The 121,896-nt window shown below is 41.1% G+C and overlaps 7 protein-coding genes across 14 annotated transcripts in view; 2 read left to right on the top strand and 5 right to left on the bottom strand.

The window, feature by feature from the left end:
* Positions 1 to 446: 446 nt before the first annotated feature.
* Positions 447 to 10,395, bottom strand: rskrb (ribosomal protein S6 kinase related b). The gene is made up of 13 exons (XM_050040473.1): positions 10,092 to 10,395; positions 7,441 to 7,731; positions 7,200 to 7,283; positions 6,474 to 6,542; positions 5,704 to 5,773; positions 4,755 to 4,862; positions 4,456 to 4,496; positions 3,259 to 3,286; positions 2,907 to 2,996; positions 2,644 to 2,732; positions 2,261 to 2,371; positions 2,033 to 2,146; positions 447 to 1,940 (listed from the first exon to the last, which is right to left on the bottom strand). Exons 1-13 carry the CDS (start codon positions 10,119 to 10,121, stop codon positions 1,704 to 1,706), a joined length of 1,362 nt encoding a protein of 453 aa, XP_049896430.1. The 5' UTR covers positions 10,122 to 10,395; the 3' UTR covers positions 447 to 1,703.
* A 582-nt stretch (positions 10,396 to 10,977) lies between these two features.
* cct8 (chaperonin containing TCP1, subunit 8 (theta)) lies at positions 10,978 to 19,966 on the bottom strand. 3 transcript variants are annotated; one of them, XM_050040667.1, is made up of 16 exons: positions 19,806 to 19,966; positions 19,146 to 19,236; positions 18,942 to 19,021; positions 18,702 to 18,851; positions 18,160 to 18,340; positions 17,976 to 18,037; positions 17,743 to 17,880; positions 15,538 to 15,716; positions 15,254 to 15,320; positions 15,072 to 15,159; positions 14,855 to 14,970; positions 14,657 to 14,728; positions 14,349 to 14,513; positions 14,089 to 14,208; positions 12,142 to 12,273; positions 10,978 to 11,267 (listed from the first exon to the last, which is right to left on the bottom strand). In XM_050040667.1, the coding sequence occupies exons 1-15, from the start codon at positions 19,863 to 19,865 to the stop codon at positions 12,166 to 12,168; spliced, it is 1,677 nt and encodes a 558-aa protein (XP_049896624.1). In that variant the 5' UTR covers positions 19,866 to 19,966; the 3' UTR covers positions 10,978 to 11,267; positions 12,142 to 12,165. The 3 variants fall into 3 exon arrangements, with proteins under 3 accessions (XP_049896624.1, XP_049896625.1, XP_049896626.1); XM_050040668.1 differs by having other exon boundaries at positions 12,146 to 12,273; XM_050040669.1 differs by lacking the exon at positions 12,142 to 12,273 and having other exon boundaries at positions 19,806 to 19,965.
* A 2,053-nt stretch (positions 19,967 to 22,019) lies between these two features.
* Positions 22,020 to 27,772, bottom strand: LOC126388256 (uncharacterized). 2 transcript variants are annotated; one of them, XM_050041272.1, is made up of 6 exons: positions 27,632 to 27,772; positions 26,293 to 26,607; positions 25,779 to 26,086; positions 25,520 to 25,615; positions 24,831 to 24,869; positions 22,961 to 23,098 (listed from the first exon to the last, which is right to left on the bottom strand). In XM_050041272.1, the coding sequence occupies exons 2-5, from the start codon at positions 26,599 to 26,601 to the stop codon at positions 24,839 to 24,841; spliced, it is 744 nt and encodes a 247-aa protein (XP_049897229.1). In that variant the 5' UTR covers positions 26,602 to 26,607; positions 27,632 to 27,772; the 3' UTR covers positions 22,961 to 23,098; positions 24,831 to 24,838. The 2 variants fall into 2 exon arrangements, with proteins under 2 accessions (XP_049897228.1, XP_049897229.1); XM_050041271.1 differs by lacking the exon at positions 24,831 to 24,869 and having other exon boundaries at positions 22,020 to 23,098.
* Positions 27,773 to 30,306: 2,534 nt separating this feature from the next.
* Positions 30,307 to 41,869, bottom strand: tmigd1 (transmembrane and immunoglobulin domain containing 1). Its single transcript, XM_050036930.1, has 7 exons — positions 40,975 to 41,869; positions 34,568 to 34,620; positions 33,325 to 33,406; positions 32,883 to 33,173; positions 31,373 to 31,657; positions 31,104 to 31,207; positions 30,307 to 31,012 (listed from the first exon to the last, which is right to left on the bottom strand). Exons 3-7 carry the CDS (start codon positions 33,383 to 33,385, stop codon positions 30,995 to 30,997), a joined length of 759 nt encoding a protein of 252 aa, XP_049892887.1. The 5' UTR covers positions 33,386 to 33,406; positions 34,568 to 34,620; positions 40,975 to 41,869; the 3' UTR covers positions 30,307 to 30,994.
* On the top strand, positions 39,194 to 59,904 carry slc47a1 (solute carrier family 47 member 1). Of its 3 annotated transcripts, XM_050036897.1 has the most exons (18): positions 39,194 to 39,306; positions 39,566 to 39,934; positions 40,273 to 40,374; positions 45,533 to 45,601; positions 45,708 to 45,856; positions 46,451 to 46,493; positions 47,406 to 47,450; positions 49,449 to 49,546; positions 50,185 to 50,282; positions 50,448 to 50,561; positions 51,201 to 51,268; positions 52,583 to 52,691; positions 52,962 to 53,037; positions 53,124 to 53,193; positions 53,321 to 53,453; positions 57,262 to 57,356; positions 57,783 to 57,887; positions 57,989 to 59,904. In XM_050036897.1, the coding sequence occupies exons 2-18, from the start codon at positions 39,701 to 39,703 to the stop codon at positions 58,382 to 58,384; spliced, it is 2,004 nt and encodes a 667-aa protein (XP_049892854.1). In that variant the 5' UTR covers positions 39,194 to 39,306; positions 39,566 to 39,700; the 3' UTR covers positions 58,385 to 59,904. The 3 variants fall into 3 exon arrangements, with proteins under 3 accessions (XP_049892854.1, XP_049892853.1, XP_049892855.1); XM_050036896.1 differs by lacking the exon at positions 39,194 to 39,306 and having other exon boundaries at positions 39,367 to 39,934; XM_050036898.1 differs by lacking the exon at positions 39,194 to 39,306 and having other exon boundaries at positions 39,388 to 39,934; positions 58,010 to 59,904.
* Positions 59,905 to 60,048: 144 nt separating this feature from the next.
* LOC126385350 (multidrug and toxin extrusion protein 1-like) lies at positions 60,049 to 73,709 on the bottom strand. Of its 2 annotated transcripts, none has more exons than XM_050036909.1 (16): positions 73,443 to 73,709; positions 71,804 to 71,905; positions 71,582 to 71,650; positions 71,283 to 71,431; positions 71,101 to 71,143; positions 70,944 to 70,988; positions 70,664 to 70,761; positions 70,393 to 70,490; positions 68,110 to 68,291; positions 67,786 to 67,894; positions 67,461 to 67,536; positions 67,093 to 67,162; positions 66,858 to 66,990; positions 66,673 to 66,767; positions 65,052 to 65,115; positions 60,049 to 64,938 (listed from the first exon to the last, which is right to left on the bottom strand). In XM_050036909.1, the coding sequence occupies exons 1-16, from the start codon at positions 73,629 to 73,631 to the stop codon at positions 64,700 to 64,702; spliced, it is 1,761 nt and encodes a 586-aa protein (XP_049892866.1). In that variant the 5' UTR covers positions 73,632 to 73,709; the 3' UTR covers positions 60,049 to 64,699. The 2 variants fall into 2 exon arrangements, with proteins under 2 accessions (XP_049892866.1, XP_049892877.1); XM_050036920.1 differs by lacking the exon at positions 73,443 to 73,709 and adding an exon at positions 72,605 to 72,634.
* A 43,150-nt stretch (positions 73,710 to 116,859) lies between these two features.
* The window catches only part of si:dkey-175g6.2 (uncharacterized), a 5,961-nt gene continuing 924 nt past the window's right edge, over positions 116,860 to 121,896 (top strand). The window contains exons 1-2 of one of the 2 annotated variants that reach the window (XM_050041433.1): positions 116,860 to 117,095; positions 119,163 to 121,896. The exon at positions 119,163 to 121,896 is cut by the window's right edge and continues 924 nt beyond it. In XM_050041433.1, the coding sequence (XP_049897390.1) occupies positions 119,192 to 121,222 (2,031 nt within the window). In that variant the 5' untranslated portion in view covers positions 116,860 to 117,095; positions 119,163 to 119,191 and the 3' untranslated portion in view covers positions 121,223 to 121,896. Of the gene's footprint in view, positions 117,096 to 117,726; positions 118,321 to 119,162 lie in introns of those variants that run through there. The other variant, XM_050041435.1, reaches the window with a different exon arrangement.

Below are 121,896 nucleotides of genomic sequence, written 5' to 3'. Positions count from 1 at the left end.
GACTCAGCACTCTCAAGCAGCTGTGTAGTGGAAGGTATACGCAATTTACAGCTTATACCCACTTCTTTTTCTGGCTGTTTACAGCATGCCCATCTGTCAACCAAAAAGCCACTGGAATATATAGGATAGTATACCCAGTTTTTCATCTACCTCGCACACCCATCTCATCAACTATCACGAAACCACTGCAGTTCAGTAGTGGACCACATATTTTGGTATATGAATGTAGAAATGTATGTATATAGAAATGTAGTTAAGTAGAAGTACACACTTAAGTAACTGTCGACTGCTGATACTGTACAAATGTCATTCGTTAACCAAACATAAGCATGCAACGTTTCTGCAGAAACAACGTGGGGTGACTGATAGGAAAAGTGAAGCAATGTCTTTCTTTCTTTCTTTCTTTCAGCTATCTCACGCAGACAAAACATCCAAATCAGCAGGTCGCTGTACAGGAAGTTTAATATTCCATCTGTGCTACATGGTAATTACAAAAATACATTATAACAGAACATATAACATCAAATAGCATCCAAAATAGTCATATAAACTTTATAAATAGGAATTTATAAATAAGCATTTTGGTGACAAAAAAAGCAAGCTCAGGATCACATGTGTGAGGCATTCTGGGTACACATCAGGGCATATTTTACAAAATCATAATATAATCCGATGGTCAGGTAAGTGCATGGAGGTGTGATTACTGGCTAGGGTTACGGCAGCCTTGGTCAATAGAAAAAGCCCTGTATCTATCAAAATGTTAACTGGAGGTAAACAATGCTGCTGTTGATTCAACCTTTACAGTCCCAGCTCAGATCTGCACAGCTGGGCGCCATCTTAGAGTCAAAATCAAGGCCGACCTGGGAAAACCAGCGAGTGCTCCCCTGAGTCGCAGGTTGGAAATGATTCATACTAAAGCAGACGTCGAAGGCGTATGCATCTTTGTCGGATGTTGTGATGACTTTAAGTAGTACAGGTCAGGAGGAGAGACGTTTCTGCTGCTACAGAATTTAGGCAGTAAATGTCAAGTCAGGGAAAGGTTAAACTGCAGCGTTAACAAAGGTACAGAAAATGTTTCATAGTAAATCACAGCATAGTCACTCAGAAAATGAGGCAAGAGTTTCTTTCATACACTTCTGCAAAAACTGTTTATAATCAACATGAAAATAAAGGCAGAAGTGCAGAAACACACTCATTTTGTTCAAGGGGGTTTGGATACTTTCTACATATCTACATAAAAACAAAACATGTGCATGACTTTTCCATGAGGGGTGGATTTGATAGCAAAGTATTAACAGGGCAGCCATGACCAGTCACTTGTAAACTATAGATGGACAATAGTGCAATCTTTCTTGCACAACAGTTGAGCAAATACAATAGGCTTGAAAAGGTGCTCATTGGAGAAAGGCAAACAAGTAAAAAAAAAAAAAAGCAAAAAATTGTGTTCAGTACATCACAAAAACCCCAACATAAAACTCGCCAATACAAGTGGGGGAATGGTGTTCTCAAATGTGGCTTAAACAAATCATTCCTCTCTAAACTAAAGGTCAAACTTAATCATAATCAGCTACTGGCTCTACTGAATAAGACATTTTACAAGGCGCACCACACCTGTGTGTAAGGGTGAATAAGTGTGCAGAAATACATACATTTAGGCCTTTAATTTTAGTGTGTTTGTAACCATACTGTAGACTCAAAGTCCGTCACACAAACACTTCTCTGCGTGGGCCTTTTCCCTGAGCAGGCTGCAGTGGGAGAAGCGGGCCGGGGAATGGTGCTGCTGTGTTGGTTTGCGTGCTGGCGTCCAGCTGTGTGTCCGGCGTGGCAGGAGGGCTGAGGAAGGAGTCGTAGTCGAAGCCTTTGAGAGGCTGCAGAGACAAAGTGAGGCCTCGTCGAGCTTTGGCAGCTCGGTCTGGTCGCTCTCTCAGCTCCAGAATCACCTGGGGAAGTGACGAGAAAAATAATACTGAATATTTTTCCACTAATCTGACTCATGTTTGAAACTGGCTACATCTGTATGTTCACTGGTTACCTCCACAGGCTGGCGCTGCAGCAGGGCGAGGTCAAAGGTTGCTCCCCGGAAGAAGGTCTGGCGTTTGAAACGATCAAGGGTCCTCAGGCGGCGGCAGGGAGTCTTGCACAAAAGCTGGAGAAACGTGTGTAGGTCGTGTTACTATATCAAACTAACCCAACTGGGCAACAATTCTGAGGTGTAGATTTTAATGTCTTGTAGCAATATGATTACATTTTGTGTAATTACCTCTGTTATTAGCAAGGCCAGCGGAGAGCTGAGGCTGAGAGGCATTTCATAGGGAAAACTCCTCACTTTCCTCAGCATGCTACAGTGGTCTTGTTCGGGGGGCATGGGGAACTGAGGAGAGTTTGAAGTACATGAACAGAAATAAACCAGGGTGTTTAATTTAAATTTAAAAGGATAGATTTTAGACTTTTCATGGCAAAACATAAGGCATCTTATGACTAGATTTAAGAACACTTTGAGTCCTTGACATCACTGAATGTAAAAATACCTCCTAAAGAAAGCACCACCTCCTTTTACAGCAGGTACGTCATTGAATGAATGACTGTGAGTAATATCTTCTAATCATGCAGGACACGCCAAGCCTACCGGCAACAAGCTCTCACCTTCCCAGTGACCAATGAGAAAAGCAGAATTCCCAGCGACCACCAATCAGCTGCGTGGTTGTAGGGCCCACCACTGAGCACCTCTGGGGCTGCAGAGCAGACACAGCATGCTCAAAGCACAGGATGTACTATATGTTTGTACGGTAATATATTCATTTCGTAGAATAATAGTGCACACAGTGTGAGTATGTTATTATGCCTCAGCATCTGCAGATCACTGCTCTGTAGATAAACATCAAAGGATGTGGTGGAATATTTCTCACCCATATATTGGATGGTTCCACAGATGGTAAAAGCCCGGCCTCCTCTCTCCAGGCGACGGGACAAACCAAAGTCAGCTAAGCGGAGGTGTCCTAGAACAGACCATTTTCTCTACATCATTATACACACATGGCATGACATTCTTCTTACCGATGCAGTTACAAATATCTAAATATTCCCATCATAATCTGATCTCATTAGCGAATGTAATTGGATGCAAAGGCTGCTCCCTCTCAGTGCTAACAGATGTTTGCATTAATGTGTATTGACTGACAGCTGTGCAGTTTCAGGGTGCTCTCTGGAAGGTTCTCCTGCACACCAGAGCTATGCTGCTCTCTGCTGGCTTATACTCACCATTGTCTGTAAGCAGGATGTTCTCCATCTACAAACAGAGCCAAAAAGACTGAATTACACACCCATCCATTTTCACCAATGTACTAAATTTAATATTTTGAGAAAAATAATCTTGTGTCAGTTTTTTCCTGAACCTTGGATTTCTTTTTTGTTTGTAATTAAAATGTTTTATTGCATTTTTAAATGAAAATCATTAACAAAATAACACAACAATCCAAAACAAAAACGAACAGGCAGGAAATTGTTTTCATTAATGCAACGTGTCAGTTAAAAGTGTCCTACACCACATCATCAGCACCTTTACGTGACGAAATTCTTCCCTCCTGACATACTGTACATCTGCTGAAACTGTCCCATTGGTCATTAACCATATAATTTTTCCAGTTTAATCTTCCCAGAGTCTTTCCACATTTAGTAGTTTCCATCATTTGAACTATCCAGATATTCATTGTCAAAGTTTGAGGTTAAAAGGCCAGTTTTCAATCTTCCAAATACAAATTTATTTGAATTTGGCACAACACTTCTGTCACTAAGGAAACATAGTCTTAGCAATATACACAAATGCATCAATGGACTGACTGAACAAACTGTAATTAACAATGTGTGTTGACAAATTTGGATTTTTTTTATGTTAATGAGCAGACCTACTCTGAACTGGCAGGGAAAAAACTATAAAAGAAATCCATAAAGTATAAAGCACTCAGTGTGTAGAGTATGTATACTCAGAACAACACAATTTATTGTTTAGTAAGACAAAACCAAATATAGAGGTGTTTTTTTTTCCAGCAGTGAGGATGCACAAAGATTGCTGAGTTGGCTGTTACGAAACATGCAAGTAGGGCAGTTTCGTAGAGAAAACCTGGGAAACATGGAAAAAACCCTTTATCAGGATAAACCTCAGGCCTGTGGCGTTTTTTCTGTCTCCCGCTATTTACTATAATACACAGTAGACGTGTATACATTCTGTTTTGATTGATGTTTTGCATTTGATTTTCTACCCATGTTACTGGATGTCTTGTGAGCAGTGCCTTGGAATCTCAAGTTGATGGATGTGCGAAATGTTTGGCATGACACGCAAATCAAAACTAACTTTATTACGTGTTAAGTAAAGGCTGATGTCATCTAAAGTCTCCGTTATAAAGACTGCAGATACCATCATCACCACAAAATAAATAGCTATTTTCGTCCCTGTCTTACCTTCACATCCCTGTGGATGATCCCAAAGTCGTGCAGAAAGCCTGCAAAAAAACAGTGAAAAAGAGCAAACGTATAAAAATCAACCATGCTACAATGCTCAAATCCTACGAGCATATTTAAAACCCATGACACTGCTTTGCTGCTGTGGGACATCCTTTCAAAGTTCATCTCTTTTTAATGAGTCCTCTACTTATAATTACTTCAAATTAAATACAGGTCAGAAACCTTCCTGTATTCACTTCTGATCTAATTAGGATATTCAAGTCATAAAGACAGACTTTTAATATGTAAGTACTCACCGAGCGCACATCCCAACTCTGCTGCAAACACTCGCACTGTGTCCTCTGTGAACTGACCAATCATCTGCCAGTAAGTGTACAGGTCTCCGGTGCTGCAGTAGTCACACACTGCAGGAGTAGGGACAGCATTAAAACATGCCTATGTCATGTAACGTGCGGTGTGGGGGGTAGTGAAGGTCAGCGGGATGTGGAGCACACACTGGTGAAAGATTTTAGGAGAGAGGAGTGTAATCTGGAGGTGAGGACAGTGTAAAACAATATTCCTCTACAAACCAAAGTAGATTTACTGTTGTCAATCTGTCGAGGGCACAGCTTTAAAAGATAAAGATAAAAAAAAGTGGGTTGACATGCAAGAGTAAATAGGTGTGTGCCTAGAATGATGGATCATCCCTCTCTACCTAGAGATGGAGCGATCTAGCCTCAAGGAACCACCCTCTGTAATACAGGTCGATGGCTTTATATAGACTTGATTTGCTCCAAATATGCCCCATATCTACATTTATGGCTTAATGATTCAGTGATGATTCATTGTTTAAGCAAGCAGGGACGTCCTCTCTTCTGAATGTGACACGTGTTCCTGTTGAGCTGCAGCAGCGTCCAACATCTGGTCCCCGGGCTAACTTCGCTCTCCTTTCACAGGGGGTGGGGTAGCAAACAAACTGGGTCACACTTTCTGAGTCAGTGGCTGATTTGGAAAAAAGGGCAAATGCTCTGGAGGAGAGGAAAAGGGGGCAAAGCAGATACAGGATGCACAGGCAGTGGTTGATTGGGGTTGTAGGGGTCTAAGTCTGTAGGCAAAACAACCAGAATAAGGAGACTTAATTGGAAATCTCGTGTTCTAGGTGTTGGGTCAGGGTTTGGATGGGACTTCCAGGGTTTAGGTGAGGAAGGTGGAGTGACGGGTTTTTGGATAGTGGATTTGGGTTGGATTGGTCTCTGTCTGACTCACTAATGTAGAGGTGGCGCTGAGTCTGCCAGCAGTCCTCAAGGTCATGGACAAATGGGTGGCGAACCTGACGCTGCGGGCAAAGGTCCAAGATCAACCTGAAAAATCTCAATTTTGGCCACTAATCAAATAGAGATCTATACTTTTCTCTGCACTGGGTCTAACTAGTTTTCTGAGGATGACTTTACTTACAACCTCAGTCCTTGTTGGTGAAATTCAAAGACTTAAAATTAGCATGTTTGGAATTAGACTCGAAATTGTGTTAATTTAATCATCACAGATGCATTATTTTTAAGGGAAGAGCAAATAAAAATACCTAAATAGTTTATACCTCCTCATACAAATGAGAGTGTGACCCACAACATATCAGATGAGGTGTAAATCCATTCAAGGTTCAAGTTTTACCTTAAGTTAATTTATGCTAATGGAACTGAGTTTCATACAGTTAATAATAGCATTGTATAATAGCACATCATCTGCATATAGAACTTAGATACAGCTTAGATAAACTTGTATTTTGATCCTCCGTTGTTTTTTTAAGTCAATAAATCCTGAAATACATATACATAGTAAGGTTTCCCTAACTATGCAAAATATTGATTATTGTATGAAAGGTGTCTCAGGTATACTGATGACTGATGAATTTGTGTGCTGTATTTGCTATTTCCAAAACCTTGTCTTTTCAGAGATATTGATGTCTAAAAAGTTTCAAGGTTCATTTTTTTCTATCTACAAACTCACAATGATTTTAAGGGCCTGTTCTCAATACTCACCTGAACAATAACTTCTTCTTTTGACTGCTCCAACACCCCGAGTCTTAGGATCTCTGATTTAGGTATAACCTGTTAGACGACAAAAATACATAGATGAAAAAAGACTTCACAGAAGCCCAAGGAATTTGACTTGCACATATTATATCATACAATGACATTTTATGACAACAATGTCATTGGTGTGTGGATGTTAAAAGCCTCTGACTACATTTCAAATGACAAGTCCTAGTTTGACCACTAAAAGGAACTTTTTTAGTAAGCAGGTATGGTCTTTAAAAAGTTTTGCCTGCATATAACATTCTACATTTCGTTCACTTTCAACTGTCTGACTTTCAACTTGCAGATACTTCTCTGAAATCATAAACTGGCTGTTCATTCATGGCTCAGTCTCATGGCTAGGGCTATTTCCATAACGCTGTGTCAGCCCTAGAGAAAAGTCTGGAAGCACTCATTATCATCATGGTATTGGGGAAAAACGCTGCAGGTTGTTTTTTTTATCTCTAAACCAATCACAATCATCTTGATCGGCGCTAAGTGCAGGATGCAGCGAACAGTGCCCTTGCAAAACAGTTGCAAGCAGATAGTGAAAGGGGAGGAGAATGCTGCCTGAAATAGCCGGCCAATGGCAGGTTTGTAACTGCTCTCCATCCGGTGAGTCAGACTCTTCATGGCTTGGATCAAACAAATAAACACATTTAAAATGTGAGATTGAAGCAGATGACTCACCTTGACAGCATATGTTTTCTGTTTGGTCTTGTCCTTCACTTTCAGAATGGGTCCAAATGAACCTTTGGCGATGTAACTCAACACCTGATGGAATAAAAAATAGTTACGGAGACAAAGACAGAGAGCAATCAATAGAAAACACCAGACAGGCGAGGTGGAGAGGTAAAAATAGTAGTAATGCATTATCGAATCACATCAAACCTCAGATGCTGTTTGTGTCTATGATGTAATTGAGGTGTACCTGAAAGTGTTCGTGCCCAGGCACAGTTCTGTGGGGGAATTCGGGCAGGAACATGGTAATGAAGGCCGGCAGGCTCCACTCTGCCCTCAGCTTTCCTGGACCGACTCCTGCCAACCTCAGAACGTGGTCTGGGATGTCGGGGGCCTTGCCTTGGAGCATTCGACGCTGGCCCAGACGCAGCGCAGGTGGGGCCAGGCGACAGAGGCCTGCTGGGATAGACAGACCCATGCTGGAGAGGAAGCCACGCCATCCAGATGAGAAGTCCTCATCCTCCTGGCCTTCAGCGGGCCTCTGTTGGGGAGACAGGGGGGAAAGGGATGCACCAAGAAGCATAATGGTGCAGGTTAGTAGATGGTGCTGCAGGTGGAACACAACTTTATGGATCATGTCAGTGAACATGCTGTCTGGGATGTCATTAAAAAAACACTTTCATGGGCCGTCGGTGGCTTAGTGGATAAAGCAGGCACCCCATGTACAAGGCTGTTGACGCAGCGGCCTGGGTTCAACTCCAGCCTGTGGCCCTTTGCTGCATGTCACTCCCTCCCTCTCTCTCCCCCTTTCACGCTTAGCTGTCCTGTCAATTAAAGGCTTAAATGCCCAAAAAATATCTTCAACAAAAAAAACCCACTTTCATATTAATCTCCTACCAAGACCTTAAAGGTAGGGTAAGTAATTGATATACAAATTATCATTTTGTGTGAAGTACTCCTGTGTGAAGGTCTTGGTAGAAAATGCACACAAGTGTTTCTGCATGTTTTCTAGCCAGCTCCAGGGACTGTTCATTGGACACGGTGTTGGGACTGTTTTACACAATCAACACTTATCAAGGCAGGCGTGCACTGCTAAAAGCAACTTTCTTCTTTTACCTGACCTTTTGGGAGTTCATGGCCTAGAAACTCATGAGCCAACGGTGCTGGTATAAGATATGCAGGACAAAAGGAGGCCTTTAAAAAAAAAATTTCTATATTCACTATTTAACCAGGGACAGTTGCCTAAGCATTGCTTCATGTACTGGGGAGCTGCTCAATGCAAACACATCTCCTCTGCTGCTGGATTACAGTATGTTTCCAACTCTGTAGCTCCACTTAGACACATAGGTATTTTGTATATGATATACACTCATGAATTACAAATTTTCCATCGATCTACTTCAGTCGCTGATGTCATTCATCTCTCAGAATTGCCTGTAGCTGCAAACCTAATGACAGACCTAATATAGAGGTGACTGTGAGAGGAGAAATTGCAGTCTCTTCCTCCAACAAAAGATTTCCCACTGTGTGATTGTTGATTGCAAAATGACCAGTGTAACTTCACTTTGTGACCTTGTAAAAATCCCCTAAAATGCAGCAATGAAGCTCAACTGACCAACAGATTGCTTTCACTTAGGGACTGTTCTTTATCAGAGGAGGAGGTGGCTGGGGTGTGACTTAGTTTTTTTTTTTAAATTTTAGACATACAATACAGTTATTAAGATGAAATATTACTATTTTAAGCTCAAATTTGGTTATGTTTTTTTCAGCCCCATGTCTCTCCAAAGCCGTCGAAATCTGGTGCTTGGGCAGTGACTTGTGGCGTCAGACGCTGGCGAAGAAAGGCATCTTTTAACGTTGGCACGATACACAACCGGTCGCTGTTATAGTTTAACAGTGCTTGGCGGCGTCAGGGGGAAATGTGGCGGGACAAGAATGAAAGTTAAGGTGGCGACACCCTAACCCTAACCCAACGAACACTGACTTTCACCCAGGAGAGCAGTGCTCACTTCCTGGAAGATTCGAAAGCCAACAAGGGCTGTCTGAAATATGAAAATCCAATCCTAATTTCTGTTTTTACAGTTTCTGACCATGATAATGGTGTAATTTTGGTAATTTTTAGTTTTTCTTACAAAGTACAACCATTTAAATTAGTATGCCCCTTCCCTAAGCCAAAATAAAAAAATATAACTCCCTCCCCAGTGCTTCAGAAATTATTTGACCTGCCTTCCCTTTTATGCACCACCCTTCCCCCCTCATAAATAACGAACAGTCCCTTAACCATCCCCTCTCTCATCTCTGATCATCAAGAGAAAAAAAATTTGCATGGTCTACATCCAATCTGCAGTCACTCGGTCATACAACCCCTCTTCCCCCCTCTCTTCCCCTGGGCTGCACGACAGATCTGATGCTCTGTGGTGCAAGATGTGTGTAATCAGCCATGTAGGATGTTATTATCATCAGAGCCAAATGAGGGGCCACATCCATCAGCAGAAACAACTGCCATCAGTGCGACATCCGCCTGACAGTTGACAAGAGACTGGGCAATGTTGGGATTTAACTTGAACATTGTGTGTTTAAAGGCGCTCAATTGCCAGTAGATTTCAGATGTTAATACCGGAAGCGTAAAGATTTGGCCTTCAGAGTAAAAGCATAAAGATTACAGCACTTTTGAAGACAACATAAAGATTTTAATGGATAACATAAAGTATAATATATTTATTATTTGTTATAAAACATGCAGTCTGACCACACTTTAGTTTATTATTCTGCAAAGAAAAGACATGTTAAAGCACAGTCGCTGCTGCCTGGTGATTTAGGGAACAAAATCATCGCCATGGAAACAGGGAACCCCCACTACATGCGTCACACCTTAGCAACCAGGAATTTCATTCAACTCACCTTCCTGTTTTTACTGCCGTCGGCCCCCATCAGTGTGACAGGACATCAGCACTGCAAACTCAGTGCGACGTCTGCTCCTCGTGCAGGCACCTCACATCGTCCTGCGCGCCCCCACGGTGGCCCGTCAACACTTTTACGCACAACACTCAGACTAACTTAAGGTTTGAAAACGCTTGCTTGTACTCTGTATCAACAATCTGCAGCAGATCAGGCTATCCCGGTGCAAAATGTGATAAGATATGGCGACATAAAAACAAGTTAATCCCGAGTATGGGCAACGTCAGCGCAAATCCGCCCACATCTTGATCTCCCCCATCCAATGAGACTGCAACCTGGTGGAGTTCAGCTCCCCCTGCTGCTCCAAGTGATCACAGCCGCAGACATCGATTCAACAAATAAGTGACTATCTCTGTTATCGTTGGCATTATTTGCACAGCGCACCTCATGGCTGTTTAATTTGTTTGCAGAGAGCATAAAATCTACAAAGGCACTCTGCAGTGATAGATCTCCAACAGACCTCTCCATTCAATTCTTCATTTCACTTGTTCTAAAAATAAACCAGGGCATGCATAATTTCTGCTGCCTCAACATGATGTTAAGAGCAAACCCACAGGGCATCACCAAAGGTAAATTCATGCGTGATTATGGCAGCTCAGCATGGTGCTGATTTATGAGCTCCCTGGGATGGTGCAGCTTTACAGATAAAAATGTACAGCACTGGGCGGTACAGGCACCAAGACCAACCATTTCCCCTCATTGAATGATCATAAAAATAAAATCAAGGCAGGAAATCAATCTCTTGAAGACAAATTCCTAAACGGATAAATCAACGACACAATGTGGCTGAGTGTCACAATCGAGTAAAAACAGACTCCAAACAAAAACATGACAGCCCAAGTGCCTTTTATTTGGGTCTAAGAACACAAAGAGCAAACAGTGCCATCCATACATTTAACTTTCACATATCTGTTAACCAATGCGTGGTCATTTCTACAAAATAAACCAAACTGTTGAGCTTTAAATAAACAAGTAGAAAAGGGTTTTTTTGTCAATCCATGTGGGAGCTTTCAGGGTTAAAGGGGCATCAGCTGGAGGGCATCAGATTCAGTCATCCTCATCAAAGTCCTTCCTGCCCTGGGGAGGTTTGGGTCCCCCTGCTGGTTTGGCCATGATGATCTGAAATGAGAAGGGACAGCAGTCGGTCAGTTGTTTCTGGATGGAAATTAAAAAAACTGAGATCCACGCAGCAGGCTCGGGCTCGGAGGTTCAACTATGATACAAAGGCGTACCTGTTAGACAGTAATTAGCATTAGTGAAATGTTTGTCACAGCGCAAACACATAGAAATAATCAAACTGAGGCCAAAATTCTTGCTAAATCTTGTGTGCTCATGTAATGATTTTAGCTTATATATTTTAAAGTAAAAGAGGAGATTTAAATCCCTACAGATGCCAAGAGGGGCTATGAAATATTCATGAGCTCATATGGCAACATGCATGCTGTAAGAGAAACTGTGCTACAGTGGAACAATGCAGTTAATGCCTTTAAAACTGAAGATGGAGTAAATAATCTCAGACTCTGCTGGTAACTGAATAAAGGGCTGTGATCTAGAGGCTCCAGCTGTGTCTGGTGAAGACAAAAGGCTTCACAGTGATTGGAGGAGCCCCGGAGCCTCGCATCTCATCTTCTTTACACGATCCATTTCTATTAAACTACATTACATGCAACATTTTCAAATTCTATACTTGCCTGACAACGTCCACTGCAATGAAAAGAGTTCATGAGTGCATGCAGCATGCTATCAAACCATACTGTATCTATTGTGTGACTCAAAGTGATTTAGTCTGCTGTCAGTGACACACTTGGTATTATCAAAAACACAAGAGAAGTGGCTGAATGCTGCAGCTGTACATTCCTCTGCATATAATTCTGTACCACACCTAGTGTTAGTAGTGGCAGGCAAAAAACCACACACATATCAAAACTTCAGTGTCCCGTGAGCGAGTGAGTACATCCGTGTGAGCCAAACACACACACATTCCAGGACCTACTGACGGAGGGTGTGTGTGCGCCCTCTAATGGTGAGTGTCAAACTTTTCAGGCGCTTCCTCCCAATCGTCCTTGTCCCAGTGGCCTCTCTGCTTGGGAGCTACAGGTCCCCCTGCAGCCTTAGCCATGATGATCTGCATCGCACATATATACACACACTGACATCAACTACCTGGAGACTACAACACTGACCTCTCCAAAAACACTTCACCTGCTGAATGTAAGAGCATCGTGAGCTTTGTAAGCTCCTCTGGCAGGAGGCTGGGGTCCATCAGAGCCAACGCCTCATGCCACAAATACTGTTTCTTCTTGACTGCATTTAGCCTCATTAACAAGGCCTGGGACCGCAGTGACACGGGTTCTTAAACTATCTATATATGTTACATTAACACCCATCTTGGACTATAATCTTTGCACACTGCACACATTTGTTTGCTTAGTATTTTTGCTTAATATTTTTGCACATCCTGCACAAACTGTACAGCTTATTCTGAATCAGCTACACTGCACATATTTGTTGTGTTATAGTGCATTTTAAAACTATCTTTGCATTTTTTATTGCACACTTTTCCACTCGATATATAAGTCCTTAAGTGTTACAGTACTTTGCCTTAATTTTATTCCTCTTAGTATGTTAATTCTATGTTTAATGTATGCACTAAAAACCAAAGGAAATTCCTTGTAAGTATTGTCAATAAATCCTTTTCTGATTCTGAGCTTGATATCAAATTATAAACAACAAGAAAATACAATTTTAAAGAAAAAAAAATGCTTTGCGTGTACATAAACCAGGTAGGGAAAATGTAAAGCTGAATCCTTTGTTAAGAAACACAAATAAATACATACGATTCTTGAATGCAAAGGCACACACCTGCTTCTGCTCAACTCCACAGATAAAGATACGGCTTTGTTTAACAATTCAGATCCTAATGGTTAAAACCTCCCAAAGTAAATCAAAATCCTTATGATATTAGATTCAGTCATTAAATACAAAAACATTTACAAATGCTCCTAACCATAATTACTGTCTGCAGTATGGTTGAAAGGATGAGGGAATATTGTATATTTTTGTTATTTTCAACGCGAGAAGACCACAAACACAAACGGTAGCTGCCCGCTTCACTGCTGCGAAAAGTTTAAGAGGTAAAATTATATGAGCCAGTAATAGGTTATGGTTATTTTTCCATTTCTCCAAGAGTTTTTATTCCATTTAACTCCAGAGAAAGCCTACAATGAAAAGAAATTGATCGATTTCAAGTCGGCAGCAGCACGCTGTAATTAAAATGTAATGAGCCAGAGAGGCCAACACATATTTTTGTTTGCTTTTTTAATCTGAGAATATATATACCTAAAGCTGAATTTTGGTGTTAATGTGTTGCCCCAATTAACATATGTTTGTGTCAAAATAGCTTTATTTCTGCAATTGAGTCTATTGAGGGGACATAATTTATTTGGAATATAGTTTATAAAGCAAAAGTAGCCTACTTTTAAAATAACAAATATCATGAATCTATATGCCTTCATACTGTGATGAGTTTTTAACCTCAATAAATGGATTTCTTCTATTTGTCAGGGACACTGAAAACCTCTAGGACATGTGGACCAGCAACATAAACCCTGCTGCAGTGTTGTCCAAAAACTATCAAAAACACATTAATATAGTTGCACTGGGTGACATGTTTCTTGACCATTTTCACTGTAGTTTACTTTCAATCAATCCCACATAGTCCAGCTTACTGCTGTCATACATAATAATACAAATACAGTAGATTTGTATTCATCTGTGGCTGAAAAATGATTGCTAAAAACTACAGTACCCAACTGTTTAAGACAACAGTTCTAGAAGAACATTTAGGCATTAACTGCAAGTTGCACATAAAATATTTCCTTCTTTGTGGCTGCTTTTGATCATCTGTGTGTCGTGAGTATTTGTGAGGTCTTGTACACACCTGGTCAACTCTCAGTACTGTGATGGCAGCGTTGGTAGCCAGTTTGACGCCCCAGTATTTGACCAGGTAAGGCTCCAGGATGCCGGCTTCAAGCATGTCTTTGATGGCGGGGCCCTCTCCCTAAAGACAGCATCACATCCACATCATCAGTCATCCGAAGCAAACACAGAAACATGTAGCACAACACATCCAAAAATAAATTAATTTTTGTACTTGCACACATTTTTGAAGTTAAGTAGCCACAAACTAAATGTACACACCTCGATGTCGAAGCCCATGTTTTTGTTTCCCCCGTGATGCGCAGAGTACAGTTTGGAGATGAGCTCGCTTCCCTTCACACCGGAGTTCTCAGCCAGCGCTCGTGGCAAAGCCTCGAAGGCTTCAGCGAACTTCTTAATGGCATACTGCTCCAGTCCCGGGCAGGACTACAGAGAGGGAAAAAAAAACAGAGGTTATGTTTCTCCAATTTATCTGCCAATGATTCAGTAAAGACAATATGGCAAAACCAAGACGAGAGGCATTAGTCTGAACCTGCTGCACTTCAGCGTATGCACTAAAATCAATGTACCTCTCCATATGAGGTGATCTGTCTGGCCAACTCAATCTCAGTGGCTCCTGCTCCAGGTACCAGTCGCTTGTCCTAGAGACGGTGAATGACACAGAAACTGTAACCATTGTGCAGGCCAGGCAGTAAGTAGAAAAATGAAAGGGTTCAGCTCGTGCTGAACTTGCAAAAATCCTACAGTGGTTTACTGTGTTGACTTACCCTGACCAGAACCTTGAAGGTGTTGACTCCGTCATCTACAGCCCTCTCAATGTCATCCATCAGGTTGTCAGTGGAGCCTCTGATCACCACCGTTGAGATGGTACAGTCCTCTTTCTCTGTTTGAAATAAACAATGAGTTGAGCTTAAAACTCACATGGTGCAAAGATTCGGTTTAAAATGAAGGTGCACAAGGCTGGAGCAAAGACCGATGATTTACCGTGTTTGAAGACCACCACCTGAGTGTCCCCCACCTCTGTCAGGTACACGCTGTCGCAGTGACCCATCTCCTCTGGAGTTGGGGCCGTCTAAGAAAGCAGAAAAGCAGCATTATACATGATGTAATGGTGTGATTTATTATGCTTCATACAGCTGATCTGAACAAAACAGGAAGGCACTCACCATCCGGGGCAGCGCTACAGCTCCCACGGTCTTACATAACCTCCTGAGGTCCCACTTGGAGTTAAGCCTGGTGGGGAAAGGAGAAAGATTTAGGGAAAGCACACTCTGACAAAGTGTATGCTAACATAAAGACTTAGCAATACCACTACATTACAACAGACACCTCTCATCTGCCCCCATGTACATTTTATGGAAGACATTTTCATGAAAGGAGAAAACTCTTCTGTCCTATTAGGCTCTGTTCACTTGATGATCTGGATTACCAGAGGTCACCTGAGTCTTACCTGACCACCATGAGCTTGTACTTGTTGGCGTAGTGCAGCGCCATATCAGCCACTTTCCCCCCAGTCACCACCACGTTGGCACCGGCCTCCTTGATGGCCTTCACCTGAGCCTCCATCATATCCTCCTCTCCTTTACTGAAGTCCATGAGCTCCTGTGCATTATTGATCAGCACTGTACCCTACGAGACGAGTAAGACCAGGGTTAGCAACAAGATCAGAACCTTCATGGGGTGATAGGGACTTTACAAACCCATGACAACAGGCCTTATTCACAGAGGACACTTTAAGGGCCCTGACACACTAAGCTGATAGTAAGCCATCAGTCAATGCTGGGCTGTAGGTGAGTGTCTGACACCTTAGTCTTTGTGGTACGCCCCACACCCTTGACACTAGACAGCAAATAAGACAGCAAATTAAATCACTTTGATTGGCAGTTCAGCTTCAGTTTTTGAATGACGATTACAGACTACCTCTGCCTGTAGGTGTGGAGTGTAATTTCTTCTCACACAGGTGCAAAACATACATGCTAGGTGGGGTTAGCTGTAGTCTTTGTGGTGCATTCAAATGCAGCTTTCTGGCCGAAACACAGGCGACAGGACGTGACGCAACAGTCTCTGTCACCACTAGTTATTTGATGTGGTTTTGGTGTGTCTGGGCCTTGTCTTACCATTGAAGGAAAAGTATTTATTAGGGCCGTAACGGTACATGTATTTGTGTCGAACGGTTCGGTACGCGACTTTCGGTTCGGCACGACCCTGTATCGAATTATTGGGCGCAGGATATTATTTTATTTTGTTTTGTTTTATTTTAATTCCATCCTAGTTCCCCGACGGACATAATTGAGTGATGGACCGAGTCCCGTAAATCTCCGCTTTCACTCTGTGCAGCGCATTCTCGCATTTTGACAACGTGGCAAGTGAGCCTGACGAACCTGAAGACCCACCCGCAAACCTTAAGTCCTCCGTTCGGGAACACTTTGGTTTCAGGGTAAAATACTAAGATGGAAATAAACAAGTGGACAAGACAAAAGCAGTGTGCCGACACTGCAGAACAGCGGTCAGGTATGTACTTGGAATCACGTCTAACATGCTAATGCATCTAAAGCGACACCACCCGAGTTTGAACGTTAACCGGCACGACTAGAAAAAGCAATCTGGTGCAAACTACGATATCGTCGTTGTTTAAAAAGAAAGAGCGTTTCCCTGACCATCGCGCTAAAGAAATAATCAACGCCATTGGAGTTGAGTAAAATTGTTTAAGCTGCACTTTAGATATCAGCATGTTTTGTTTACTGCACTATAACAAAGTGGGAAAACTAAGTAAGTTCCTAGTAAAACTGAATCTGAGCAGGTTTTAAAGCTGACCAGCTGCACTATACTTTTTATTTTAATTGAGTAAAACTGTTTAAGCAGAAATGTATATTTATATTTTTCATTCAAAAAATGTGTTAAAAAAACAGCAGGATTTTATTTTTCACTTTTATATTTCTATTTTCATTCAAACAATGTGAAAAAGCAGGATTTTATATATATTTGTTTCATTCAAAAATTGTGTAAAAAGAGTTAACTGCTGTGGTGGTATGTTTTAATAAGGTTACCAATAAGTAAAAGATATTTAATAGTTGTCTATTTTTTTCATTACTGTACCGAAAAAAAACGAACCGTGACTTGTGTACCGAGGTACGTACCGAACCGTGATTTTTGTGTACCGTTACACCCCTAGTATTTATGATGTATAAATGATGGTTATGTTTTTATCAAATGTCCTAATAAGTCATGACAGTGGGAAAGTGAGCCAGTATGCCTGACACCGGGTCCCTGATACTGAGGCTGCTAAATGGCATTCAGCAATAATTAATTTCTTATTTTTCTATTGTGAAATTTGGCTGCCAAAATATCTTCTGGGAAAAAGGTCTGTAACATTGTGACCTGAGTTCTGTTACAACTCAAGCATGTAGATAGCAAAGAAAAACACTTGCAGACGAATCATATTTTAATCATTATTTTCTTAATCCTAAAATGTAGCTTATAAATGCAGTCTTAGTAATAAACACTCATGACCAATTACTTATTTTAGGCCAAATGTGAAATGTCACAGGTAAAGAGACAGAAGTATGTTGGAGTATAAAATTTAAGTTTAATTAATTTTAGTTCTTGCATGTCAGATTTCTCTAAAGCATCAAAGAGAGACTAAAGTATCTGTTACCTTGGTCTCTGTCACCATGCAGTCAAAGGGGCAGGAGAAGACAGCGATCTTGGCGTCTTTAACTGATGTGACGTCTCCCTCTGCTTCCTTCTTAAAAACCATGCCATGTAGCACGGAGGATGCCGTCACTCCACAGCCCTGAAAAAAAAATAAAATAAAAACCCACAACATGAACTTAGAGGCACACACACATGCGCAAATACACAATGCAGTCAGTGGATGATGATGCTTACCAAAATCTTGCATACTCTGACGTTGTCGACACTGAAATTGCCAGACTCTGGGAAGATGGACACTGAAGCACAAACAGTACAGAAAGCAAGGTCAGAGAAACACAAAATTTAACGCTACCATCAAGCGAATTGTTTTTGACAGCTGACCGTATGTTTGGTTAGAAAGTCTGGATTGCTGACTCACCACAGGCCTGTGCAATGAGGTTGGCGAGGAAGTCTTCGTTGCCGTACTGTTTACTCATGACTGCTGTGCGAATGAGAGCTGTTGCCTCTTTGATGTCATGGAGGTTCTCGGCAGAGGAACATACGCAGTCTGACATGAGCTCCAGAGTCTTTTTACATGCTTTCTCGTAGCCTTCAATCACCTGTGGCAAAGAGGAGAGGGGACACTGAGTAAATACAGCAAACTATTTCTTTGGGGTGCAAAAATTCATGTTTTTCTTGACCGTTATGTCAATATAAGCTCTGAAAAGCATATAAAAGCATCAGCCTGATATTCATTTATTGCAAATATTTAGCTGATTTGCATTTGGACAATTGTGTTTTTTTTCTAGGAGTGTGACATTACTGTGTGAGACTCAAATACCAACAAGAAAATAAACAGTCTTTTCTCTAATAAACAAATAAAAACAGCTTTCCTCAGAAGACAAGTAGAGGTTACAACGTGGGTAAAGGAAAAAGTCAATACGAGCACTACACAGCACAACTTGCACGATGACGGTTTACCTCTGACACTGACAGGCCCATCCTGAGCAGCTCCTCCGCCAGCTCCAGCAGAGCTCCAGCAAACACCAGCACGAAGTTTGTCCCGTCTCCTACCTCCTGTTCTTGCATGTGGGATGCCATCACCACCATTTTGGCTGCTGGATGCTGCACCTGTAAAACAAATGATTCACAGTTAGAGCTGAATTCCCCTCATATATAAATCATCCCTGTGTGTTGCAGGAGACTGTTAGATTTCCTCACCTGAAGCTCTCTGAGAATCGTTGCGGCGTCATTGGTGACAAACAACTTCTCCAAGTGGTTGATGACCATTTTGTTCATACCTGAAAAACAACAGTGTCATAGTTTAGCCATCGCTGATTTTGTTGTCTTGCTAATGTGAGTTTAACAAGTGAAAGCTTAGACTAAGATGTAATATAAATGTATGTTACTGAGGAGAGAACTTACCATTTGGCCCGTAGGCGGAGCGTGTGGTCTGAGAAAGTTCCTTACATGCTCTGATGTTACGGAAGACTGCCTCTTCAAGCCCTGAATAGTGCTGCAACAGAAAACACAACAACTCAACTGCTGTGCCTTTACAAGAGAGGTGCATTTAATGTCGTAAGTTCACATATCAGACAAATGGGTATTGGCACCCTGCATGATGACTCATTAAAAACAAATAGTATCAAAACACCTTAATTACTCAATCAGTATTATCTCTGGAGTATGAGCTGGTATCAACATGAGCGGAAAATAAGCCACACCACAGATTTAAGATGAGCTAACGGGATGCATCAGCATCTCTGGCACACCCTAGGGCTGACAGTTAGCTAAAAGCTAACAAAGTGTGACTGCTGTCTGACAGTCACTTATTATAGCAGCTATAACACTGCAAATGTATACATAACATATTAAATTGTTTGAGAGGACAGTGAAAACACGCAGTCATGCCCATCCCATCAGCCCCGACTGCAGCGGCTCTGTCCGGCCTGGCTTCCTTCTAGAAGTCTCCCACATGACTGTGAATGAGCGTGCTAACTCAGGGGCTAACGCTAGCTAGCATGCTACTTCACAACCACACACTCAAAGCTACTAAAGTACGCCAAAATACAGATTCATCCTCACCTTGGCGCCATCTTTTAACATTTGGGCAAAGCCCGGAGCTTTGGGGACGTGGAGAGCCATTTTGGGATGTTTAGCAGCCCCGGTATCTTGGAGAAGGAAGCCGCGGCGTGGACTCAGATCTGGGTACAAAGCCGGAGAGACAGAGGAGGAGCGATTACAGCGAGGCGTGGGGCTAAGGACGGATAACAACAAGGGACAACCTGAGCGATTCTCGTTTCGCCTGCTTTAGCCTTGACCCACCACTGGAGGGAGCTGTTGCCCGTATGGGTTACACAAGTCCTTAAAAGGTCTGAAAATGTCTGAAAGTCAGTGTTACAACAATAAGGCCTTAAAAGTCATTAAATTTGAGTTTGTGAGGTCTTAACTGCTACAAACATTTGATCTAATTTCATATATACATCTTTTAATTAATTTCTATAAAAAATAAGTCAAGCTTTTTTATGTTAAAGTCCACATTTCTAATGTTACAAACCTTTAAAAACTACAATACTGTCATTTTACTTCATACTTGCACTTACCTGTTGGCAAAATGTAGATCAGCTTAAGTCACTCTTAAACCATATTCCTACATAACACCTACCTCTGCACAAGACCACATAGGCTATACATTACTTACCTGCAATGCTTACATGCGATGCTTAGATAAGTAAAACATGATTTGTCCAATAATCTTTTGTAAAATTGGTTAAAATGTGTCTTGAAAAGGTCTTTAAAACATTAAATTTAACTGTCTGATACCTGTCGACACCCTGTTAAAGGGCTATATAAAAACTAAACCTCAGAAATGTTACACTCAGGTCATTTTTATACTTATGATCATTTATTTACTTGTAAAAGAACTACAACATCCATGTAAAAATATGCTGAAATGCACTTAACAAAAGTAAAAGTACACAAGACATTTCTTTAAGTACTTATAAAAGTATCAAAAGTAAAACTACTAATTTTGTGAAATGGACCCAGTCTGTGTTTGATTATAAATGCAATATCACTAGATTGTTATTGAGGCATTAAAATGTAAGCGGAATTTTAATTTTGAAGTTACTCACTGTGAAGCATAGGTGTAGTGGAGGGTATTCACAGGTATACGGGGTATAACCACCTCTTTTTCTGGCTGTTTACAATAAACCCATCTATCAGCCAAAAAGCCACTGGAATATAAAAGAGAGTATACCCACTTCCTCCTCAGTAACCGAACTATCTACCTAGTAATACACCCACTGCATCAACTACCACTACACCACTGGAGTTCAGTAGTGGTCGACCTCATATTTTGCTAATGCCCATGTATTCAGCCTTTTAGAAAGTGAGTGAGCCGTCTAAAATCAAGGATACAGGGGTTTAATACTGCTGTTTGTCTCTGTTTGTGTAGTGATATCCACCTCTACCACTGCTGTGAATCTATTTTCACACTTTAATCTTTAGCAGTGCATCATATTTTATAAGCTGTTCATGTACTTTTTTTTATATGGTATGCATAAATCTGAAATGGCAAATTTGTAGTGAAGTAAAAAATCAAATGGAACCACTTGAGAAAAGCAGTAGTTCAAATTTGTCATACAGTGCCAGGGAAAATATCCCACTGCACTACTTAACAATAATCAGTATGTAGTAGTACTGTGTAAGCAATGATATTGATCTTATATCACATACAGATAACATTTTTGAAGTTATTGGTCAGTATAAAATTATGTTTATCCAAAGTATGTGGGAAAAATATAACAACTGCACAAACTAGGGATACAAAACAGCAAAGAGCCTTTATAATCACATCCTATAACATTATCTCACCCATTCCTAAATCTACATTTTACTCATATTTGTATGATTCTGTAAAATATTGCAGTGGCATAAAAAGTAGATTGTTTCTAATGTCACGCTTCAAAGTACTTCAATTTCCAAATTCTATAAAATGTTGAAGTTCTTTTGTAAACCATGTTGAATCTTCTCAAAGTTGAATGGCTGACTTATAACTTTCACCACTGATTCAGATGTGCAGATGATCTGGTCCTAGCAGTGTAAGTAATATGAACATACATACTGAGTATCACTGACAATAAAAATGCCTTCCACATCATTTAATTTGAGACATTAAAGCAAGACCAGCATTAATATATAAATAGTAAGGTTATATTTGGGGTTACAAATAGTCCAAGTTACAATTACCACATGTTGCAATAATAATGCAATAACAAAAATGATTAGGCGTTGTGGTTGTTGGAAGCTTACAGGCTTTATTGTGACACTTTCTTTCACATTTAGGCACAACAGCGGTCCTTATTTCTCACTGCTGCAGAAAAGAAGGTACCAATACATAGAGATGGCAGACAGGGGAAAAGTGTTTTGCTTCATTTGAGGTTGCTGATAACCTACTGGATATGGCTTTATAACATTATCATTGTTAACATTAGGAAATGAGTCATTACATATTCCCTCTCATCACATTATCAAAGTATTTATGTGTATAGTGTTCATACATGAATCATCCACAGGTCACTAAAAGTGCCAACCTCTACCTCAAGGACAGATATGAAAAAAGATCCCACTTGTATACTGCTTAACTATGTATATAAAAAATTCCCCTTTCATAGAAAATACACTTAACAATTTGGCATAATCAAACAACTTTTAAAAAAAAGGAATAACAAATGTTAGTAACATTATTGCATACATACTGTATAAAGTAGAGGGAAATGCTTCTCCCCTTCGTCACTAAATTTAGTGTTAGGTCTCCCGATACAATTTTGGTCTCGTGCAATGTTTCTTTTAAAGTAAACTTCAGAAACTAGCAGAAGAGTGAGAATACAAACTACAACATTAGTATCTTGACATGTAACTAAGACATTTGGTTGTAGCAGCTAGGACAGGTGCACACACCACAATACAGAAATCCCTTTGGTAGCTACAATGAGGATATCTTACCCACAACCAGCTAACCTGAGACGTGTAAACACACAAGAAGAACTTGAATGTTGCCAACTACACACAACGTAGATAAAAAAGAAGACAAGCTGCCGTATAATAATAGTCTCCCAGTATCGTCATGACAACACTACATATAACAGCGATACCTCAATAATGATAAATGTAAAACATGTTTACAAAAAGGTCCTGCGTTTTACACACACACACACGTAGCTCAGTTGGGTTTGCGAATAGTGTTCACAGCTGTGTGGGCCCAACCTCCCACTGTGTTTGAGAGGTTTGAGGCTCGGCGTGTGAGGTTTGAGCGACTCAGTTTACCGCTGGGGTCCAACTTTCGCATCACCGCTCCTCCAGAGCGTGCCCTCGTACTGCAGAGAAGAATAAAAAAGAGTGAGTTGTGAAGTGTTGGCAGCTATTGACTCAGTTTTAAGACTTAAAATAACGGTTTTTCATATTTACTGAACGGTCACCATAACAAGTTGTACATGAGACAGATAATATGTGGGGAAAAAACCAAACATGTTCCTCTGCCTTCTCATATAGTGCTTATAATGGCATCACCACTTGTGAACAAAAAACAATCAGAGCTGAGGAGTCTCTATTGCAGCTGTCAATCATGTCATTATCTGCTTGTGAACAGCGCGGATCAAATATGAATCAAGATTCTGTTACTTCATTGGCTATTTCTCACCTCAAATGTTTTCAGAATCACTTTTTAGTGCACTGCCCACCAGCCGGAGCAAACTTTTTTTTATTTTACAACTAAACATTACACTACAGCCCTGTTTCCACCAAACAGTTTGATACGCTTTTTCCCCCGTTTCCACTGTGAAAAGTTGTGGATGGTAGAAATGAAACTGTTCTGTACCGTCCCCATTTTTGGTCCCCCCTCTGTTGGGGTACCTAGCACACAGATCTGGTACTAAAAGGTGGAGCTGTGAACACTGCAGTCTGTTGGTCATTAGCAGACGCTCACTCTGCTCAGGTGGAGTTGTGGCTGGATTTGAGGCTCATGTAATCACTGTTCATACCATGGAGTTTTACATATATTAGTAAACTGTAACTATAAAATGAAAGGATGTTTTGCTGCCTCTTGCAGCAGCTGTAGTCGGAGGAAACGCTAGGGACTAGGTACCATGTCTGAAGGGTTACTTCTGGTTCCAAAGGTACCATACCAAAAGTGTTGGGTGGAAACGGGGTTTAAAATATATTTCTGCAAACATTTCAGGCAATGCAGTAACAGAACACTAAACCATATTTGATCAATGCTGCCTGCAGTGACTGACATGACTAACAGCTGCAGTAGAGACCTCTCAGCTTTGATTGATTGTTTCCCAACAGCCAAAATGTCATTAGAAGCAGCAGGACAAGAGCACATTTTTTTTCACAGATTATCTGACACGTGTAATACTGTGTGTGAGCTTTTAGTGACAATTTAAGCAAATATGACAGTTATTTTCATAAAAGTTACCAACGACATCTTTAAGACTGCATCCAATAAGAAATAGAAAATAGGACCAAATGCATCATCAATTTACTTCTCTCCTCTTTACGAGTGCATCATTTTTTAAAATACATTCCTTTGTTTGTTACTTTTAATGTTATAAGGACTGTGAGCTGCAATTTGTGTATGAAAAGGGGCTATATTGTTATTACTCCTAAAAATGAATGCCATTGATGACCTATCAGGAAATGTTGAGATGTTTCAGTACATCTAGAAACCAGATTTTAAGACTTTTAAAGCCGTGCTTCACTAGTGTTATTCAATCATCACCTTGAATTTGGATAACATTAAGTCACATTTTTAATTGCAGGCACTGTGGTCAGTAGGAGAAAGGGTGTCAGAGCTAATAGGGTGACAGAAAATGAGTCAATGTGTAAAGGAAAGAGTAGTGAAGGAGGAAGGAAGTGTAAATCTGATAGAGAGGAAGAGCATTCTTTATTTAGACAAGGCAAGTTATTCATCAGTTATAGAAGAGCAGCTTTTCATACATGCATCGACACCAGGCTAGCCCTGCCATGCGCTTTTGTGTCACAAAATTAGGTCAGAGCACGTCTCCACAGCTAAGCTGGTTTTAGAAGCATAACTTTTTTATTTACCTTCTTCCCTACTCCGCAATTAGGGAATAGTTGAACTGCCTGCAGTCGGAGGAAAACAAACTTGTGTTTAAATTTCCATAAGAGGAGACGCTTATACAGTGAGGAGGAAAGCTGCTGTCTGTCTGCATGTACAGACACAGTCACTGTCCGTGTGTCCTTCTGTTTCTTCACAGAGCATCTCATTATTTACGGGCCAATCCAGACCACGATTCAGCATTTTGAAAGTCAACACAGGAAGTGATGTAAATATACTCCAAGGTCTCTCAAGCGCATTTTTGTCATTTCATCTGGCTCCAATTCCCACACCCATACTCTCTCCCCCTGCTGACGCCCCCTAACTCCCTCCTCATCCGAATACCAGAAGAAACACGGACCCAGTTTCAAACTGCCCGGGAAGAATGTGTGTGGGGGGAGGGGAAGTAAGTCTGGGGACCCACAAGCTGTGCAGGGATTCTTTGGGTGGGAGGGTGAAGAGAACGGTCTTCTCTATGCAGGATATGTATTAATAATCCTGGACCGATAGCTTCCACTAGTACACACAACACTCTCATTCACCTACAGCACACCATGCTTTCATTCATAGAGAAATACAGTATTTTAACCACCTTCTGCTCACTATTACTCATAAAAACAGGCAAAACTTCTGACTAAAAGTTAAATGAAAGAAGATGAAGATGAGGATGCTTTACCTTTCGTCTCTGCCAATCAAGTCATCAAAGGCTCTGGACAGGTATTTGAGTTTCCTGAGCCCACTGGACACTGACTCCAAATCTTGGTCAAACTTTCTGTTACAGCAGAGAAACAAACACTCAGAGCAGAGAAAATAACAGCAACGAATATAGCAAACAAAAAACAGCAGGACCAACTAACAAAGCCACAGATACATCAGCTGTATCATGACTGCAACTGCATAGGTAGTTATGAAGCTCTGAATAACAGAAGACTCACTGCCTCTGGTTCTGTGTGTTCGGGGAGGCAAAGGGACTCCGTAATGCAGCCATGCGGACCAGCTGTCGCCTGCCTCCACCTGTTTTCACTCCTCGTACGCTGGCCTCGGGAGTCTTTCTGCCTCTGGAGCCTGGGGTACGTCCAGGTGTGGCTGTTGATCTGGGGGTGCGTCTGGGTGTTGTAGCTCGGCGAGGTGTACGTCTTGGGGTACGGGAAGTTGATGCACCAGCTTCTTCCCCATCACATATCCGACCCGGGGTTTCTACCAAACACTCTTCACGTGAAAAGTCTCTGTTCCTCTGCAGCCTCTGGGTAAGGGAGAAAAGGAGAGATGATAGGGAGGATACAAATTAGCACATAAGTGGCTTGATTATCATACATTTACATCCCAAACTGAATTAACAAGGGTTCTAAATGTAGGGTTTTTTGACTGACTTACATGACATCAAAAGTAAAAAGACAGCAACTTGAGATTAAGGCCTCTTCACACACAAAGTCAGCTGGAAACCCTCACCTGATACACTTCAGTGATGGAGTTCCGAGCACTGCGTGTAAGTTTACGGACTGGGTTGGGCTTTGGCTGCTCCTTCATGGTTTCCCAAGTTGGATTCTCTGGGAGAGAGTTGGTCTGGACTGCACGCAGCGGGAGCCGCTTGCGCAAAGACATGCGCAGAGAATTGAGTGAAGATGAAGAGCGAAGCTTGCGGAAACGGTCGGGGGCTTCTGGGGAGCTCTCGGCCCCATCGGACTCATCCAGGACTGTGTGTGCCCGCCAGACTCCCACCACAGCTTTACCAACTCCATCCATCACTGAAGATGCCATGCTTACCTGCAGGAGGGGAGTGGAGGGTTAACAGAGCAGCTGAGGCTGTATTATGATAGGATAAACATTTTTAATAGCAGATTGCAAAGCAGATGTTTCAAGTGCTTTATAATGTTACATGTTTAAAGTAAATAAATAACTCCACATCTCGTGCAAACTTTCTGGTGCAGTAGATAGGATGGCTGCAACTCTTTTAATAATGTATGAAGCAAAAATGTTTCAGCTTTTCAAGTGTAAGGGTTTACAGTTTTTCTCTTTTTAACATAGTTGTAAATTGAATGAGTTTTGGACTATTGGTTGGAGCAAACAACCTATTTAAAAACATAATCTTTAGCTCTGATAAATTATGATGGAGCATTTATGAATAACTAGATTAATAAAGAGAGATACCTCCAATACAGGACATAATTCAAATAAAAGAAGCTTATTAAAGGCCACTTAGAGCAACAAAAAAATGATATATTTCCAGATGTTAAGACTGAGATAATCAAGTTTAACTTTCACAATCTTGGGCTAATTTAAGTGTAACTGGTGCTTTGAGAAATGACTGCACAATTATGTGTTACTGACCAAAAATGTGAAAAATGTTGATGAACAAAGGAGGGTAAATGACCCGTAACAACCCGCACAACAAGGCAGCAGTTAATCGTGTTAGTGAAAGTTTGGTGGCCATTGTTTGATCAGGATTTCTAGCTTTGCACACTGACCTTAACGTTAACGTTATGGCTCCATTAAAAAACACAGAGGAGTAAATAGCAGTGATTTAGCACTTAAGCGTCAAATGGGAAGTTACAAGTTTCACACTCGTAACAATTAACCGTAGTATTAGCATCATTAGCAATAACAGGGCGGTGATTATCATTCACAGACAACAATAAGAGGGCTGTGCTCGCACCGGCTGCTTATCTGCAAAAACGTTAGCTAACTTTAATACCTCCGTTGTTACGCTAACGGTAAATAACGTCCACGTTACACACCTCACATTAATACCAGCTGTTTATCCAGCTGTTGTACCGAGTCGCTTTCTTACCTGAAAGTTTCAGTTGTGTGTGAGTCGTCTGCTTCAGCTGCCTGCTGCTGCTGTTGTTTCTTTCTTCCACTGTTTGAATTTGGCGGTGGACCGCAGACCGCACGGCACAAACACAGTACCACGCCCTGTACGCATGCGACCCCCCCAAGTGACGTAATACGTTACGTCTTGACGTAAGATTAAATTGACGCATTGGAAATATTATTGAAAATAAATATTAACAGACCCTGAAAACAAAATGGCTCCTTCTCAAATGAAGACCAAATAACTGCTTTGTATTAACTATAATTTGTATTTTTATTTTATTTATTTAAGTTTTTTCCTTATTGTGTCTGACATCTTTTTTTATTCCTTTTCTGTTTGTTTCTTTACACGGTTTCATGGCCATTTACTTTAATAATATGATGGACCTGCCTATAGCTGTAATTCCAAATTGTTCAATAAAGTTTACAAAAATTATTAATTTAATTTAAAAATGCAATTAAAAATTAAAAATTAAAAAAATGTTTTTAATTATTTTATTTTGAAGGCACTAAAATAAATCAATAATAATAGCCATGAAAGCCATGTTCAATAAAATTTATAAAAAATATTAATTGACTTTAAAAATCAATTCTTTTTTTTTTTTTTTTTTTTTTTAAGTTTTCAATCACTTGGATCAATCCAAAAATGTAAAGGGTCACAAAGAAAATCAACAATTGGTTCAAAATTGAGATGAAACAATACTAGCAAAAATAAATAAATAAAATAAAATAAGATAAAATTAATAATCAGAAAGCCATGTTCAATAAAGTTTATAAAAAATATTAATTAAATCTAAAAATTCAATTCAAAATGAAAAAAAGTTTTCAATCATTTTACTTTGAAGGCCAACAATTGGTTCAAAACAGAGATGAGACAATATTAGCAAAAAAAGAAAAAAAGAAATCAAATAAATAAATACCATAAATAAATAAATGAATAAAATAATAATATTCAGTCAAGTCTATTACCATCTACCATTCCTTGACCTGTTTTCAGTTTCTGTGTATCCCTGTTTCCTTTTTCTTTCTTTTTGTATAACTATATATGAGCACTACAGGTAAAATTAATTGTAATTAATCATAAGATTGTAGTGTTAGACAAGTAAACTGATATTCATAATTGTTTGCAGATTTATTGGATACATTTCTGGAATAAAACTGAGAAAAAAAAATCCCTGCAGATTATCTTCATTATGATCATCATGTCGCAACCTTTCTGAAATATCTGTCCAACATACTTTGCCTTTTTATTTTGCAGTACACTGTACTACAGTATACAAGCTAATGTAGATTAAACTCAGACAAGTGAAATTCATATGTACACTGAGTAGCAGTTCTTTCAGCTACAATCAAATGCAATCCCATACAACAGTCCAGCAATAAAGCTTATCTTTGTGAGGTTTATGATGTTCAGATTTTAATGACTTGGCCTGAGATATTGATTTGTTACCAAACTTACCAGGTGGCTGATGAAACCTGGAAGGCTTTTGCGTCAGCTAGTGTTGCTGCTGTATTGCAGTACTGTTTCTAATATTTTGTCTACCCCATTTAGATACATAAGGAGGACAGAAAGTGATTAACACATCTCAATTTAACAAAGTTAAGCCTACATATCATGCAACAGATATTTATCTGATATATAATGATATGGGGGAAATGAAATATAGATAAAAAGTTTCATTGGAATTACCTGGTTAAGAGTTAAATTAAATAAATACCTGATGATAAATACTCAGTTTGTTCTGCTGCATTGTGCAGCCTATTGACACAGACAGACAAGAAGAGCAGGTCACTACATTTGCTATTTGTCATATAACATGGGTTTTTTCTCTTCCTCATTTTAATACTTCAGTCTGTGTCTTTATTTGCACATTTACACAAAGCTGTCATTATCATGGATAGGAGGTGCTTTAAAGCAAAGTGACCAGCAGATGTCACTACAGACCTGCATGTGAAACACATTCAAGCACCCAAGCTTCAAGATCTTTGTCATTATCACATATTTTGTTTTAGTCTGTTGTGATTTAATGAAGGCATTAAAAAAGCCCAGGTCTCCACTTTTAGTCTGTTTTTTCTTTTAAAACAATTTGTGATGAAGCTGTTTGGCGAAAGGAGTTTTACACATGTCAGTTTGCAAGTTAACCAGAGCTCTGAGCAACATTCAGATTCTTATTTTGGCATGAAATGAACACGTGAGACTTCTGAGAGTTAATTAGTCCTCACATTATTAATAATTTACTGACTTTTGGAGAAAATCATAGCCAACTTAAAAGCCTCACACAGGAAGGGATCAAATTCTTGACTACAGATTCGAAGCTGTGGGCATAGCAGCTTCTTGCACAATAAAAGCCTCCACTCAAGCCTGTCCTCATACTGCATATTTGATAACAACTTTACTGTACACACTTGTGCATTCTTGTCAAATGTGCTGCCATCCTTGTTTGGTATTGCACTGTTTTATGTGAACCTGTTAAATGTTTCTTTATTGGTAAGAACACAAGGATCTCGACCTTGACCCTTATGTCTTCATATACCCCTTCCCTTTGTGTCATTAAGAGTAAATGTATAACGTGATTTTAACAAGCCGTGATTGTATTGTTGAGTCAGGAGTTAAAGTTCAGCGCAAATCTGGAAACTAGAGACCAACATGTTGAGGAACATAAGCACTTTAATTGTAAGATACTGACAAGAAACAGGCAGTGCTGAGTCACTCTATGAAACGTAACAAGTTCAAGGATGATCTTTACAGATCGTCCTGCCATAATCAACAGGTAATACAGTGGATGGCATGCTACATTTCGTCAGATTTTAAAGGACATTTGGGGAAAAATGTTTCTTTGCTTTGTTGCTGAGAATTAGATGAGAAGACTTGCTAGGAACAATAGAAATAGCAACCCTAGATCAGTCAAAGGGTGAAAGAAATCCACCCATCAGCACCTCTAAAGCTCACTTTTTATTATGTTATATCTTTTTTGTTTAATCCGTACAAAAACCTGCCCAGAGAGGTATTACTGTGGAATAACCTTTAGACAATGCCCGGCTGGTGCTAGCAGTTTCCCATTGATTCCAGTATTTGTGCTAAGCTAAGCAGTCCCGCTGGTGGCTGTACTGTGGCTCCATATTTAACAGACATATAGAGCAGTGGTATTGGTCTTCAGACTCTCAGTGTGAAAGCAAATAAGCTATTTTAGAGATCTAAACTATTTATCAAAATGTCAACATTCTTAAAAAAACAACAGGCAAACATGATCAGATTGGTAAATGGGTAATCACGGTCTCATGCACACAAAACAGAGTTTCCAAATGTCTTCATGGCATTTGTTGAAGTAGAGAAGACCAGTTATTTCGAGCACAAGCACTGTAAAAAGACAAACAAAGCATTAGCAGGTTCAGTTTGTAGCGAGTCTAGGTCAGTCTTTGTGTTGTATGACGTGTGTTTTGTGTGTTACCTTTGCGATTTTGTTCCACCGTGAAGCTACAGCAAGAATTGCAGTAAGACCCACCACCACCAACCCTGCTATCATGGGGAACAGTGGGAACTTCATGGGCTTTGCTACAGATGAGGAGGAAGAAAATGATCATCCCACTTTTTCTATGTCTTCATCTTCATATCACTGACTCACTTGTCATCTTCAATGTGCCGATTACACAAGAGCAATACCATATTAAATAATCAACAGTGAGATGTGGCCTAAGCAGGATCGAGGTGTGAACTGACCTATCACCGTGACATGAAATAACTTGTGCCCTACATAGCCGGGAGCCTCTGCTGTGCACTTATATGTGCCTTCATGCAAGCTTCTCTCCACGCTGTTGGCGGTTAGCCGGCTTATATAGCCGTCATTGGTCAGCGAAAAGCCACCTGCAAATAGATCCACTTTGCTTCCATTTAGTGTCCAAGACACGGATGAGACAGATGGATTGGCCTTGATGTCACACTGCAGGACCATCACAGCTTCTTCTTCTACTGTGACTTCCTCTGACCCAGAGAGCTGTGGGTGATCTGAGGAGGAACGTCACAGACAAAATGTTTTAATGGCATGTTAACCTATTAGCCAGCCGTTTCAGTTATATGTCCACATGAAAGACAATGTCAGTCTTTTGGTTGGTCCACCACTTAGGTCCAGACTGAAACACCTTATAAACTATTAGATTACCAAAAAAAAAATCTACAGAAAGTCATGGTTTCCAGAAGATGTATTCTAATAACCCCCCCCCCCCCCGTCAATCAATACCTTCATTGTCATTACACAGCTGTGCAACAAAATTAGGTGTCTCTGGTGGTACAGAAGTTTCAACACACGCATCCAAACACATGCAGCATTTTAGATAATGTAGGTATTTAGACTCTATTTTTTACTTCCTCAATTTGTTATTGTCGCTGTTGAGCCTGCAGCCACACGACAGTGGCTCTGTGATGCTCTACAAACATCAAAATGCTCACAATGACAATGCAAACATAAGTGGGTAAAGTACCACATCTTACCCACTTATGTTTGCATTGTCATCATCATTGTTGAGCGTGTTAGCTCACCTGAGGAAAAGTCAAAGGATCACTAATGTTAGTGTGATTCATCCTCTGAGGACTATGAATATCTGTACAAACTTTTCAAGGCAGTCCATCTAGTAGTTGTTGAGATATAATTATAGATATAGCTAATGGTCCATCAAATCAAATCTGGTGTGTGTGCATGTGAGTGTGAGTGTCTGTGATCCCTTGTGTTGTGGATATGATCCTGCAGTGGTCAATGATTATGTGATAGCACCATCAGTGCTCAGGTCAGAGGTTAAACTCCCAGCGGAGCAATCCATTCTAACAATAATGGAAGATTTGTGACTGATCACACACTGTGATTACATGAGCTGCAGTGCTCAGACCTTATCATATCATCCTATTTATATTTTAGTGGAATGAAGAGGACTCATTGTGCTATTACGCATTCATCACTGTGCTGCAAATCTAACAATTGACAGAATTATATATTACTTTGGACCAACCAAAGTGGTGGGACACACACATGAGACAGACTGAAAAGTGTGTTTGTTAGTTACTTAGGTTTTTGTCCAAGATTTGGGGGGAAACATATGAAATGGGGAGTTTGTGCGTCCTCTACCATTAAATAAAACACCTAATTTCCTGCATTTTGGTGATTTTTTTATGCACCATTTAGTGGAAATATATGTTCTAAATATTAACACATTACCAACATTTATATGAAGGGACTTACATATGACATTCAGGGTAACTGAGGCCGTAGAAGAGTAATTTTTCTTCAGGTGGCAGGTGAAAGTGGCACCATCGTCTTCAAGGATGACTGGTGTAACACACACGCTGCTACGACCCCTCTTATTTTCTTCCTGCAGAGCGACGGCAGCGCCATTCCTCAGCCACACCAACTCTTCGTCGGCTTGAGTCTCATGGTCGCCATCAGTCTGACAAACCAGAGACACGGTCATATCCAGCTCTGTCTGTACAACACCATCGCTGTTGACTCCTGGGACAGACTGGATGTTGACACCTTAGGATAGGAAAGGGGGAGAAAGTTGAGTGAAGCAGTGAAAGCTTAGACTGCACAAAAGTGGCAAGAAATCTTTTAATGGAATGATTTAACTGAAGAGGAAAGTCAGTTCAATTCTTGGGGGCCAGATTGACAAACAAGACATGCTTACCTAATGTCTGGGTCACACAGTACAGGAGCAAATGGAAAAGAAGGGGTCTGAACATCTTCATTTTATTCTTCTTTGGATAAACCTGAAGGGGATCATTCATACATAGTTAATTTCAAATTCCAACAGAATTTAAATTCACCAAAACTTAAGAACTTTCAAAATAATAAACAAGATAAAATAAAATAAAATAAAATTAAATTAAATTAAATTAAATCAAATTAAATTAAATTAAATTAAATTAAATTAAATTAAATTAAATTATGTAGCTCCAGATGTGCATCAGTAACAGACTCTTGATTTGACTTTATTGCCCTTTGTTTCCTTTCTTATTGCCTTCAGTGTTTTATGTGAAGCACTTTTAATTGTCTTGTGTTAAAGGTACTATACAAATAAACTTGCCTCGCCTGATATTCTCAGTTGTGTTCCTCAACCATAATCATTTGTGTTTTTACCCTCAGTGTAATTTTCCATTTTCCCTCCTCTCATTCAGTCAATCAACGTATCTTTGCGAGCAACACCTTTCTCCTGTGCCCCTCTGGTAGGCCTTAAACCACTCATTTTTTGAGCAGGTTTAGAGAATACTTGATCCAAAAATTCAAACTTAGCACACGTGTGATCTGTCATGAGTATAATCGATTGTTCTGAAAGAGTGCAAAGTTGCAAAAATGAGTGCAAGACATTTTTTGTAAAACATAAAAAACTCATCTTGTAGATCTTCCTCATGAGATAATTTACATGCTTTTAAATATAACACTCAGGCAATTAGGTACAGCTCTACACATTAAGCGTAAAAGTCAGATCCCAGAATATCTGTAATTTATCACGACGTAAGATCTTAATGCATTAACAAAAGTGTGACTAGAATATTGTGTCCAAGACAGGCGGCCCATTTTGTTACATTATGTTCTTTCCAGTGTTTGTTTTACTAAATTTAGACAAACCTGCCTGTTAGAGCTGCTGTAAAAAAATCATCCCTTTGGATGAAAGCATTAAATTAATGCACTCCACTTTTCTTGAAAGGGACAGTTTGTACTTGCTGGCACTTATTACTTGATATCAAAATCATATGTAATTGCAGTTTGCTTAAACGACATAGAGTTACTATTTTTTCTTTGGAAGCACAGTAGCGATGCTCTCTGGGTTTATACCCACAAAATAAACTATTCTCATGGAATACACTGAGAAATGTGGATATAATCACCCACAGCATGCTCATGTACTAATACACAGAAGAGGTTCTTACCTGACCAGGATTATTTCTTCTTATTCCTTGTCTGTGCTTCTTTATGATGTTCCCTGTGTGTGAATATGAGAGATGTGGAGGACAGTTCAGATCTTCAGCAGCTCTTATATATGCTCCACGTGCACATGAGGACACTTTTACAACTTCCTTCACAGTTTCTTAATGACTTTCTCATCATTCCACTTTCCCATTCCTGCCAACCCCCCATCAACCTTCCCACCCCTGATTTTTTTCTGGTTTCTTTTTTATTGTTGCATACTTTAAATGTGCAAACACAAGGGCATTTTTATTGGCTGCAGTCATTCAGATGACACTAAAACTTCTTGGGTGTGGATATAAAGATTCAAACACACATTTTACAGGTTCTTTTCATGTTTGGTTTTTATAGTTAAATGTTCTTAAAGCCCATAACACATTAATAATGCAGTTTGCTAATTTATTTGACCTTATTTTATTGTGTTTTTGATTTCACTGTATTAAATTTACACTATCTGTATTTCCTATGTCCTGACGTGAGAAGAGTGTTAAAGCTATTGTGATGTTCCCTAATAAAAAGCTACGACTGTGACACTTGCGTTTGTGGGGTTCTTTCCTTGTGCGCTCCTCCCTTTCTTCAAGTTCATGTCAAATGACTGACAGTAAGCAGAGGCCAGTGTAATGAGTGTATTGATATAAAAATGAGTCATAAATATTTTTTTGTCATGATATCAAAGCTGCTAAATACCCAGAGTACATGTGCTCTTACATTTGCACTTTTTGTCAGCGTAAAACAAATTTTAGACACCTTGTATGCTATTGGGTAGATGTATAAGCACATCATGTTTATATTCTTCTGTAAAAAGTAACTCGCAACTAAAAGACTCAAATAAATCTAGCGCAGTAAATTGTACGATATTTTCCTCTGTCATGTTATGGATGTGAACATAAAGCAATTTACAATGGATATATTTAAGTAAAGTAAAAAAAAATGTACACAAGTTTTACACATTAAGTAGGCCTGATTGAAAATCAGTTGTATGCATGCTAGAGGAAAACACAATGTACAGCTGATGGAGATGTCATAAACCAACACTGGACAAATCATGACCTGGTGGTGGCACTAGAGGAGAAGTCAGGGGATCACCAAAGTCTGTGATTCATCCTTTGGGGACCATGAATATCTGAATACAATTTCACAGCAGTCCATACAATAGTTGTTGAGATATTTCAGGCTGACAAAACAGAGACAGAGCCCTCGGCCTGATTGAAAGCCTCACCGTGAGCAAGAAGTGTATAGATTTAAGTTCTCCCACCACTTCCCTCTGAATAAATCAACAAAAAGGCCCCTTTTACTCATATTTATTTTAATCAATGTCAAGATTATTGATTATGAAAACTATCATGGGCATATTATTATGATTTTGCCCTGCAAAGCCAGGTCAATATTATTAAATTATCACGTTATAAAAATGTATACTTTTGAGGAAATATAACTAGAAAATATAAAATATTCCGCAGTGACCGGACACTGTTTGAATTTTTTTTTTTTTTTTTAACCGGTCGCTGGGGGCGGCGGAAATAAGTTGCGACCACAAAGTTGACAGTTAATGCGCACTGCCACTGACCTGCAGCCTGCACGTATAGGACAGGACAAGATTAAGTTCATATGGCGAATCTGACATTATCATTAATCTTGAGTCGTGTGTCCACCTGCTGAATGTAAGTGCAATATTCACTCTCTTTAAAACTCTGTTTGCTATATATATAATATAATATGTCACTGTTAGATACCGGGGAAAGCCAAAATGCACAGGTCTACATTTGCATGGTCGCTTTGTGAAGAACGCAAATTACATTAACAGCCTAATTCAATTACCTGTATGATCATGCTGACAAATCAGCATCGGAGCTCTTGAAATGTTTCACCACAGAAACAGCTACTGTAACACACAGTGAGATAAGTTCTGATATCTGTGGTGTTTTCAAGCCATATGGACATTTTTACTTACTTTAGCTATGTGCACCTTTACAGCAGACATCCTTCCTCCCCCACTAGGGAGAGGCATTGACCAGCGGGACAAGGTGTGTTCAGCTGCAGGTAAGTAGGCCTGTGAAATGTAAGTCAGACCAATATTCTTTCTTTCTTTCTTTCTTTCTTTCTTTCTTTCTCTTCTCCACGCGGCGATAGCCATTATGTTTTCGAGTTGTCTGTCCGTCCCATTCTCTTGGAACGCCACATCCCAGGAACGCATGGCCTCGAGGGAATTTCTTCAAATTTGGCACAAACGTAAAAATGATTGTGAACTGATTAGATTTTGGTGGTCAAAGGTCAAGGCCACTCCGTCCTCACAAAACAGTGATTATTTATATCCAAAAGGTCAAAGGTCGACTTCACTGTGACATCATAAGATCCTACAAAAACACTTTCCTGGCCCATAATTATGAGGGCAATCCCTTAAAACTTTGTGTTTCATCCGGATGGGTGTGGTTTTGCAGGATGCAGCAGTGCATGCTTCAGTGAGCTGGACATTCTACTTTATATCAGTGGTTCCCAACTGGTGGGTCGGGGTTCAAAATTGGGTTGCGGGTCCACAAGTGATTCGCAAACGTGTCAAGTTTGAAACACTTTATTAACTTTATTCAAAAGTACAGTGAATTTCCAACAGCTTTAATTTCAAGTTTCCTATTGAGCAATTTGAGACAGCTACTTAACAGAGACAGCAAACTAACTGGATGACATGGCTGAACGCAAGTATGACTCTGAATATATCAAACTGAGTGGGCCTTGAACTGATCCCTAAGAAGAAATCTGGACCCCGTAGCTGGACTGTTGGAAACCTGCATGCACCTTTGTAGTGCAAGAGCGCAGAACAAAAAACCTGAATTATTTTGGTGTGATGAAAACGAGAAGTTGGACATGAGTTTTATTTGGGGAGTTTTCCTTATCCACTGTGAGGGTCCAAGGACAGAGGGATGTCATAAGCTGTAAAGCCCTCTGAGGCAAATTGGCATTTGTGATATTGAGCTGTATACATTAAATTGATTGATTGATTTTATTTCTAAAGCTTGGAAAATTAGGCAAACCAGACTGAATAATACACACATACAATAAGAGATTAGCTTATTTGCCTGTCAAGTATTAAGGCATACAGGATATAGCCCATGTTTTCCTATAATTTGTATATTTTGTCTCATGCACATGGACACTGGTTGTCTGCCTTGTAAGCTGGTTTGGACTGGGCAATGATGCAAGATGGTACACTGATACTGAAATACAGACCCCCACATTTATGCTATTTAAATGTCAATATATTTTCACACTAGTTAGCTGTATCCGTCATAACATTAGGATGGTCAATTTGAGAATTCATGAGATCTCATCTCTCTGAGTCATACAATCAGATAGATTGTCCCACTTTGGTCATCTATATTTGAAACTCTTTCACAGATGTACGGTCGTAATATACCACCGAACCCTGTAACCGCTGTGTTTGGAGTAGCTCCAGAAGGCTTGTCCCTATCAAGTAGCCAGTCAAACTCCATGGCTTTTATGTCCCCTATGGCCCAGGACAGGGCTCCACCCTCACATGCCCACTGGGTCAGAGAGGTGATGGCACACCTACAGCTAGAAGAGCTGAGATATCGCAGTCAGGGCGCTATTAAAAAATACTACAAGGTGTGGCAGCCATTCCTGGACTATTTTAACAACCTTCCACGTGCCAGGCTGACTGAGTTGCTGATACTACTTTTACATCATATCCTGATTTCCCTCTGTCCTGTCTCGACCCCCAGCAAACATTTTAAGCCTCTTAAATGGTAGGCATGTATCTGCTAACCCCCTTTTTCAGTCTGACAGCTTCTTATACATGCTCTCCAAAAAAAAAATCTTATGTGATTTTGACTAAGCATAGAAAGTGCCAGTTGTATTAGTCATGCCTCCCTCAAACGTCCAACTTCTTTGCTCCTGTATTTACATTTGATAAAGTGAATCTCAATGCATTAAAAGCTCTGGACTTTTTATAATCGGCACATGATATTCAGTCTGTGACACCTTCCTTTTTAAAGAAAACCCCATGTATATAGGGTCTGCTCAAAGGTTAGCAATATGCATAGCTGTGGAAAAAGAGTGCGCTCTTTATGTGATGTTGCGCAACTGACTCACTAGTAACCTATATACTGCATAGACACATGCAGGTATCTCTTGTTTCTCACCTTACAAACACACACTCTCACACACACCTGGAACCTCTTCAATGCGTAAGCTGATAGCTGTGCTTGTGACCTCCTTTGGTCATAATGATACATATCAACTGTGAACCTCCCCAAACTGTGTCTGAGAAGCTAAAGATAAACATCTGTGATTGAACCCATACTGTTGCTCAGTCACAGTCAGTTATTAACATATAGGTTGAGATACCTGTAGGTGCTGGTGAATGAATGTTAGAGTTACAGAGCTCTGTCAGGATGATGAACGTGGATCTGTGTGCACATGTGCCTATGTTTGTTTATGTGACAAGTAGGCCGACCCAAGGGATAAAGTCAGTGGTCAAAGTACAACCAGAGGCAGATAAGATCAGCAATACGCACACACACACACACACACACACACACACACACACACACACACACACACACACAAACACATAAATAGCAAGGTTGCCCCGTGAGCAATTAATTAAAGCCTGCTGAGTTTATGCCATCAGAGCTCTTTGTGTACAACGTGCAAACAGGCATTCTTCATCAGATTACTACTGAGCCCGGTAAGACTACACACACACACACACACACACACACACACACACCAAAACATGTTAATGAAACACTACAAATACTCAGACACACAGTATTCCCTCCCTCAACCAAGAGGCATTCATCAGCTCTGCGTTGACCCTTGTATTCACAAATAAAGACTTGTTCTTTTCCACTCCCTCTGTCACTCCCCTCGTTTTCTTTTCCTTTATTCATTCTCTCATCTGCCTCCTCCTCTTAACCCATATTATTCAATCAATAACTCTGAAGAAGTGCACGGGTTGTATTTCTAAACCCTGATAGAGTGACTGCCCCTATTACCCTTGCTCTCTCTTTCCCCACTCACTCCCTCCCTCCCTTGTCCCTTTAGCTTTTCTCCCCTCTCGCTTCTTTTTCTGTGTTTGAATGGAGAATCTGGGTTCCCCAGAACCTGCGCACCCTGCGCCGGGTGCAGGGCCTGTTGCTGGGGTTTCTGTTGCCAAGACGGCAGGGGCTGAGGGAGACGAGGGAGACGAGGGAGACGAGGCAGCGGCGGCGGTGATCAACTCCAAACTGTTTCGGTGTGCATGTGTGGGACGTTGGCTACCACTGGCCTACAGAGAAGAACTCTACCACATCTTACGGCTCACAGGCCCACTGGTGAGTAGGGGAAAGTTGAAGTGTTGGTGGGGGGGGATTGGTATGTTATTCACAAAGTGCCATGACTGTTAAACATTCGGTTCCTGTGTGTATTAGTTGCATGGAAACGGTTTAATGTGCACTCTTACAGAGTACAATCTAAGTGCAATCAATTACAAGCTCTGAAATTTATATGCACAGTATGCAAATGAAATAAAATGGTGCCTACTGTGTATCTTAGTGCTGAGTACAGATAAGCTCTGCGCTCAGTTAACAGCAATCGTTTGCTGCACTAGTTTTACCTGATCAATGATGGGCTGTTTGGAAATGAGTCAAAGTCTTTCTGTTTGTTTCTACAGCTGCTGTCTCGGATTCTGAACTTCCTCATGCCATTTGTTATCACCATATTCTGTGGTCACATTGGCAATGTAGAACTGGCTGGATACGCACTGGCCTCAGCGGTAATATTTTTACTCCTTTGCAGACTAATTGATTTCACCTGCTGCAAGCAAAGTAGTTCATCTACTACCACTACTTGCTCTACTTACTGTACAACTTCTGCTGCTCCTCCTTCTGCTGTACTACTTCTACCTACACCTTGGAGTATTGGAAATCTTTGTGTATGATGATGCCCATTGTACCTTTAAACACCAATCTGCTATACTCTGATATCATATTTCAAAAGGGAACAGAAAAGCAAGCAAATTTAGGTCAGCACCTGCCATGTCATATGGGGTACACACAAAGAAAACAGTGCTGAAATGGTAAAGAGCCATTGTGCAATCACCTGCACAAACAGACAGAATTTAGACACAAATCTGTGCAGACTGCGAACACCAAAGAGACGAAAAACAATGTAAAATCAACACACATTATTTACTGAATCACGCATGCAATGCAATTAAAATATTTTTATTTAAGCAAATTAATTAAATTATTTTTTAAAAACCTGTCAATAGACAACCAGCATAGTGGTGTAACGTTGCCTCCCCAGTTTTAAGCTACATGCAGTATATAGACAGATGGGAGGCAGAAACCTAGTTTACCCCGAGTCAACTTACAAGAAGGTGTGCAGTTGTGTTGCTCTCAGGAACGCTTGTCACCAGTTTTCTGTTGCTGTGCAGGAAGATTTCACTGTCATGCTAAGCTCTGATTTGTCGACTATTTGTCCAACTGACAAAAACAGTCGAATCGCTAAACAAATCTGAGGCGTGGGATGCACTTCCGAGGGCCAGGCTGGTTTGGTCTAACACGTCATACCAAAATCTCCCACAGGTGTTCAGCTGGACTGAGGTGTGGTTATTCTAAAAGGGGACCTACTACACTTTTTCTTATCCCTGTGAGCAAAAACCTCAGGCTTCAGACCGTTCTGAATACTCTGTTTCTGATGATTTTTCTACTTAAGAGACAAGCTGACTTCAGCTTGTGATAGATCAGGTCATCTCCTCTAGGAAAGCAACTGCAAGTGTTTACACTAGTTGCCTACACTGCTACATGTAGCTACATGCTAACGTCAGGGAAACATGTAATCCTGGCTGCCGATTTTAATACTTCTGATCATATTCCTGCTGGTTGTAAAGGTGATTTTTCCAGGCTGTTCTCACTCCAATCTCGTCATATACTGCCGTTTTGTCAGTGATCTCACTGTCAGACACTGACACACAGGGGCACCATATGTGGCGGTGTCCCGGTCGGCAGCAGTATGTAATGCTACCAGCAACTACTGTAGTATAAAGAGCAAGAAAATCCATACAGGGAAACCGGGAGGGGAGGTGGATCAGTCAAACAAACTCTGGACTTTCACCCTGAAGCCCACTGTTTGTTTCCTGTATAGAACCAAAAGTCAATGGGGTTACTTCAGTAACATTAGCCCCTTTTCCACCAACATTTCCAGGAACTTTTATTACGAGGAATTTATTTACCTGGGTAAAAGAATTCCTGGTAATCTGTGTGGTTTGCGTTTCCACCGCACCTCAAAGTTCCGGAAAATGTATTCAGATTAGCATGATGATGTAGATGATTCGGCGTGTGCCTTATATTTAGCTTCGCCAGCTTGTTGGCTGGTAACATGGTAACATTAGTTCTGGTAGAGAGAGTTGGGGCTGTTTGTCTCAGCCAGCAGCTAGTTTTAAAAGTATTTTAATATAAGTGTCAAACTAAGTTAGTCTACATACAGACAGCTGTCATTTGAGCTTATTAGTAACAATTTGCGTGCAGTGTAAAACATAACGTTAGTGTGGGTGGATGAGAGACGGTGGACGGAGCATATTGAATATCGCTGTCTACATGTTTACCTGTTCATGCTTTCTGAACACATGTATTGATAAAGTATTGACTCCTTACTGGCTAAGGTTTAATGGCACTTACAGTAACAAGTGTAGCTGCCATCAACTCAAGTCATTTTTGAGTTATCTTCACTTCGTTTCCACCGCAGCCACTCAGCTGTTCACTGGTTACCATGTTGTGTAGATGTGTGTGTGGATGTGGAGGAGTTCAGTGCCGGCACAAAAGAACCGGTACCGTTAGCGCTGATCAATACTACGGTCTTTAATAATTTAGCTCCGGGGCTAATTTAGTACCCTGTTTCGGTACCCATCCTTAATCAAAACACAAACAAAGTGAAGCTTGTAGAAATGCCGGGTAAATGAGAAAAGTTTCTGCGGTGGAAAAGGGGCTAATGTAGTGTGCTATAATATACATAGCATACTATGACACACATCACATGACGTTACATGACATTAATAACAACTGTACTTATTTCAAGCCAAACCATGATGTTTTTTCCCAAAACCTAACCACATGCTTTTGTTGCTTAAACTTAATGAAATAAACCTAAGAAATTAAATGTTTTACCAGTGTTGTAAGTTTATTTTCAAAAAGACTGCATGCATATAATAAGCAAAAATTGTACATTTCCTGTGAAAACTAAAATGTATTTACAAAAGGCACAATGCATGTGAAAAGCATCCACTGACACGCTGTCCCTGAACATCCAAAATTGATGCAGGAGGGTACCTAGTGCATTATATTTTGACGTGTAGGTCCACTGACACAGCAGCAGAATACTCTGTTTCAGTTATTCCCTGACTGCAATAACTGTTTTGGGAGGGGGGGCTCAAAAAAATAGGTGCTAAAATGGAGCATCTCAGACAGAGGGTGAACACAGGTGTTCAGAAGGAAAATTTAAGTGTATTTGGACATTAAAGTATGTAAGCAGGTTCCAGTAGAAACCCAAAATAAAACTATAAACCTGAAAATGAGCATAGTGTCCCCTTTAAGGTAAATAAGTCACAAGATATTCTGGTAACCAATTAATTAACACCTCATGCCTTGTGGGCTTCCACTGACGCAAACTTTATTTGTTTGTATTCCTCCCAGTATCAGAACTTTACAAAGTCATGGCAGCCACCTATTGGTTTGCATGGTGTCAACGCATGACCAAATTCTTGGCTAACTTGTTTGCAAACGGTTGCCATCTTACACATCCTCTAAAAAACAGCAACTTGGAGATCTGTTGAATAACAGCAGGTACGTGTAGAGCAACAAGACTTAACTAATTTAGTCACACACGACCGATGCACGTAGACAACATCAGCCTCAGTTTGGTCAGCCATCTTGGTCTGCCAAAATATCTGGCTCTCTTTGGCTTGCTAAATGTCGAACTCTTTTCACCACACAGTCGTCTACTTTGGCTGTCTGCCATTTGGCGCTGGGAAAATAGGAAAAAGTTGTCTTGTGAGGGCATTGTTTGTTGGGAGTACCCATGGTTCATCAGAACCGTGACAACAGTTGGCACTGAACTATATGGACCTGCAAACAAAAGCTGAAATTGGCCGACACTCGCAACGAGCTGCGGGCTGGGTTGTTGATTCTCAGTGGGACTGGATGTATCAACTCTTTCATATTACAGCCGAAAATTATATTCAGTGGACAAACAGTAGGTCTTTGTGAAAAATGGCCAACTCTCTGGAGTCAGCCATGAAATCCTAAAAAGACATTTTTTGTTTTTAAGTAGATAGAATCTCAGGGGTGAAAGACAAAGTGCTCTGTACCTTGAGACCACACAGACAATAAACATTTTGTATTAACTATATTGTCCTGAGCTAAACTGCCCTGCAGGCATTGTGTGGGCAGGATCAGTCTCATAGCTACTTTTTTCTTTGACACAAGAGTAAAGCTCTCTATCTTGATTTTTATCTTGATTTTTGAGAGACTGCAGGAAAAGGCTTCTTCCTAAATGTCCTAGTGCAGAGTATCCATGTCCACTTGTGAGATCACACACAAAAAAGTGATACTGACGTCAATAAGCCAGTTGAAAGGCTGGTTAGATTTTAGGGAAATAGCAAGACATCACAGATTACACTTAGAGTCATTCTAATAGGGTTTCACAAACCTAAAACTTCCTCCTGCTTGGATACTGTCTCTATAGACGAATTCTTCCAATACTAACCAGTTGCCAAAAGAAATGTTGGCATTATGTGTTCCTGCTAACCAAGGATACATTACATTTGCATATTATGTAGCATGTTATATCGCATATATGTTGAAACTTTATGTTTAAATAAAGCTGTGGTTAACGTGTGGTTAGGTTTCAGCACAAAAAAACACTTGGTTATGATTACAAAAAGATCCTGTTTGGCTTAAAAGACCTGGTTTGGGGGGTAAAGTAAAGCAGTGATATGGCTGTATAAAACAGCTGCTCTTTGTGCAAGTTTATTTGCAGGAATTGCAGGGATGTCTTGGCAAAAAACAACCACTTTCAGTGCCTAAAAAGCAGCTGGAAAAACAGCAACAGGTCGCTGCTAATCCACCATGTTTGGTTATTAAAAAGCTGCTGGAAACACAGCAATGACTCACTAAAGAACACCTGGTTTTACTGACTGTTGATCTCATACAGTGGTCTGCAGCTTGGCAGGCATCTTGCCATCCTCTCCACCTATAGATGATAAAGTACAGCTCATATACAACGTCACTTTAGAGAGGGGTGTTCTCAGGTGGTGGGCATGTGTACAGAACCATATATGGAGTCTGCTCAGTGCACGATCACCCTGCTGCTGATTGGATTCAGTGCAGCTGCAGCCGAGTACAATTCAACAAACGATGAAGCCATGGGCGAACCACGTTGTTTGTAACTTTTCAAATGAAGACTAAATTAAAAGGAGAAGCAATCCAGCCGTCTTGTGTGCTGTGTATCTGCTTAGTCACTTTAGCGATATTGATACAATACGTATGAAAAGTGCAAATGTAATGTATTTGTGGTTTGCAGATTCCCATGCTTTCTTCTGGTGAATGGGCTGTCCAATAAGCCTACTTTGCTTGACACACTGCAGGCTTTGCTGCTTTCTCCTTTGGAAGCATTTTGTCTACACACATTTTTAAATTGACTTTCTCTGCTCTATAAAGACCTGTTGCTCAGTCACAGGCTTTTCCAACCTTGCTGCACCTGGCTTTTCTACCAGATAGTTTCCAGGGACTATGGAGATGACATCGATGTACATATTACTCAGAGTTATGTACATAAACAAAAAGGACAATGCATAAAAAACACTTGAACAGTAGCAAGTCTAACTTTCAGTTTTTGCTCTCTGATTTTCTTGTTTTTTATTCTCCACCTCTCAGACCATTAATGTGACAACAACATCAACAGGCTATGGCCTCTCATTGGCTTGTGACACACTCATTTCTCAGGTGAGCAATCGGCATTATTATAATTCTCTTATTGTTATAGTGTTATCTCCAAAAAAGTCTAAATTTTGAGCCTATGTAATCAGATTCAGCTCTGTCTCATTTGCAGACGTTCGGCAGTAAGAACTTGAAACGAGTGGGAGTCATTCTGCAAAGGAGCACTTTGATCCTGCTGCTGTTCTGCCTGCCCTGCTGGGGCCTTCTCATCAACTCTTACAACTTGCTGCTCCTCTTGCACCAAGACGATGAGGTGGCGAGGTAAAGTCACACTTTCATTAATACCTTATATACTGTACTGTATGTGTCAGTGTGTGCAAAATACAGATGTAGGCACACTGTTAGTTAGGTAGTTCAAGGAAAAATACAAGAGCCATATCTTTATCTTTAGTGCCAAGGTTGTTATTCTTATCAGCAGTGTGACTGACTTTATTCCACGTTAGCATGTATGGAGGTATTTTGCATACTCATGCACAATAATCAAGTCTCATTTATCCAGTTGTGTGCTTAGTTCCTCTCACACACATGCATTTTCACTAAGACTTTACTGTTTAAAACACTTAATTTGTGGGTGAAGTATTCCTTTAAGTTCAGCTTTGTATATATGTAGGTATTTGTATGTGCAGCTTTAGACACCTGGATATTCTCTTGCACTCATGTGTAGTATATTATAGTTAGAATCCAGAATTATCAGTTAATTATGAGGAACTAAAGCAATAAAGCAGAAATCTAATGTGACATAATAGTTTTGATACTGCATTGCAAAAATAGGGACATGTCTAATTGGAAAGTCCATTACTGTCTGTGTGTGTTTGCTCCACTAATTTAATATAACTCTGTTTGCCTCTCTGTCAGAATTGCCCAGCTCTACATGATGGCATTTCTACCAGCTGTCCCAGTGAGTGCACTGAACTGAAACACAGTCTGAAAAAATGGTTTACTGCCTAATTCATTACATGTTGTAACATCCCACATTGCACACTGCAGTAAGCTGAGCTACAGTATTAGCACAAAAAACAAGCAATTCAAATCAAGTTAAGGTGCAACCAGTTCCCCAAAGTAGGAAGCATATCAGAGAACAAGGCAAGGAAACAAATTTGTGGTGACGTCTTTGTCTGAGAGCCAGCTGATTGAGTCTTTTAGCTTAGCAAAAGATTACCTTTGTGTTCCAGTGTTGGTCAGGTAAATACTACAAAGATAGTAGTCTCTGGCCTCATCTCAAGCCGTGCAGTGTGTTTATTTGCACACCTTGACCTGATCAATGTGAGTAATGTGATTTAGTTTTGCTTGAATGTTTACAGTGACCCAAATTCAAAGATAACCCGACTTTAAGTGCCTTTCTGATGCTGCTTGAAAGATGTGAGGTAGCCAACAGGAAATGTCGTAAGAACCACAAAAATAATAGCAGGAAACTTCATGATCTCCCCAGTTTATAAAATAAAGTTATTAAGGAAAAACAGGAGTAGTTGCATCTTTGCAGTATTGGACATAAAAACAGTAGGTGTTTCTAAACAAATGGACACATATAAAAAAGACAATTCCAACATTTTCCATATTTACATTCAAACTAAAGTGTATACATGACACAGCAATTCAAAAGCAGGAAAAGCAATTAATCTCTGTTCAATTTTGTTGTGCTTTACCTCACTTACCTCCTTAATCTGACTCAGATAATCCAGTTAGAGTGTTTATGTCTGTTGCAGTAACTGGAATATTCCGCAATTTAAATGTTTTTATCCGCAGCATTGGGTCAACAAATACAGTAGTGTTAACAGCTAAATTAAATAAATAAATCATTTTCTCCCCCCAGGCCATGTTCCTGCACCACTTGCAAGTTGCCTACCTACAAAACCAAGTAAGTTTTTAAGAGCACACAGGTATGCTTCTCCTGCAAAGAATTTCATTCAGTGGCCTGCCTTAAAAAATGGACTGCAATGTGTTTGCCCCCCCAAAAAAATCAAGAAAATGGTAGCACTCCAGTGGTAACGGAAGACAAAGAATCACCTCATGTCTTGATCATTTTGACAAATTGTATTTCCATCAAAGACAGTGTCATGCTGAAGAATATCAGTACATAATTGTAAATAAATGCATCAAAATGACTATTTTTAGTCATAGTCAGTTAAATGTATTGGCACAAATTTTGTACAAGCATTGTTATCAGACGTTGCACCTGAATGACTTTGATGATCATTTGACTTATCCTCTAGTGCCACATTAAGGTTCACATTTGTGGTTTTGAGTGAAATGTCTCAACAACTGCTGGATGGATTGCCATGAAATTTGGTTCAGACGTTCCTGCTCCCCTCAGGATGACTTGTAATAACTGTAGCATCCACTTAATTTTTCTTGAACTGCCACTATCAGGTCAAAATTTCAATTTGTCAGTACTTGTGTTTATGACCAAATACCTGCAAATTTAATGACATTCCCATCGGCCTTAGCTGTACTTTGTGCTTGGTGCTGATTAGCAAATGTTAAAAGGCCAACACACTAAACTATAATGTAAACATGGTAAACGTTATACCTGCTAAACATCAGTATGTGAACATTGACGCTGTGAGCATGTTAGCGCGCTCATGTAGCGTTTAACTCAAAGCGTGCCGCTCTGTCTACAGCCGCACCAAGCTGCTAGCATGGCTGTAACTTTCGGTCGTATCGAGTTGATTTGCGTTTTCATTACCAGTTTTAATACACAAAATCATGCCGAGTCACGCCGAAAATGGACCGGCGCATGTTTGACATCAGACTGGCTTTGTCATCGTTATACACAACACAAACAAAGAAACCGTTAAGGTCCATTGTGTCAGATACCTGATCAGAAAGCAATGGACCTCAAATTCAAAAGCATTGCTGTAACATATACGTACATTAATTCAATCACTGTACATAGTAGCAATCCTTTCCCTGAACTGGAGAATCAGCATTCTTTCTTAAATACTTGACTTAAAACTTAAAATGGTAAGATAATCACTAACAAGCAGGGTGCAGGTGCTTTCTGCTGCCATCTTGACAACACATTCTCACTCTGACCTCGTCACATATTGACGTTTGGCCATGGACCTTCCACATGAAAGGTACCCTGGGTGCGTTGGTTGTTGACATTCTGGGATGCGGTGTCAACTTATGCCTGTTACATGCATTGTCTTCTTTCAAAATACAGTTTCGTCTTCACAGGAAATTTATCGTTTACATACAGTCCCTTTCAACATCACTCTCCAGGGTCAAAGTCTGTGTTTGTTGGACCCATCCACCACCGCTCCTGCCCACCCTATTTGGACTTTTGCTGCCGTAACATTCATTCTTGTCCTGCCGTGTTCCCCCCCAAACGCTTCCGAGCGACTGGCTGCATATCATGCCAACATTAAAGAGCGGCTTTTTTCATCAGTGTCTGATGCCGCAGGTCACTGCCCCAGCACCGGATTACGACGACTTAGGTTTGAGACTGGTTTGGTCCTGAAAAAGTGCTCCGGGGCGTTTTCACTTGTGTGCACCGCAGTTGCACTCCTATGAGAAGTAATTTTTGTTTTGTAGGTGAGGTTTTCAGCTGCAGGTTGTTCTGTGGAGAAATTCATGCTTTCACTGGGTGCAGCCTACTTTATCGTGACACGCCAATGCACGTCTTGCAAATTGAGATATTTTCATATCGATGACGTCTATTATATCGATGAATCGCCCCACGCCTAGCGCCGACTCAAACTGAGTAAAGCCAAGCCAACAAATGTGTATGGAAAACGGCTATTAGTCTTGTCACTTGAGTCGTCTTTTTCCTGAATTTGTCGTTTGTCTCAAACCTGCGTACATAATATTCATGAAGCTGATTGTGCAATGCATGTCTGTTTTTGTCTGTCAGGGGATCATTCTGCCGCAGATGTACACAGCAGCAGCAGCAAACCTTTTTAACCTGGGGGCCAACTACGTCTTAATCTTCAGCCTTGAGCTGGGAGTTGTGTAAGTGACAGACTTTGTGTTACTACATATGTTATCAGGCCTCAATTTTCATGATCAATAAAATGTAGTTAAGCCTCTGTAGCATTCTGATTCTGATTCTGATTCTGAAAGCAGAGAAGCTCTTTCCTGATCACTTAACCGTTGTCCGAATAGGAGTGGGTTGGGGGCTGATGCGTAGCCAGGAGTTTGGAAAAAAGAGAACAGTAGGTCAAAGAGCTCATTATTCATTTTAATCTATCTAAAAGGAATAATTTGTTTTTTGTTTAAACAGAGCCAGTGGTGCACTGATGTTTATTATTTTTGCACTTTATTTAGAGAGGGAGGCAGTACAGGACAAAATGAGAGCTTTGACAGGAGTTGATCCTGGTCCAGCTGGACAAACATTTCATTCAACAGGCAGTCCAGTCAACCAATCAGGTCCCTGTGGTCAGGTCAGGCCTGTCCCTCAAGGCTAACTCTCACATCCTTTTGACATCAAGTGTATTCAGCAGACCTTTAACTGTCTCGTTGCTGACCTCCTTTGCCCCTCAGTGTGCAGTCCTTCCCCATCTTTGCCAACAGAGAGAGGGTCGGCGTTAATGTGGACCATCAGTACACTTCCCTCCGATGTAAAATAATGCTCTGTCGTGTGTTTGCAGTGGATCAGCTATTGCTAACGGCCTCTCTCAGGTAGCGATCTGCCTGCTGTTGTTTGGCTACATCAGATGGAAAGGGCTCCATAAGGAGACGTGGGGAGGTGAGTCACATACACAAATGTAAATATCAAATACGAAATTAAATTAAGAATCAGCATCTCTGCTACAAATGATTCATGTAAGCAGTTTTTAAATCAGTTTTCAGAAAACTGTCGTCCTCTACAGGCCACATTAAGAATAACCTGTCTGTGTGGAACTTTGTGCAGGCTGGTCCACTGACTGTCTGCAGGAGTGGGGCTCCTATATGAAGCTGGCTGTTCCCAGTTTGTTCATGGTCTGCTTTGAATGGTGGATCTGGGAGATTGGAGGTTTCCTTGCTGGTCAGTGTTGCTTCTGTTCCTAATTTCTTTAAAGATCCTCTGAAAAGGTGTAAGTGTCAAAAGATGTAGGGACAATTCTGTTTGTCAAATGTTTCCAGGAACAAATACTTATATACCATCAGAGCAAGACTCTCCGATAACATGAAAAAAATCTTAAACAGTGACTTTAAAATTGATGTTTAAGAATATTTAGAAATGTATTTCACTGATAACTGAAATATTAAAAAAAAATCCTTTTTCCTAACAAATAAGTCTCCAATTTTGGAATAACCAAACCACCTAAAACGAGGTACACAAGGCACAAAAAGTGTTTTCTTATTAGCTCGAAGTGATAAGACTGCAACACAGGGTCTCCCGTATTTGCAGTAACTGTGCCACCATATCACCTTATTTGTCCAGATAAAAGGGACACTTGTCCACCAGTATTTAATAGTTAATAGAAAATGAGAATAATCTACAGTTAAATAACCATATGTATGCCATGTAAACAATCTGCCCTCATCACATCTTTTCCCTCATTTATTTGACCTTTGTCAGATTAATGTGTGTGCAGTTTACTAACTCTAGTTTCTTGGTGTAACTTTTTGGCATGATGGGAAAGTCTTTTCAAACGTCTAAATGTGACCTTTATCATATCAGGTGTACTTGGAGAGACGGATCTTGCTGCCCAGCATGTGTTGTTGGAAATAGGAGCCATTACATATATGGTATGCATCATCTAATGTGTTCACTGGAACATTTGTGTGCATATTATTTAACAGTAATTCAGCATTTTGGGGAATGTGCTCATTCACTTGAGATAAGATTGATACCACTTTCTAAATCCAGGAGGCAATTAGCTTAGCTTAGCATTGAGGCTAAAAGCAATTGTTTCTTGGCGAACTGTGACCGGGTGCAGTTACAGACACTGCACATAAATGCTGAGCGGATAGATAAATGGTTGTTCTTCAAGAAAAAATTACAGCACGCAACTCTTCTAATGTAACTGATGTGATCTGAACCCAGCAGCAGCAACGAAGACAGGCAGGGCAGTTCATAATTAACTTAAATATACTGCTTGTCAATCACAGACTAAACAGGCATGTAAACAACAGTGAAAGTGGGGAGTTACTGGCATCCTCTGCGTGCACACAAACAGCAAACAGTTCAAAGGTGTGCAGTAGTACCACGAGGTAGCAGACAGAAGGCGACGTCAGATGAGCAGAGGGTCCGATACCAGGTGAACACACAAGGGAAGCCAATACACCTGTGAGTAGCCAGCTGTAGGTAGGTCGGAACTGGTGTGTAGTCGAGGAACCAGTGGTGATGGTGAGTAGATTCTGTGGCAGGATGTGCAGCCACAGCACAGGAAGTCACCAGCAGCAGAACAGGTAAACTCACAAGGGAGAGCTGACTGCGGTCTCTCCACACAGCCACGTGAAACAAGCGAACAGAAACCAGGAACGTGGAAACAGAGCCCTTGGTTGAGGACATAAGCAGGAGAGTCAGAGGCAGGCAAGGTCGGCAACAAAAAAAGCAGTCCAGGAACACACGCTGGAAAGTCTTGCACAGATATGACAAAGAACAATCTGGCAACGAGAGTCTGTAACGCTTGAGTATTTATAGTGGCAGGAAGTAATGAGGCACAGGTGAACAGAGTTGGCTTGATGAGGTGGGTGTGGTGGAGTGGCAGGAGTGGGAGATGTGTGGACAAGTGATAGGCTGGCAGGTAGGTGTGGTGGAGAGGCGGGGTGAGTGGAAATTTACTGGGTTAACTGAGAGAACAGCATGTATGGGAGGTCGGAAGTGCAAACTGATGTTTTTGCATTTCTGTTTGTGATTTAACAAAAAGATAACTAATTAATGAGATGCATGCTAACTGTTTCCTCCTGTTTCTAAGTTAACTGCCTCCTGGCTCTAGCGCCATATTTCACACTCAGACGTGACAGTGATATTGATCTTTTCATCTAACTTTGAGTGTTGTTCCAGAAGCTGTGCAACTGGTGTAACTGACAGCAAAAAGTAACATGGGGTCTGTGCAGTTCCCTCTAGGTATCCATGCAGCTGCCTGTGTGCGTGTTGGGAATGCTCTGGGGGCCGGGGACACCTCCAGGGCCCTTGTCACCTGCAAAGTGGTCCTGGTTCTGTCAGGTATGAAGACACCTACACAAACATACATTATTCATATGATCTGAACAGTGCCCTCTGAGAATTCTTGATTGAGACTGGTTGGCAGGAGTATTCATTTCTAGTAAGAGAGTGTAACTGGACGCCTCTGACGTAGGTGTAATCAATGTATCTGTTGAGAAACAAGCAACTTTAATTTCAAATGTGTTTGATTTCACATGAATCTGGATAAATAATGCGTCACAATCGTGGAACACAACAGGTACTATACCTTACGTAATCTCTTCACTATAGGAATGCTTGCTGTGCTCCAGGGTATCATCATCGCTAGCTCTAAGTCCGTCATTGGCTACATATTTACTGCTGATGAGTGAGTTTCAGACCAGCACACGTTCATTCCTGCACCGTGTAAAGGCATCTCGGTTTTTGATGACCTTCTTCTTGTACTGTCTGCAGAAACATTGTGCAGATCACCTCAGAGAACCTCACAATGTACACATTTCTACAATTCTTTGACGCACTCCTGGTACGGTATTTATCTTGTCTTGTTTTGCATTGAGCCCTTGTATTGAAGAGTACACAGAGCGGCCTGCTTGTTTTGTTGAAACAATATCTCCTTTTCTTTCTTTGTTTCAATATGTGTGTGTTTTCAGTGTGTCTGCTCAGGGATTCTTGTGGGAAGTGGGATGCAGAAAATTGCCGCCTTGTCCAACCTGGTGTGTTACTACTTAATCGGTCTGCCAGTGGGAATAGCGCTGATGTTTTTGGCCAAGCTCAAAGTATTAGGTAATGTTTTCATCCCATTCTATTTCTGTATGTTTCTGCAAACAGGCGATGAATGAAAATGAAATAAATACACTGTGCCAGTTATTCATGCAACAGAACAACCTTTTTATGACTGAGAATCCCAATTTTAGGTCTGACATTGCTCACAAACCCAAAAGTTTAAATAGAAGGGATTTTAATGAATCATTATGAAAAAAACCTTTTAGTCCACAAGTGTAGGCAGTTTCCTCAATTACCCTTATATGACATCATAGGCCAAGGCTTTGATGTGAATTGTAAATATTTCTTGTATTGTCTAAGAAGCGGCACATCTTAAAGGAATAGTTAAGATTTTTCCAAGTGTACTACCTACAGAAGATGACAGTAAGCGTGCCCCCATCAGTCAGGCCGGAGTACCGCCACGGAGGTTAAGCAATGTACCGCTGTGGACAGGGGCAGCAGCAAAATGTATTTTAGCCACCTAAAAAATCTGTATCAGTTTAAGTGTACACTAGATTTGCTGTCAAGCAGCCCTGTGTGACAGGGATCTGAACTGAAAGTGAAACTTATCTTTGCTCTCTTCAAAGCCAAACTCTTTTGACAAAAACAGTAACACCCTTTGTCTACAAAAATTAGCACGTGTATGTGGGATTTTTAAACACGGGACAACCTCCTAAAAATAGGCGATAAACTCTTTCCCATTGCCAGTAGACCAGAGCAACGTACACGTCTCTGCAGTAGGCCAGTACGCCTTTCTGTATGTGTGTGTTTTCTTTTTTCTGGTGTGTCACATTCTACGTCATGGATGGGCCAGAAAACAGGTTAGGTTTACAGTCTCTCTCTCAAACTCGACTAATTTGGAAGGATGTTCGAGCGTGCCTGGGTGGAGATGGATGCTGTTTTGTTGCGGCCTGTCACTGCATCGCACTGCCAAATGGGCTAAAATAAATACGTCCACCTGGGTGTGATATTTTAATCACTACTGATCGGAGGCAATCGCAGCTGGAGCTGATAAATACCCATGACTACTCTTATTTGACCCGAGAGTGACGGCGGATTGTAACCTTTCCCATTAAATACAAAGAGCCAGATGTTAGTGGGTGTTAGTTGTTTTTTTTGTCCAGTGGAAAGGGGGCATAATTTTTGCTCGCTTAACTCGGGGGCTTCTGGTCTACTGCAGCCTCGATCAGTTGGTTAGTTAGAGTAATTGTGTGACTTTAGTGTTTTAGGGTGCTTTCAGACCTAGAGTTTGCTTCCTTTGGCCCAAATTAGGAGCTACTTTTGTTACAAAGTTGCATAATTGCCTAGAGTTGGTTTGTGTTCTCACGGCAGCATTTACAAGCAGACCAGATAAAATGCCTTGTGTGAGAAAGCTGCTCTTGACTGGTCAGAATTTCCATGTGGGAAAAATCCAGGAAGTAAACCAAATGCTGAAGAAGAGTCCACTTGCAAGATAAATAAGACGCTTTCTAATGTCACAATGGAGGGACAGCTACGCAGGCTGATTTTGGTCATCATGAACTATATTGCTGTCATTGTTCATTTTAGTCAAACCATACAGTTTGAAAACGAGGCGCGGCTCCAACTAGAAGTCAACGTTTTGTGTTCTGTAACATGCTCATGTTTGTTTAACCCAAACAATGTGTGATGTGACTACAGTTGGTTCAGATTGAGGTGGGAACATGTCCTCACCATAAAAAAACTGCACCAGAGTTCGTTTGCAACCAAACCGAGACCACCTCTTCAAGAAAGTCTTGTTCTGGTTGTTTTGGTGCGCACCGGAGCACGATTGCCGTGTTCACATCTGCCCAAACCAACCACATTTAGGGGGCAAATGAACCTGAGTTTGACTGAACCAAACCAAACAGGGCAGGTGTGAAAGTACCCTTAAAGGGTTAGTTCGGATTCACCAAAGTCACACAACAATTCAAACTAACCGATACTGTATGATTTTTTTTAGGTGGCTAAAATATTCATTTTGCTGCCGCCCCCTTCCACAGCAGTACATTGTTTAGCTCCTGTAGTGGTACCCTAGCCTGGCGTTGCCAGACCCAATTCGCAAAACGCGAATGGGTCTGGACACAGAGTGTACATTTCCTCTATTCCCGAGAGGCGGTATCAACGGCTGTCACTCAAAGTGCCCCTTCACGCAATTGAAAAGACGGAAAAACAATCAGAGTAAACGAAACGTGTGACGTAGGCTAGCACNCCACTGGGTTTTCACTGAGCCCCATCTTTTTCCCGATCAACGGAGCCAGTTGGTCAATTAAACTTTTACCAAACCCCGTAGGAAGGATGGCAAACACATCCTTTTTTTCAATAAAAGCTTTCAGTGCAGCCGTTTGTTCTGCTTTTAAAGAAAATGTACATCCTAGGGGTGTCGGTGGCTTAGTGGTAGAGCAGGCGCCCCATGTACAAGGCTGTCGCTGCAGCGGCCTGGGTTCCAGGTTCCAGCTTGTGGCCCTTTGCTGCATGTCACTCCCTCTCTCTCTCTCTCCCCCCTTCACGCTTAGCTGTCCTGTCAATTAAAGGCACAAAAATGCCCCAAAAAATATCTTAAAAAAAAAAAAGAAAGTACATTCTACATTCCAGTTCATTCAACACATTTACTGTACCATCGCAGTTTCAAAATCAGTAGCCATGTAGGTTGTTTACGAAATGCATTCACTCCACTCCTTGTCCCTCCTATTCTGATGACGTGCCCGCCCCAAAGTAATAAACAGTTGTGAATTCGCCTTAATGATTGCATGGCCAGACTGATCTGTGGAGCGAAATCGAATATGAGCTTGCAAGATCAGGATGGTTTCCCCAGGCTAGTGGTACGCCTGCCTGCCTCTCCAAACTGGGGGCACGCTGACTGTCATCTACTGTATAGTAGGTAATACACTGACAATGGATAGGTACCTCATCATGCAACCCCACTACAAAAAAAATATACAAATTCTGATCTAAATCTGAGGTATCCCTTTAAGTATGCCAGCAGAAGATGGACTTGAAGTAGTGTGTCTATATTTAAATCCAGGTTCATTAGTTAAACCCATGAACCCACTGGGTCCTGCTGCAGCAGACATTCCTTAATTTCTCTCCCTACAGCCTGCCATTTACCCCCTGCCAGAGTGGAGCGCTTTGCTGTCCACTCAAAGTGTGCATGCATTGATAAATGAAACACACACACACACACACACACACACAGACACACGCAAACACACACACATTCCCCCAATGTGCATCAAAACTTTGACCTTGTGAGGTGTGTATCGTCTTGCTTGTATCTACCTTTACTTTGGTGACCCATGAAGAACTTTGTGACATGAAACTTGATAGTGTAACTCTTTGGAAATAAGTTTGACCTGACTCTTTTCCAGGGTGGATTTCTGAAATTCATTTTCTTCAGAGTAGCTCAGAGCGTAATAATGATATAGGGCTGCTTCTGATTTCATATGCAGATATGCAACATGCTTGGAGTTCAGTGTACCTGAGTAGATAATGCCTCTAGCAACTCTTCTGCTCTTTACCTCCATGCACGCATGTCATATCTCCAGGGATGTCACTGTTCATGCCACGAAATGTGGTACACACACTCATGTTCCCCTCAGGATGAATTATAATAACTTGATCCCATGACTTTCCATCTAGCACCATCATCAGGTCATATTTTTAATCTGCCCAACAGCCTCCAGCATGGCTGTGTCTTAAATAAGTCTCTCTGTCATAAATATTAAGTATATCATTTATTTTTTCTGTTAACAAATTTTCTTATGAGTGTGTCTCAAGCGAATACATTGTAGATCTGTCTTTAATGTGTGTGTTTTTGTCTCCCTCTGGTTAGGCTTCTGGTGGGGCCTCTTTATATGTGTTGTCTTGGAGACTGGTTTCTACATCTTTATAATCTTCAGACTAAACTGGAAGAAAGTCACACAAAAGGTAGGATGCCCTTATCTCTCTTTAAACCATGAATGATTTTTTAAACCTTTCCAAAAAGGACTGAGGGTAGGAACGCAATTGGGATTATCAAATGAAACTTCATGTTGGGGAATTTTTTTGTTGTTGTATGAATCAAGAAGCAGTCTCGTCAGAAAATGCTGGCATCCCTGCAGCATGTCTCCTCAAACCAATTTAATTTTGGCAGCATTTTAAATCTTTATTTCTCCTGTGTAGCTCTGTGTATCTCTCTAAACTCATTCACAAAAAAATTAGCTATTAGAATATTGCATACACACTCTAACATGCCTCAAATTAATACATTTGATAGAATTCTTTTGCAAAGAAAAGTGGAGGTTAGGTGTATTAAATTTGCTTTTGAATTGTGGGTAAACTTGTCAGTGAAAATTCACTGTGATTTATTTTCAGGCTCAAGTGCGGGCTGGAAGAAAATTGATGTCGATACCAATGTGTCCTGCGCAGACAGTGCTGAATGAAGCAATGGTGTCTGACATCTCCGATGGCCCGAATACAGTAAGTGCATGTGTACAGTATGTCTTGTGCAGTTAAGCACATTGTTTTCATGTCTACTCAAGCTAACTCAATACTCAAGCTACTCACGTGTTGATTAACAGCGGAATCTTTGCACCCTGAAGGCTCAGTTGGACAGTGAAGAAGCCCCTAACGCCGAAGGCTACAGTCCAGTCATCACCCAGGATCAGGACCTGAAAGCAGGCATCGAGGCTGTGGCCAACAACACAAATACAGGAGGAGCTGAGGGGGATGCTGAGCAGAGCAGAAAGACATCAAACGCCAAAACTCAAGTGCCGCTTTCAGTCACTCAGCTGATCTTGCGGCGGGGACTCACCCTCACGGTTTTAGTGGTCATTTTGGCCATAGGTGTCGCTTTCCATGTTGCATATCCTGCACCTCAGCCGTCTGCCCACAGCAGGTCCAACTTTACCCTGAACTGGGCTAATGACTCCACTCCTACACCACTGGCTCCGCTGTACCTGAACCAAAATCTCTGAGCTGTCTTTGACCTCTGAATGTACGCATCTAGTGGCTGAACACAGTTCTCACAAACTGATATTTACATCTCAGAGAGAGAGAATATCAAATTCATAGTTTATTCATCGACCTGGTTTGTTATTTTGTAAAACTACAGCCTGACATGGGCTACTGGATTTGCTTTGTGTAGAGAACAATACGTCTCAGTGCCGCACTGCTGAGCAAATCCACAGAGAGCTGGGAGCAATATCAAATGAGACTGGCATGAACAAAGGTCTTGTTACAAAGATCGTGTTTTAACCTGCTCAGCCTGAGATGCTCAGCTGGGACTACAAGACACATTATAAACCCCTCACTAAGAGACTGCGTGGTTCCTCCACACATAGCTTTTGATTTTTACACTTATTCTTGTCTTGATTTACATGCACTGTGACATATATCTTCTTTTACTGACCTCAAATCATTATCTTGTTTTTAAGCTGTAAGTGTAAGATTGAGTATAGATATGTGATGTGAAATTTACATGTTTTCATGTAAATATGAGCAGGCTACACCAACACAGTCTCGAAGAAATACATGAGCCCAACCTCAACAATTTCTTATGTGGTGGTGGGCACAAAATGGGTTAAAATTACGTGTTGGCAACAAGAAAACAATGACAATGCAAAGTTTATTATGAGCGGCTGCAGTTTTGTCGTGTAACAGTCGCAGTTTGGTTAGGTTTAGGGAAAGAAAAACACTTGGTTAGGTGTAGAGAACAAAAGAAAATGGTTGGTTAGGTTTAAAAAAAGATTGTGGGTTCGGTTAAAATAACTGACCTTTGGTTTCACACGGGACACAAACAGCAGTGTCGTGGTTAAAAGTCTATGTTTGTTTGACCCATCCATAAGAGTCCTGCAGGGGTCCCTTTTTGAAAACCGGCTTTCAAAAAAAAAATGACTGCGGCTTGATAACAGTGATTAAGATGTCAAAAAATTACACACATACTGCACAATCTTTTTCATTGGTTTGTTCTGACATGAACATAAACAGAAATAAAAAATATATTTTTGTTCTTGTGTTGCCAGTACATAATTTTAACACATTTCATGCCCACCACCAAGTAATCCATTAAGACTTTGTGCATGAGAACTTTGTGCATGTACATCTCACCTATTTCTACGAGACTGGGCTGGCTATACATTCCTGCAATGTCTTCCTGGATCACTGTCACTCAGCCCTGGGATTCTCCAGGACAGAGGTGACTGATGAATGATAAGTTAGTTATTTTTTCACTGTAAATCTGTGGCCAATAATATAGTGTACTGCCATGTTATAGGACCCTTATCAATAAAAATGCTTTTTAAAATGTATAACAATGAAATTAACTACAGGGAAGCCAAAATATATAATTTCCCCATTGAATGTTTTAGAGTCTGTGATCTGAGCTGCAGAAACAGACTGAACTCTTCTTCAGGTTCTTTTAAATGTGCAGTTGAAGGGATGAAATTCAAACTATGTTGCCAGGATCAGAAATTAAAGCACCAATTATTGCAGGCTGTTCTCATGCACTGTTTGTATCTATACCTACGAAAAGTAATGCACCAGAATTTGTATATAAACAGCATAATCATGAGCCGATAATTCGTATTTAACACAAGCAATTGGAAAGGCTGTGACCACGTGACCAGCGCTTTGGCGGATGGGAATAAAGAACTTAGTAGTATAAAGACCAAAAGTCCGCATGACAAGGCAGGTTGGCGTGGTGAGTGGGTCAAACAAACACAGGACACTTGTGCCTGTGTCCCGTGTGACACCAAGTGAACTTTGAGTTGTTTTAAGGTACTTCGTCACCATGTTTCTTTCACTAAAGCTAACCTTCATACATTTACATTAAGTACATACTGTGAAGACGCCATTGGTGGGGTGCTAATTCTTGGATATCATACGAACCGTTATACATGGACACGTTGATTTTTGAGGTCCTGCTATTGACATTATAGTATCCAATGTCCAGAGAATGCTACTCTTGTTCCTGCTAGCATGTAGCTGCCTCAGTAAACAACTTTCACTTGGTCTTATTGAAAAAAAATTATACTTTTATGAGACAAACATTGTGTGAATAAAACTGCACAAACAGAAGACGTGCCAAACTTATATTTCAATTTCCTCATTCTCCTTCAAATGAACGTAACTGAGAATGACAGATATCTGTAAATGTAAGCGCCATTGTGCAGTCCACAGATTTCATACTACATTGCGATACAGCAATTATAATATACTTACATATACTTTGATTTTTTTAGACGTTAAAGGCGCTGTATGTAAGAATGTGGCCAAAACGGTTACTGCACTCAAATTCAAAATACTGCCGCGAGTCGTGTCCGCCCCCCCTCCCCTACAGATTCGAGGTTGCTGGACAGCGGCACACTGGAGACTGATTTGTTTGCCCACGGGTGGCTGCCGTGGTTTTCAGCGGACCGTTCGAGCAAGTCCGGCTTCTCTGCTGCTAATGCTGCTGCCAGGATACAGCTCATGAGGAGCCGGCTGCTAATGCTATGTACCGGGACACTGCTAATGCTGCTTGCCGTGCTGCTGTAGCTCAGTCGTAACTGTAACTGATGCTGAGACTCTACTGACTGCGTGACTGGTAGATGGCGGTGGGTGGCGCAACAGGCCAAAACACAAATTCAAAACATAAACATGATTTGCGGACCGTACATTTTTTTTTAAATGCGAATATTCTGGCTGTACTATTGTTGTCGGTGAGATCAGTATGTTATATGAACATTATTCCTTAGTCTCTTTGACATATTAGGATGATTTTATGACTATTTGCTTTATATTTCTTACATATAGCTCCTTTAAGTGTAGGCATTTTGTGAAATGACATTCAGATATGTAAAAGAAGATGTTTTATGAGCTGGGAAAGAGAGGCTGCTCATGTTAGCTATTGTCACTTTAGTTAAGGTTTAGGAACTCTAAATACTCAGGTAAGGTTTAGCCATTTATTGTGATTGTACCCAGCCTCATTTAATAACTGATTCATGATAAAACAATGATTTAGCTGCTGTTGTTTATGGAAACAGATTGCCCTTCAATATGACACTTAATGTGATCAAAGTGCTGCAGATAGATTGTTTTTTTCCTTTGGGAGAAGAGGCAATCATTGATTTCTGTCACATAACATAAACTATTTAAGTGGTCATTATGTAGTGATAGAAACCGGACACAAAGTTGCTACAAAAGGAGAAATACCTAAAAAAGGCAAATCCAGTAGCCAGTAGTTCTGGACTGTTTAACTGAAATAATAAGCAAAACAACTGCAGCCATAATTCAGCTGACTTCCAGGTACGTTATTGTGCTGCGTGGTGACACAACCACGAAGTTAATATGAGATCCGTTAAACCACTGCATCACAAGTTACTGACAGCAGATCTTTACACAGTCACTTGTTAATGATGCCACAGCATGTTACTGATTGCAGTCTCTGGAGGTGAGCGGGCCAAGATTACAGGCTCTGTGAGGAGCCTGTGACAATGTCTGCACTGATGAGCAAGACTGAAGCTCAGACGACAACGTAACCATGTATGAATCAAGCCTGATTTACATGTTGAATAACGATAAATTAATATGCACTTTTTTTTTTCTTTTTTTTTATGGGACTGTTGCAAACATCAGTCTGTTGCAAGCTGATGCTGATGTCAGTTTGGAGAGTGCAGATGCTTGTGGGTGTGCTGCCTTAATATAGGCCAGAGTGCAGACTTACCTGTAAGGTGAAAGCTCTTTTGAAGTTATCACCTAATATAAAGTGGTTAGCCTGTGCCTACATACTACCGAGCCCCCCCTCCTCATAGTATTTTTGCATTACCTCACAATATTGCAACACGTTCTCACTCCCAATTTGTCAAATACGGCAGCTTAGTCAGCAGTCCTGGGCTTCAAACTATGATGTTCTAGGTACCACTATAGCGTCAAATCAGTGTTTCGCACAGGAAACGAACAGCAGTCTCCTGGATGAAATTCCTGGGTTTGTTTGACCAATCCGATAAAGCATCCCAGCCTAGTGCACTGGAATCAGGTGCTGACAGCCTCTGACCAAACTGCCATTTTTGATGCCCTGGAAATGAGAATGAGCTAAGATCCCTCGCAATGTGTTTTACGTTACCTCACAATATTTTTGCATTCCCTTCCAATTGTTTCTCTGCAGTGGATAAAGTTAAAATGCCAGCAGTTGACCAAAGACTCTCTGGTTATAATATGAAAACTTTAGAAAATGATTTTATATATATAGGCCTACAGGTAGTTACAGGTAGTTTAGTTACTGATTGTCTCTCATGCCAGCAGTATCAGTTTGTGCGCTACATATAAACTTAATTCTGTGATTTTTGTCCCCAAAGAATGCATGTTTCTGTGTTTCACAATGTGCACCTGAGGGAGCCATCTTATTATTGCTGCATCTGTAATTTATAATAGCCCACCAAAAGCATACAATCTAAATGAATGCGTTTTGGTATTAACCATTGTTAAATATGTAGTGCTGTAGTACCAGACAATGTTCCGGAAACAGCTTTTGTAATAGGCTACTACATCAGCATATGTTCAAAGTTCAAAGTAAAATGCAATGTGCTGATCCTAACTTGGGTGTTGCCCTGGTGAACAGCTAAGCGGAAATAAACATTTGGAAAAATACAACTACAACTGGACTAAACAATTTCAGTTGATATATCCCTCTGTAAGTAAGAGTTGGAATTCAAGGAATATGCGAATTTACTTTAAGAGTATTTACCAAAAATGTATGTTTTAGGCCACAGGAAATACAGTGTGACAGAGATTAAATGTATTTTGGCCAGATTATTTTGATCCAAGTGTTACTTGCAAAAAGTTACAGAGCTGGTGCACCATGCTTACTCTAATTTGCTGCCGTCCGTCATCTGCTAACCAACGCTGACACGGTTTCATATCAAACAGCCCTACACAGTACTGTCATTTTGGGAAATATGCGTTCTGTAGAGTTAGATGAGAAGATCAAATTCCATTCTCTAGTCAGTAAATACGAGGCTAGAGTGAGCAACTGGCTGCTTTACCTGTATGGACGAATCAAATTACACATAATGATGAGCTCTTGAGGGGCTGGTCGGTGAATTTTTTTTTTACCTATGGACAGAGCCAGGCTGTTTCCCTGTTTCCACTCTTTGTGCTAAGCTAAGGTAACTGGCTTCAGGCTGTAGCCTTGTATTTCACAGACAGTAATATCAATCTTCTCATACAATTAGAACAAGCACATTTCACAAAATGTCTAACCATTGCTTTTGATGGGTCTGTAGAGAAACACCATACGTACTTTATGTATTTCTGAAGATCCCACGTGGTTAGTTGTTTGCTGTTACCAGGGTGAATTCTTTATTTGTGAGCAGGCTATAACTGTGAAGCCTGAGCTAGCTAGTTATCTGCTCCTGCACAGAGTGCACAGGTGGTTGATTTGCTCAGTTTGACATGTCTTCATCCAGCCAGCACGTTGCAGTGTGAGAGTACAGACCTTTCATTATCATCAAATTTGGCAACACAGATCAAAGGAAAGAAAAATAAACCAAAGAAAAAGAGAGCAGCTTTTCTGTCTTTGATGATGAAAGCACACATCCACAGATGCGCTGTAGCCTAAATATAGCATTTAATCATGCTCTTTCTAATTGTGGCATCAATTCAGACTATATATTTCATAATGAGAACATATATTTCGTCAGTGCCTTGATTGGAGCCAATCTTACACAGCATGTTTCTATATAAAGGAGACACACGTATACATTTTTTTTTCTGCTCACCTCTTCATCAGATGCCTCATTTAAGTCGTGTTTCTTAGATTTTCTAAAAAATGACTGACATAAGAACTGCAAAATGGAGTAGGTTTGAACTATTAATAAGACTAGTGCAAGGAAGAGCTAAGTGACATAAACACTATTGCTGTAACTGCTCTTGGAAAATATATGAAACTATAAAGACAAACCCTTCAATATGACGTAATGAGGAAATAAACTCATAACTTTTCAAACAATTTTAAATGAAGCAATAACTTATTCAATGCAATTAAAGAACATTTTACTTGTGTAACATGTATCATTGCAATGCAGCTACAGTATTTTCCCATCATTAGTGCAAAATAAATGGTCCGGAATTTTGTAAAAGTGCGAGTATGAAAAGGAAATTTATCATTACAAATTGCTTCAGATGGTGAGATGAAAGCTGCCTAGACTCTCTTATTTTCTAGCTTTACTGCTTAACATGAAGATGCATCTGTACTCTCGAAGGCAGACTCACAGAGCTTTGTTTCATGCTGCACAAACAAGGTCTAATAATGGTCACTTGTCTAATTCGAGCAGTCTGATGAGCAGCTCACTGATGAAGACTCCAGCAGCGAGTATGATGAACATGAGCAGCACAGCGAGGCCACGTCGTACCACCAGCTGCCTGACTGACAGAGCCATGTCATCTGAGGTCTGCTGACCTGCACCGAGCGCCTCCAGCTTCCCCTCTGCAGGAGTGCAAGAACTGGATCGACTGGTCTTTATGGGGGCCTGTTTCTCGCCGGTGTCCAGTGCTGTGAGGGAAAGAGTTTAATGATATGGTTAGTTGTGCAACAGTTCCCAGAAAGAAGATGATAGATGATTCATAGGTAGCTGTATGTAAAATGCAGGAACAGTTTGTGGTTACCCTTGTTTTCTATCACAAAGATCTTGTTTGTCTCTGTGACGTGGACTCCAGCTCTTACCAGCGCCTACACAGAAATATTTAAAACAACAACTAAATCACATTTTTTTCACATTTACAGTATTACCAGAGGTGGGACCAAGTCATCGTTTTGTGAGTCACAAGTAAGTTTCAAGTCTTTACACTCAAGTCCCAAGTCCTTAACTTAGGTTTTGAGTCCTAAACAAGTGAAAATGTGCTCTTCACCCAATGTAATTACATTTTAACAACAAAGTAATGTTACATCAAATTTACAAAAATCATTAATGCTTTTTATATTTTGTATATGTTTTCATGGCTCTCTCCTGCATCTTGCTCGGATGCTGTTGCATTGGTGTAAACAAAGCGGATCTGGGGAATTAAAGCCCTGTTTCCACAGAGCAGTACAGTACGGTTCAGTTCAGATTTTTTTTTAATTTCCACTGTGAAAAGTTGTGGATGGTAGCAATTGAACCGTTCCGTACCGTCCCCATTTTTGGTCCCCCCTCTGTTGGGGTAGCTAGCACACAGATCTGGTACTAAAAGGTGGAGCTGTGAACACTGCAGTCTGTTGATTGGTCAATAGAAGACGGTCACTCTGCTCAGGGCTGAGCTGTGGCTGGTTTTGAGGCTCATGTAACCACTGTTCATACCATGGAGAGTTTTATTAGTAGACTGTGACTATGAAATGAAAGAACGCTTTGCTGCTTCTTGCAGCAGCTGGAGTTGGAGAAAAAAATAACTTAATTGACTGGGCCGACTGCTGGCAACTTTTAAGGTGGAACATTAACTTCTAATGTTACTCAATGTATGAGTTGACGACATGAATCCATTAGCACACATTAAATTTCACTGTAACAACTTTGACCATCACTTTAGTTTTCATATGACATACACTTTTAGTAATGAGTGGATCTTCAATATATATTAATTTCGGCTGTATTATGTGAAATGCATATATCCTAATCTTCACTTGTTCCTGTGGGTTACGGCAACACTAAACCCCTGAGCTTGTCTGAGAAGGACTAAATGCATAAACTCGCTATTTTTAAATATCCCATGGAGAGAGACTCTCACTGCAGCCTGTTCTATTTTGTTCTGAAAATGTCAGCATGCAGCCTCGTTCTGTGGATGATAAACAAGGCACAGACTTCCCTCTGTGTCATCGGTAATAAGGAAATACAGTGAGTGTCAACAACCCCGCCCACATTTAAGAGACTTGTTTGAGGTGGAAACACTAGGGTCTAGGTACCATGTCTGAAGGGTTACTTTTGGTTCCAAAGGTACCATACTGAAAGTGTTTGGTGGAAACAGGGCTACAGTGACAACTTGCTGGGAGTGAATAGCGTAATCTTAGCGTAGTTAGTATCTTTGGGTTCGGGGGAAGGTATCAAGTATTCTCAAGTCAAAAGGCTCAAGTCCAAGCAAAGTCATGAGTCATTGGCCTTAAAGTCCAAGTTGAGTTGCAAGCCTTTTTTGATTTTGTAAAGCTGAGTCCAAAGTCATTGAATTTGTGACTTTAGTGTCACCCGAGTCCAGGTCATGTAACTTGAGTCCACACCTCTGAATATTAGCATCACATGATATGACCAGTGGAGTCACTCACCTCTTTAGTGGCTTTCCTCCAGTTTAGTTTACACAGGAAAACTGAAAAAAATACGGACAGTACCACAGCACAAATTAAAAACCCCGTCCACAGCCCTGCAAGAGAAAAAGAGGGACGGTTTATTAGTTTGAGTAGAAATATGATAAGACTCTCACTTACTGCATAAATATTTAATCCATCCTCACCTACAATGCCCATTTTGACAGCAAACATCAAAGACACTCCAATGGGGAACCCAATGAAGTAGTAACCCACCAAGTTGCACAAAGCACCAATCTTTTGCTTCCCTGCCCCCCTGACAATACCTCCAGTCACACCCTGTGGTGATAAAAAAAGAGAAATGTTAAATCTGTGCCAGCAGAGTTTGATTTTTTTTGCTCAGCCAGGAGATAAAGTGATGTGTGTGATGGAGTTTCTCACCGCAAAGGCCTCTGCGACATGGATGAAACTGTACATCTTCATGACATCAGCCACCCTTTGAATAATGTCTCTAAAAGCAAAATGCACACACGGATATGAAAATGAAATTCTAACAAAGACAGGTAAGTGCAAAGGTGATTGAAATATGTTTGTTGCTTAGATTGAATAACTACAATGACCATGTCTCTGGTAGTGACAGTGCAAAAAGCCACAAGTCCAGACCTACTTTGCTGTCAAGGGTCAGTGTCCTCTTGAGTTAATACATAATGAATTTTGAATTATTTTATGAGCTCTCTGTGTGAGGGTTTGCCTGTTAGTTACTGTTTCTGTGGTGAGAAAACACAAAAGGTTTTAAAATCTGTACTTACTTCTCTGTGGTGAAAATGTAACCAACCACATCCTTAGATACACCAAGACAAGCTCCGATAAGACATGCGACAATAGCTGGAATGGGCATAAGAAACACAGCACGTTATTAGACAAGGGTGGGAAATATATAAAATATAATGTGGATTAGTATATATTTTAAATTAATGTATGACAGAGAAAACTCAACAGAAAGTTGTTTTAAATGGACAAATATGGCACACGGCCTTGAAAAATACTGCTGCTCTGCAACATAACTCCACCCTGCAGCTATTGCCTACTGTACACTGCAGTGGAGCTTTGTCAAGCTACATATTTAATTCATACATGCACAGATGAGGGAGACCTTGCTGGACATCTTTGCTTGCTCTGTGTTTCCAGCACCAAGAGCATTTCCAACCCGAACACTGGCAGCCACAGAGAAACCCATCGGAAACTGTGGTGGAGAAAAAATGGTGAGAAAATAGAAACAATCCATTCATAGCCAAATACACCAACACATTAAGATTATTGGGTATCATCCTTCTGGTATCTGCACAAATAGTACATTAGCTCAAATTCTGTTCTATTACTTAATTAATTCATACCAGATCAAAAAAAGTTATGTACAGTAAGAAAGAAAGAAAGAAATCCTAAATGTAAGGCAGTTACCATATAAGCAATAGAAGCCAGTTCATAAACTATAGACTGAGCTCCCAACTCAACCTCGCCGATGACGCCTGCCAGGAACCCTGCAATCTCATACAGCCACCACTCCAGACAATGCATCAGCATGCTGGGGATGGCCAGGTGGAGGAAAGGACCCCACTCCTGCAGGCAGTCTCCTGACCAGCCTAGGAGATAATAGGAGATATGACGGATCCAGTGAAATGTATTTAAACCCATTAACACAGCCACGTCATACTAAAGAACAATGAAGCAGCCCTATGAAAATTTGTTTATACTCAACTCATTTAAATAAAAAACACAAAGTTGAAGGACTGTTTTCTATCATGATAAAGGAGAAACACAAGTAATTAATGTACCTGGATACTAAACATATTGGCAAAATGTTCACTGACAACATATTTTCTGCCAAAATAGGCAATCTTGCAAATACGTTATCCACTCATAGTGACTACAGCATTATTTCTTTTTATTATTACTGTTCTTCCCTTGACGTAAGGAAAGTGCTTTTGTTGCCTCTTTTAGCCTCTTTGGCTTCCTGTCTATTTCAGGATTCATTTTAAACTGTTACTGTTTACTTTTAAGTCTCTTCATGTCCTGGCTCCAGGTTACATTTCAGACCTTTTAATCCCTTATGAACCTCTGCACAGTTTGAGATCCTCGGGCAAAGGTCTTTTGTTTGTTCCGGAGTCCAGACTGAAGATTAGAGGGGACAGAGCCATTGGAATCAGGCCCTGAGGCTCTGTAACAACCTGCCCAAGGAATATAAGGCTGCCTGAGTCACTGTCATCATTTGAGTCGCTTCTAAAAACGTGCTTCAATCGGAAAGCATATCCTGATTTTATCTGAGCTGTTTACGTTTTCTCTAAACATGACCCAGGAAGAGATTCTGTTAACAGTTTAGTACTATACAAATATAATTTTTAGGAGACAAGGTTGACCAAGGACCTTGCTGTCAGACACCTGCCATTGTCACGTCTACAAAGCAAAACTGAGCAAAAACGGTCATCCATTAGTCCAAGAATCTGCAGAAATGCTGGCAGCTCTGCGGGGCTGCTGTGTTCACACTAGGAGCAACACAGCAACAGGCTACAGTCATTTTCAATGGAGGTCGCTGTCATGAAGCTGCAAGATATTGCCTGACACTTGTCGCTGCTGATGGGAGTAACATGCTACAAATCAAAGCTGAGCTGGCCTCAACTTTTTTTCAGTGCTCCAATGACAAGATGAAGCCTCAACCGATTTTGTTTCTAGCTGTGGTACTGTGTTATGCTGATGCTGAGCTCGCTTTATGTGCATTGCAGTCCTCAGACATTGATGAAATGCACAGATTTTTTTTGACCAAATACATAAATTAGATGCGCTCAGTCAAGATGCTTTGTGGCAGGCACGAGTCCAGGACGATGTAAATACGTTAATAAGTGCTGGAGCAACACTTCAACAGTGACTCGGCGATAATGTAGCTCATCGTGCTGTTGCATTGTCGCTCATAGTAAAGTAAAGTAAATCCAGAGGACAGAAATTAGTGTTAAGTTTAAATGACGCCAGAGCTGTAATACTTTACTATTTGTACACATCCAGTTGATTAATTCCAATTAACTGTAAAGCTATAGCGTAGCCTAGAGTCTTTTTGTAACACTGAAACCACACCAAGCAGCGCCAAAGTGCGGCTCACTGCAGTATCCTAATTATGTTTTTCTGCATTATTTCAGGTGGGAGGAAATTCTTTGTAACATGGGTCAACAAGTCACAGGAGTCACAGGACTCTGTTAACTGACTGGATGCTTGTATTCTCTGGCTGCAAATCACCACTTAAAGTTAAATTTCCCCTATCTTTTAGTTTGGCTGCACTGTGCCACATAATCAAATGGGTGGATGCAGCTTGGTGTGGTCGCCACAGCGTTCCATTGATGTTATATTGCAGTTTGCCACAAGCTACACTCCACTGCTGCTTGGTGTGTTTTCGACGCGCACAGCAGGTGAACATCTAAAAGAATGAAACTGATCTGCAGACAAGCAAAAAAAATTAACAAACAAAGAGAGTAAAATTTACAATTATAAATGAATTATTAGTCTACATTTACTTTTATGGAGCATTTACATTTAAATTGAGCTGTTACTTCTTGACTAGGCTAATTACAATAATTAATTTTCCTGATAATTGGAAAAACAAAGTTCTTTCCAGAAGTCTTTCAAGAATTTATTGCATAAGGACATAATGGTCAAATGAAAAGTTATCCCTACAGTAGTTTAATCCACAAAACTTACCGTCCCATGTAGCTTTGTGCAGTCCCCTGGAGCACATGTACACAAACAAGAAGACAGCCAAGGAGTACTGTGCGATGGCATTAGCAGCTGCAGATCCACTTTAGTGCCGTCAAGATGTTAAAACCACAAAAAAGGTAGAAAAACAAAGCATTGCCAGTCAGTCATACAAAAAAAGTCCTCTAATAAAGAGGCTTGACTATTAAGAACGACTATTAAGCATGCTGCCTCCTTACTATCAAAGATCATGACTCAGTTAGAGGACTGTACTCACGCAACCCCCAGATTCAGACGGTTGAGGAAGATGTAGTTGATTATTACATTTAAAATGTTCCCCATGACTCCAGATATCACCTGGGGCCACATGATGCCCTGTGAGCCAAAGCAAGCTGTTTAAAAAAGATACACGCCGTTTCAACACATCAGTGCACCTGCTGTTTGTTACTGTCTCACAGAACATGCTCCTCTCTAACACGCGATAACGGCCTCATTACCGACAAACTTTAAGTCATTATTTCGTTTCACACCAGTGGTCTTGCAGCCATTAAACGCACCTGATTCTGGAGATACCTCCCCTGCAGCTGGTACATGAAGGCAGCCTGCAGAATGGAGGCGATGAATGGGGTTAATTAGATCGATAATGCAACACAACAGCCATTCAAAACAGCGTATATGGATGGAGATACAAAGAAATGTGGAGGCTGAACTCACAGGCAGAGCCGGCATAAAGATCTTCACATACAGCTGGGCGAGTCTTTGGGAAGATGGTAAACAAGTGGAATAAATCAAAATGAATAACTCGATTCATGGGTAATAAGTATATACATAGCATCTGGAGTCAGTTTGTGTTATTGTATGGCTGTGATGCTGCTGTTGAGGTGTAGAGGGTTCACCTGGCGACCTCTGCGCTCTGCCTGACAGCCAGCAGAATGGGCTGGGTGTTAATGAGAACGGCCCAGCAGGGGAAACAGGCTAAGAGCAGAATCAGAACTCCCTTTTGGAGTATCACTCCGACACGCTTTAGGTTACCGCTCCCATAAGTCTGCAACAAAGGGGGTCAGAAAAACAAGAAAATAAAACACTACTCGTGCAAGAGAAAGGGCAAGACGAACAAAGGGAAACTAATCTGAAAGAGCAAACTGTGAACACAGCGGCAACTGACCTGGTTGTGTAAATAAGATGAACTGAATACCTGAGATATGAGAGTATCACACGCTGAAGCCAAACCACAGCCGATGGAGATACCTGTGACATTTATTACCTGTATTGAAATTAGTCCAGAAAGAAAAAGAAAACAGATTCATGCTCAGATAGGTAAATGTCTGAATAAAATAAAGCTAAAAGCAACACAAGAGAATGAGCTGCGATGCCTGAGAGCAGAATGCCAATAAAAACAAAAACAAAACTCTCTCACCGCTATCGCCGAAGCCACCCCCCCAAGCTCTGTGTCCCCCAGGTGACCGCAGAACACCATGCTGATGAAGCCGATCATGAAGCTCATCATCTGGGAAATCAACTGAAAAACAAAATCATGCTCACTCCTTTTCATAACTATAAAAACATCAAATGAACTGCCCCTCACATGAACTCCATATGTGGCGCATACAGTAGCTAATGAAGCTATTATTCCTGAAAAAACAAAACAAAAAAAACAACACTTGTTTCAAAAGGGCCTTCAGGTAAGAAAAGTTCTTATTTGCTCTGGCAGCTGACATGTGTTATACTTTGGTTTTGCTGCGGCTCCTTTGTATTTCTAAACGTCTTTACTACTTCTCTTTTCTTCTTTAGAAAGTAGTTCTAGTGATTGCTGGTGTAGGTTTTTGACAGCCTTTGGCATCAAAAGGTTTGCACAAAAGGAAACTAAATGTCCTCATCTATCAAGTTCTGGCTTTGTGTGATGAATGGGAGTCAGTGAAAAGTGGATACATGTTGGGCTCTGCAAATTGCCGAACTATTTTTCTCCTCCCAAAGTTATAATTTTCTGCTCAGGAGACACTTGCGAATGCACCTTATTTCCATGGTATTGTTTGGAACAAAACTCTGATCTAGTCTGTCAAGCATGTATCAAGTTTATGAATTTGAGATGGTGTATAGATGGATTTAGGCAGGGCCGTAATAACCTATTTAACACTGCGGGCTGACCATTTTCAATCTACTGCAGTACGCAGTTGGCTGGGCATTTAGAGCTTACTTGTATATTATAATCACAACCTACGATTTAGGGGTGTGGCAGATTGTCCACTAATCGGAAGATCAGCGATTCAATCCCTGGCTCCTCCAGTCTGCATGTCGAAGTATCCTTTGGCAAGACACTGAACCTCAAATTGCCCCTGATGGCTGTTCCATCAGTGTGTGAGTGCGTGTGAATGGTTACTGAGTAACAGGCGGCACCTTGTATGATAGCGTCAGCCACCAGTGTGTGAATGTGTATGCGAATAAGTGAATGTGACATGTAGTGTAAAGGCGCTTTGAGTGGTCAGATACTAGAAAAGAGCTACACAAGTGCGGTCCATTTACCATTTACATTTGACTTAGATTTAATCGTATTAATTTAGATATGTCTGTAACTTCCTCTCGAACATTTGATGCTTCTAAGGCGTTTATTTACGTCAGTGAGATGCTGTAATCTGTTTTAGTGAAAATGCTGCCACTTTTTTTAACACTAACAGGCAATTCTTTTTCCCATTAGTCCCAGTGGTTTGGAGTTATTACCCTGTTAATTACTGTTATAATAAAGCAGGTGGCAAATTGAAAAGGATTACTGGTACACCACAATCCTCACGTTAACTGTAAAACAATTTAAGCCTTTTCAGATAACCAGTAACGCAGACATTTTCACTTTTGTCATGTTAATAAGTGACGCACACTGGAAACTATACTGTAAGTAAGAGCTGGTTTTAAAAATGTGCAATCCTTACAGCCTCATCAAGAGAGTTGTTCCTGTATTGAATGACTCACACTTAGTCATTCTGAATGTTGGTATCTTTAGCTCTGATAATGTTTAATCTGGTGCAGTATAATTCGACTCTTGTCCCATCTAAGCACAATCTTACCACGGGTCCCGCCAGTTTTAAAAGCTGAACTGTTTCATTCTTGTAGTCCGCAGGTACCCAGAGCTTGATGCTTTTCAGGCAGGATCCGCAGCGTGAGTCAACACTGTGAGCAGCAGGAGGAGGTGATTCGTCAGTTTTCGACTGTCCATTTACTCCTCTACATGCGCTTTTTGTTGCTAAATCTTCCATACTGAAATGAGAGTTGGCAGAAAACAGAGCTCAGTCCCAAACTGAATGATTGTACAGTACAATTGCCCTCAAACACAGAGAAGAAGGCTGGGGGTAATCAATAACAAATTACGAGGGTAATAATCAATAACCAAGGCAATGTCCGCCGACCTTGCTCTCTGTCTGTGAGAGTGGGCATATACAGCATGCTGGGGCATTCACATCTCTCCACCTCCAACCCACCAACATGCTGTCCACTCCCCTTAAAACGGTGCCAAAATGAAGCTGGTTGGTTTTTCTCTCAGCTGCTCTGCAGCATCACAGATCGCTTCTGTTTCACTACAGTTCAAAGGAATTAAGTGTTTTTGGTATGAATACACATACCTGTAACTAAACACAGTATGAGTAACAGGGCTTTCACTCCGTTTAAACCTTTCCTTAACAGGGCATCTTACTGTAGAGAATAAGATAGGAAAAGCTTCAAGGAAAAGTGAAGGCTTTGCTCATAGTTAGGTCATGAGGGGTTAAAATATAACTGGAGGTATCTGTAGTCAGGTGATGATTCTCTGTGGGTTTGTCATTATCAGTGACACTACCTGACCCTTTGTTAAAATAAAATAATAATTAGAGCAGATTTAAAGTGACTTATAACTGATATTTTACACTAACAATGTTACTATCATTGTAGTCATCACCTGAATCTGCATCTTCACTCAGATTTACTGAGCTTTAGTTTCAGCACGTTGTTTAGGGCCAGATGGGGCCACTGAAAATCTCAGGGTGGTACACTAAAACCAAAACCCATAACTTTATGTCAGTCAGACAACTCATGTTTAAATGTTTATTTCAACAGCAGAACATGGTTAGAGTTCAGCATCTGAGCGGCCTCATCACTCCCCGCAGATATGTTTTCATGAGATTTTGGGAAGTGATGATTAAATATTTTCCCCCCTAGCCAAAGCCTGCAGGTGTATGCTGGGGTGGAGGTGGGGTTGAAAGAGCGAGCAGCAGTTTTGATGCAGGGCAGCAGCGGCATAAACAATGCAAAGAAATAGACCGCCACAGGAGGGTGTGTTTGTAGATTACACATTGGGGGGGTGATGTATGAGGTGTGTGTATGAATCAGTGCAGCTCAAGTTGACTGCCTGAACTAGCTCGCAGGCACCGCTCCAGGTTAGTTGAAGAGACTTCCTTATTTACACTTTTTATCTCTAATTATCTGTTGCACATAGACTGACACCACTACAGTTAATATTTTGAGTTTCACAACAATCCTATTCCAATGTGTGATGTATCTGTATATACCCGTGTTCGGTGATTCATTGCTCTTCAAAAAGGCTGGTTGTCCTTTTCCTTAAAAACACAAATACACAGCTTTAATGTGAAGGAGTACACTGATTGTAAGAAACAAAACATCTACTAGCAACAAGCTTTCTCAAGTTTAAAAACACAACACAGAGGCCTTCATCCATCTATTTTTGATTATTTTCACAACGGGGTGATTTGGTCTCTCTGCTCTTATGCCATTTTATTCCACAATAGGCAGCTGTTTTTAGCAAGACTGCTCTAAAACGCCTCTGTACACTGTCTGCTCGGCACCAAACAACAGACAGTGAATATGATCAGAAACACTATATAAAAGGTGGCATCAGCTTTTGCAGATTTAAGTATGAAAGTAATATAAGAAGGGATTAACAACTATTGATAGCATTTCTAAGAGCGGATGACAACAAACATAAACTCCACTATACTGAGTTTCCTGATGAGCACAATACACACAGATGCCTGTCTCTAAAGAAATATGGAATAACATATTCAACAGCATATAACTGAACTGAGACAACTGTTTAGATATGTTAATGGGATGATGTGAACACTACTTTAAATGTAATAGATTTGTATTTCTTTATAATTATCTTTGTTTGATCTCATGCGTTTTTACTCACAGTCTCATTTCTGATTTTTGTACCTTATTATCAACTGTTTTTACATTATAGACTCAACATCATAATGTGTCTGAGAGACAGCTGTTCCAGCATGTTCCTTTTTTAGATCATAAAAGCTATGTTTCAAATTCCAATCATCAGCACAAACTGCACATACTCTGCTAGAAAAAACAGACGTCTGATGAAAACCAACAAACTCTTCTGCTGTTTGCTGTCAAACTGTTTCATGACTGCAGAGACACAGAGAGAACTGACGTTGTGTCTCTGACTCAGATTTATTTTCCCCTCGCTGAGGTAAATCATCGAGTCTGTCACTGTAAAACAACACACATGCTTGTATCCTGTCACCTTCATCATGTTATATTCTTCCTCCCATAGTAACACCTCTCAGTGAGGCGTTCCTCTCTCTGGTTGTGGCTTTGTGAACCTCCCATCAGGTGGTGCTGTTTTGCTCTTGTTGAAATTTCAAACGCTCAAAAATTTCTGGCACATCAGGCTGCTTCACTGAACTTTGAATGGATATCTAATCATTAAATCAAAAAAATATTAAAGCCTTTGTTTCTCCTTCAGCTGATTCATGTCATTCAACGCAGTCAAGCAGCCCTGCAACACACTGCCGAACATATTGTCAAACACCCAGTTAATTTTGTGAGTTTCAACCATTTTCTTTGCCTCTTGGGCCAAAGGATATCAGAACAAAAAAGAGAAAGGTAAATTAGTGGAGGCCAACGGGAGAGGAAGGGGGTGACACCTAGTGTAGGCTCTCATTCATTTTCCTGGTTCAGTGATGCAGCAAGGCCCACCGGGTCCACCCACCCACCAAATTGTATTCCTCCGGCTCCCCCATCCCAACCACACGCACAGAATCACACACACGTAAATATGTTCCACCAACCAGCGGGGCCGGCGTCCGCTGTGACGTCACACTGCAGTTCTTCTCGGGCTCCACTGGATGACAGTGGCAAGTCACCGCTTACACACGATGAGCCGTCATTCTTAATGGCGACCGGTCAGAGTGTGTGTACGTGAGTGCATTTGTATATGTGTTTGTGTTTGTGTGCATGTGCGTTTGGGTGGGGTTCGCGCCTGATGGGTAGCGATGGGGTATTGAGGAGGTGGAGAGGGCTTATTGGAGGGGGTAGGTGGTTTTGATGGAGGTGTAGGAGGCGGGGGTGGGCAGTAAAATCGCAAATGAGAGGAAATTGTTTTGAGTCACAGCAGATTTGGTGGAGTGAGATAAGGGCTGATGACGGTGGTGGTGGTGTGATTAGGATTAGGGTGGAGGGGGGTGGTGGTGGGGGTTTGGAGAGAGTAGAAGGTGGTGGTGGGGGGGTGGGTGAGTGTGTGCATGGAAGAAGGTTTTGGGAGGGGTGGGACTATTTGCACGCACAGTGTCACTGTGTGTGTGTGTGTGTGTGTGTGTGTTGGGGTGTGCGTTTATCTGTGTGTGTAGGTTGTGAATTTTTTTCTCTGAGAGAGGGGAATTGAGGGAAAGATGAGGAGATGGGTGGTTTAGATAATGGCGGCCAGAGAGAGCGGACGAGGGCAGAGCGTGTCACGCAGAAAGATAGAGTGCGATGGAATAAGAAAGAGTGCATGAGACAAAAGAAGTGAACATTTGATAGAGAGGCAAAAAAAAGGGAGACAGAGTGCAGAGGGTACATGGGGGAGGGGGTGTGGGGGGGTAGCAGGCCGTGGATGAGAGGATGGATGAGGGGAGGGACGTTGAAAGAGTGCCAGAGTGATTTTCGACGTGTTCTCTTCCCTCCTTTGTTGGTTACGTTGTGGGTAGCTTTGGCGGCGAGAGCTTTAGGGGGTTTTGGAGGGAACAATGACGCAGAGGGACCCATCGCGTCTGCTCCAGCTGATAATGATGATGCCTGAAAACGATAACAATAATAAGTAGCTTCTAGTGGAACCCTAAAACCGCTGGCACGTGACGCGTACGTCACACATTATCACACATGACACACTGCACTGGACACACAGACATGGCTATCTCACGTTGGCAGTGTGTGTGAGGGTGGTCGGAGAGAGGGAAAGAGAGGGAGCGAGACACAAAGAGACACAGAGGTGGAAATAGAGAGAAAAGGGGAGCGGGGAGGAAAACGGATTATGTTCGGAGTCTGTCACCTGTATACACTTGACATTCGCATATGGGACGAACGTTGGAGATGTGTGCTGAAAGTCAAAAACAAAATTAACACATTTATAGCTGGCCCTATTGTATGTGGGCAATCTTGTGTAATTTTCTTTTATCAGTACAGACAGAAAAAAAAAATCAAAGGCAGCCACTCATAGAAAGCTGAACCCTACTGAGAAGCATTATTTTCAAATGTGGTAAAAACCTGAATGAGATGGTGGGAGGAGAAGGGTGGGGTGTGTGTGTGTGTGTGTGTGTGTGTGTGTGTGTGGTGGTGGTAGGGAGGTTGTTTCACATACTGTTGACCACATTTTCAGTTTAAATCTACACAATGTCAAGCGCCTCATTTGAATTTCAGACTTTGTCAAAAGGAACAAATAATTGAAGCGTGGACTCATCTCACCGAAAAAATGACGGTATAGATGAGAAGTAATTCAGCCATGACTAAAGCAGAAGAGAATTTGCTGTCTGCTCTTTTGATGATGTATGAGCTTTTGAATTTCTTTGGTGAGTCACATAGAAATTACTTGAAATAGTCAAAGCGATGCTGCATTCACATTGTGTACTAGGTGCTATAAATACAGCTTGATGTTTGGAGAATTTAAACTTTTCGTGAGGAGGAGACAGCAGAGGAGAGGCACTCTTCTTCAGAAACAAATTACAGTCCTAACATGTAACTGTCGAGTCTCTCAGGTAATTAGGTTAGATTATGCCTTAATGAATTCCTTGTCCGACCTGCTTAAACAGGTGTCGTGGGAACACGTTATAATCCCACTGTTGATTTAAACAGTGCCATCCTAATGCAATGGACGAGCCTTCTCAAATGCCACCAACCCCGATTTGTCTTCCATGACTCATCCAGCCTCTAAAACAATGCGGCACCGTGCTGCTCGGCCCCTCATGACACACTGTCCTTTCCATAGCACCCTTGACGAAGCTGCGGGTTTGTCCGCAGGGGTAAACACAAACAGACAGCACCAATGGGTGTCTCAGGGACCGCTCACACGGGCAAGAGCAGGAAAAAAAAAAAAAACAACGCGTAAAAGATCAGATGTAAAGAGGTCTCTGAGGACATCTTGTATGACTCAGTCAAAAGCCTCCTACAGTATTAAACTCACGGGGGTTATTATCTGTGACTGTGTGTTTTTGTTTGGGGTCGGTGGGCTGTTTTATACATGACAAGCGAATGCTTGGACGTGATTCTGTGCTTTGTTGACTCATAGACTGAAGAGGCTCATTGGCTGTGGCAGCTGGTTGACCTTGGAGAGAACGCAACCTGTTTCTCTCACTTTCAGTTTCACCCTTGGGAGCTTTTTTTTCCCCCCTCTCGTCTGAGGAAGTGAAGCGGGAGATGTACGATCTGACATGGGAGTCGCAGGGAGGAGAGCGGCACCTGGCCTCACCTACCTAAAACATGCCAGCAGCTTGTGACGCTTTGAAAGTCTCTAAGCTCTTTAAATCGATCCTCACACGCTTTGACAAGTGGCTGAAAATAACTTTGCCGTATCTCGTTTTAGAAATAGATTGAAAACAAAGGCTTGCTGTCTAAACGCTTAGCGCACACGGGTCCTGACTACACACTGGAGTGACCTCTGATTCAGCCTAGTGGCCGACACCGCAGCACGTGCGCTACCTTTTACTTTCTGAAATCTGATTGGAAACTTGTACACTTACAACTTACACGTGCGTCAACACCAACAAATCAGTTGGGAGGAATGTTTTGCACTTGGAATGATTCAGTAGGAAAGCAAAGCTTAATGTACAGCCAACAGTCAGAGCTCTCTCTTTATGATTCATATATCGCATCGAAGAAAGTGCATTTTGACCGTTTTAGCTGCTGTGAGTCAAACGCACCATGAATGAAAAAAAGAAAACATATGAAAACTGAAAACATGAAGTCAAGAAAGTGGCATTTTCATGAGAGATTAACATATTAGACAAGAAGAGGAAAACAGGCCAGAGACAAAAGAAACTGGCAGATCAACTATTCTAGACCAAACTATTTCCTTATTAATTAGTTTTGTGTGTGTGTTTTTTTCTTATATTGAACTTTAAACAGATTAATAGACTAAAATTATTTAAAAAATATACAAAAATGAACAAAAAGCATAAAAACATCAGTAAAACCTACTGTTTACAGTTCTTTCTGCTTGTAGGTTCTTAAGACACATTTAGACTCATATCTAAAAAGGATTTTAGGATCATATTAATCCTTAAAATGCTCACAGGAAACAGAATCAAGACCTCTTCTGGTGAACATACGACTACTGTGTAAAATATGCAGACATCTGCCAATTTTTAGAAAGTTACTCATATGAGAGGTGCAGATACACACACACTAAAACTGGAGATAAGGGGTGAATGCTCTGGATCACTGCTGTATGCTGTTTGGAGGTGGCTGCGGAGCAGGGTCACTGTCTGTGTTTGGGGGAAGGGGCAACCATGTGGGCATCTCGTTGAGGTCAAGATATGCAAACATAATGCATGCTTCCAGTGACGTTCGGGATTGGAGTCAATTAGAGTTGACGTCACTGATGACATCAATGAATTTACTGAGTCTGTGGTGGATTTAATCAGTAAAACGACAGAAGTAACTGTGTTCCCCCACAATGTAAGAAGAGGCAAAAAAAGGACTAAATTGCGATGCACAAGTTAAAGGAGCTGACAGGATCGCACCTTACTAGAGTTTTGCAATATATGACATTATGTGACAAATCAAAGATTGGCTGATTGACATACTGTGCATGATGGCTGCCTCATGTATACTGCGTCTGTTTGGAGCATTAGGTGTGCGCGTCCTCAAAAATTAACACTACGAGTCGCAAGAGGCAACACGCACATGGAAGGGCAGTGTAGGGGCAGTATGGTGATGTGACAAAGCTCAGGTGTCAGCAGCAAATCCCCAGGAACAGCACCAATCTTTGAAGCCAAATTTACATGGTGGAATTACAACAGCGTCTGTCACAGGATGTGATGAGGCCCAAAAAGATTTTTTCCCATAGACTTACATATAGATAGAGATGTCTGTAAATTGGTAAATACATATTTTCGAGTGCCACAAGCCCCATAAATTGACTTGTTTCACTACTGGGATCGGATCAATTCGGTCCGCTGACATTTTGAAAGTCTAGCAGAGCCACAAGATTAAGGTCTGGGTAATTTCATACCGGGCGGCGTGGTGGTGTGTTGGTTAGCACTGTCGCCTCACAGCAAGAGGGTTCCCGGTTCGATCCCGGGTGCAGGAGCCCTTCTGTGCAGAGTTTGCATGTTCTCCCCGTGTCAGCGTGGGTTCTCTCCGGGCACTCCGGCTTCCTCCCACAGTCCAAAGACATGCAGATTGGGGATTAGTTTAATTGATAACTCTAAATTGTCCGTAGGTGTGAATGTGAGCATGAATGGTTGTCTGTCTCTATGTGTGTCAGCCCTGCGATAGTCTGGCGACCTGTCCAGGGTGTACCCTGCCTCTCACCCGATGTTAGCTGGGATAGGCTCCAGCCCCCCCGCGACCGCGGATGAAGCGGTTAGAAGATGAATGAATGAATGAATAATTTCATACCATGGAAATACAGGTTTTTTTTGGCTTCATGCACCACTGAGCAACTTTCATAGGAATGAATGTGGCCTCGCCTCCAATATCCAGGTGTCTTCATGCGTTCATGGTCAGTAGGCACTACAGCAGTGACAACAAAGTTTTGAAGACAAGCTGATAGGCTTAGTCCATAATGACCCACATCTGGACGATGTGCCATTGCAGCTGCACAGACACGAAAGGCTGGCGACAGATCAGAGCCATTTTAGAAGTCAATGTGGAAAACGCGTGAAAATAAGTGGAAACAAGCCCGAGATGGTTACGTCCACAAATGTAAGTCTGGAAGTTCTGTACGGACTGAGTTTTCTGCTGTGCCCTCTTGCGGAAAGTATTTGAACAATTCTATTCATGAGGCAGCCACTTGTCTACCTGAATGCCTGATTAAAAAGCAAGTATATCTCCAAACCAGATGCCAAAAAAAAACGTTCACATAGTACGTTTCTGCAAACCACGGATATTGTTATGTAGCAGACATGTTGAACTTAATGTATTAACAATGCTATGGCTAACACGTGGTTAGGTTTCGGCACAATGGCCACTTGGTTATGGTTGGGATCATGAAGATCATGTTTGGGTTTAAAAATACACAGTTTGGGGCAAAATCCCTGCAGGAAGAGCAGCAATGTCTCAATAAGGAACACACCGCAACACTCTGCCCAAACACACACAACTGGAGTTTAAAAAGCCAACGGAAACACAGCAATGACTCACAACTGTTGGTCTCGGACACAGGACTACAGTACTCTGCATCTTGGCAGCTGTCTCGCCTAGGTGACCTGGTGACACACCATCCGCCATCCCTTCCACCTCCAGATAACAAAGTCAGCTCAAATATTATGTCAATAGAGAAACGTTGATATGACACGTATGAAACATGCATATGTACCATATTCGTGGTTTGCAGAAATATACATTGTGACATTTTCTTTTAGCGACTGGGCTGACATCTCAAGCCTGACATACAGTGTAAATCAGTCTAGAGGGCGATTTAGTTTTCTTGCTTTCTTTGGACATCTTGATCCCTTTCTTCATTCTCCATGATCTCACACTAACAGCTGTTTCCAATACATTTTTGCAGATTAAAAGAAATTTCAAATCTCAGTGCAGTGAGCAAAGATGTAATCAGATCTATGACAAAACAATCTGATTCTCTAACAAACCCCAGAATAATTCATACTGTTTTAAACCTGTTTTTGTTCCCACACAATGTCTCCTTTACTCATTTGGACTAAATGCGTGAGAGAGTGATGAATCTGTTTAGCATTTACAAAATGGTGCTGGGGCCAGGGCAGGATGTTTGTGGATGTTTGTTCATGTGTTACACACTGTGTTTGAACAGAGTTTGACCAAATATGTGGTCAGACTCTACAGTTAAAGGTCGCAGCCACAGAGTATAAAAAAAGGTTGTGACCAGGTCATATGCTGATGACAAAGAGACCCGGACAGAAATCGTTTCCACTCGTCTCTCATTGCTTTTTCAACAATGCCAAGCTTCCAACTCAATAGGTGATAGCGAAATATTAATAATCAATATGCCTCCCGTTGCCATGGCAACACAGCGAAAAAGCTAATAGCTACTGTGTGGTCTCTCACACCTGAATGTTTCTAGTCTCCTGAAAGTTGCATAAACCACTTAACCCAAAATTAAATGTTTTAAAAGATGCACGTGCCCATGAATAAAAGAGTGCACAAATGTGTGCACGGGCGCACAGCTGCATTCATACTCACACAGGAGAGACTGAAGGCATGAGAGTGAGAACACACCAGTGAGGTTGCACAGTGTGAGGAGATGGCCGACGAGGAGCAGCTCCCACTCAACGCAGAGAATTTAGGGTTTTTTAGCTGTCAGGGAACCTAACGCAGCACAACCCGCTACTACTAATACAAATGGACTGAATTAATCTCATTCTTATCCAGGGACATGAAAGTGGATGGAAGAAACTGGGGAGGGGAGTGAGGTGGAGGGGCGGAGCGGTGGGGGGAGTGCTGTGTGTTGGTGATGGGGCGGGGGGGGATTGGGGGAGGACTGGAGAGTGTGAGTTAAACGCAGAGAGAATTAGAATGAATGATGACAAGATTTGCTCCTTATTTCCCATCCTTTTATCCTCAAGAAGGAAACAGAAATCTAATGTTTGTCTCTGCGAGACCCACACAGCCATCCAATACACTTTGCTGCAGAAATCAACAATGAGATTATTTACATTCATATAGCAACATGATGTGACCACCCAGCAACGGACTGACAATCAGGAAATTAGCTAATGTTGCTGTCGAAAGCTCACCTGATTTCCTGTCAGGCTGCAGCATAAACGCTGCGTTGTTGTTTTACAGTAACCTTGCGCTCTCTGACAGCCAGTGAATAATGAGTCAGTTTAACATACAGCTTTGCTAGAGAAGTCCTTCGCCACTGGAAGGCAGGAATGTCAGAAACTGAAGCAGATGTTTGTATTAAAGAAATCAACACATTCAATATCAAATTTCACGTGAAACACTAAAATAAAAATAAAAAATGAAAGCAAGGTTTGTTTTTTTCCTTTTTGATTGCTCTCATAACAAACATATTGTCTCTTATTGGCTTTACAAATCTAAATCTCGCCAAAATACAAAAACAAATATTTTGTGTTTGCAAAATTATGGAAGACAATTCTTTTTTAGTTTAGTGTTGCAGTGTTGTAAGTAATAATTCCATTAGCAATTTCACACAATGTTCAATTTTCAGAAACATGAGAATTGATTTAACTTTAAAATTTAAGCTTTTGTCTTTGCAAACATCAAAAGGCCGCTTTAGTCATAGGCGTAGATTTCGGGGAGAGATGCAGGGGACACATGCCCTTCAATATTTAGAACATGTCTACCATAATTTCTGCCATAAACTGATGCAGAAAATGCAAAAATTAGTGCATAAGAATTCACCAGAAGGCCGGAAATGAAGTGTTTGATGCCTAAAATTTTCTAGGTAGGGGCCCCAAACCCTGTCTTTTATATGTGACCCCCCCAATGTTTAAACAAAAATCTACACACTTGGATTTAGAGACGCTAACGCAATTTACATTAAATACAATTTTCTTTTTCATTGTGGCCTTTTTCTGTTTTATTCTTTCCCTCTGACTTCATACTGTCGCGATAACCTTGATACAATACCTTGAAAATATTGATATTTAATACCGTTTTTGATACCACAGGGGAAATTGCCATTGAGGGCACAAAAACTATTAATTATATCAATCAAAAAATAAATATAACGAGGCTGTAACATGACAATGACAGCTTTTCTTTCCTTGCTTAGTAGCAGAGATTTTTTTCCTGCTTTTTTACCTTTGTTTTTCTGGATTGAGCCGGTGTTTGATAGCGTGAATAAATCCCTCACATGAGTTGAGGTGCTTTTGTCCATAATTTTTTAGAGATTGTAAGTTGTCATAATTAAGTAAAAAATTCCAAATATATGACGGTTGTAGGTTTTCTCGGTCTTACATTATAGTCCACTAAATATTTGGAGGTTTTGGAATGCTGGTTGAACAAAACAAGAAATTTGATGATGTCAGATTTTTATAGGCCAAACAACTGATTGAGAAAATTATCAGCAGATTGATCGATAATGGAATTAACCATTAGTTGCAACCTTAATAGTTTCCTCCAGCATCATAACATTGAATAACTTAGTCAAACTGATCACAGCACATTTGACGCAGCCTTTTCAAGCCTGACCCAACAGAGGAGGAGCACGAAGGGAACAGCAGAAGGAAATATGTACACAAGATACAGATGGCTGATTTAATCCACAGATTTTATTTCAACTAATTACAAAAGCAGCAACATCACGCTGGCAGCAAACCATCCGAAGATTAATTTCTGTCTTTCATTAACATTTTGTTCGACAGTTTATGTTAATCATCAGGTTGATATCTCAGATTCGCAGGGAAAGCTTTGAAAGGTCGAATCATTTTGTAGTTTCCTTTTGAGCTTTAAATTCCATCACTTTTTATTTTCACTCGTGCATTCAGCAGAAGATTGTGCCTCAGATTTGACAATGCGACACATTCGGTGAATGCAGTTTGTGAGACAATATGGCATTGTAACTACACAGCTGTGGGCTGTGATTGCAAAGCCTGTCTCTTTTGAGTTGGTGCGCATATGTGTGTGTGTGTGTGTGTGTGTGTGTGTGTGTGCGTTGTGTGTGTGTTGCCTACAGGTGACTCATCGCACTGCAGATGACCACAATGTTTTTTTCTGCTGCTTGAGCATCCATGGCTCTCTTTCTACCTTTCCCTCTCCTATGATTCTCATTTTCTCACTCCCTTTCTTTGCGTCTATTTTTCTCTTTACACCCTCTCGCTATCTCATCCCATCAGTGCTTTCTTTAGGCGTTACAAGCCTGTATCCCCAGATTACATAATGCCCTGCCTCGTACGATTCTGTCTGGACGCCATGGAAATGACACGCAGCAAATAAAGAGACAAAGACACTGAACATTTACATTCTGAGGCACATTTCACACACGTCTTTTTGTTTCGTGCGCTGCATTGTACCTGAGCGGGATGGCCACCAGCAGCAGAACGCTCATCCAGCCCAGGTATAATGAGCCATAATGTCATGTTACGATCTGATTGGCATGGCGAGCATCACAGAGAGGGGCGGGAAAAGGGGCTGGTGAAAGAGAGAGGAGGAGGGGGGGGGGGGAATAATGATGATGATGATGATGATGATGAGGGGCCATGAGCCGAAACAAAGGCAGAATGACAAAAAAAAAAAAAAAAAAAGAGGTGAGGATCAATTTGTGCCTGCCACCTCGTTTTCTGCTCCCCCTCCCCTCTCTGTCTCTCTCCCAGCGTCCAACTCGCATCAATCATACATCCATTTACCCCATCCCTCTCTCCCTCTCAATTAGTCTCTCCTCCATTTCTTGTCCTCTGCTTTCCCGTCATCTGCATCCAGTGATTTTGAATGTTTAAATATAATTTCACATGTGAGCAGGAGCTGTTAAAATGTCCTGTTTCCTTGATGACAAATGTTTACTGAGCAGAGGGTTTGCTTCTACGGTAAAATAAAGCCTTTAAAAGGTGACAGAAGGTAACCACATGCACACGCTGACATGTGGGCAAAGTAACATGTAAGCGAGCTTTGCTAAATTTTATTTGTCAGTGTTTGTAAGTGTCAGCTTAAAAAGATAAAAAGCACCACAGTTTTTGAATTTTAAGTATTTTGTTTTTAATGTGCTGATTATTTCATTCAAGACTGTTACAACATGGAAATTTTGCAGAACATCAAGTTCTTTGTTGTATTTTATGTCCGTTTTCTAAGTTATTGCTTTGATTTTGTTGTGTTTTGTTCACCAGATCATTCAAAATGAGCTAAAATACAATATATTGCATCATAATTCACATTTAGTTATTCATTCCTGTATTTTTATATACGTTTCAGGGAGTTTTCTGCCAGAAAAAAAGGAATAAAAGTGTCTAAACTTGCACATATAACGGGGTTACATCTGTCAACATGCATCTGATTATTCATGTGTTTTTGTATAAACTGCTAATAATTAGATGTTCAGTGATTTTTACATCTGTCATAATCAAAACATGCTTGATTGCAGATTGTAGATTGACCTAATCTTAGACATGCACATGCAGGTAGACACACACACACACACACACAAACACAGCATTTACATTGTAATTACCCCTGAGCCCCTCTCCAGGTCCCTGTGGGGCCTCAAGCTGAAGATGGTCTCAGAAGAGTCCCAGTTGTCCCATTGAGGAGATCATTAGCCTGGTTAGAGTAATCCACAACAATCCGCGTGTGTTTGTGCGCGCGCGTTCGTGTGTGTGTGGGTGTGTGTGTCACTTGTGTGCTCATGCGTTAAGCAGCTGTTAAATGGACTCCACGGCCTTTAGTGTCCGTGGACATTAGCTTTATTGGTGTGATCTGAAAAGTTATTTAGTGACAGCTGGGATTTCCCTCCCCAGGGACGGAGCCACTGACGACTCATGATAGCAGGCATGAATGAAAGGGGAAATAGGCGTTAAATTGAAAGACCTGGAAAACTGCCGGAAAAATACACAGCTGAATTTATTAAAAAACATCAGAAAAAAAATACAGAGATACAGAATTTCCTAAAATGACTTCTTTATTATATAAAACTACAAAATTATGAATGAAGTCTTGTTGTATTAACTTTTAATCAGAAATAAGATTATTTTATTTTGAAGGTTAATGAAATTACACTATGATAAACAAACAATTTGAACATCTTATTTGAGGAACAATAAAAAGAGCCAAATTGAAGCATTTATGAACAAGTCAAACCACATTAGCTCAGACATGGAGACATTTGATTTCATCAAAAATTGATTAAATTTAGCTTCAGTGTTTGTCTGAGAAATACGTCAGCATGTTTTAGTTTTTAATTGCACAAAAAATGCAAAAGCTGTGCTCTCCGTCAGCATGGCTCTGTTTTTGTGTATTCTAGGCTTTAGAGGATCTGCATCAAGGGTTGTGGAGCAGCTGTTTATTTGCCTGTCTTGGCTTAAGACAGCAAACATCTGCATGCAGTGTTGTATTGTCAGATGTGCCTGTCGCCTCTTTGAACCGACGTGACCCCGACCAATCAGCAGCCCCTCTATCTTCCTTTCTCTCTTTCTGATTCTCCTGTCTCCTCCCTCTGTCATTTTCCTCCCAACACTGTTGTTTGGAAAAATTATCCTCCCTTTGCACTCTCGGCTGGAAAAGGGAGCAGAGTAAGGGGGCACACGGAGGGGAGAGAGGGCAACTGATTGCTCCTATTGTTTAAGAGTGAGGCTTGCAGCCTCTTAGGGGGATAATTGGCACACAAGGAGGGTAATGTGTTTGGACGGGAAAGGGAAGTCAAAGAAAGAGAAATTAAAATAAGGTGGTGAAAGGGCTTGTAGAGAGGACGCTGTGGATCAGTTAAAGCTAAACATCTTAAATTAAACGTGAAGAGTAAAAACCGACATGTTGTGAAATCACGCTTGTGTATACATTCACATTATTTCATTTATTTGATATACACACTATGTTCTTGTGTGTCTTGTACTCTGCTTTTTTATTTTTTGTCATTGTTTTATGTCAGTTTAAAGACAATATAGAGGACTGTAGCTAATTCTTTAAAACCAATTAATTTATGACAATTATTTTGCAAATAAAAACCTGAAATTAGCTTATAGGTCATTGCTGAGGTGATATTATGGAGTATATTGAAACAAAAAAAGAAAAACAAAAAATGTTTGTATTCATGCGTAGAGGGATATTTGTTACCAAATTAGATAGAAAAATCTGATAACTGCATGTCAGAAAAAAAATCTTTATTAGCCATCTACAATGTTTTGGGATAGTATCAATCATGCAGGAGTCGACACCAATTGAATATTAACTGTATATAAATGGTATTTTACTGCACTTCCTTATTTTACATTACTGTCAAAAACAAACACCATAAATACATATTGCATTTGAAACTTTTGCTTTAGGATTATAGCCCATGTTTTTATACATTTGACTCTTGGTTGTGAGGTAAATAAACGTCTATACATTTTGCGCACAGGAAATGTACATTGCCAAAATGACACGCATGCCAACACCTTTTAATACAGCCGTCGCACTTTCTTTTGTGCCTGTTTTCAAAAGCGGGGCTCTGCCACCATTTCCTGCTATTCATGATGTTCTTATTCTATTTCTTACTCTCATTTCTATCTGCATGTGTCCTTTGTTTCTCGTCAAGCACTCGGGGAAAGTGCAGGTGTTAAAAGTGCTTTTAAAAAAAAAAAAGAAACCTGACTTGACTGAAGGAGAAGTAATTTCTAAAGTAGCGGAGAAAGAGCAAGTTGAATGTAAAGGATATGATACCATGAGGGTAATTTCAGAACAATTTCCACAGTCTAATCACCCAGGCACGGTATTTTAAAATCACAAGCCTTGCATGTCTTCTTCAGAACCATATAACCATGAGTAATCAGCAAAATACAAGGCGGGTGATGCAGAAATCCTGCTCATACAAGGATGACCTTTAACCAGCAGGATGACTCGAACATCACCGAGTGCATATTGTGAAAACCATCAAGCGTGCAGTACTATCTGAGAGAAGAGTTTGCTTTACTGCGTCATCAAAGCGAGTCCTGCACGTCCCTCTGTATGTCTGTGTCTCTATTTCATATTCCAGTCACAAGCCGTGTGGTGCAACTGCTCAAAGGGTACGATTTGGTATTTTGGAATTTTTGGGGGTGGGGGGGGTGGAAGGGGGGGGGGGCTTGATAAGTTTCGTGCCTCGAGGTCTGTCTGGGATGGGATGGCTGCACGCAGAGAACGTGCATGCTCAACGCGCTCGTGACCGCAATCGCTTTAGCTTGATACCCGAGATGGAAAAAAAAAGGAATGTAGAAAAAAGAATCATTTACATTCAGTTTGCAAGTGTGCTGAAGACGCTGCGAACATCTTTGAGTGCTCGCAGCGTGCGCCTACGTCCGTGCTTGTCGACATACTTGTGTGCATGTGTGTTACAAATTAGTGTACTTGTAAGACTATTATTTGTGATATTATTTTGTGTGAGTGTGTGTGTAGGTGCGTGTGTGTACAGTGTGTCTAAATTGGAAGGCTGTAATTAAATGCGTAGACCTCTCCACTATCTCCTCCTCCAGCCAGCGCCAGTGACGCACAAACCGCAGCACAGCCATGAGTCATCAGGCCCCCAGGATCACCACCCCTCCTTCTATCTCTCTATCCCTGCCTCCATCCACCTCTACACAGCTCTCTATAACCCTCTCTGCCTCTCACTACACATTCCTATGTCCCACTCTTTCTAAATTACCCAGCATCACGCGCACGACGCAAGCTGCCGCCTTTTTTCCCTATACACTCCTTGAGATTCGTGCTCAATTTCCACCTCAATCCGACACGCTCCCGTTTATCTCTCCACATCTGGCCATCGCTCCCTCTACTACGCCCCCGCCACCTTCCCTCTTCACTCGATCTGTCTTTACCCTCTTTATCTCCCCTGTTAACCTCTCCACGCCCACCCGTGAACCGGTGGGTTATTAAGTTTGCCACAGTTGCAGGAAGACGAGGGGGGGGACATCGCGAGGAGAGAGAGAACGAGGGAGTTATGGGGAGACATAAGAGACAGGGCTCAAATTGTGAGTGGGAACGGTGGGAGACAACGGCAAGCGAGAGAGCGGCAGTGACAGCGCGTGCAGTGCGAGGAGTAGGAAAGGCTGCGAACAAGTGAGGGGAAACAAGAGAGGGAAAGAGAGAGAGCGTGATTTGAGGCATTTGCCACCTGGCGTCCTGAATCATTATCTGACTCATGCTAATCTCCTATCTTCTCAGCCAAACACACAAACATACACACACACTGCACACACACACACACACACACACACACACACACACACACACACACACACACACACACACACAACTTGCATTTTTTTTTAAAGCTAGCACAAAGGGAGTCAAAGCAACATTTCTGAGTGTCAGAGTGGGTAAGAGACGAGGAGTCAGGGGGGCACCGGAGAGTAAGGATGAGAAACACTCAAAGGACGCAGAGGAGAGAATCTCTCTCGACTCTCTGACGAAGTCTCCGACGTGGTTTAAAGAGGGGAAAAAAGGGGGATGTTGCATTTCCATCTCTCAGAGTGTTTATGATATGAGTAGGAAGGGAGAGCATATTAAATGTATGACTCATAAATGTGTGCGCCTCTGTGCCCCACCAACGCCCTGCAGAGAGGGTTGCATCCACTGCTGCAGGAGGGATAAAAAAAAAAAGAAAAAAAAAAAGAGGCAATTTCGTGCTTTACTTGGTGTGGTTATCCAATTAGTTACACAAAACATGTGGCTAAGCGGATGTATGCCAATATGCTTCTGTTCCTGATAGATGTTTTATCCCCGGGAGAGCCTTCACGAATATGTAGCAAAGCTGTCTGATGAAATATTACATTTTGAGTGCAATAGTTTTTGTATTTGGCATTAGTTGTTTCAGTCTGATGGGGGGGTGGTGGGGGGTGGGGGGATCATGCACTATTATCCTCTGAGCTGACAGTGATAATTCAAGGTATTCTGCTCACAGATGCCGTAAGCTCTGTGTTCGTTTACAAAGCTACGTGGCTCGATTGTGCGAGGGTTTCCCAAAAGTGCACGTATTATTTATTATCTTGTTCCAACATGTGCACATTCATCGCGTGTACATCCTGGACGTTCCTGATAAAGCCGCCATCTTTTTCAACATGTGAATGAACCCAGAAATTATGTGTGTAAATCTTTATTTTGCATAGGCGCTGTCTGTAAAAAAAATAACACAAACACCCCTTAGCTCTGACACGAATATTGTATAAATGTGAATCTGGAGCAGCTTCCTTCAAAAGAGAGTACAAAAGAAGTTGTGTGCCACCTTTTCACTATGCATACTTTTCCATGTTGATTTCGAAGTTTGTGATTAACAAGAGGGACACCGGTTGCATACATATGCAGGGAACACACAACACAATCCTCACTTGAGCACTGATAATTCAAAATCCGAGCCTTGCAGTGGGCGAGTGACTCAATGTTATGGCACTAGATGCTACTCCACTGGAGTACCCCACATTTATTTCAAACATTTATGGCTCGATTTTTGGACGTTGCCTAAGGCAGACTTTGAAGAATACAGACTTTTAATAGCCCACGAGTCGAGCCTTCAAAAAAAAAAAAAAAAAAAACACATTATGCCGAGCAAACACTGTCGCTTGGTGATAATATCAATGTGTGTGGGATTTAAATGATTGCCTCTAGCCTACATAGCCTAATTTCTGAATATGTCTCTCTGCCTAAGCCTGCCGGAGTAGCTACACAAACAAAGTGATATACTTTGAGTATGAGTGCAAAAGAGAAAAAAAAGTACTTAATATCCACAGATATGAAATGTCTCATGAGCAGATCTGAACTCCATAATAATAAGATTATCTGAAAAATTTAGCCTTTCATTCCTTTGGCTGAGGATTCTGCTTGTTCTGTGGCTTTGTTCAGGATCCTGGTGGATCTGAGTCATTTCAACTTTAATCTCTCCCTCTCCTTCATAGTATAAAAGTATGTCTATATTTGAAATGTGCTCTGTCTCCTGCTGTGAATCTAAAGAAAGAGCTCAACTTTCAACTCCTAAATACAGCCACACACCACTTTGCTGTATGTTATTGGATTACAACTTGGACACATGTTTTGTCTGGCAGCCTTTAATTGATGCCTTTGTACCATGATTAAGTGGAACTCGGGGATGTTAAGACATATATGAAAAACAGCAGTATCTCCAGTTTGGTTCCAGCTGGGGAACTTGGCTGCACGTTGTTCCCATTTCTCCTGAAAATTTGCATTAAAAAATCATCAACATCTTGCCGGATTCATTCCTACGCCCTTGTGTTATGTGCACATCAAAGAAGAGGTACTGAAACTGCAATTTCACATCCATAATATTACTAAAATCCAACCTATATTTACACAGTGTATGCACATCGAGCGGTTTTTATGATCTCTAACAAATCAGCACCACAGGAATTATGTTATGTAATTGAATAACGTTACATGGGTAAGGTTTAGGCAAGTTAAGTTAAGGAAAGTTGAGGAAACTGATGCAAAGTTCACTTATTTCTACATGGTTTTGAACACTGGTCTCCTGAGGAAAGTCCTGGGGGAAAGTCCTATGTTTTTTGACACCTCCACCACCCCAACCTGCCTACTAATGTGACCGTTTTCTTCTTTACTAACATCAGTGCATTCGTCATGTGATTGCAGCCTTCCTGATTACGAATTAGGCCAACTAGATCATGATTATGTGGGATATATATGAATTTTGGTGCGGGACTTTTCTAGGCTTCCGGCAGCCTCAGGCAAGTTAGATTCAAGACTTTTAATGTCACGAAATAAAATTTAAGACCAATTTTACAATAGCAAAAATTGAATTACGAAAAACAAATGAAAACAAAAAACAAGACCCCACATCAAATACGTAGGGTTTGGAACAATTCTGCCAAAATGTTCATGGCAGTATAATTTGCTCTAGTAAAAAGTTGGACAATCTACTTTAAATGTTGAAGAAAATGTAACACTTTCTTGGTGTGATGGACACAAGGGTAGAACAGAACTGAGAAATACCTGATGTTTGTTTGCAGGTATTCTTGGCGATTTTTGTGCTTCTCTCTGCATACAGGCCTGCCTCAATTCCCATTGTACCGAGTTTGAAAACTCTTTGCATAGAATATATCCATATGCGTCGTCTTGTACGAATAGTTAATGAGAACAGCCTGATTTACAAAACAAGATGTGGAAACCAAGACAACTTACGGTTGCTGCAACAACCCTTACACTCTTATAAAATCTCTTCCCAATTGCTTAATCAATACAATAAAAAGGGCCACATAAGGCCATTTTGTCCATACTCTCCTTCCACTGGCTCCCAATTCATGCCAGATGTGACAGTGCATTACATAGGATTGCACCATGCTGTTTAGCAGATCTCACTGCACTCCACATATTGCAAGCTTCCTTGGATCTCATGATGACAGCTACTTATCTACCTGCAGTCAAAATGCAAAAACACCAGCTGCACAGCCAGTTCTTTTTGTCTTTGTGTTCTCCATGTTGGGATTAATGAGGCTAATTCTCCAAATATTTTGAAATTCAGGCTTAAAATCTGATCAGCTCAGATTCCTGCTGATGGAAATTTAGCCTGTTTAACCCATCGGAATGCACCTGTGTGTCCACTGCAATAATGCTTTTCCTACCTCTTTTCATTTCAGATCCTGGCTGGGCAGTGATCTGTGCCCTTTGTGGTCCTTGACTCTTCCTGCCTTCCTCGCCTCTGGTGGTAGCTGCTGTTCATGGTGACTGCTGATGTTCCTGCAGGCTTTACAATCCTTTGTTGACCTTCATGACAACAAATGACAATGTGAAGTACGCCACTATTGTTTGCTGGTACCTGATCCATATGTTAATCAAACCAACCGTCTAATTGTTTATATTCTATACACATTGTTGTACTATATGCTACCTATATTTATAATTTGTTTGCTAGTCTGTAGCCAGGTTTCCATTCAAATGTAACGCATGCTCAATTATAATTTACAGGAAGTTGGCAGAAAGAAATTCAGGCTCCATTCACCACAGTAAGTTGAACATTAGAAGTTGACCGCCTTGAGATAAACAATTGACCCTTTGCTGAGTCCCACCCCTTATCTACTGATAGCATAGCATCAGCTAGCTCCAACAAGGGTCCGAAAACAACACGGCTGTGCCCAATAGACTCTCATGCAGTCAGGTCATGGCACACGACGAATAATGTTATGTACGTACCGTAAAGTTACATAGGTTAGGTTTAGGAGAAGAATCGTGGTAAAGACTTACCTTAAAATGACTCAAAGCTCACTTGGTTTCTCACAGTTCCGAAATATATCCCCCTTGACTCCCATCTGTGCGTGATTGCAGCCTTACACGAATTACTGGCTCATGATTATGTGCCATGTATACAAATTGTGGTGCATTTTTTTCCGTACGTATACATATGAACAGTGCATGACAACAGCCAGCTGTCTACGCTCACAGAAAGGTTTTCTGAGGTTCTTGCTTAGTGATATATTTATGGTTGGATTTTTTTTCATTTCGTGTTTGATATTGTGTGCACTCTGAAGCCTTTTCAAACTGTAACCTGTAAGTAAAGTAAATAGTAATGAATAAGTTAGTCTTGTTGCTTGCTGCTGTTTCTACCTCAAACGACTAAATTGCTGCTACTTCTTCTGTGTCGTTTGATTGTGGCCCCTTCTAGCCTCTTCAACGGTGTAATTATTTGCCTGTGAAAACATATGAGGTTTTAAAGGATTCTGCACTGAAGATCTGCTGTGTGCAGGAGGCCATCTGTTTCTATCTACATGTTATTAATCAATAAATCGGTGTGTGTTATCAACAATTGTTAAAAAACAAAAAAGAAATGAAAACTATTACTGAATCCAAACTCTTTGCAAACCCTGCAGGCAGAGTTTCCCAAGATAAGAAATGGGCCTCATTCATGTACAGATTCTGTTTTAATCTCTTCTTTCATTCATAAAAACTGATGAAGAAAATGTGCCCAGATCACAGATGGGCCTTTTCCATGTTATGTCACAACAGAAGAAGCACAGGTGTAAATAATCAAATTAATGATGGCTGGATTCCACTTAGCTTTTGTGCATGCTGGCTCACTGTCACGGCTTACTGGGGCACTTAAAAACAACAAAGCCATTGTTAATGTTATTAGTAGCACCTGTGCTTTTCTTGCTATGACGTCAAAATGTCTACTGTGCAGAAGGCCTATCGATTTTTTTTTTTTTTCACGTGAAGATCTTGGTGAGTCAGGATGGTTCTGAAATTCTACTTAATGCAACCTGTAATTGTAAAAATAAACATCCAAGTTTGTTGGGAAACTATTTATGTGCATTATTTGCAATATCTCCAACAAAATGTGGTTTGCATGCATGAAGAAGATTGACTTCCATGACATGAAGCTCCTGGAGGGCCCCATGTCTTGTGATCAAAGATGCGAAACAAACATAAACACTTAACTAATATAATAACTGCACTTACCGTGATGACAAGCGTCGACAACTTCGTGACAATTTTTCCACGTTTAGTCAATCTACATCAGAGAGTAATCAACCAACCAACGCTAATTAAATAAACCCATGAACACACAAAATGAAAAAAATCACACTTAATGAGGCTGTAAAACAGCACAGAAGCATATTCTTTAAAGAAGGCTTACCATTGTTGACATAAGTGGTGTTTGATGTCTCAAAAAAATCCCCAAAGAGCTCCTTTGGCATGCCAGTTTTCATTCACAAAACAAGCACAAACAGAAACTTACTCCCTGCTGTTTCCTCCATTTAACAGAAAAAGACACCCCTACTACCGCTGATTGGCATCTGCACGTCACAGGCCACAGATTCAATTTATTTTTAGTAATTCTGGGTTTGACGTCAGCATGCAGCCTGATCTGAGATCAATATGATTCATCATTACGATGTCTCTGAATAGCTCATCTTTGACATGTATAGCAGCGGACAATAAAGCTAATAGAGAGGTTCAGGCACTTGTGCCATTTGTTTTGGGAGATGTCATCAGAAGGTTACCAGTCCTGGCACTTATTGCGATGACTAAAGCACTGATTCAATATTTCGTGATTGCTGAACTCCCTCCAGCTAGAAAATCCATCCCATGGATGCTTTGCAAGATTTTCGGTCACGCAATCCAGCAATGCACGTGGGTGCACAAGCTAACGTTACTATATCCGCACTTCTTCACAGGTAACGTACAGTAAAACTTCTGCTAACCAAAAAAAACCAAGATAGAAAATAAGGTAAAAAATAAACAATAAGTCAACATAAGCAGCTGCTTTTGATATCCAGAGTCCTTCTTTATGCAAACATTCTCATTATTTTAAAAAGTCTTACGGTCCAAAATAGCCTCTGTTGAGAAGTTGATTACAGCAGCTACAAAGCAGCATCTTGCATTTCAATATTTCACCGTTAGCTACCATATTTGAAATGGGGTCATCCCTATGTTCCCAAGGTTCTCTGTTTCCCGCTCAACCAAGCGGGAAACATAGAACCCTTTTTGTGTAAGCGGGGAACATAGAAGCTTTTTTGCGGGGTTAAGTGGGGAACATAGAACCCAGGAAACATAGAACCCTGAGAACATAGATACGCTCCCGTTCGAAATCACAAAAAAATAAAAAATAAAAATAGAAAATAAATAAAAAATGGACTAACTTCATCGAGCTACAAACCCACTAAAACCCACAGACTGTTCAAATGTTGCAGCAAAACTTGGTAAGGTGACAAATACAGTCCAGCAAGCCGACAGTTAACGACAGTTAACAAGTAAGCTAACGTAAGATTAGATACTAGATATCAATATCAAGGGCTGTGGATGTTGATGTAATAGTAACACTTAATTTTGGCTTTTTAATTCACTTTTATTCTTTTGTATTTAGTTTATATGCTACAAGAATGAGTGCAGTATTAATGTAAGATGTAACAGCAATTTTCTAAGCCTGTTTTTAATCTGCTTGTCTAAAGCTAAACCCACATAGTGTAAACTGCTTTTTAACACTTCTTAAAGGTGCTACATAAATAAAGGTTATTATTATTATCATTATCGTTATTGTTACTGCTATTGTTTTTGTTTCAGTTAACAAGTGTACTGCTTCTAATGGTCACCATTGTCATTATCACTCCTGTCCCTATTTAGCACCCTTAATAATCCTCGATATAAAGGCAATGAACAGCCTTCTCTTTCTTCCTTTTGTTCATTTTGTTTTTCTTTTTGTGTTAAGCTAAACCCCCACAGTCAACAGTATTTCTGGAGTGTGTGTGTGTGTGTTTTTTTTTGATTGAGGCTCATGAATGATCACACTGCTGTGTACTTCAATCGCGAGCACAAATGCGCACAATGGTGACTAACGATAGTTAGTGACTAACTATGCTGATAATACAGCCTCGTCATATTCTGCACTTGGTTGGTGCAAGTCTTAGACTGTTCTCTTGTATTGGTATGGGGTGCTTAACTACATGAAGTAATGGACAGTAGATACTGGACTGACAGTTGTGGTCATGGTTTGAGATGTGCCTGGGTCAAGACTTTGAATCCACCCACTCCACTGACTTTTCTGATTCGTCTGGCATCGTGACCTTAAACAGCGGTTCCTTGGCTGACAATCCATCAATCCCTTGAGCACTGTTGGGGGACTAACGATTAATAACAAGCTGCATTGGAACGGATGAGAACAACAATGGCGACTGCTACAAACAAGTGGACACTGCTGTTGAGGCTGTTTTAAATCAAAATGTCTTCTTGATATCACCTAAATTGTTTGTTTTAACTGCGCTTTGCTCCACTCTTAGAACTCTTAGAAATGTCAAACTGAAGAGGCATCCATTCATCCATCCACTTTCATCCGCTTATCCGGGGTCATGTTGCGGGGGCAGCAGGCCAAGCAAAGCACCCCAGATGTCCCTCTCCCCAGCAACGCTTTCCAGCTCCTCCTGGGGGACCCCAAGGCGTTCCCAGGCCAGATGAGATATGTAATCACTCCGACATATCCTTCCCCGGGGCCTCCTAACGGTCCGGAAAACCTCTAACAGGAGGTGCCCAGGAGGCATCCTGATCAGATGCCCGAACCACCTCAACTGACCCCTTTTGATGCGAAGGAGCAGCGGCTCTACTCCGGATGTCCTAGCTCCTTACCCTATCTCTAAGGCTGATCCCAGCCACCCCATGGAGGAAACTCTTGGCCGCTTTTATCCGCAATCTCATTCAGCTCCCTCCTCACCGGAACGGTCCGGTGCAGCACCCGTATTACTGAATATGCAAATTTCTGAATTGAGTTGACATTTCTGTCTGATATCAGGCAAATCTGAGAGTGTAAGCAGACAATAAATGCCTCTGAATCAATGGTAGCACTTGATTTTGCGGGCTCGTAAATTTCCAATAATTTCAAAGTAATTTCTAAATAAAGTTTTTTGGAAATTTGTTATGAATCATTGACAAACAGAGGAGGTGGTACTCTTAATTAATTCTTTTTAATTAATTATTATTAATTCTTAATGCCACCCAAACATAACCTTGAAACACCTGAGTAAATGTGTGCTTGTGCACCATAACACAAATATAAATACTTTTGCTAATTTACACCACGGTTTGTACAGAATAACACAGTACAGACATTCTGTCTCAACTCACCTGGATTTTACATCAAACACCATCATGAGGTCAAAATTGTAATTGTAAATGTAACTGTTTGGTTTTCTTTATATCGGGTATTACAGCCTGAGGGAGCTACCAGCGAGGCTGTCGGCTCTTTACAAGTGCATAATGATTCAATGGTTCTGTCCATCAGGGTCAATAAGAAAATCTAAGGTCTACCAGTCTTTCAGCAAGACATCTGTCTCGGTCTGGACAGGCACAAGATAAAAAGTTTCAATTACACTATCCGATTCCCTCTCTTTACGAACAGAACACTACATACATCACTGAGGTGCTTGAACTCGAGTCTGTGTCTAAGGTAGCTGACCAAAGGCCTTTTCACGCCAAGTCCCAAACAAATTTACAGTCCGTAACACCCATCAACCTTCCACACCAGCATGTTTTTTGTCTTTTACGAAAGGATACGTAGCAGAAAAAGTTAAACTTCTGACTCATAATACTACATCCTTCATCTTTATCACGTTGTGGCCAGGAATTCCACACTCGTCATTTCTTTTTTTTTCTTTCCCGTCTGCCTTATTTTGTGTATTATGTAACTCTATTTCTCCACAGTCTATTAAAAAAACAAAGGCTGGGAAATATGTGTGCACACAATGAATTTTGGAACAATGGTTTTGTGCCTGATTACAACAACGGAGTCTTCCCATTATGCTGGGCTTTGGCCGGTGGCCCTTTCCATAGTAACAAGTGATGAGGCTCTTTGGTTTATTTATAACTGATGGAGATTCCCAAGGTTTTTTTTGTGTGTTGACTAACACACTAAGGCTACAATGAAAAGTAAACTGTCAAATGTGAATTAACAGTGTGAGGAAATACTGCTGGAAACAGCGGCTAAAAAAATGTTCTAAATTATATAAATATAGCCTCCAATACATTAGTGCTTATGCTGTCCTCCTTTTCTTGTTTGCTTTGTCTTCTGTCAATGCAGTCTCTTGTTCTTTCTCCAGCAGACACACAGAGATAAGCATGCTCATGCCTGGAAATAGAACATATAGAGGAGAGATAGAGAAAAGAGGGGAAACAGAAAATTATAAAGAATGCATGCAGCCATAATAGAGGAGGTGATGAGTTGAAACGATAGAGGAGACAAGAGAAGTGTTTATGACATTCAGTTACATATAGAAAACACAGCTTTGTTTCAGGCAGATCAGTGTCTGGATTAGCAGAAGTGACAGATAAAGAAATGGGAAATTTCATTGTACGCTGCTATCTGGGAAATGGATTTCGTGAATACTGAGCTGGCTGGATATAAGCTGTTATTCAGTCTTTTACTGCCTGAGTCCTTTTACATTTACAGGCTCAGGTTGTACCCACTGGCTACACTGAGGACTTTTTCTCTGGTGCCACAGAAAAATATATTACAGGCTCCACAGGTTATGTAGAATAGGACACATTCACAAACTTCTTGTGCACTCCTTCACCTCAATGGGCCTCATGCGTGAACATTTTCATATCTTCTAATCTGAAATGTCTCTTATTTTCTCTCTGTGAGGCTTGCTCGTGTGAGTGCTCCAAGTTGAACTGAATGTCACCCGTTCATCAGAAAGTGTGGGTTTGTAAGATCGTCATTAGCATTATAATTTCAGGTCAAAGTACTGTGTTTTTTTCTTCTTTGGAAAGAGACAGACTGTATGTGACTCATACCACAGGCATGAACCGCTTGTGAATTTAATTTGTGCCTTGGAGAAAATTTAAAGTATGACAAAATTGCTAAATGCCACAAATTCTTCCAAAACTCTCCTCTGAGATACTTAAGGAACAAAATTATAATTTGTTTATCAGTTACTCACACTGTGTTACGCTGAGTTTGGGAAGAAAATTTTATTTTTCTCTCATGCCTCTGGTGAATGAAGAATCCAGAAACGGAGAAAATTCTTGATGAATTGGATCCCATGCATTTTTACTAAACCCTTATGATTTATAACACTTTGTACAGACAGTCTCAGTGATAGGCGGGTAGCAAGCGCATTCCAAAATGCAAAAATACAAGTGTTTGGGAAGTACCGAGGATGTGACTGGGTAAATGAGAGATGGATTACACTGCATGAGATGTGTGGGAGTTTGTAAATACGTATTTTGATATAGTTTCGCTGTTGGTAAATGCTGTTTCTTTTTCATAACAAAGGTTAAATAATTGATATACAAATTATACGGGGAAGTAAAATATTCCTTTAAGAACTAAACCATTTGTATCAAAGCTTCATGCAGTAGGCCCATAGTCTGTGTGAGTTAATCTTTTAAGCACTTGACATTTTTGGAAATCCACTCATTTGCTTTTCTGTCAAGAGTAACCCCCAACTTCCACATAGTCCGTCAGTGGCGTGCAGCTCAGCGACGTGGATCTGGAGCGACCGACGACGTGTACCCTCGCCTCCAGATCCATGTCGCTGCGCGCCGCTGACAGAGTATTTGGAAATTGGGGGTAAGATGAGAAGGTCAAAACACATTGGCCCTCATTTATGAAACAAACGTATGACAGAAAACTGGGCGTACGGTCATTTCCACGCAAAGCTCGTCATTTATCAATGTAGACATGAGTGTAGGTTACGACGAAATCTCACATCAGGTCTCACCTCATGTACGCAAGTTTGAGTCAGCGTGGATTTGCTGTACAGCGTACATATAAATGATGATTGTTTTCACCCACCACATTTATTAACACCCAGTCATTCCTACGCTGTGATTGGTGAGATAAGAACATTTAATGAATTACACAAGAACCTTATCGTAAGATGAATTCTATGCTCGGATCTGTTCATGATCATCATGTTTGGTAAGATAGATTAATAAATGAGGGCCATAGATAGGCTATGAAGTTACTACCAGCAGCCAGTTACGTTAGCTTCCCACAAAGACTGGGAACATGGGGAAACACTAACCTGGCTTTGTCCAACTGTAACAAAATCCTCTAAACACTATATTAACACTTCATATCAGCCTTGTTTAATCCAAATAAAAACTCTAGTGAAAACCACATGCTGTGGTTATGTGCCGAGCTATTTTCATGGCCAGCAGCCATGTCTTTACGCAGAGCTAAGCTAACGTTTTCCTGGCCCCAGCTTCATATTTAATAGACACATGACTCTAAGCAGGGATTTAAACCGAAAACAACCAGGTGTTACAAGGGATAAAGATCACGTTCCTGGCATGTTGCTCTGTAAAACCTTGTCAAAGCTTTTGAAGGTGTCCAACTCTTTGGGATTCATAATATCACTGCTTAAATCTGTGATTTAACAACAAACTAAAGTGTGGGATGTGAGTATTAGGCTACACACTTCAATGTGATTAACAGTATCAAGGAAGACATGAAATGAAAAAAAGTATATACGTAAACACAAACAACTTACACTCACTCATTTTTTACTTTTCAAACCTGACTCCCATATTCATGAACTGTAAATATATGCACATTTTAAGAGCCTTGTTAGACAAATTTTGTTTTGCAGACACTTAATCGAATTCTATTTTAAAGCATTTCATGCAACACATACCTTTTGAAAATAGCTTGAGTTTCCTTTCAGTCACTGAGTGCTGCTCAACACATTTAGGGAAAACTCTTATGTCAAACTCTAATCAGCACACAGGTGATAATGAATATGATGATTCCCTAAGTGGCAGCTTCATGTTGTATCTTAACTTGTGTTGACACTAAAATTTGATATAATTCATCTTTATTCTCAAGGAAAAGCAGAGACAGTCAAATCAAAGTCGTGAAGACCATAGTGCCTATTATGCCATTAAGACACTTAAATAGTCGTCTGTACAGGACACATTTCTTGTGTCTCTGAAGCCAAAGTCCGCAAAATATGGTAGCACACAGATCCTGCTGAGGCCATGCAGGGACTGACAAAAGTCATAGGTTCACCTGTGACTCTCAGACGCAATAAGACTGAGTGTGTTTGACAATCCTTACTTAAAATAATAATGGAGGGCTGTCAAAAATCAAAACAACTTTGCTCCTGCAGAAATCTTCATGTAAGTAGCGTAAGTAATTATAATTTAAGATTCAGTTATAACATTATGTCAACAATAATTCCAGTAACCATCAAGTACTTCAACATTTCGTGGGTTTAGCTTGCATGCTGTCTTACCGTCACATTCGTTCAATTGAAGCTGGTGCTTAAAATGTTGGCGCAGGAGCTAATGCAGGGGGAATATGTCTTACAGCAAAGCCAAACTTTCTTATTTACATTGTCTGGTGGCCAACTAGCCACTGGTCAGCCTACATCAAGGTTTTGTTCAGAGTTTGAGGTTGTGTGAACCCACGCAGTGGCGCCAGTGTTTCGGATTTACTTGCGACCATGTTAACTGGTGACTTTAAGCCAAATGTGTCTGTGGTTGTCGTAGTGACAACAGCGGTTTTTAACCAGGAGGAGAATACATAGCTGTCCTCTTTGTTCAGTTTGTTATTCAAATTTTCATTACATTGTCAAACATAGCCAACCAGATTCGTCTTTGGACTCTTGTTTGAGGAATCCAGTCACGTACTAACACTCATCTTGTATCACACAGGAAGAAAGTAAACTGCTTCTCCTGTAAATTTAACTCTTTTCTTTAATACATTTTCTAAATAGGCCTACACATTTTCATCTTTGGTGCCTGTTTAAACACGTGCCATGCTAAAGAATTATTAAGCCCTTTTAAACGTAAAAAACATCTTCAAGGGATTAAAACTCACTCCATTATGGGAAAATAAATAATTATCTGGGTGCACCACTATCTGAACAAGTCAAGGAGGTCATATACCCTCAAAATATTATATATAATTAGAATGTATAATTATAATATAACAATATAATGCATCAGTATCAGCGCCTCTCTGTACTCACTGAATCCGTTAAAAATGTACTTCTGAAACATCATGTTAAATTAACCACTGTACCAATCAGCTGTGTGCTCATGTAAAAAAAACACGAAGGATGTCAGCTCTACGCTCGAGATCATACATAAGACGTAAGATGGGTGAGTACTTGCTTTCTTTCTACGTTTGCACTTTTTAAACAGAAAACACGTGTTTTATGTTGTGATATTTACTGAGAATGACACAAAATAGCCAACAGCAAGTTGTTTGCTAGTGATGGTCATTACTAGAAATTTTCAGCTCCGGTTTGTGGGTTTGTGGGCTGGGCTTGGGTCACTGATTAATGCACATGTCAGGCAGGGCGGATTGGGTCTCATAAGGGGTCAGGTTAGGGTGGGCTTGAAGAAACTCTGATCCATGCATCGCTAGTCCTAGGTTTCTCAGTCAGATCCACCAGATCCTCAACAGTTCAAGCCTCTCGTCCATATATGGTCACGTCTGGCTTTAAAAAGCCAAGATGGCAACATAATGTCGAATTTAAGGTTTCAAAATGGGAGTCCATCATGGTGGCTTCATCCATTATTTTTACAGTCTATGGTAGTGACTGACTGATTGATCTGTGCAGTATGAACATAAAAGTTTTGGCAGGCTGAGCATATTGTGAGTTAATGTACAATAGCAATACAAATGTACAGTGTTTTATTATTAATGTACAATTTAGAGTGAGTTGCTAACTCCAGTGCTTCATATCTCTGCCTTGCAGAATCACAGCTTATCATATGATGGATTGTTTTTAAAATGGATACATGATGGAAAGTCTTGTTTAAGGTCTTTGCACAACACAATGAAGCTTGATATCTTATATCTATATATCTTATATCTTGAGCCAAAATTAATCAGGGAGAGATAATGATTAACAAGTGAGAGACTGATTACGTTCCTGCCTAATCGTAACCCTGCATTAATCATGATAATTTCCCTCACCCTGACACCTCAAGTGAGCGTGCCCTATTTTGCTGTGATACCATCAGGTTGTCATCAGAATGGCATTAACTGGACCCCGGCTTCCTGTCTGATATCAAAATGAAGGCAGTTTGTTTTGTATCCAGGCCTTCTGACATCCTTTTAAACCCACAGCAAACCTGTTTGTCCCATTTTATGGAATGTCAATACATCTGCACGGGACATCTATCAATAGAAACATCTGCTAACTGGCTAAACAATAAAAGAGGATGTGTTCAGACACTGCAGCTCACGTGGATGTAATCACTTCAAAATGTTTTAATTATACTAATTAACGTTAAGTAAATGAAACTTGGAGCAGGATATAAATTTTTTTTTTTTCCAGTGAAGCAGGAAAGATTTAAATGTATGATCCGTAATTATATGATTGAAGCTACATACCCTCCTATAGCTTTCTATCTATAAACCTCAAAGCCAGCTTGTTGGTCTGTTACACACACACATACACACACGCTGAGTTGTGCTACCCTATTCTTCCTTTAGAGGATCAGAGGTTTTGTCGCTGTAGGTGTCGGCGATGAGTCACACCGGCAAATTACCGTGTTTCAAACGGCTTTCAAATTACTTCCCTTCCAGTCGGGTGGTGCGCTGATAACCGATAACAGTTTTCATTTCAACAAGGAGTTTTGGAGGACTCATCTTTCCTTCTGTTTGTCTGCCTCAGGGTGAAGCCTATATGTGTGTGGCCTGTGCCTGTTTACATTAGGCCTACAGTGCAGCACATGCAGCGAGGAGGCCTCCGACACACACAGGCAATCTTAGAGCAGATAGAAAGATTGACAGAAGCCAGAAATTCATGACCAACACAAGTGTTTTCTATATTTTACTTTCTCTCCATCTCAAACTTGTTGACCCCGGGGCTGATGTAAAAAAGCTATCCATGATCCCTGTATACTAAAGAGACAAGTGGGAAAACATTTTAGGAGAAGCCTATTAAATCTTTGCTCATAAAAAGGCTCATTTAAGCTGACAAATGATTATTGAAGACATACAGGGCATCCCAGTCACCTACCTATTTTCATTACAGTAACATCACAGGAGCCTGGTGTAGCGATGCTCAACGCACTGTGCCTTAAGAAAACGCACACAAGCAAAAGAAGAACACATCTTCACCTATCTGACAACATTCACGTTGCTTTAGCAAAAGGCAGGATTAGTAGATGACAAGCGTATTGAGAAACACATGCACCACTTTCACAACTCAAAGAAATGTGCTGTATAAACACAAAACACATGCACAGGAACGCTTCATACAGAGAATAGAGACACACCAAAAACTAATAAATACACCAACCCCTCGTCAATGATGTTAAAAAAACAAACTAACGATGTTTACGTTAGTTTTAACATTCTGTCTGAGTGACTGTGATATTACTGAGGACTTTAGTTATACTGTAGGGGAGACTGGGTATGGTTGTACCCAGAGGTGGGGCCAACTCATTGTTTTGCAAGTCACAAGTAAGTCTCAAGTCTCTGCACTCAAGTCCAAAGTCAAGCCCCAAGTGTTAAACTTTAAGGTTAGAGTCCTAAACAGTGTTGGGCTCATAACATTTAAAGTGTAATATATTACTCATTACTCTTTTCAAAAGTATCACTTTACTTATTACTCTTATTAGTCAGATGTGTGCCTCTGTGTAAATGTCAGGGTAATCACTGTTAAGGCTAGATAGCTTGTAAATTATTATTATTATTTTTAAATGGGGTTTCCAGTTGCTTGTGACCGGTATTTTTTCCGAGGCTCTGCCTGAGTCACTCATGGAGCAACATTACATCCACCTCATATCCGACCACAAGCTTCATTACTTCTTTGTAGCTGTAGCTGTCCACGAGTAAACTCCAGTTTTGTTTGTTTAAGCAGTGTAGCACTACAGCCAAACTCTGCGGCCGAGAAGGGCTCACCTTTGGTGGGGTGTATTTCCTCGAGCTCCACGTTGATGTGCTGTCGGCCATAGTTAGTGTTTCAGTCCAGAGGTTTGAGGATGTGTTTTTGCAGTTGGAAGGAGTTTTAGTACCACTAACTGCAGCCATGATGTCCTTGTCATATTTCCTCCGGAAAATCAAAGTAATGGGAATATTTCCAGCTGCTAAGGTAAGTGTTTCCTTCTTAAAAACTAGCTTGCTGCGTAGTGATGTGCCTGTGAAGTGCAATGATTAAAAAAATGAGTCAGCCACTGTTACTGTTGTATTTCAAGTCAGTAGTGATGCATTCTCGGAACCCTAGCACTGGAAACCAGGGCTCTTCCGCTCTTCTTCCAGAGGCAAGATCTCCAGGGTTTGCCTACAGACTCTACATCCACTGAATGTAGAATCTGTATAGAGACTAGTAGTGATGTAATAACCAAAAGTAATGTAACAAATTGTTTGGTTTTGGGGTAACAGTTATAATATTACTGACATTTTAATAGTAATTATTTACAGGACGTAATATTATTACTGGTCTTAAACAAATCATAATTCACTCTTCACGAAATGTAATGCCATTTTAACACCAGATTAATAATATACTATATTTTCAAAATTCTTGAATACTTCTATAAGTTTGTATTTACTTGTTAAAATAAGTTTGTTGAAAGTTGTTTCATCTTGGTACATTCTGACCTGCGTGTTTTGTATACTGCCAATTGTTTTTTGTTGATTATTTTTTCCAACTTGCACCCAGTAATGTAGTGTTATTTCTTCATGGCTCTCCTCTGCTACTTCACTGGACACTGTCAACTAGACACTTTTTACTCTTTAGGTATCAAATATTTTCAAGTCAAAAGGCTCAAGTCCAAGTGAAGTGACAAACCACTGCTGTTAAAGTCCAAGTTGAAGTGCAAGTCTTTTTTGATTTTGTCAAGTTGAGTCTTAAGTCATCAGATATGTGACGTGAGTCCATGCCTCTGGTTTTAACAAAAGGATGGTTGCAACAGCATCCCTTTAACCAAGAAGGGATGACCTGTGATGACCTACCTGATGTCATGTGACCACTTTCTTCCTTTGCATATTTCATAGCTGGACCAAGTTTATATTTTGGTTTGTACTGATGCTGTTGAAATTAGAATTATGTAACTTGTATCAGATTAGAGAGTAGGCTCTTGGGTAAATTGTGAGGCATGTCATCTTAGCTCACGTCAAACAACCATGCTGCTACAGCTGGCTAAACAACGGCTGACAGGGGTGTGAATAGTAGTAACACCTTTTAAAGAAGTGTTAAAACTAACTCCATTGACAACTCAACACATTTTATCTATCTTATTCTTTTTTTTTAGCATGCGAGGAGAGATGGTGAGAAAAACTGATCTGGCTGTGCTTGTACACGTTCTAAAGTAAAATCAGATGAGGTGAGGCGGAGAAAGACTGTAAGCTCTATCCCCAAATAATACTCTACCTGCCATGTGACACTGAATGAAATGAAATAACAGGTTTAACACAGCTGAAAACATTTGGAAATAAAGCGAGAGCTAAGAAAATTAAAAATAATTTGTTAATATTGTATCTACCCAGTAATGAAAGCAAAAAACCAAATCAGCAGTTATTATGTCTACAGTCCACAGGGTGTCAAAATAAAAGCATCAACTCTGAAAATGGATTGTGGAATTTATATATTAAATAAAATACTGCATATTTGCTTTACAGTCCAAAATAAAAAAAGCTGCTGTTACAACAGTATTATGGTAGTACAATTAAATGCTGTGTAATGGTGTGGTGCACATCGCATCAATGCAGGGGGATGCATGGGTTTATAAATTTGGCTCATGTTATAGTGAAGGTCTGCAAAAGCGTAGTTTCCCTGCCATTACATCTTTAGTCCGTAGCTTTGCCATCTGTGCTCTCTGGTGCAGTGATTGCAAATGATGTGGATGCAAGCTATTATTCTAATGAAGTCTAGGTTCTACTGTAGTACATTAAAGTCAGCTGGCTGCAGGCCGAGCGTCTTGTCCCGAGGCCTCCAGTGTGCAGCATCGCCTCTGAAACCGTGTGTATGTGTGTGTTTTTGTCAGGGTTGGGTTCAATTCACTTTCAACAGTGTGTTTGCTGATGCATGTGCCAGATGTCTACAGGGGAGAGGGGAAGAGATTGATGGTGAGCGCTGATGTCGCACGCTCTGATATGAGTCGCCTCATCAACCTCAAATTCATTGGCTGCTTCTGGCCTCCAACACCATCCGTCACTGACGCCACCAGTTTCTCAAAGGTTGCAATGCGCATTTTTACAGCTAATATTCAGGGGGGTAAATAATTTCTGAGCAGCAGACAATGAGAGAGTATAGGACAACAATCACCACAATTCGCACAAATTATTCACACAGAATCCACTTTTCCCGAGGGTTCCATTGACTCCCACCATAACTCTTCCCACAGGCCTAATTTACGCGATAGACGTTTGGCATCTAGCGGCTTTTCCGAGCTGATTCTCTCACATCATCTATATTGGCTCATAGATTCAAATATTACACCATATTCATCAGGGTGGAGGGGTTAACCCATTACTTATGGAGGGATGGTGTTCATTCACAGTGCTGTACGGTGTGAACAGAAAGATTTTTTGCAGCACTGTAAAGGATTTAGGGGATCTGAAAGGATGAAGGCAGCATGAAAAATTGGGAACATTTCAGTCTGTATCACTTTAGAGACTTTTTCTTTTCCTGAAAGCCACAAACATCTTTGAATTTTATTGATTCATTCAGTTTTCTGTTTGGTATCTGTTCTATTTTTATATCACAAGATAGAGTTTACATGCAACTGCCTACAATGTAGTTGGCTTTCTGTTTACAAATGGTCTCAGACTATATCTTCCCAGTATACATCAGCACACATTAATCCTGCATTGAACAAAGAGACCAAACATGTTTCATATTGGCAGATGTGTCCTCCCTGGAAACAAGTAATACTGCATAGTCAAAACATACATAATCAAGACTTTGAAATGTTGTTGCTGTCACAGCTCCTGGTAGTTATTACAGCCCACATCACACACTCTGTTTTCCCACTTTAATATTCAGGTGTATTTGTAATGCCACCTTGATTCATTATCATATTAAAGACAAGCATTTTCATATCAGTGTGAATGGAAAAACATCTGCAGTATGTGTATGGCTGTAGATTAGATGTGAAGTCAGCTACATATTACATATTGTGTATAACATCATGTATATATTAAGTATAATGTTAATACTATTAAATACTACTAAAAAATATCACTGCTGTCACCTTGCTGTACTACATCACTCTCCAGATGTAAACACAGCTGCTTAACGATAAAAACCTACAATAACAGTGCAGCGAAAAAGTCTCAGTAGAGCAGATGTTGTCGTGCAACAACGTGTTGCACCTTCTGACACGAACAAACAGAGAGCAACCTGAGACAGAGAGAGAGAGACAGAGAGAGAGGGTGATTCAGCTCTGGTGGTGAAAATGGCTTTTTCCACAAACCTGAGCCAAAAACTTTCACTTCCTGCATCTGTACCAAAACACTGACAAACATCAGTAATGGATAAAAGATTTTCCTTATTGTATAATCGTGAACAGATTAGGTTGTAAATCAGGCTTCATTTTTTTCCACCTTAAAACAAATTTTGACCAGGGCTGAGTATTGTTTAAAAAATACAGATACCAGCATCAGTACCCTTAAAGTAATACCAATACCAGCATGTAGTACAGCAACACATTCTCACTTCAACCTCATCACATATCAACGTTTGGTCCAGGACTTTCCACATCCAGATATGATGTGCAAGGTACCACGGGTGCGTTGGTCGTTGACGTTCAGGGACACTGTGTCAAGTTCTGCCTGTTACATGCATTGTCTTCTTTCAAAATACACTTCCGTTTACACAGGAAATTCACCATTTACATACAGTCTCTTTCAAAATAAAAGCACTACCTCAGTACAACACTGTGAATCTTACAGGACACGAACGCCGCTCTCCCAGGTAAAGGTTGGTGTTTGTTGGACCCATCCACCACTCCTCCCACCTGCCCGCCCCACTGGAACCTTTGCCACCTTAAATTTCGTTCTTGTCCTGCAGCAGTTAAACTATAACCATGACTGGCTGCGTATCTTGGCAACATTAAAAGATGGCTTTGTTCATTGGTGTCTGATGCCACAAGTCACTGCCTATGCACCGAATTTCAATGACTTTCAACGGAGTGAGACAGGGGTTGAGTACAGCCATATTTTCAAACATTTTGGTGGCATCTCTGCACGCTGAACTACTAACCCCTTGAAATACAACACATTCGACGTCAACACACCACAGACTGCATGAGTTGTAGCAGCGGTGGTAGTGGGCCAATCACACATCGCATTAAATCGCGGAATGCTAATGGCGCCGTGCGTTGAACGGCAAAACCATACAAATTGTGTTTTTTCTAGATCTGGGTACGAAAAGGATCAAATGCAAGTATTGTTTAACTGGAGAAGAATCAATATTCAAGCTGTTCTCATGCACTGTTAGTATGCAAACCTACGAAAAGTAAAGCACCAGAATTCGTGTGTAACCCACATAATCGAGAAGGCTGCTATCTCAACACCAACGCACTGACAGGAATAAACAAGGAAGTAGTTTGCATAAGGAGGCAGGTGTCTTGTGTTTTTATGTTCTTTGGTGGAATGAGTGTCACAACTAATTTTGTTGTATTCCTATGCAATGACAATAAAGGCTTTCTAGTTCTAGTTGGGGTGGTTGATGGATCACAAAACACAGGACTTTCCTTCAGGAGACCGGCGTTTGGAAACGTGTGAAACCAAGTGAGCCTCAAGTGACCTTCTATAAAAAAATTTTTTTTAAAAATGAACTGCTTGGCAACCAGACCAGGTGTCTGATTGAGACAGGCATTGGTTTGTCAAAATGTGTAGTAAAATGGACTGGGTGTTTAATTGGGATTAGGCTTTTAATTTAAGTTTTACAGTACGTAATTGTATTTGCCTAAACCTAAAGATGCCAAACCATGTTTTTTTTCCTAAAACTAACTTGCGTAACTTTGCATTAAGTCCATCCATACATCCATCTTCTAACCGCTTCATCCTCTTGAGGGTCGCGGGGGGGGGGCTGGAGCCTACCCCAGCTGACATTGGGCGAGAGGCGGGGTACACCCTGGACAGGTCGCCAGACTATCGCAGGGCTGACAAATAGAGACAGACAACCATTCACGCTCACATTCACACCTACGGACAATTTAGAGTTATCAATTAACCTGCATGTCTTTGGACTGTGGGAGGAAGCCGGAGTGCCCGGAGAGAACCCACGCTGACACGAGGAGAACATGCAAACTCCGCACAGAAGGGCTCCCACACCCAGAATCGAACCAGGAACCCTCTTGCTGTGAGGCGACAGTGCTAACCACCACACCACCGTGCCGCCCCACTTTGCATTAAGGACATAATGTAATTTGTGGGGCGCTCATTCATTAGATATACTATAAACAATTGTATGTGCATTTTCGTAAGATATAATACAAACTGTTCTATGAGGATATGTTGCAATTCTACTTGGTACAGAGTTATTTCAGTCCACACCTTAAGGATATCAAGTACTGTTACCCAACCCTACCTCTTACACAAACACACAACATGCATATTATGAATGTGTCTAACAAACATTGCTTGCATGGAATTCTAACTTTTGAAAAGCACGTATGAAAAAAAAAAAACCCTAGCTGAAACTGTAGATTATAGTGTGGGCGCCAGGGTCCTGCACACATCATCAAGTCCCAGCTATGCATTGTGTTGTAGGAACCTTATGGTGCAATTACTTGTCCTTCCCTCCCCTGACAAAGTGGCGTGGGCGGAAAAGCTTCTGTTAATCATGAGCTCTATTTTATCACTTCCAGGTAGGGTCCCTTTGCTGTGTGAGGGAGCTGCATTAGCACACTCGCCGAGAGATCCCCAGCCTGCATTACCATAATTGTGGCCAAAATGTCAGTAAAAAAAAATCAGGGAATTCATCATCCCCTATCTCCCCTTCTTTCAAACATGTCGATTTTTCTGCTCTGCCAGATGACCCAGCAGCCCTCCTCAGTCCAATACCGACAAAGGGAGAGTTAATTTAATGGAGCAAAAAACGTCCACATGTAGTCATCGCCTCTTGTCTTGGCAGTTTGTACGGGAAACCATCAGTGACAGCCCACCCCAGCCTCCTCCAAAGGTTCATTTGTCTGTAATGTACATTACAGTAAGAGTTTGTCTCTGTGTATGTGTGTGTGAGAGAGACAGAGCGCATAACGGAGGGAGAAATGGAACTATTACTGCAAGGTGTGTGTGTGTGTGTGTGTGTGTGTGTTCTCCAGTGTGTGTATTCCATTAAATGCAAGCACGGTGTACCAGTGTTAATCTATGTGAGTGGCCAAGCAGGCGGCAGAGTGTGAGTCAGTGCGGGGGTGCGGACATGGAGTGAGGGTAAGGGGCCAACTAATGCTGAGTGGCAGTTGATAATGCCAGACCGTTATATCAGCATCTGCCCTCCGGCTCCATGCTTACCTCTCCGAGCCTGCTGCTGCCATCAAGCATTTCAACAAAGACACACACACACACAATGACACAACTGCCTTGCAAACACTCCGCATTCTGCAGCAAACAGTCCCTTGCACAAAATCTAATCAAACAGAGGTTATGTGGCGCCTCAAGCCATCGTAACAAATTACAACTTCATTTGATGTGTGCATATCTCGCCTGCTAACACAAAACAAATATTTGCACACACAGACGGAGTTGAAACCCACCTCAAAACAGAAACAAAGCGCCATTTTAGTTCCCACGTAGAGAGCGAGCACGTTTCTTCCCCCTCCACTTCTCTGGAGTGTATAATTGCTGCGGCGTCACTGAGAGCTTTTGTATGTTTATTTTTGAGGAGCTTAAAACCCTTTAAAATAAGACATCAAAGGGGATATTTCTGCTCATGCACACATATTCCTCTGATCAGATAAGAAGTATCAAAAGTCTAACATTCACATCAGTGGAGCGTGACATTTGGAATCAGGCCACACAATAATGGCTTAATAAAGTTGGCCCTCGTGCGACTCTGACGTCTGCAGCTAATATCCAATTAACCTTAGAACATCGCTGATAATATAGAATCCCTGTCTGCGGCTAACTGCAGGTACAGTGCAAGTATTAACACAGCACACACAGACAAAGAAAACCATAGACACACACGCACACACACCTGGAAATAAAAGCCTTGGTGCAGTGGGGGAAAGGAAGCCGTATGAGGACTGACAGCTGAATTTAGTGGCACACAAGGCCAGAGCGGAGGCTTGGCACTGACAAATGAAGAGTATGGAAATGAGGTTGGCTTTAACATTGTGAATCAACTTGTTTCTGCATTATCCAGCACATGAATGCCTGTAATGTCTTCCTTTAACTTCAGCACGACAAGAATATAAGACATGGCTGTGTACATATTTGCCCTTGAACCATAATGTACAAAATGCTCCATTACAGCAGACCTTGGGAATGACTGGTTGACAGTGGAAGTGGTTTTTATTTTATAATAAATAGAGCAGAGGGAAAAGTCAAAAAAAAGAAGAAGAAGAACAGAGGTGAATTCACATGAGTAGGTCATGTAATCAAAGCATCCCTCTACAACCCAGAGTTGTTTACTTCAGTGAGCCTTTGATTCTTATCCTGTTGCAGGCAGGACTAGTGAGGTTTAAAGCCTTAAGGCAGACTCATGTCAATTCCACATCGCTGCTTTTTGGCAAAGCAGCTGAATTTTCCGTCTTGCCTTGGTATCGATAATGATCAGGATAAGAGTCAGAGAGCATAGAAGTAATCATTAAGAGAAGCTTCTTTGCTGTAGCAGTAGTTCATGCATTGATTTGTGGGTAACACTTTCTGATAAGGGTACAAATCAGGTTCTTAAGTAACTGATGCATGAGTCATGACGAATTAATGAATCATAAATGAATGCAGGGTGCATCGTGAATTCCTGTTGGTAACTTTTAGGAATCATTGAGTCACAGCCCAGTCCCCAGAAGAAAATGTTCGCACCATGAATGCATTACATTTGCATGTCTCAAATGTATCATATCAACATTTCTAAAGTGACGTAATATATCAGCTGTCTTTAGTCATCGGGGGGTGGAGATTGCTGCATTTTGCGATTTTCCTGCCAAGCTTCAGTCCACTGTTCAAAACCAACAACGCCAGTTTGGTGACCCTGTGTGGCATTTCCACCCATGTTTGTGGCACTGAACCTTCGTATTTTTGGCAGCACACTGCAGCGTTTTCCAGCGACATTTGTGGCAACGAAACTGGATATTTTTCACAGATAGTTGCTGCGTTTATCAGTTTTCCTGCCAAGCTGCAGACCACTGTTCAAAACCAACATCACTGGATGTTTTTGGCAATCCGTTGCTGCATTTCCACCAGTGTTTGTGGCACCAATCCCAGGTGTTTTTCACTGACACGTGGCATTTTACAGCAGTGTTTGAGACACTGAACATGGGTGTTTTTCCACGATACATGACGGCGTTTCCCAGCAGCAATTGAGTTACCGAAACTGGGTGTTTAACCAACACATAACAGCGTTTCCAAGCAGCTTTTGTGCTCCCAAATGTGGGTGTTTTAAGCCATAACAGTATCTTTTTCCAGCCATAACCAAGTGAATTTTGGGCCTAAACCTAACCACACCTTCACTGCAGCATTGTTGAGAACATATCCGTAGTTTGCATTTTATATATGCCACTAGATTAGCTGGTTAAGTGATACAGAAAATAGAATTTCAGACCCATTTGATCATGCAACAGTGCCAATTCTCATCAAAATATGACGCTGTTTAATCAAACTGCTAATCACATGTAAACTTCTACATGTTTCTACAATGTAAACTGTTGCCGTATATGCTCAAACATCCATTTTCTCTTGGTTTATAAACCGGCATTGTTAGATTTACTTGGTTTTAGTGCACCCCTACTGTGCCACACTCCACTACAACAAACAAAAAACATAATTAAAAAGAAAAAACATGCCACCCCCTCCTGTGATATAGATGTTTGCATCTGACTACCATAAAACAGCATCATATTTTTAAGAGAATATAGTGTTCTGCTTTTCGAGACGCCGATCCCATGCATGGGTCTGAATAACCCTCCTCTAACTGGATTCTGGCTAATCTGGGGGCATATCAATGTATGTAACTAATCATATAAACTCACTGGGACTTCATGTCTGAATGGTGAGCAACAAGAATTCATGCTACATCCTGCTTTCATTCTTGCATTAAATCATTGTGCATCACTTGAGCATGCAGCGTTTATTGTAAAGTGTTACTGATTTGGACACAAATGGTTACTCACTTGTGTCTCTGTGGTGTGAAACAGAACGGTGATATGTTAAGAGCGCAATGTGCTGCTGACAGATGGAGAGCAGCCAGAAATGATGTGAGACAGCGGGTGGAAAATTGTGCAATCCCTGGAAATTGGGCAGAAATTGAGCAGCGAAGCACGGCTGCTCCCGTGACCCGTGAGCCATGTAGCCACAGAGGATCAGGGCCACCTCAGACAAAAGCCTAACAACCAGGCAGCAAGAGAAATCGGCCCTTGGAGTGCACACCACTTCTATGTCTGAAGCTGCAGATGCAAGTCAATGATTCTTTGGAGCATGTCACCAAATGACCCTAATTGATAGCCTGTGAACGAGGTCACTCTATTTTTTTTTTTGTCTCTCCCCCCAAGCTCCTGAATCTGAAGCAGAGGAAGGAAGGAACAAGGGAGGAAGAAGCAACACACTAACCTTTAATATGTGAGAAGCAAAATGGCTGCGTACCAGCTCTATCTCTACAATTTTCTCTTTTCATTGAGGAAAAGTACTATTTCATTCATGCCATTTCCGTTCATTCATCAGCTGGGGCCAGCCTAGACTCACAGTGCCATCTCCACACCAACATTCTTATCAATGGAAGTGACGTCAGCACTGCCTGCAGCTGGGGGGTGGTGGTGGGGGTGGTCACGTGGTTCAGTCAGGGGTATATACAATAAAGTTGCGCTGACAGTGGAGCTGAAAACATTCACTCAATTGTACATTAGCGCCAGGGCTGCTGCCATACAAACACACCACACCACTAAATAAAGGTCCGACAGTTTGATTTTTTTTTCTGTCTTGATGTTGGTCACAGGCTGAAGAGAGAGGGGGGAAAAACAGAAATTCTCTCAGGTGATCCACCATTCATGAAATAATCTTGGCTTTACCCGCGCTGTGAGTTTCACCACTTCCCCACCCCCCAGTGGGACTCCAGGTAAGTGGAACGAAATCTCATTTTGGATCATTCACAAGCCATAATCAGATAGGTCAGGCCATTTATTACTGCTATTTGTTTAATCATTTTTAAATTCTGATTTTTATCTGTAAAAAAAATGAAGAGAGGCTTGTTTTAGGCTTGAGTGTGGAAGAATTTTGTCACAACGTCAACTTTATCACTAGGATTTATCTGTTTGCTGCAACATGGGCGATTGGTGTTTGTCTAATTTTAAAGTAGAAGTGCACTGCGTCTGTTTCTGTGATTTATTTTTAAGTAAAACATTTTTTTAATTTAAGCTATTTTAGAAATATTAAGTTATTTTCCAGATTTTTTTTTTTTTGCTTTTTACTAAATTAAAATATGAACACATGTTCTACAAAAAATACGTTTTTTATGAATGTATTAATGTGTAAAATGATTAATAATTGTAACAGCAAAAAACAATACAATGTTATTTTGTATTTATTTGGGGGGATAATGTGAGAATCAAGGCTCTGTAATTATAGATAATTATCTCTAAAAAATATTTCTATGTGCAGTTGCTGCTCAAGAGCCCCTTTAAAAATTCGGTCGATATTATTCAAACGTGAATGTACCAAAAATCGTGCCATTTTGGGAGATTTAAAAATCCACAGTCAATTCCTTGTTATCAAGTTATAATTAAATTAGAGTATAAATCACGTCTTCTGCAGGCCAGTTTCATTATAATGTGGATTTGTTTCGTTTTCCAACTTACTGATCCAGTTTATAAAAATTGAAATAGTTAAAAATTTGGGCTGCACGCTGTGCTGTGCTGCCCAAATTTATGCTTGTCTGCATTCCACCACTGCCACTGAGGGGAAACATGCCCACGCCACACAAGGACAAAGCCGTGTTACTTACTGACTGCTCACCCCCTCGTTCCTTGTGCGCCCCAGAACGGCTTTATGCGCTAAAATCTTAACACTGGGCTCATTTACAATTTCGATGGACCACTCAGGGACCGTAGGGTTAAATAACTCAACCGTAGCCACCAGCTTTACGCATGACTTCCCCGTGCGTGCCGCCTTTATACCGGTGTCCTGCTCATGATCGCTTTGACGCATGGAATACCAAAATCACAGCTAATACAGAGGCAGAGCTCGGATCAATTTGTGCTTTCTGTATTTTTCTCATCAAATAGGCATTTTGCGCTTAAAATGGCAAGCGCGTGCGCTCCGGTTGGGTTGGCTTGGAGACAGAGGTGAGACATTATTTTTTTTTAAATGCCAGAAATTCAAACTGAAAATTCAATACGTGCAGATTTCTTTACTGTTGTAACAGTTTATTCGGTTCAATCTCACCAGGAGACGAAAAATATAAGAGCATACATCAATTCGTCCGCGCGGTGGAGAGATAATGACTGGGTTAACGCACGACCACAGACAAAAAATGGCTCACGTGTAGGTTGGAGGCGCAATTTATGTATGCAAATTATTGCCTTCCTCTTAACAGACATGGGCAATTAAATATCGAGAGAATCACGACTGGCTTGTGCGGTCAGATCAGACCTTCATCTCTGTGTTTCTAGACACATAAATGGCAAAAAATGACATAAGAAATATTTTAAACCAGAATTTGAATTTGCTTTAAAAAAAATATCCATAGTTAAATTTAAAACAGACATGAGAATGGGAAGCGTGCAACTTTCTTTGTTGGATCTGGCATGGCTCATCAGACTGCGTTTGGCTGCGTGCTTTGTTCTCAAACGTTTGTCACAGTGTTAACTGCTTTTGTATGGTGGCTTCATGGTGGAAAAAATGATTTGTCTGTAAATTAGGGACAGGTAATCTCTCTAGTATTTTACATTTCTGGCAGTCTGTGTGCCTTAATCATAAGTCTGAAGGGAAGTGTTCTTTTTTTTTTTTTCAAGCCTGGCCTTTTTACAACGCAGCTGTATATTATTAAATGATCCAGATGTGCTCACACTGCCATTTAATTCAACATAATCTTGATTCCAGTGGGAAAAAAACAGATGATATGTGAAACATTTCTCATGCGTCTTTTGTCCTTCTCCCTCTTCCGTCTTCCTTTCTTCTTCTTCAGGTGCTTAACCTCCCTCCTGCCAGTTCTGCATGGTCATGACCTGTCATCACGCCCCTTCCACAGCCCACCTCATCCTATTGGTCCTGCTCATTGTCACTCCACAGCTGGCTGGCACCGCCCCTGCGTGGGGTGAGGGAAGGGAGGGAGGGGTGGAGGGGCGCACCCGGACAGACCTTAAAGAGGACAACCTCGCCCCCTTTCTCTCGCCCCCACCCCAGAGTCTCTCCAGCCCTGACAACTCGTCGCAAGACCGGGGCCGGGGCCCGGGTCAAGATAACCAGTCAGATAAAGTGACGGACCCTGCGCAGGTGCTCGCTGTTCTTTTAGAGGCCCTGGACCACCCGGGGGAGAGTGAAATCCAGGCGAGCAGGGACAGAGACTTGGAAGAGGATCAGAGTCACGAGCTGCCCTCCATTGAAGGCTTGGAGGGTGGTGAGATAAGGAGAACGGGGGAGACAGAGGGAGAGAGGGGGGTGGAGGAGGAGAGGGAGGGGCCAGGGGCTGATAAGGCTATTGAACAGCTAATTGTAGGCCATTTGACAGCTGCTCAGGGTGATGACTTAAAGGAAAGGGATGAGGAGGATAAAAACACAAGGTCAGAGGAGGATCAAGGGTGGTCCGTGGAGGATGTGGGCACTGATAGTGTAAATGAGGAGGAAGGGACAGAAGAAGATGAGAGGCAGGAGGAGGGGAATGATTTAGAAAGTTTCTTATACAAGGCCAGAGCAGGTTCCACCTCACAGGGAGATGATCCCTCTCTGCAGCGCAAAATAAGAGGCTACTTCCAAAACATTGACTTGGGTCTCCAAGATAATGAGATCCTGCCTCCTCTGAAGGGCTACAAGGCATACAACACTCAGCTGGCACGAGCCGGGAAGAAGCTGCACTGGGAGGAGAACCAGTCCCGCAACCGACCCGTCAAGGGGGGCAACTTCATGGATGACTTTGAGGATGAAGGAGAGGAGCTGGAGGAGGAGGTGGAAGAAGAAGAGGAGAGCCTCTCCCACATGGAAGAGGAGGCAAGAGCGCGCGCAGAAAAACAGGAGGTGCTCCGGCAGCAGGAGGAGGCGGAGCGAGCCAGGGAGGAGGAGCAGAGGCTGGCAGACATCGCCTCTGACATGCTGCTGCAGTACATGGGGAGGAAGCAGCAGTCCTACATGAAGCCCCGGCAGAAAAGCAGCATGGGGGCCGCCAGCAACACGGCTGAGGACAAGCGCTCAGAGGAGGTCATCCCTGATGAAGATGACCTGGACCAGCAAATGATCGACAGGCTGATTGAGATCAGCAGCAAGCTGCACCTGCCTGCTGACGATGTGATTGAGATTATTAGTGACGTGGAGGAGAAGAAGAAAAAAAGGAAAGAGCTGCAACAGCTGCCGACCAACAGCAACCCTGTCGCCCCGCGCTTCAGGCCTCTGGTACCTCCGCCTCTGGCTGCTCCGCCTATCTACCACTACACAGCCTCAAAAAACCCCAAAAAAGCCCCTTATAGGTACAACAAGTCCAACAAAAAGTGGCACAAGGACAAAGTCAAGTCATACAAGCAGGACTATTGGTATAAGCCTCAGAAGCAGCTTGACTACTGGTACAAACCCCAGAAACAGTTTTTAGCCTTCCCCTCCTATCCATACTACCAGAAGCCATATCGGGCATACTACCCTGTTTATTTCCCGTATCCTAAACCACAATATTATGGCAAGCCCTCCCCCTCCAGAGACCAGCCATTCGGCCCCCAGGAACTTGACCTCCAGGCCCCAAGGCGCAGGCACAGGGCTGGGGGTAAGAATCGCGGACAGGGCTGGAGGCAGCAGCCAGCGCCGCGCCTGCCTCTCACCCCTTATATCTCTAACTATATCCTCCCTCACCCACGGACCTACCAACCCCTACCTCCGCCCAAACCAATAACCACGCCCAGGAGAGGCAGGCGACCCCCGTACTACTATCAACAAGTCACGCCAGGAGATGACTATGAGGAAGATGGGCTGGTGCCTCAGCTGGACAGTGAGGAGGAGCTGGAAAACTTTATTGAGAGGATCTACATGAAACGCAGAATGTATTGAGAGACTTTTTGGACATTTTGTCAGATCAGAGGGACTGACAGAGGTGGGATAGAATTTACAGTAGCTGGAGAAAAGAGGGGTGAAAAAAAAGACTCGGAGGAGATATGTGATTTGAGCCTGATGGGAAATTTAAGGGTCAAGAAGTAAAAAGTTAGATTTACGTTGTTTTAATCACTGTATCTTTCGTTGATTTTTCTCTGTCAGGGAGAGGATGAAGGGGTCCCAGTTTAAGCTCCCTGTAACCATGTTCAGCCTCTTGCTCAGTTTACATTTTGAAACAGAACATACCATGGTGTATGTTTGCCTCCATTCAGGTCAATCTCTGATGCTCTTGCATTTTCAGAGTTTTCTAGAGGGCACACACACACACACAGTTACACACACACACACAGACACACACATACATCAACACACCTACACTTAATCACATATTTTGACACATTCACAAGCAGATGTGCCCATTGTAAGAGAACCATGTTTACAACATCACTTTGTATCTTTTGTTTTATATTCTGTATGTCATATTACAAAAACTAAAGTAGTTCAATGACTTCTTAGCTACACGAATTTAAAAAAACTGAACACTGCTAATGTCGAATATTCAATGACAGTATATTTTTGTTGTATTTGATGTGTGTACTTGCCTTTCTTATTCCCGATTGGATTGACTTTAA

The sequence above is a fragment of the Epinephelus moara genome, chromosome 3 (assembly GCF_006386435.1).
Source record: "Epinephelus moara isolate mb chromosome 3, YSFRI_EMoa_1.0, whole genome shotgun sequence".
NCBI classification, from domain to species: domain Eukaryota; kingdom Metazoa; phylum Chordata; class Actinopteri; order Perciformes; family Serranidae; genus Epinephelus; species Epinephelus moara.
Note: the sequence above shows the minus strand (reverse complement) of the source record. Positions and strands in the feature narration are given on the sequence as shown.

Coding starts and splice junctions, on each gene's coding strand:
- rskrb (XM_050040473.1), bottom strand. CDS start 10,121: ATGGGGGCCGACGGCAGTAAAAACAGGAAG. Junction 7,732..10,091: donor ACGGCAGTAAAAACAGGAAG/GTGAGTTGAATG, acceptor TCTCCCCAACAG/AGGCCCGCTGAAGGCCAGGA. Junction 6,543..7,199: donor AGAAAACATATGCTGTCAAG/GTGAGTCATCTG, acceptor GTCGTCTAACAG/GTTATACCTAAATCAGAGAT.
- cct8 (XM_050040667.1), bottom strand. CDS start 19,865: ATGGCTCTCCACGTCCCCAAAGCTCCGGGCTTTGCCCAAATGTTAAAA. Junction 15,717..17,742: donor GCATGGTGACAGAGACCAAG/GTAACAGATACT, acceptor CTCGTCTCGTAG/GGTACAGTGCTGATCAATAA. Junction 14,209..14,348: donor ACATGGGCTTCGACATCGAG/GTGTGTACATTT, acceptor TGCTGTCTTTAG/GGAGAGGGCCCCGCCATCAA.
- LOC126388256 (XM_050041271.1), bottom strand. CDS start 26,601: ATGGCATCTTCAGTGATGGATGGAGTTGGTAAAGCTGTGGTGGGAGTC. Junction 26,087..26,292: donor CCATCACTGAAGTGTATCAG/GTGAGGGTTTCC, acceptor TCCCTTACCCAG/AGGCTGCAGAGGAACAGAGA. Junction 25,616..25,778: donor AACACACAGAACCAGAGGCA/GTGAGTCTTCTG, acceptor CTGCTGTAACAG/AAAGTTTGACCAAGATTTGG.
- tmigd1 (XM_050036930.1), bottom strand. CDS start 33,385: ATGAAGATGTTCAGACCCCTTCTTTTCCATTTGCTCCTGTACTGTGTG. Junction 31,658..32,882: donor AGTTACCCTGAATGTCATAT/GTAAGTCCCTTC, acceptor GTTCCTCCTCAG/ATCACCCACAGCTCTCTGGG. Junction 31,208..31,372: donor ATTTCATGTCACGGTGATAG/GTCAGTTCACAC, acceptor CCTCATCTGTAG/CAAAGCCCATGAAGTTCCCA.
- slc47a1 (XM_050036897.1), top strand. CDS start 39,701: ATGGAGAATCTGGGTTCCCCAGAACCTGCGCACCCTGCGCCGGGTGCA. Junction 40,375..45,532: donor GATACGCACTGGCCTCAGCG/GTAATATTTTTA, acceptor TCCACCTCTCAG/ACCATTAATGTGACAACAAC. Junction 52,692..52,961: donor AGTGGTCCTGGTTCTGTCAG/GTATGAAGACAC, acceptor TCTTCACTATAG/GAATGCTTGCTGTGCTCCAG.
- LOC126385350 (XM_050036909.1), bottom strand. CDS start 73,631: ATGGAAGATTTAGCAACAAAAAGCGCATGTAGAGGAGTAAATGGACAG. Junction 71,651..71,803: donor GGGTGGCTTCGGCGATAGCG/GTGAGAGAGTTT, acceptor ATTTCAATACAG/GTAATAAATGTCACAGGTAT. Junction 68,292..70,392: donor GCACAAAGCTACATGGGACG/GTAAGTTTTGTG, acceptor ATTATCTCCTAG/GCTGGTCAGGAGACTGCCTG.